The sequence below is a fragment of the Desmodus rotundus genome, chromosome 5 (genome assembly GCF_022682495.2).
Source record: "Desmodus rotundus isolate HL8 chromosome 5, HLdesRot8A.1, whole genome shotgun sequence".
NCBI classification, from domain to species: Eukaryota; Metazoa; Chordata; class Mammalia; order Chiroptera; family Phyllostomidae; genus Desmodus; species Desmodus rotundus.
In genome coordinates this window covers 104,701,642-104,845,820 of record NC_071391.1, presented here as the reverse complement: position 1 = coordinate 104,845,820, position 144,179 = coordinate 104,701,642, and the positions used below count along the sequence as shown (strand labels likewise).

General features: G+C 40.9%; 2 protein-coding genes across 9 annotated transcripts; one reads left to right on the top strand and one right to left on the bottom strand.

The window, feature by feature from the left end:
* Window positions 1–34,523: 34,523 nt before the first annotated feature.
* Window positions 34,524–98,065, bottom strand: ZC3H6 (zinc finger CCCH-type containing 6). 3 transcript variants are annotated; one of them, XM_053924052.2, is made up of 12 exons: window positions 97,696–98,065; window positions 77,097–77,277; window positions 70,451–70,573; window positions 63,658–63,934; window positions 57,247–57,380; window positions 53,005–53,121; window positions 52,319–52,430; window positions 48,527–48,636; window positions 47,910–48,163; window positions 46,515–47,026; window positions 45,965–46,198; window positions 34,524–43,472 (listed from the first exon to the last, which is right to left on the bottom strand). In XM_053924052.2, the coding sequence occupies exons 1-12, from the start codon at window positions 97,725–97,727 to the stop codon at window positions 42,001–42,003; spliced, it is 3,558 nt and encodes a 1,185-aa protein (XP_053780027.1). In that variant the 5' UTR covers window positions 97,728–98,065; the 3' UTR covers window positions 34,524–42,000. The 3 variants fall into 3 exon arrangements, with proteins under 3 accessions (XP_053780027.1, XP_053780028.1, XP_071077625.1); XM_053924053.2 differs by having other exon boundaries at window positions 63,859–63,934; XM_071221524.1 differs by having other exon boundaries at window positions 98,027–98,038.
* A 1,552-nt stretch (window positions 98,066–99,617) lies between these two features.
* ZC3H8 (zinc finger CCCH-type containing 8) lies at window positions 99,618–138,054 on the top strand. 6 transcript variants are annotated; one of them, XM_053924531.1, is made up of 10 exons: window positions 99,618–99,806; window positions 104,493–104,589; window positions 110,963–111,033; window positions 113,604–113,833; window positions 116,861–116,994; window positions 118,729–118,848; window positions 121,553–121,666; window positions 122,841–122,948; window positions 123,813–123,860; window positions 134,554–138,054. In XM_053924531.1, the coding sequence occupies exons 1-9, from the start codon at window positions 99,715–99,717 to the stop codon at window positions 123,837–123,839; spliced, it is 993 nt and encodes a 330-aa protein (XP_053780506.1). In that variant the 5' UTR covers window positions 99,618–99,714; the 3' UTR covers window positions 123,840–123,860; window positions 134,554–138,054. The 6 variants fall into 6 exon arrangements, with proteins under 6 accessions (XP_053780506.1, XP_053780507.1, XP_053780508.1 ...); XM_053924535.1 differs by having other exon boundaries at window positions 99,686–99,806; window positions 104,451–104,589; window positions 113,599–113,833; XM_053924532.1 differs by lacking the exon at window positions 110,963–111,033 and having other exon boundaries at window positions 113,599–113,833.
* Window positions 138,055–144,179: the final 6,125 nt, after the last annotated feature.

The following is a 144,179-nucleotide window of genomic DNA, read 5'->3' as shown; positions in this document are numbered from 1 at the left end:
CGACCATTTCTCCCTTTACATTGCAAATATCCTCCTTTGATGTATTCAGTGACATCCTCTCTTTTGTCAGCAAAAGATAACCACCCCACACAAACCTGTGAATAATAAATGAGGACCATCTTTGATGTAAGGGGCCCAGAAAACCAATAAAGCCTGTCCAGGCGGGGGTCAGGGGCCCTCTCTCTAGCTCGGAGAGCGGCCTCAGCCCCTCTTCCTGCACAGGGTTTCTGTAGTCCGTGTGCATGTGTGTTTGAATACTGCAACCTCAACGGATCCTGCAGGCCAGGATCCGCGTCATTTAATTATAGTTGACATACAAATTATATTAGTTTCAAGTGTGCAACATAGTGATTAGACATTTACATACCTTTGATGTGATCACCACGATAAGCCTTGTAACCATCTGTCACCGTAGGAAGTTATTACAATAATATTAGCTCTATTCCCTGTGCTCTACCCACATCCCCGTGACTTATTTTAGAGTGAAGGGGATTAAGATCTACGTCACTGTTTTCGTGGCTTCATGGTGCTCTGTAACTTCTAGGTATCATAATTCCCTGATGGGTATGTTTCTTGGCTGTAACATTGCATGTTGGTAAATGCTGAGTGAGAGCGTATCTGCAGGCTGGCGGGGGACTCAGAGGAGGAGTGGCTCCAGGAGGAAATGGGGCCTGCTGCTGACTCTCTCATCACGTCTGGGAGGAACATCATGCTGGTAGCTCAGAAGCTCCGTCTTCAACCAGAATGCCAGAGCCACCGGGAGGAGCTAGTGACCTCAGCTCAGCAGATCCTGCTGGACACCACAAAGGTGAGGCTGATGTCAGCTGGCTGGCTGGTTGATCTGGGTGGAGAGTTCATTGCTAGGAGGCCTGGACGGGGCATGGCATTCTCACAGCGCACACCCTCCCAAGAGAGAATCCTGCCCAAATTTCTGCCCAGATCACAGGCAGAGTTTATTGCCAACTTAATAAACTGGCTAGGAGTGGAAGCTGCCACAGGGAGTTGGGTAGACATACTGAGCGAGGGTCTATGATCTTGAACTCATGTGAAGCCCCTCTGCCACCACACTTGTCCACCAACCCCTGATAAAAAGGCATCACTGAGGAGCTATGGGGAGATGCTATAGAAACCTCCGCAGCTCTCAGCCAGTTTGGCAAACCTGGCTCCAAAGTGAAAGTCCTGCTCGTTGGCCTACAGCTGGGAGGACCTCGGGGCCAGGACAGCCTCTCAGCCTCCAAATGCTCCCCACTCTCCATTCTGACGACATTCCACCATCTGGCACAACTCTTCTTTGCTGGGACATGCTCCCTGTTCGAATGCATATGCCATCAATATTGTCAAATATTAGTGATGCCCATCATTAAAACTTTAGTAGTGCGGGTTACTGTGGGGTGTATTTAACAGAACCTCATTAAAGTAAGATGGAAATGAAGAGATGAGAGAGGGTGAACCAGAGGGCTTGGGCACCTGCTGATGGGAGGAGGAGAGGAAAGAGGGAGGAGGGAAGGCAGGCTCCGGGAATGGCCAGGTACCAGCTCCGTGCAAATGGACAGGAAGAGTTGGGCAGGAGCAGTCAGGCTAGGAAAGATTCTCAGGGGTGCTTCCGGGACAGGCCATCCCTCCAGACCCCATCGTCCTCATCCAAACACTAAGTCCCTCCCACACACTCTTTTCTTGGTTATGTGTTGGTTACCATGGTGACAGTTGATGGCCTCCTCTCATCTGGAGATATACACTCAAACCCAGACTGGACCCCACATGAGGTGTAGTTCGAATTTAGAAGGCTTTACATTTTCAGTTACATCAAATGTTTTCTTTAAACGTCATTCCTAGTGACTTTTTTAAAAATGTCACTCTGAGGTGACTTGGTTTTGGCGGGGCAGGAAGGGGCTGAAATTCAGTTCTCTTTAGTTTTGGGATGTTTTGGACGTTTATTTGTAAAATGGTGTGGGGTGGGCGGAGCTCTCTGTCACTCCAGAAACGTGCAAGGCTTTTCAAGCTTGCCTCCTTGCCCACTGTCCCAACAGGTGCTGCTCTTGGAGGACGCGGCGGCGGCAAGGACCATGGCTCGGGCAGCTGGCCGGTGCCTGACTTGTCTGGACGCACTGGAGGAGGCGGGAGCTGGCACGCCCCGAGGTCCCTGGATCGACCTGGCCGGCGCGCTGCTGAGCCTAGGCCGCTTGGGCGCGCGCGGGTCCAGGGGTCGCCTACTGCGAAGCCGAGTCCCCGCCCTGCTAGCCGCCATCCGAGCCCACCCCCTGCGCCCGCCGTCGGCCGCCACCGGGCGCCGCCCGTTCGCTCTGGCCCGGGAGATTCTGGGCGAGCTGCTGGAGCGGCTGGAGCGGCTGGAGCCCTGCGTTTCCGCGACTCCGGCCTGCGCACCTGGAGCGCTCCCCCGGAACCTGCGGCAGCTGCGCACCCTGCTGGCCGCGCCCGGGCCTGAGCGCCTGCAGGGCGGACAGGATTCGCTGCTGGCCGCTGTGCTCTGGCCCTGCATGAGCCTGGCCGCTGGCGCTGAGGCGCCCGAGAGGCTGCGCCTGGTGACCCCCTGCCGCCTCCTGCTGCAGCTGCGGGGCCTGGGGCCGGAGGAGGAGCGCGTGGCGCTGCGGGCCGCCACCGAGGCTCTCTCCCAGGGGGTGCGTGCAGGGCTGCTGCGCCAGATTCTGAGCACATTCACCGACACGCAGAGTCCTCTGCAAAGGCTGGTCCAAGTCGCCTTGGCGACAGCACCAGTTGCAGGTAGCTCCTGGTGCGCCAGCGAGTACGTGCCCGAGAGCCTCCAGCTTCTTTTTGCTGCTTTCCGTGAGCAGGCCCAGCAGATGCTCCGGGTGGGCCACTTGGTCTTGGTTTGCTCTCCCCGACAACAAACTGGCAAAGACTTGGAGGCCACCATGGTAGGCCTCTCGGGGCTTGTGGTCACAGTGCAGCAGCTTCTCTCACAAGGCCCACAAGGGTCTGGCCTGAACTGGAGCCCCTTGGCCCTGCACGCCTTGCTCCGGGGCTGGGCCAGGGTCTCTGAACGCCTGTTGGCATGTTTTGATGATGTTCTCAGTATTCCTGAGTTCCTGAGTGTATCCATTCAGGAAATGGCCAAGCACTTGGACTTCTACACCTGGGCTTTGAGGAGTGGAGACTCCCGAGAGTTCCCCAGCCTTGTGGCATACTTACAAGGGCGGGCCACACACATAGTGCAGGTGATGAACAGGTACGTGGACCAGCACCGAGACCCCATCTTCCGGAACGGCCTGAGAGTCTTGATCCAGCGGGTGGAGCAATCCTCCCTGGTCCTGGGTGAAGCTGCTGAGCGCTGTTCGGGGGGGCACAGCTCTCAGGACACAGATGCCTTTCTAGCCGTGGCGAAACACCTCGTCTGTGCAGCTCAAAGCCTCCAAGAGGGACTGGATGGGACTAACCACCCCGATATTCTCAGCCCTCTTCGAGACCGAGTCCAAAGGTTTGCCATGGTGAAGAGACAGCCTTGTGTTCTCCCCAGCCTCCAGAACTCCCCAGCTCCAGAACTGACACATGAGCGGGCGCCTGGGTTGGGGAAAAGTGACCCAGGCACCTCCTGTCCACTCAGGGACCATCTTTCCAGTCCCTTGATCCCTGACACCTGCACCCAGAGTGGGGGCCCTCCACTCCCCACCATCAGCAAACCCAGCCTTGCTGGAGAGAGCCGTAGCCACCAGGCAGTGTCCCCAGCTAGCACCAACACTCAGGAGCAGGCTGTAGCTGTGGATGAAGCTCAAGAGTTCGTGGCTGGGGAGGGACCGCTGGGGTCAGAGAGGATGAATGGACTCCAAGAAATCCCGACACTGGTACCTTCTGTTACTGACCCAGCAGGGAAGACAACACACTGCCCAGCTGTTGGAACCAACAGGCTTCTGAAATGGTCTCTCCAGCTGTCCCAGAGCGCCAGTGACAACAGGCGGGGGCTGGTAGCTATGGCTGGTGACTGGTACCCTCTGTGTCAACAGCTATTTTGTCACAGCCCAGCCACTGATCTTCCAGGGAACTTGGAAGTGTTCATGGAGCTTCAGCAGAATTTGGTTTCGATGGCCCAACTAACAGCCAAAAGTGGGCCTGTGCATTTGGGTAAGAAGGACCCTGACTCAGCTGGGCATCCAGAAGCACTTTTACACCTGCAGGACAGACTGGAGGAGGCAGAAGCCTACGCTAAGCAGCTGTTGGACACAGTTCTGACCACTGATGGTCTCCAAGCCCCCATTTCGTGGAAGGAGAGCTTTGAGGACAGATGCCTTCTATGGTCAGTGGCTGTCCAGGACCTGCTCCAGTGCATGGAGAGGCTCAACAGGAGACAAGGACGGTTCCTGGTGCCCCTGCGACAGGCTGTGAAAAACCAGCAGGGCCTGCAGGAAGGCTTGGCCCAGGCAGCAGACGTTTCTCAGAGGCTACAGGAGGCTGCCCGGCTGTCTAGGCTACTGTGTGGGGATGAGCAGGTAAAGGGTGAGGTCTCCTTTCTGTGCAGGGAAGTTCATGTGCTCACAGACGCTCTGCTGGATGTGGCGCAGATCCTGGCCTCCTGCCCCAGACCGTCTCCCAGCCTGTCCACACGCTTCGAACTTCTCTGCTTGGAGCTCACTCTTAGAGCCAAAGCCCTGACTGGCCACCTCAGCAGCATCAATGCAGACTATGGGCAGGCCCTCCAAAATGCTGTTTGCCCAAGGCTGTGGGTGTGTGAAGACCCCCAGACCCCAGACCTCAGGCCCCACAGGCCAGAAAGCTCCATGGAAAGAATGGTGTCTGGTATCCAAGCTGTGCAGGCGATCGTGGCAGGGGGCCAGGAGTCTGGGCCCTGCCAGGAAGACCTTCTTGTGGCTCTGGAGGACATTCTTGTCCTTACCAAGGAGGTGGCCCAGAGAGTCTCTGTGTTCCAAGAACACCCAGAGGATGGGGGAGTGCCCATCATGGACTGGCTTCAGTGGGAGTGGGCGGCCAAGGCCCACCATGCTGTGTTCCAGCTCCAGGCCTGGAAAGGTGGTCTCTCCAAGGCCTGGAGGCTCCTGGCAAGGTGCTTGAAACCCAGTGATGAACAAGACCCTGCCTGGCCCCGGCTCCACCACAGGGAGGGTGTCTCAGGAGCTGCTGCAGTGGGCAGTGTGGATTCTCAGGGTGCTGCCCCAAGAGACACCCCAGGGAGCTCGGCAGGGACCTGCACTGCTGGTCCAGCCATCGAGGGGACTGTTGCGGCAGACCTGGACATGGTAGGGTAGTCAGCACCGTTTCTCTTCCCCTCCTGAGCCCACTTTCTAGTAACCACTGCCACGTGCCAGAAAAGGTTGTCCCGGTGCCCGTGTGTATAACTCACATCTGGCAGGCAGCACAGGCAGCCTTTGAGAGCCCAGGGTCGGGAAGCAGTTCGCCCAGGTTGCGGCTGCCTCTGCCATGTCCCAGCTCTGAGACCACAGAAAAGCTTTTCAGGTATTTTGACTTCGAGACTGTAGTCTAGAAAGTGGGAGCATTGATTTCCTTCCTGGCAGAGGGTTCACGAAAGCACCCACGTAAAACACGTGCACTTGCCTGGCACATAGTAAGTTTCTTGTGCCTAGCGGCCATAATTACTGAGCTCCGTGAAGTTTTCCTAGTTGTCCCTGCTGGAGTGAGTCCCCTTGCTGTGACTGACGGCTGTCCTGTGGCTCTGCCTCCTTAGGCCACCTTTACCACCCACTCCTGTCAAGGTTCTTTTGTTTGCAAGTGGCAGGGATCCAGGCTGAAGTGGCACAGGCAAAAAGAAGGGCTTGTGGGGACGGTGCTGGCACAGTCCTTTCTTCCCAGGGCAACAGACAGGACAGCTGGGCATCGTGCATCCCAGACATTGGGTTTCCTTACGCCGACTGTGATCAGGGGCAGTGGGAGACACGCTGGGTTGACAGTGCTCGTGAAGTCCCCTAGCAGATGGCTCGGCCAGCGTTTTATGCTGGGACAATCTGCTCCGTCCCCTCTGTGACCTTGTGTTTGGCTGCCCAGACCCTCCAAACCCTCCCTGGGTCCTCTCCCAAGATAAAGCTGACCAGATCGTGTGCTTCTCCACTCCATTGCTCTTTACTTCCCTCTTCTTGTTCAAACGTCATTACCTTGAGAGGAGGCCATGTTCCCAAAGTGGCTGGGAGGAGGGCAGGTGGTTTCCTTCCCCCCCTCCCCCCAGCCAAGGCCCCTTGGCTCAGACTCCTGCCATCTTCTAGGCTCTCCTTGCTCCACAGCCCTGGGCCCCGCAGTTCAGCTGCCCCGTGGGCCCTTCCTTTTCCGTTTCTCCACAGGGTCCTTCTGACACATACTCAATGCCACTGACTTCACTGACTGATACACTCTGTGTCCATCACATCCCCCGACACATTCCCCTTCTCACCAAAACGTGCAGACAGGAGTGCGCTGCGCCACTGCCGCCCGCCCAACACAGCGGCGGCCCAGGGAAGGAGACCACAGCAAGCTCGTTCGGCCCCACCCCCTCTCCCTTGTGAAGGGCATCCTCTCTCCTGCTGCAGGCTGCAGTGCAGGGGTGGAGGACAGGCCCACACTTCAAGGTTTCTGTTTGGGAGGCCCTCCTCCTCCACACAGAGCTCCAGGCTGAAAACAACAGGGACAAGGGCTCTGCCTCAGGGCCTGTCTTGTGAGGGCACAAAGGGAAGGGAGAATCGCCATGCGTGGTGTGTCTGCCCCACTCTCTCACTAACTGGGGCTTCTACACCCCGAACTGTGAGCACTTGTCAGAACCTGCTGGGGGGCATGTGGTTTGGTAAGGGGTTTGTGTGCATCTTCTGGGCACTTGTAAGTCACAGCCCGGAAACTGTATTTCTAGCAAATAGTCAAAGCAGTTACGGCGCCTCCAACACAGTCCCAGGCCTCTTCGTCCCTGAAGAGCCCGGAGACTTTTCTAGCTTTGCAAGCATAAGGTCCCTGTCAGTTCAACGAGACAAAAGTTGAAAAGAATATTTCCTACTTTCCTAGCCCTTAGCTCAAGGGCCGTCAAATCACCCATTTGTCATTTTCTCCCTGTGTTCTGTCTCTGTAGTTGAGTCATAGTCCCGGATGAGTTTTGTCCCTTTCCCTGTTCTCACCTACTCAGGCCCATTGGGAGCCTGCTGGCCCTGTGTCATTTTGTCCCTCTCCAGAAAAGGTTTCCACCACCCTCCCAGCATTCAGGGGGCATCTTACCTGTCTGGAACAAGGCCAGCGAACAGGCTTGAGAAGGTGGGGGATGCTTTAATTGAAGAAACCAACTCAAACCCCCCCCAAAAACTGATAGCAAAGTCAGGTGACTTCTCAGTGTGCACTGACTTAGAAAGACTACACCGTCAGCGGTGAAGTTCAGGGACGCTGTTGTTTCTGTCTTTAGATCCTTCATGCCAAGCACAGTGTCTGGGGATCGCAGGTGCACAGTAAGTGATTCTGATTGCTTGCTAGGAAGCGAAAGACAGCCGAGAAGTGCAGAAGAGATTCGGGTTTGGGACACAGTGATTGTGGAGGGCGTGGAGCAGGTGTTGTCCGGGTGGAGGAAAGCAGCCTGCAGCCGTGCCACCCCTGTGGACATCCTGCCCCACCTCCAGTCGCCTACATGCTGGTTGCTGTTCTGACACCTGGACAACTTTTGAGTTGAGCCTGAACTGTCAGGATTCTTCCCATATGCCTGCTTGTTCCTAGGCCGGCTTGAGGACAAGCACCCTCAATGTGGAGCCCTAGACCCCAGCCTCTCATATACATCCCCTTCGTTTGTTACATGCCAACTGCTCACCAAACACCCATCTGAGCTCCACAGCTATAGGGGATGGCTCGTCCCACCCCTCCTTGGGTGGCTGGTCTCCTAATGGCACAGTAGCTGCAGTGCCTTGCCGTGTGATGGGAGTGTGACAGACATTGGACACAGCCCACCAACAGGGGCTGGGGTGGAAGGACACGGGCCACACGCAGGTGTGGCCACAGCCCCGGAGCGGCTACCCTTGGACTTCCATTCCTTTCTGGGATCAAGTAGGATCATGAACTTAAAACTCCCAATTTAGATGGAATGTACTATCAGGTTTGCGGCCTCCTGCCTTTCCAACAGCCGAGTCATATCCCTATGAGGCATCAGCATGCTCCGCAGTGCTGGGGGAGACGACGGGGGGCTCAGAGGTTGCTCCCCTCCTGCCCTCCTGCCCACTGGAACCCGACACAGGCCCTGCCCTAAGGAGCTGGAGATCTGGCAGAGCCACTCCTGATCTTTGTCACTAGATTTGCCATTGAATGCAGAACAGCTGTGTGGGTCTGGTTCTGGAAAAGGTTCCGGGGAGGCGCCCTGCAGGGCCAGCTGGGAGTGTCCTGCTGGCGGTTCCTCACTAGGATATAAGACGGTGATGGGGGAGTCACTACTCATAGCAGAGCTCTGAAGTTCTTCCACGTAGAACAAATGATGAGCAAATATTTGGGTTCCCTAAGTTGGAGTGTTCAGGGATTCCTGAATTTCTCCCAAAAGCCATAGAGTCTAATCCCTTCTCCCAGGTAAGGCCCGGAAGTTAACTGAGGGGAAGAAACTGTGATACTTTAACTATACTGGGCTCTGAGTACACCAGGTTCCAGTTTATGCAAATTCTGGATGGCCCTGAGTGACAGGGACTCCCTGTTTCCTCTTCTATTTTGGAGAAGGTGCTAAGAGCAGCTGGCACGTGGGGAATCGGAAAGCCCTCTTGGTTGCCTCTCTTCTTTAAAACATGACAAAAATGCCATTAACTTCCCACTGGTAGCTGGGGGGTCCAAGCATCAGGCATCTCACTGGCTCTGTCTTCTCCCTACAGCGGCCGCCCTGCAGCACCCCTCCCTGTACCCATGGCGGCCCGCCCTGGCCGCGTGCTGTGCCAGGCCAGCCTCTCCAGGAGGACTGCGGCACAGACGGTGGGAACAGAATCACCCAGATGGCCCAGGACATGGCCAAGGAGGTGCTTCTGATGGCGCAGAGTTGGAGGAGGAGAGGACGCCTCTTGGTACTTGGCCCCCAGGGAGCTGCGGTGGTGGGAGGACTGGGCACTGTGGGAGAAGCAGGTGCCCAGCTGCTGCCCTCTAGACCCAGGCGGCTCCAGGGACAGTAGGGCCACACTGGGCTGCTCAGCACTTGGTGTTTTTACCTGCTGCTTCTTTCTCTGGTGCATCATAAATGTCACTTCACTTCTCCCTTCCCCTTCTAGTTTGGGCTCAACAGTGTTGTCTTATTCTACAAAGGAAGATCATTTGTCAGAAGCTGAAGTTTAGTAAAATCTAGGACTCATTTTTATCCTGGATGGATGAGCTAAGGAAGCCATTTACATCCTTTAAAATCCCCCAAGTAGAGGTAACAGGGCGACAGCCCCCTGCAGGACAGCCAGTCAGGCCCAGCACAGCCTGGGGGGCAGGGGCTGCTTTCCTCTGGTGGGGGGTGGCAACTTCCATCCTGGGTGACCCATCCGCATTGTCTCTGGTCCTTGTCTTCATTCAATTTGTTAGCATCAACACACCAACACTGAAAAAATAAAAGTTCATTTACAGAGTGGGGACCAGAAGGACTAGCCAGAGGGGCACCAAAACCGTTTAGAAAACCTCCATGGAGGTCTGCCAGGTGCAGATGGCTCCACAGCCCATGGCCAGGCTGCATGGGGCCCCACTTCTCATTCTGGGTGGGCGAGGGAGGGGTCCAGGTGAGAAGGCTGGCTGTTGGGGGGCCCCCCGGACCAGTGACTGCCAAGTCAAACCCAGCAGCCCCACCGCACCCACCACTCAGGCCTGTTTTTGTCCCGTCCCTCCTCCCAACCCCTGCCCCTTCAACTAGCCAGTTTTTCACTGAAACTGTGACCCCAAGGTCATTAGGTCAGACCTGGCAGTGGCTCCCTCTTTTTGCTGATTTCCATTCTCTTTCCAAACATCTCTGATATCCTAATGCATACTGGACTTGGGTGCTGGCCGAGGGGCCAGGACTATGCAAACCTTGCACCCCATGGACTTCCCTGGGAAATGGCACCTAAAGAAAAACCAAAGGATGATTTTAATAGTGAGGCTTGTGCCTGGTAAGATGAGTGACATGAAGAATTCTCCTTCAAACTTCAAATTCCTGTCTTCCTACCAACCAGATTTTAAGCACCAAAGTGCCTGGTGCCCCTGAATAGAACAGGAGCATCTGAGATGGTGGTTAGGAAGCAACAGGCTGCCCGGGGGTGAGGAGCCCAGGAGTCCCGACTGGAGCTGGGAGGTTCTGTGACACTCGCCTGCAGTACCTGCCATGTAGGACTCCAGCCCTGGGGCTGGGGTGCAGCTGGAAGAAGGCAGGAAGGTCAGAGGGGCGCCCCTTGGAAAGGCTGAGAGTCAAGCATCTCCTGTCTTGGCAGGGACCTCCACCAGACTACTTCCTCTCTCGTGGTCTGAGTTTTCTCTAGCACCTTTGAGAGCTGGGTTATGAATTCCAGAATATTACAGCTTCACCTCTTCAGTTGAACCCTTCTTCACACTGGAGACTTCCCACAATATCATGATTTGTTTGTTCAACAAATACTTGTTGAAGGTGAGACAGCTTCATGATACAAGGAGGAGAGGGAGCCCGGAAGTGGCTCCCAACCAGAGCCAGGCATCATGGAAAGAAGGGACCAGCAAAATTAAGTTCTGTCCATTAAGTTAGTGCCCATTCCTCGTGGCATTTAGGGGGTCCCTCTACCGGGCAGGAGCAGTAACAAGTCCAACTTCATTTTAAATGTGTGCTGATCGCTTCCAACTCCACCTACTCCTTCCTCTTCCCCTGTCGCCCCACATCTGGACAAGCCAATCAGAAAGCCCAGGACCATCTCCTTAGTTGTCTTGGGAAGTTCAGGGCTCACAGGCCCTGGCTGACATGTGGAAACCCTTCCCCAGGCTTGTCCCCAACCACAGTGAAAGCCAGGCCATTCATTCTCCTTTCCTGCTGTCCACACCTGGTTGGGAGCCTGCTCTGCTGTTCCCCAGGAAACCTCATTCTGTGAGTAATAAAGCCCTTCATACCACCTTGGTCCATGGGTGGCATCATCTGTGCGGACACCTGAGCCAACTTTTGGGAGGAGGGGTCCGTCCTGTCTTCGCCAGAGGGTTATAACAGCGGACTTGTGGCCTTTCCTGGGTTTCCTCTTCCGAGCGATGTCCACTTTCCTGTGAGCTACTGAAAGGCCCCTTACCTGTTCACCCCAGACAACCAGGTGAGAGCAGCGCATCTTCTCTCAATATTCACCATTATAGTTAAGATTTTATGCAGATAAAGGATTCTGTGGCTTAAAAAAGGAAAGATATGAATGGAAAATTGCTCATCCAGTCCAAGTCTCTTTAAATGAAGAACAATATGCCCTACAAAGAAGTCAGCTACCTACTAGGTGGCTTCTGCCACCAGCCCATTAACAACTGTCAGCCCCCTTCTGGGAAGCTCTACAGGTGACTGTCCTCCTTTGCATCTTGCTCCAGCCAAGACCCCCTCCAACCAGACATTTCCCATTCCTGGTCTTTCTTAGGGCCCTCATTTCTGCCCTGGGCCTGCTGAAAACTAACCCTGAGCCCAGTGCAGGCCCCAGCTCCTTCGATAAAGGGCTAGATCATGACCAGGGGGGCTGGCTGCCTTGTCCTCAGCCTCCCCCACAGACAGATGGGCCCCGACCACCTGCTGGTTTTCAGGACAATAAGCTTCTTACTAACCCAGGAGTGGCCTCTCTTGATGCCTCTGGAGAAGGTTCAGGACCAAGGGAAACTGTGTTCATTCTGGGGCTGACGTAAGTTGTGCCAGGAGCATTTTGGATGCTTTAGAATTTGCCACCGATCTCTTAGGGGAAACTGACAGCATTGCTCACCTCCTTCTCGCTCTGTCATTTCTTTTGATACAGACCAAAGAGCAGCTCATCGCCTCTGCTAGGAGAGTTGCGACTTCTGGACACAACTTCACCAGGCTTATCCGCATCATTGCTAAGAACTGCATAGACCCCAGGTGTTCACAGGAGCTTCTGTGTGCCGTGGAGCAGATCCAAACCATGAGCAACCAGCTCCGCATCATCTCCAGGTAGAAGCGCTGTGATGGGAATAGCCGTGGGGGTACAGCTGTACTTGCGGTCTCAGGGCCCAGAGGGAGCGCTGGAGGGTGGGGAGAAAGTTCCTTTTTTGTATACTTTTTTTAATGTTATACCCTCCAAGAGCTTACATTAATTTTGGAATTTCGAATGTTGAAAACATACAGAATTAATACAAAGGACCAAAAATACACTTAAGCCGCTGTTGCCTCTCATTTTATCACAAATATATTAGATAATATACATAGGAAAGAAAAAAAAGACTTAACATGGAAAACTTGTTCTTGAGTAGGTGCAAACAAAAGTAACCATAAAGAATTTTTAGAAATTAGATACACCAGCACTGATGTTTCCCGCCTCCCTCGGCAATATCACACACGCATGCCAGTGTTCACAAGCCATCTACAAACAAAAGTGACTGATCTCTGTGTTACCATCATGCTTAAACTTTTTAAAAATATATTTTATTGATTATGCTATTACAGTTATCCCAATTTTTCTTCCTTTCCCCCCGCTCCGCTCGGTACCCCCATTCCCTCCAGCAGTCACCCCCTTAGTTCATCTCTATGTGACGTGCATATAAATTCTTTGGCTGCTCAATATCCTATATTCTAAACATCCCCTTGTCTATTTTATACCTGCCAATTTGTAGTTCTTAATCCCTTCACCTTTTCCTCCGTTCTCCCCCTTCCTCCTCCCAGCTGATAACCCTCCATGTGGTCTCCATTTCTGTGATTCTGTTCCTGTTCTGCTTGTTTACTTAGTTTGTTGTTAAGATTCAGTTGTTGATAGTTGTGCATTTGTTGCCATTTCAGCGTTCATAGTTTTGATCTTCTTTTTCCCTTTTACATTTCATCTAATAATGGTGTGGTGAGGATGAACTCCTCTAGCTTTACCTTATCTGGGAAGCACTTTATCTGCCCTTCCATTCCAGGTGATAGCGTTGTTGGATAGAGTAATCTAGGTTGTAGGTCCTTGCTTTTCATCACTTTGAATACTGCTTGCCAGTCCCCTCTTGCCTGCAAGGTTTCTTTTGAGAAATCAGCTGACAGTCTTATGGGAACTCCTTTGTAGGTAACTCTGCTTTTCTCTTGCTGCTTTTAAGATTCTCTTTTTATCTTTAACCTCTGGCATTTTAATTATGATGTGTCTTGGTGTGGTCCTCTTTGGGTCCATCTTGTTTGGGACTCTCTGTACTTCCTGGACTTATATATCTATTCCCTTCACCAAAATAGAAAAGTTTTCTTTCATTATTTTTTCAAATAAGTTTTCAATTTCTTGCTCTTCCCCTCTTCCTGCTGGCACCCCTCTGATTCAGATGTTGGTACGTTTGGAGCTGTCCCAGAGGCTCCTTATTCTTTTCTGGTTTTGTTTTTTAAATCTTTTTTCTTCTTGATGTTCTGACTGAATGTTTTTCTGTTTCTTATGTTTCAAATTGTTGATTTGAATCTTGGCTTCATTCCCTCCACTGTTGGTTCCCTGTGGATTTTTCCTTATTTCAGTTAATGCAACCTTCACTTCTGCTTGGGTCTTATTTATGCTGTTGCAGTACCCAATGATTTCTTTTTATTAAATCTGAACTATCTTATCATTTCTTTCTTTTTTTAATTGTTGTTCTGTTACAGTTATCCCAATTTTCCATCATTGCTCTCCCCTTCCCAGTCTACCCCCCACTCCCACAGTCAATCCCTACCTAGTTGTCCATGTCTATGGGTCATTTATACCTGTTCATTGATTAGACCCTTCCCCTTCTTTCCCCCCTTATCCTCTTCCCCCAACCCCTCTGGTCGATGTCAGTCTCTTCCTTGTTTCCATGCCTCTGGTTCTATTTTGTTTGTATGTTTGTTTTGTTCATTAGGTTCCTCTTATAAGTGAGATCATAGGGTATTTATATTTCACCACCTGGCTTATTTCACTTAGCATAACGCTCTCCAGTTCCATCCAGCTGTCACAAAAGGTAGGTGCTCCTTTCTTTCTGCTGCATAGTATTCCATTATGTAAATGTGCCACAGTTTTTTGATGGACTCATTTACTGATGGGCACTTAAGCTGTTTCCAGCACTTGGTTATTGTAAATAATGCTGCTATGAACATAGGGGTACATAGGTTCTTTTGAATTGTCATTTCAGAATTCTTAGGGTGTGATCCCAGTTGTGGGATTGCTGGTTCAAAACGCAGTTGCATTTTTAGTTTTTTGAGGAAATTCCATACTGTTTTCTTTTTTTTTTTTCCATACTGTTTTCCATAGTGGCTGCACCAGTCTGCATTCCCACCAACAGTGCACTAGGGTTCCCTTTTCTCCACATCTTCCCCAACACTTGTTGTTTGTTGATTTGTTAATGATGGCCATTCTGACCAGTGTGAGGAGGTGTCTCATTGTGATTTTAACTTGCATCTCTCTGATGACTAGTGATGCTGAGCATCCTTTCATATGTTTATGGGCCCTCTGTATATCCTCCTTGGAGAAGTGTCTGTTCAGGTCCTTTGCCCATTTTTTCATTGGACTGTTTGTCTTCCGGTGTTGAGTTGTATGAGTTCTTTATATATTTTGGAGATCAACCCCTTGTCCGAGGTATCATTGGCAAATATGTTTTCCCATAGGGTTGGTTCCCTTTTCATTTTGATGATGTTTTCTTTAGCTGTGTGGAAGATTTTTAATTTGATGTAGTCCCATTTGTTTAGTCTTTCCTTTATTTCCCTTGCCCTAGAGGATATATTGGCAAAAATATTGTTGCATGGGATATCTGAAATTTTCCTGCCTATGTTCTCCTCTAGGGCTTTTATGGTGTCATGACTTATGTTTAAGTCTTTTATCCACTTTGAGTTTATTTGTGTGTATGGTGTAAGTTGGTGGTCTAGTTTCATTTCTTTGCATGTACCATTCCAATTCTCCCAACATCATTTATCAAAGAGGCTATTTTTACTCCATTTTTTGCTCCTGCCCCCTTTGTCAAATATACATTGACCATAGAGACTTGGGTTTATTTCTGGGCTCTCTATTCTGTTTCACTGATCTATGTGTCTGCTCTTGTGCCAGTACCAGACTGTTTTGATTCCAGTGGCCTTGTAACACAGTTTGATGGCATGTATTGCCATCAGGCCTCCTACTTTGTTCTTCTGTCTCAAGATTGCTGAGGCTATTTGGGGTCATTTTTGGTTCCATATAAATTTTTGGAATATTTGTTCTAAATCTGTGAAGTATGTCATTGGTATTTTAGTAGGGGTTTATCGAATCTATAGAGTGCTTTGACATTTTAATAATATTAGTTCTTCCAATCCATGAACACAATATATGCTTCCCTTTATTCATATCTTCCTTAATTTCTTTCTTCAGTGTTCTTTAGTTTTCCAAGTATAGGTGTTTTACCTCCTTGGTTAAGTTTATTCCTAGACAGTTTATTTTTCTTGTTGCTATAGTAAATGGGATTTTTCCTTAGTTTCTGTTTCTGATCTTTCATTGTTGGTGTACAAAAATGCCTTCAATTTCTGAATATTGACTTTGTACTCTGCTATTGAGCCAAATTCACTTATTAGGTTGAGTAGTTTTTTTGGTGGAGCCTATAGGATTTTCTATGTACACTATCATGTCATCTGCAAATAATTATGGTTGAACTTCCTCCTTTCCAATTTAGATGCCTTTTATTTCTTTTTCTTGTCTGATCACTGTGGCTAGGACTTCCCATAGTATGTTGAATAAAAGTGGCAAACGTGGACACCCTTGTTCCAATCTTAGGGGGAAAGATTTTAGTTTTTTCCCATTGAGTATGATGTTGGCTGTAGGTTTCTTGCATATGCATATGACCTTCATTATATTGAGGTATGCTCCCTCTATTCCCACTTTGTTTCTTTGAGGTGAAAGTTCTGTACATATCAATTAAGTAAATTTGATCTAGAGTGTTGTTCAATGCCACAATATCCTTGTTGAATCATTGCTTGGAAAATCTATCCATTGTTGACAATAGGGAGTTAAAATCCCCTACTATGAGTGTGTCACTGTTGACATCTTTCTTTCAGTCCTCCAAGATTTTCCTTATATATTTGGGTGCATATATGTTTACAAGGGTTATACCTTCTTGATGAATTATTCCCTTAAGTATTATGAAGTGCCCTTCATTGTCTCTTTTTATGGCTTTCATTTTGAAATCTATTTTGTCTGATGTAAGTATTGCTACCCCAGGTTTTTTTTTTTTCATGTCCATTTGCTTGGAATATTTTTTTCCATCCTTTCACTTTCAGTCTGTGTAGATCTTTTGTTCTGAGGTGGGTCTTCTGTAGGCAGCATATATACAGGTTCTGTTTTCTTATCCATTCAGCTACCTTATGTTTTTTGCTTGGAGAATTTAATCCATTTATGTTTAAGGTTATTTTTGATGGGTACTTATTCATTGCTATTTTTTTCTCTTTGCACCTGTCTTCCTCTGTCTTTTACTCTTTTTCTTCATCTTCTTAAAGCAGTCCCTTTAGCATATCTTGCAATGCTGGTTTAGTGGAGGTGTATTCTTTTAGCCTTCTTTTGTCTGGGAAACTCCTTATTTCATCTTCCACTTTAATTGAGAGCCTTGCTGGGTATAGTACTCTTGGTTGCAGGCCTTTGCTTTTCATTACTTGGAATGTTTCTTGCCATTCCCTTCTGGCTTGTCTTTCTGTTGAGTAATCAGCTGTAGCCTTATCAGAGCTCCCTTGTATGTTACTAGCTGTTTTCCTCTTGCTGCCTTTAAGATTGTCTCTTTGTCTTCAAATTTAACCATTTTAATTATGATGTGTCTTGGAGTGGGCCTCTTTGGTTCATCTTGATTGGGACCCCTCTGTGCTTCCTGGATTTGCATGACTTTTTCTCTCATCAAGTTAGGGAAGTTCTCTGTCGTAACTATTTCAAATAGGTTTTCTATCCCTTGCTCCTCTTCTTCTCCTTTTGGTAGCCCTATACAGATATTATTATGTGTCATGTTTTCCTGCTGCTCCCTTAAACTCTCTTCATTGTTTTTGAGTCTTTTTTTGTTTTGTTGCCCTGTCTAGGAATTTTTTTCTACCTTGTCCTCCAGCATACTGATTCGATCGTCTGCTTCATCTAGCCTGCTTTTAATTCCTTCTCCTGTGTATTCTTCATTTACTCCTGGCTCTTATTGATAGTTTCTATGTCCCTTTTCATGCTAGTATAGTTTGCAATAAGTTCCTTGTAGCTTGCCTGGAGTTCATTATAGTTCTCACTGAGCTCAGTGAGCATCCTTATAAATATTATTTCTTTATATAAAACAAGCTTTTTAAAAAAAGATTTTATTTATTTGTTTGTTTTTTAGAGAAAGGGAGGGAGAAAGAGAGGGAGAGAAACATCAATGTGTGGTTGCCTCCTGTGCACCCCCAACCGGGAACCTAGCCTGCAACCCAGGCATGTGCCCTGACTGGGAATCGAACCAGTGACCCTTTGGTTCACAGGCCAGTGCTCAATCCACTGAGCCACATGGCCAGGGCTAGCCATTATTTTGAACTCAATGTCTGATAGAATTTGCTTGACTCAATTTCATTTAGCCCTCTTTCTGAGGATTTCTCCTTTCCTTTTGATTGAGGGTCTTTTTCTTTGTCTCCCCATTTTAGGTGACTCTTCTCATTTGTTTCTGCTTCTTAGATTGATGTACTTTGACTCCCTGTCTTCATGGGGTGACCTTCTGTGGTAGGAGATCTGTGGGACTCAGTGGTGCAGTCTCCTTGGTCTCCTGAACTTGATGCTCTTGGGATGCCTTTTATGCCATTTATGTGTGCTCTCTGGTTGGAATTAGGTTTTGGTTGGTTTGGGGTTGCTCTTTCATGGGTCCTTCCCTCTGGATGGCTGAATGCAAGTCACCCCGCTTACCACATCTTGTATGCTATTGTACAGGTGCTTCCAGAACAAAACCAAACAGCCCTGGAAACAAAACCACACCTGCAAAATTAACCCCCACCCATAATCACACTATCAACAGCAAATGAGGCAGTATTAATAAAGGTGTAAAGAGATTAAGACTATTATAAGAAAGGAAAAGTGAATTTGAGATGACTAACTGAAAGAAAAATGATTTTGAGGTGGTAGAGGGAGGAGCAATTTACATCATAAATTTACATCATAAATAAAAAAGGGAGGGAAGAAGGCGGAATGGAGTAAGAGAAGGAAAGCATATAGTATTAAGTTAAACAGAATTTCTTTTTAAAATAAGTAATGAGAGAGAGAGAGAAAGGAACCAGATTGGAGAAAAAGACCCACCACAGTGCTATCAACAACAATGAGCAAAGATTAATAAAGATGGGAGGGGAATAAAAGGGAAATAAGAAAGAAAGAAAAGCCTAAGAGATGTCTAGAGGAAAGAGAAGTGATTTTTGAGGTGATAGAGGGAGAAGGAATACTAAGAGTGAGGGATTAAAACCAAGCTAAGGTGAAAAAAATTAAAATTTAAAACAAAAAGAGAAAGGGCAGGAGGAAGGCAAAATGGAGGAGGAGAAGAGAAGGGTAAAATTTGAGATTTGAAATAAAAAAATAGTGAAGATCTAGGAATAAGATTGGTGAAATGCAACAACCACCATCATATTCACCGACAAGCAAAGACTGATAAGTGTGCAAGGAGAATGAGGCTATTTTAAGAATGGGAAAAAGATTGTGAGATCACTAATGACAAGAAAAATGGTTTTGAGAGGCTGGATGGGGGACAAATAGTAAGTGTGTGGAATGGAAACACATCATAGCAAGAGAGAAAATAAAATTTAAAAAGAAAATAAGAAGAGGAAAGAAGAAAGTAAAATGGAGTAAGAGAAGGGAGGAGCAAAATATGAGATTTGAAATAAACTATAATATAAAAACTAGTGACTTAATATGCACAAATTTGAAGGACAAGAAATGAATATTAAAAAGCTATGCAGGAGAGAAAATAACACAAATCTGAAGAAGACAGCAGTGGAATTTGTCTCAGAGTTTTCTCTTTCTGGATCCACCCCAGGTCATGTCAGATGGTATCCCAGTCTGTCCCTAGGCAGCCTGTTGGAGACTACCAGGGATCTACAGTTAATGGCTGACTCCTTCAGTCGTTAATTTAGTCACTCTGTAATCAGCAGTCAAGAATAAGCACCACAGGGTGGAGCAGAGTAATTCTGCAAGTGGGGCTATTGCTTCCTCTCAGGCTGATGCCGCACGGAGAGGAGTGCTCTGCCTAAGCAAGATGTCTCCTGCAGTATGGGGGATGACTCAGCACAGGGACCCTGGCAGCTGGTCCCTCAGTTCTCTTCCCCAAACCTCCATCCCCAGACTCTCTTCCAGCATCTCTAGTCCACTCTGCCCCCTACCCTTTGGCAGAGCCCATGTAAGTGGCTGCAAATGAAATTATGTGTGTTGGCCCTTTAAAAGGCTCTCTGTGACTCCATCTGTCTCTCTCTGGCAGACAGAAACCCTGCCGCTTTTTGCAGATGGATGTTACCTGGGTTCCTTTCTTGGCTTTGGTGCTATAGGCTAGGGAGCCCGGTTTGTGGTTTAGACCCCACACTTCTCAGGGGGATCACCCTGGCTGCTGAACTTCAGCTGCCTCCTGTGGGAGCCCAGCCAGCCCTCTTGCATCTCCTCCACACTCTGTACTGGTCACGTTGTGGTGAAGTGGTTTCTTCTGTCTGTCCATGCTTATAAGGCTTCTCTCCAGCTATTGTTCTGTTGGTTATTCCGGATGATTTCTCTACAATTTAGCTGTAATTCCAGATTGGTCCTGGGTTTGGAGGAGGTTAGTGTAGCTTCTACTTACTCCTCTGACATTTTGGATCACATAGCCCCAATGATTTCTTTTAGCATCCTTGTAACCAGTGTTTTGAACTTTGCATCTGATAGGTTGCTTACCTCCATTTCATTTAGTTCTTTTCCTGGAGTTTTGTTCTGTTCTTTCATTTGGGCCATATTTGTTTGTCTCCTCAATTTGGCAGCTTCCTTGTGTTTGTTTCTATGTATTAGGTAGAGCTGCTCTGACTCCCATCTTAGCAGCATGGCCTATTGTAGGAAAGGCACCTAAAAATTGTGTGGGGTGGAGTCTTAGGTAATCGCCAGGGTGGAGCAATCCTTTTCACCACTTTGTGGCTCTGTGTGGGAGAGGAATCAGAGAGGAGACAATGCTGCTTCCTGGCCTCTGGAGATTGCCTGAGATGAAGCTGTCTCTTTGGAACTTATCCCCTTGCCAGTCACTTCACTTTCTCCTCTTCTCCCTATATGCCACTTTTGCCCCTCTAGCTGTTGCCCTGGTGCTGAATCCCAGAGGGCGAGAGTCTGCATGTGGACTAAGTCTGTTGCAGGCTTTTTAAGAGAAGTCTCTTGAGAATCCCACAATTTCTTCCATCACCCCAACCCCCACTAGTTTTTGCAACCAGAAGCTATGGGGGCTTATCTCTCTGGAGCTGGTACCCTGGGCTGGGTGGTCTGGTCTGGGGCTGGGATCGCTCACTCCTGAGGTACCCTTCCTGATTTTTATCTACGACATGTGTGTATGGGACCAGCTGTTCCACTGCCTCTCTGCACCTCTATACACCTGTGTGCCCCACTGCATCTCTACTCCTCCTACCCATCCGTGATGAGTGTGGCTTCTTTGAATCCTTGGTTGTCAGACTGCCATACAGATACATTTTTTGACAAATCTGGGTGAAATTTGTCTTGTAGTCTAGCTGTATTTTTGCTGTAGTTGTGCATGGAGGCAAAATGTGTTTACTTACACCTCCATCTTGGCCAGTAGTCTCTATAATCATGTTTAAATTTTGACAATTAGTTCTCTATTTATTTTTATACTAACCATATCTAACAAAAAAAAAGCCAGTTATCTCTAAAAGTACAGAATCAACAAAACAAACAAGTGAGCAAACTAGAACCAGAGACATGGAAATAAAGAACAAACTGAGAGTGACAAGAGGGGAGCAGGGAGGGGGATAACAGGGGAAACAAGGGGAAGAGTCAAGTTAAGAAACATGTAATAAAGGGCCATGGACAAAGACAACGGGGGTGGGGACAAGGATAGACTGTGGGAGATGGGGGGTGGGTAGGGCAGAGGAGAATGATGGAGAAAAATAGGGACAACTGTAACTGAAAAACAATAAAAATAATTGGCCCTGGCTGGTATGGCTCAGTGGATTGAGTGCCAGCCTGTGAACCAAAGGGTTGCTGGTTCGATTCCCAGTCAGGGCACATGCCTGGTTTGCAGGCTGGGTCCCCAGTAGGGGGTGCACAGGGGGCAACCAAACAATGATGTTTCTCTTCCTCTCTACCTCCCTTCCCCTCTGGAAAAATAAATTAATAAAATCTTTAAAGAAAGAAAAACAAAAAATTACAATTAAAGCACAAAAATAAAAATAAATACAAATACATTAATTGAAAAGTGGAAGCATTTTCAGTGTCACCTGCCCAAGAAAAACTATGGCAGTGCATAGCTTATGTTAAGATGAATTTAGTTAATGTGCCCAGGCTGCAGGGTTGAGCAGTTTTTGCTGTCTCCTCACCTCGGCTTTCGTGTTGATAATATAGAACATCGTAATGTAAGCATGGATCGGTCTCGTTTCAACCTGGGTGTGTTAATACCAGCAGTGCACATTTATCAGTAACAAACTTCTGTTAGTAATATTCTGATATTACAGAAGAGCTGATAGTTAAAACTGTTCCCAGTTATTGTGAGGCATAAAAATAACATCGCCAAGATCAGGTACATAAATTCTTTTTAAACACAAAGTAAAACCTGGTTATTGTTGTTATCTAAGACAGCGATTTTCAACTGGTGTGCCGCAAGAAATTTTCAAACATTTAGTCAGGGGCACTGGCCTCTTCTACCTTAAATGGTCAAACAAAAAAATGCCAACAGCCAACACAACAATAGCCATCCAGTGTGAATGAATAGAAATTATACCTATTTTTTGGTCAGATAGACAAAAAATAATATATTTTTGGTGTATTGCAGAATTTTAGTAATTATGTTATATGTGCCATGAGAGGAAAAAGGTTGAAAATCACTCATCTAGGAAATATTTCAGGCATGTGATCATCTCAAGATTAGCTACTCCAATTCCTCCACTTCAACTATAGGAACTGCAGTTAATTTTAGCATTTCGAATACAGGCGTTGTTGTAAGGGCACACAGGGTTTGTATAAATCACGTATGGCAAAACACACAAGTGTGGAACTGACTGCATAAAGGAGGACGGCCCCTCACAGGGCACTAGAAAGAGGATGCCGCCAGGGCCAGGCAGAACTATGCAGGGCCGGTCAAAAGCAGGAGTGAGTGGACATGGGCAAGAGGCTTACTGTGGTTTTCGTGTGAAGGAATAGGCAAGGGAGGATGAGCAGGCCAAATGGGTTTAGGATTGACAAGTTTGAATAATTTCAGCAGGCTCTGAAGAACAGAGGCTGTCCCTCGCTGTCTGGTGTCTGGCCTAGTGTGATGACGGCAGGGAACAGGGGCCCAGAGTGAAAAAGCTCCACAGGGAGGTGGTGGGGTGTGGGGTTTGGGCCGGTTAGTTTGCATAGGAAAGGTGCACTTGCAGGTGAGTCACGCACTCCAGGAGTTGGCCACCCTTGGGAGGGGCAGTCTGTCCAAGGTCAGCAAGGCCCTAAGGTGTCAGTGCATCCGAACACAGAAGATAAAAGGGCAAGATTCGTAGAGGTATATCTGTCAAGCTCTCAAAGGATCTGGAAGCCCCGGGATTTTACGTAAGTTCATTACTTAGGTTCCACAGCATCTTCATTTTCAATGGTGAAAAAACAATTTGTCTCACTGAATCTAGTTACACTGAGTTTTTTAAAATATCACTGACGTATGTAATTCAATCAGGAAGTCCCAGCCTGATCTTTGATTAGAACTTTCAAGTCCTGAATGCAATTCTATACAAAATGTCTTGTTCCCTTTCATCATATATGGGTGTTGGTATTTCCTCTGTACTGCTCTTCAGTTATTTTCATTATAAACACTTCTTCTTGTTAATTTACAGATACAATATGAGTCAGACCCTTTTAGTGTCCAAATGCACATTTTTATGTAAAAATGTCCAATTACACCATTAGAACATCTTTCTGAGTAGTCGCCACAAAGGCGCATGTGGCAAACGTTCTGGTATTTGGTTATTTGAGATTGCACCTCTCACCCAGGGTAATGTCAGCAGCTTTCCTCCTGTAAACCCCAGTGTAAAGGCCTCCCTGGCCAGAAGCAAGTCCTCTGAGGAGCTCCTGCTGGGAAATGCACAGCAGCTCCTGCAAGCCGTGTCCAAGACCGTGAGGGCCGCTGAGGCCGCGAGTCTCAGGGTAAGTGCTGATCCTAAGTGCTGATCCCAAGCGCAGGCGCTGGGCAGAGAGCTCACGTGTGCAGCACTGGGGCTGGGCTGAGGCCTGACAGGAACATGATAAACTTCACACATGCATGAGGAAACTCTACCTTCCTCTTAGTTGTTAAATTCAACCTGATTCCATCCCCATACCTGCCACCTGGTTTCCCGTGTGTTTCAGTTTGGCTGATTTCCCTACACCTGCCTTCAGCTTCACTGATTCTTTCTGCAGCTGCTGATGAGCCTGTAAAAGCGTTCTTCATCTTTTACCATGTTTTTTCTTATTTTTAGCATTTTCATTTCATTATTTCTAATAGTCTTTGTCTGCCAAAAATTCTCCATCTGTTCGTGCATTTTGTCTACTTTTCCAACTAACGCCATTAATATATTAACCATGGTCATTTTTAACTTCCTATCTGACAGTTTCAACATGTAGCTCATATCTGAATCTGGGTTGTTTAATTCCTTATCTCTTGACAGTGAATTGTTTTTCCTTTTTTTCTTTTTTTGCGGGTCTCATAATTTTCCATTGAAAACTTGACTTTATGTGTAGACTGGTAGAGGTGAACTGAATAGTATGAATGCCTGAAAATGGGCACCTCTTCTTCTAGGCCTTTCGTCAGTGGGGGCGGGGGGGTGAGTGCGTACAGTCAGGGTTTGAGTGGAGTGTGGCTGTTATTGTTATAGTCACCCTTGATGGACCACCAGCTCCGAATTTTCTGGCATCACTTTTGTGTGGAGTTGGGGCTTGGGTTTTTACAAATATTCCTGCCCCACTCTTAGCTCGAGGCTGTGCGTGCGCACCTCAGAGCTGTTCTTCTCCAGGTCCGTGCTCTCCCACAGCTTGTCACTTGTGACTCAATGGCTGGCGAGGAGGTGGTGGCGTCCGTTGTTGTCCACATTCAGCCTCGATTGTAGGCAGGCCCAGCGTCCCAGGTCCAGGGGTTGGGGCTTTCTAGTGATCCTGCTCCTCCCCCAGCAATAGGAGACTTTTACTGGTATGAGCTCAGGATGGTTTTCTGCCTCTTCCCCAGGGGTAGAGGCCTGTATTCTGTCCCTTTCTCCAGTCGCAGTGGTCTTGACCTGTGCCCTAGGAGTGACAGGGTTGGCTACCCTTCCTTCAGTGAGTTTGAGCTTTTATTCCTCAAGGAGACAATGTGAGCAGAGCTTCGTGCCTCTGCCACAGTGGGGGCTGCCCTCCTCCCCGCTACAAGAGGGCCATTCCCAACTCCCTGCCCTGTTCCAGACCGTTCTCATGAACCCGGGGAGGTCCTGGAGGAAGCCCGAGAGCACGTGTGGGTTGTTGTTGGGTTGTGGCTCTCAGGAGTCCCGTACACTCATGCTAGTGTCCATGTGGCCATTAGCAATTTGTTAAGAATTTTAGCTGAAGTCTTCCTATCAGATTCTCTGGTAGTCCGTCTTTTTCCTATACTGTGTCCTAAAGAAGCCAGCGCTGTGTCCCTGGCTCTACTTGGAAGTGGCTATCTTCTCTTAGGTTTCAGGCTGGCTAAATGCTCTTCAACCTCAGCTCTCTGATGCATTCAGGAAAAGTGATGATTTGGTGAGTCATTTGACGTTCGTGTTGTTAGGGTGAGAGCAGTACTCTCTCCAGCTCTCTACGTCCTAAGTAGGAGCTGGAAATGGAAAATATTTGAATGCCTGAAAGAACACCTGTCCAGGGCCTCGCCGCATGCTTATGCACATATTATTCTACCTGCGAGACGTACCCCTACCCCTTTGGGCTTCTTCTACCCTTTAGGCCCAAATTTAAATTTCACCTCCTTAGAAGGATGAAATACCCTCTCTATATCTAAACTAAATCACATCCAGTTCTATCTGTTTTAGTGCCTCGTAGAATTGTGATAAGTGCCTTGTAGCCCTTATCATAATTTATAGTTACACATTCGTCTGTTTTTCCCCTTGCATTTATGTATTTATCTGGCTCTTTATTAGGTCGTAAACTCCATGAAGTCACAGAACTGGACTAGTGGGCTAGGGCACAGAGGTGCTAAGTACATAGAGAGAGAATTTTCATTTCAAGACACATCCAGTGAAAAGTATTTGAAAAATGTGCATATTTTAGCTACAAGTTCCAGAGTTTCTTGACTATAAAGCAGCTTGACAGAAAAAGCTCAGACCTGGCCACGACAGAACAGTGTCACTCCCTCCAGCATGGCCTCAGCCCCCAACCTCCCACTGACCCTGCAGCACCAGCTGGGGCCAGGCCAGTCCCCACATCCCAATCTCTGGGCCACCTGTGTGCAGGTGAGCCTGACAGTGGAACCGAGTGTACACTTGTGTCCTGGCTCTGCTCAGGCTGCTGGCCAGACCCATGGGGAATTTGCCTAAAGCAAAATGAATAAGGCACAATCCAAAAGGAGGCAGAATTGGGGGTAAAGAGAGAGTTTTTAAAAATTAGCTCATTCTCAGAACATTCTGTTGTCAGAACGTAAGATCCTTTGTGCTGTTACGCTTCTCCTTTAGGAATGACTGGTGCCGACCCACTCCAACAGTACTCCTTCATCTCTGTTTGATTAGGGCCAGAACATCAAAAAGCCAGCCCCAACCTCTCTCACTAAGAGCACCAGTCAGCGGACACTGGGAGAGTGTGCATGGTGTCACCCAGGATTTAACTATCTTTCTCCTTTCCCTCCTCCAGGGTTTGAGACAACAGTCCTCAGACCCCGAGGAACTGGAAGTGGCCGCCGTGTGCATGCAGTGGAGAAGGAAACTGGTACACCACAGACGTCGGGAAACCTCACACCTGGACTGCGACGAGCTCGGCCTGCGGAAAACAGGCACAAAACCCCCCCCACCCCTTGTGGCCCTGGTTCAAGAAGCATTATGAAAGCTGAGAAACATTCTCCAAGTCAAACTCTGTGTTGATGTGGGCACCGGCCTTGAGAGTCTGGTCACCAAACCAGCCTGCGGGGACACAGGGTGACACGGTGGAGTGCTCGTTGTAATTCATTTTCTGTCTAACCTATCACACCATGTTCGCTCAGCTTCATTCACATCCCTCTCTTCCTTCTATGTATCAAAGACCTTTTGAGCCACACATTGCCGAGTTTCGGTGTCCGCCTTCCTGGAAGTGGATGGCCAACACCACCTCCTGGAATGTCTAACAAGGTATCTTCTCAATAAACTCGGGCTCTGTGTGAGAATTGCACACTGTTTGGGACATCTGGAGGACTGTCTCTGAGCCAGTGTTCCAATGAAATATTAGCCGAGGCCTCGGAGAAAACACTACTCAGTCTGCCATAATGAGCTCTGGGTACCACACACCCCAGATGCTTGACGGAAAGTAAGCTGCTCTTCAGCAAGAGTCTACAGGGCCGCAGAGTTTAGCTCTCACACCTCAGATGTGGAAAGGAGTGGTTTGTATACCTTTATGGCGTTAGGGTAGGGACAGGGAATCCTGTAGCTTTGTGTTGGTCCCGGGGTGACCTCTGGTTGATATCCGTTATTCTAATCATTGCCCACTATACCTGCGGGCCTCTCACGCTGTGTCTATACCTGGGGTCACTGTGACTCCAGTTTTTCTTATTGGATGGAAAGTGTTTCCATGGAGCATCAACCAACCTCCCTCACTGACTTTGCTTCTTCTCAATTCTTAATGGCTCAAGGTAGATGGGCGGAGGGGTGGTTCCCTGGCTTCTGCTGTGTGGTCACCTCATTTTGTCAGAGAGCATCCATGCCACACAGGAACTGAGAGTGCCCAGGAGCATCAGGACACTGAGAAAATATACTCGTTAAGCTTGGCTGCCACAGGGCAGCGGCAGGGCTCTCTGTACGAGCCTCCTTGCTCTCACTACCCACAGCCCCCAAGAAAACACTCTGGACCCCATCTGATCACACCACTCTCCTCCTTTCACTCAGGGCTCTCAGGGATGAGAGAACAGTCTTCTTTCCTTGACTCCATCCTTCACCTTAGTCCTCTTCTGCGTGGCCCTCTTTTAAGTAAAACTGGTCATTAGGTTTGAACTCTGGTCAAACTCTGATACATTGAAGGAAGAATAAAGAAAGCTAGACAATCATTTCAAATGAGGTCATGGTAGGGCCCGCAAAGACCCACTTTTGAACATCACAGTTGAATATTACCTTCATTGTCTTTGTGTCCCTTGCAACGAACTGTAATAGTCTCTTTCTCTCCTCTGCACTGTCCCAGTTGGATGGATGTTGCAAGCCAATGATGCAGTATTTTCCAAACTCAGAAAGACAAAAGACAAAGTTCATTAATAATCCTTAACATAACATACCTCTTAATGACTATTTCTGATGCTATTTCAGGGATGGAGATAAATCTCAGGGATGTAGAGAGACTTCACTCACGTTTGGGAAAAGTGCTTCTAAGGATAGTTAAGGACACTTAGGGAACCTCGAGAGACCTAGGGTGTGGCAAGCCTGTAAGTTCAGTGGAAACATTTGCTTGGATTCATCCTGTACTGGAATTTTGCTTTGCTTTACAGGCGCACTTTGGTCTTTTCACTTTCTTGGGTGCCGTCAAAATGACAGTGGTGCCCATATTTCACTGATGCAATGCCAACTGCAGCAGCTGACTGACTTACTGAAGAGTCCAGAAAAAGAGCAATCAGCATTTTTTCTTACACAGTAGGTGTTCAGTGTACTCAATGTCAGGAAAAGATAACCAAGTGTGTGAGCCTTTCCAAAGCTTTTATAAGTTGCAACTAATTTGTTCAGGCAATAAATATTTAATTGAACGTTTTACTGAGAGTGAAAAAAGTAGCCTGTATAGACACACCACCGTGAGTATTGAATAATATCTACCATTGGGCTATATTTATTTAATTCTGGCCAGGCCCCTACTTAAGCTTTAAGTAAAATTGTAGCCCTTATCTGACCTTGATTACCAGACAAAGATGGGGATTTAAGATCACCTGCTTTTAAGTCCCTTTCAAGAGTTTTTTTTTTAAAAAAAAACATGATTTTAATTCTTCTCCAGATAAAATTAAAATAAGTATTTTTGTGCCTGGAAATATCACATCTTGAGTGCAGAGGAAGTTTGCTGTATGTAACAATCTTTGGAAAGCCGATGCGAACCTGTGCAGTCACCCAAAATGGATCCTAATTAGCCTCATACGGGAAGGTGGTGTATCCCACTCTCAAGCAGTGCTCTGGCCGAGGATCCATTTACCACCCACTTCAGCAAAACACAGAATGAGATTCTGTTTTTGTTGTTGTTTTTTTTTAATATATTTTATTGTTTAAGCTATTATAGTTGTCCCATTCTCCCCCCCTTTATACCCCTCTGCCCTGCACACCCTCTCCCACCCGCATTCCCCCCTGCCCCCTTAGTTCATGTCCATGGGTCATACATATAAGTTCTTTAGCTTCTCTATTTCCTGTACTATTCTTAACCTCCCTATTTTGTTCCTACCATTTATGATTCTTATTCCCTGTACCTTTTCCCCCATTCCTCCCCTACCCTGTCCCTCCTGATAACCCTCCATGTGATCTCCATTTCTGTGATTCTGTTCCTGTTCTAGTTGTTTGCTTAGTCTGTTCTTGTTTCTTTAGGTGTGGTTGTTGGTAATTGTGAGTTTGTTGTCATTTTACTGTTCATATTTTTGGTCATCTTCTTTTTCTTAGATAAGTTCCTTTTAACATTTCATATAATAAGGGCTTGGTGATGATGAACTCCTTTAACTTGACCTTATCTGAGAAGCACTTTATCTTCCCTTCCATTCTAAATGATAGCTTTGCTGGATAGAGTCATCTTGGATGCAGGTCCTTGCCTTTCATGACGTGGAATACTTCTTTCCAGGCCCTTCTTGTCTGCAAGGTTCCTTTTGAGAAATCAGCTGACAGTCTTATGGGAACTCCTTTGTAGGTAACTGTGTCCTTTTCTCTTGCTGCTTTTAAGATTCTCTCCTTATCCTTAATCTTGGGTAACTTAATGATGATGTGCCTTGGTGTGTTCCTCTTTAGGTCCAATTTTTTGGGGAACTCTCTGAGCTTCCTGGACTTCCTGGAAGTCTGTTTCCTTTGCCACACTGGGGAAGTCCTCCTTCATTATTTTTTCAAATTAGTTTTCAATTTATTGCTCTTCCTCTTCTCCTTCTGGCACCCCTATGACTCCAATGTTGGAACGTTTCACGTTGTCCCAGAGGTTCCTAAGCCTCTCCTCATTTTTTGAATTCTTGTTTCTTCATTATGTTCTGGTTGAATGTTTATTTCTTCCTTCTGCTCCAAACTATTGATTTGAGTCCTAGTTTCCTTCCAATCACTGTTGAGTCCCTGTACATCTCCCTTTATTTCACTTTTAATAGCCTTCACTTTTTCCTCTATTTTGCAACCATATTCAATCAATTCTGTGAGCATCCTGATTACCATTGTTTTGAACCGTGCATCTGATAGGTTGGCTATCTCTTTGTTGCTTAGTTGTATTTTTCTGGAGCTTTGATCTGTTCAGTTGGGACTTTTTTTTTTTGTCTCGGTGCACCTGTTACATAGTAAGGGTCAGAGCCTTAGGTATTCACCAGGGCAGGACAACCCATGTTGCTGTGTTGTGGTGCTGTATGTGGGGAAGGGATCCAAGAGGGAACAATGCCACTTGTTCAGCTCTCCAATGGCTTTCAGTCACTTCTGCTGCTACCCACAAGCAAAGTGGGCCCTTCTAGTTCTGATTCTCAGGTGAGTGGTTTTTAGTACATTCTAGGACTTTGTGAGTCTCTCCAACAAAACTCCTGTGAGGATGGGAGTTTTTCCTGCCACCTCAACCCCCACAGATTTTTCAGTCAAAAGTTTTGAGGCTTTATTTCCATCTACTAGAACCCTGGGTTGTGTGGTCTGTCTTGCTCCCCAGTTGTTCCTCCTGGTTTATCCACACGTAAATGTGGGACAGCCTGTTCCACCAGCCACCACCTTGCCATGCGTCCTCTTCACTCGGCTGCCCATCTCCACCCCTCCTAACAGTCTGGATGAATGTTTCTTCTTTAACCTTGGTTGTCAGACTTCCATACAGTTCGATTTTGTCAGTTCTGGTTGTTTTTTGTTTTTAAACTTGTTGTTCTTCTTCTTTTGGTTGTGCAAGGAGGTACAGTGTATCTACCTATGCCTCCATGTTGGTCAGAAGTCACAGAATGAGATTCTAAAGCTCTAGAAGACAGTGGAGAGACTACCAAAAATGATCGTTCATTCCCAGCTCTCATTTTGTGAAACCTGAGAAAATTATTCCTTGGGAAGTTGTTGGATTAGCAAAATGAAACCATGTTTGAACTAAGTAACTACAAATATAATATAAACACCCATAAAAGGTATTTGCAGACAATACAACGAGGTCTTAAGAATTGAAACCGAGGTTGGGCATCAGTAATCTACGTGGCGGAGACCTTCCTTATCTGGGTACTGGAAAGCAGTATGTTTCAGCCCAGGGAGGCGTATGTAAATGCTGGCACTGCCAGCCGTGTGACCTTAGACAAGCCATCCTCTCTCCACTGTTTGCTCATCTTTGGAAAGGGAATGAGGGCCTGCCTCCCTGGACCATGATGTGTGCCCTGAGTGTACTTGCGATGGGGCTGTGAGATGATGTGTGTAAATCCCCAGCACAGTGCCATCAGTTTCGATATGCGGAGGTTTTACTGTAATTATCATAAATGCTGTGCAGAAGATGTGCCATTGCAGAGGGTGAAGTCAGGGGCAGAACCACCTCCAGTGTAGGGTGTTAGAGAGGGGCACAGTCAGATTTGAATGATTAAGAAACACTATGTCCACCATACTTTTCTTTTGTTCCTTAGAGTTTCTAATATGTGTCCTGTGTACTCGATCATGTGATATTCAAAACAAAGCAATGTGACTTCATTCACTTTGCAATAAGTCACTGAAAATGCAGTCCATTTTGTCCATCCCTGTAACTCAGTACCCAACAGCACATGCTGAGTGCTAAAACACCATTTTTGAAGTAAGCAATGAGTCCTTGTTTTGTCAATGAGGAAGTGATGCTCAGTGACATTCTGACTGGTCCACTGCTACATACACACAGATGAGACTGCTAGCTCCCAGGGAAGAAGTATCCACAATCAGAGCTGTTTAACGATTAAATCCATTGACTTCCAGTCAAGATGGTGGCTTAGGTAAACACAGCTTGCCTCCTCACACAACCACATCAAAATTACAACTAAAATATAAAATAACCATGACTCATAACCATCACAAATCGAGTTGAATGGAAGTCTGACAACTACGGAATTAAAGAAACCACATCCATCCAGACTGGTCGGGGGAAGACACGAAACAGGCTGGTCCCACATCCACATGTGGTGGATAAAAATTTGGGAGGGATATCTCAGGAGCAAGAAGTCCCAGCCCCACACCAGGCCCCGCAGCCCAGGGTTCCAGTGCCAGGAAGGTAAGTCTCCGTAAGTTCTGGCTGCAAAAACCAGTGGGGACTGTGTCAGTAGAAGAAAATTCTGGAGTCCCAAGCAATTCCTCTTAACAAACCCACACACGAACTTATTCAGACTCACTCCCTCTAAGCTCCTGCACTGGTAGCACTGAAAGGCACCACTGGCATTCAGGGAAAAACTGAAGTAGCACCAAGGTGAGAACTGGGGGACATACAGGCAGGCAGAGACTATTGTCCCTTTTCTGAACTCTCCCCACACAGAGCCACAGAGCCAACAGGCTGGTGCCATATCTAAGACTCCATCAGCCTGGTTAACACTGTTTATGTCACTCTGGATATCCCCAGAGGCTCCATCCCACCCAACTTGCCTTACAGGTCCACCCAAGCTGCTTTTCCAGATGAATGACTAATGACTAATCTTAACTTATGCTTCACAACTTCCTAAATCCTCTCACACAAGGAACTGCCAGCCTCAGTGAGGCCCCAGCCCCTATACCTCTTTCTAAGTGGCCCCAGGCCTGGCACTAGCAGCAACCAGCCTATTTTCACAGCTTGGCTTCACCTGGGAATCTCCAAGCCCAGCATAAGTAGCAACCATCTCAGCTTGCTTCATAGATCAGGCAGAGTGGCCCTGGGAAAACACGGGGGGTTAGGGGTGCTAGCCTTGGCCTGCACCAGCCAGGAAACCCCAGAGCCTGTGCACCCAGTGGCCAGCTATGGGTCACGTTGGAGTACTACCACCCTACCCTTGCACAGCTGATCCTCCACGGAGGACCACCACGGAGGTTGGTGGTCAGTGGTCACAGCCAGTCCTTGCAGGTGACCGGCCTCAGTAAATCCCTCCCATTGACCTGCCAATAGCAATCAAGTGACGACTACAAGAGGAGGGTATACTCAGCTCACAGAAAGGGCACAACTTGAGTACCCAGCTTTGGTGATAGGAGAGGCTGTGCCACTAGACCCTACAGGACATTTACTAGATTAAGCCATGCTACCAAGACAGGGAGTCATAGCAGCTCTACCCAATACATAGAAACAAACACAGGGAGGCTGCCAAAATGAGCAAAGAAATATGGTGCAAATGAAAGAACAGATCAAAATTCCCAAAAAAGAACTAAACAAAATGGTGATATGCAATCTATAAGATGCATAGTTCAAAACACTAGTTATAAAGATGCTCAAGGAGCTTAGGGAGGACCAAAAGAGCAAAAAAAGATTCAGTCGGAAACAAAGACTACACTAATTAAAATAAAGAACAATCTGCAGTGAAACAACAGTTGAGCAGATGAAGCCGAGAATCAAATCAATGATTTGGAACATAAGGAAGCAAAACACAACCAATCAGAACAACAAGAAAAAAGAATAGCAAAAGAAAAAGAGGAGGAAAGTGTAAGCAGCCTCTGGGACAACTTCAAGTGGTTTGACATTTGCATCATAAGGGTGCCTGAAGGAGAAAAGAAAGAGCAGGAAGTTGGAAATATATTTGAAAAAATAATGAAAGAAAACTTCCCTAATTTGGTGAAGGAAGTAGACATGTAAGTACAGGAAGCACAGAGAGTACCATACAAGATAGATGCCCATTCCAAGACACATCATAATTAAAATGCCAAAGGTTAAAGATAAAGAGAGATTCTTGAAAGCAGAAAGAGATAAAGCAGTCAGTTACCTATAAGGGAGTTCCCATAAGACTGTCAGCTAATTTCTCAAAAGAAACTTTGCAGGCTAGAAGGGATTAGCAAGAAATATTCAAAGTCATGAAAAGCAGGGACCTACACCCAAGATTGCTCTACACAACAAAGCTATCATTTAGAATCAAAGGGCAGATAAAGAACTTCCCAGACAAGGTAAAGCTAAAGGAATTCATCATCACCAAGCCATAATTATAAGAAATGTTAAAGGGACTTGTAAGGAAGATCAAAACTATGAAAAATAAAATGGAAAAAAATACAAATCTATCAACAATTGAATCTAAAAAACAAACTAAGCAACAAGAGCAGAGACAGAATCATGGATATGGAGGGTGTTTTGATGGTTGCTAGATGGGACGGGGGTGTTGGGGAATGGGTGAAGAGATGAGAGGACTAAAGATTACAAATAGGTAGTTACAGAATAGCCATTGGGATGTAAGGTACAGTATAGAAAATGGAGTGGCCAAAGAACTTACATGCATTACCCATGGACATGAATAATAGTGTAGTGATTGCCTGAGGGAGTAGGGGGTGCTGGGTGGAGGAGGGTAAAGGGGAAAAAATTTGGACAACTCCAACAGCATAATCAATAAAATATAATGTAAAAAAGACAATTAAATCCAGTTCTCAACTTGGCTACCTCCTTCAAGACTGAACATACAAGAAAGGAAGCCAGAAAATGTTTTTTAACGAGGTTTCCTGACCTTTGAGGCAAGCATGAGAAATCACCTCATCATTGTTCCTGATCCTGGGGGGGAAGACTGACCAGGATCCCTGAAAGCCTTTCCTGCTGTGAGGTCCTAGTTGATCCTGGAGTTCTTACTCTGATCTAACCAGCACATTTGCCAGCAACCTCTCAGTTTCAGATCCTCTAAGAGAAAGTTAATTTACACTAATGTGAGAGATACTTCCCAGAACAAAGGCAGTATCAGGAAGTATGGCCTTAAGTGCTGTTAGTCTGTGTGGTACGTGTAACACAACCTCTGTGGACTAAGGATATATTGAAGGACAAGCTCACCACTACTCTCTCCTTTCAGGAAGGCTAGGAGTGGGTTCCATTTATAAGCTCTTATATGAGTACACGGCTCCCCTATATTGTATCTTTAAATGATGAGTATATATTAACACAAAGCAATGCACTGCCAGACAAATATCACTGGAAACATTTTTATTTAAAGTCAGACAATAGAAAGGTGTCACAGAAAAAACTTATGAAAACTTGCAACAACAAAATGTAACCTTGGAAAAGTTATTTGTAAATGAGAATAAATAGATATTCCTGATTTTACCTTGTTCATCCTTAAGCAGAATAATTTATTTTTTGAACAACAGAAGATTTAAAATTTAGTTAATCTACAATTGGTACTAAAACCTTCCAGAGTAATACAATCAAGGCAGCATTTCCCCAACATTTGATATACAACTTGGGAATTGAAATAATAATGCTAGGAGGTTAAAAAAAAATCCCACTTCATGCCGAATAGGTTTAACTTGGATTTCAGCCCATAGATGGTGATTGTGGAGCTGACAGAAAATAGGCCATAATAAGTCTGGATGCAGCTTCCCCTCCACACACACACACTGCATCTTAGGACACAAGTGCCACCAGTACCCTTGCCACATGCAGGCACAGAAGCCCTAGACTAAAAGAAGGTGACCTGGGCCCTGGCACCCTGGATCTATGCTGAGCCCTTTCTAATCATGGGTGAGAGAACAGTGGGTTTAGGGCAAGGAATGAAGGTTTTTTTTAAAACTTTGGCAAGTACACAAACAACTATTTCTTGATTGTCATTTTTATGAGGAAATATAATTCTACCCTTGTTCTCTTACCTTATTTGACGTCCCTCTCAAACATTTGGAGGGAAAATTCCTGTAACACACAGGTGGACTAAAACCTCTTAACTAATAATGGTTATTACTTATCACCTTCTCTACTTAAAAAGCATATAAAATGTATAGTCTATCACTGACAACTAACCCCAAGCTGTTGCTTGTAATGGAGGTTTAAGAATAACATGATGGATGAGAGTGACAGATCTCAGAGGGTGGGGAGTGGGGATTGGAAGAGAGTAGCCAAAGAACATTCAGGGTCTGTCCTGATGGTATCCAGTCATGTAATATGAAAAATAGAAACATTTTTTAAAAAAGATATAAGAAACATTGTACATAGGACAATAACACCTCCATCCCCTTCAAAGAATGCACTTTGGGACTTCACACAATTCTCCCAATCACCATCAGCTACCCTGTCTTATTTTTCTGAATCTCATCAACGGTCTAAAACTCTTTCCTTTCAAAGGTGATTTTAGTTTTGGGAAAAGTCAGAAGTCAAAAGGGTACCAAATCTGAGCTGTGGGTGGGTGGGTGGGGAGGGCTGAGTCACTTGGGTGACTTGACGTTTCGCCAAAAAAACTCTGCACGGGATATGATGCATGAGTGGGCGCGTTGTTGTGATGAAGCTGTCAATCACCAGTGCCCATAGCTGAGGCCTTCTGAATCATCTGAATAATTTCTGCAGAGGAATGTTCAAGCTTAACGCAAAATTTGATGCAGATTTGTTGCTCTACTCATTTAGTTGTTTTGAATGTGATGGCCACACAGTACACATGCTCACTCACCAGTGTCTACCACCCCAATTGACTAGTACAGTGAAGTCTTCATTGTTCACACATGCTCATTCCAGTCCACTCCCCTTGTCGATGCCAGGTTACATCGATGTCACACAAACTGTTCTAGTTATATTAACAATGGCTAGACTTCTTCTGGACAGACCTCACATGCATAGCCCATGGACAGACAACAAAGTGGTGAACGCTGGGGGCGGGGGCTTGGTGGAGGTGGGCCAAGGGGGGAGTGGGGAATACCTGTAATAGTGTCAACAATAAGAAGAAGTTAGGCCTCTCTATATTTAATTCCTTTACAATAAACTATATATTCGACCCCTGAAAAAATATTAGCTGATGCAATCAGTCATCAATTCAAATGAAGATTACAGCCAAGAAATCAACAGAAGGCTGAGACTAGAAAGGGCAGCAATGGAGAATTAGGAAAAATCACCAAGAGCAAAGATGTGTCATTAGAGACCAAGGCTAAGATCGCCCACATCCTCATATTCCCAATTACTGCGTACGGATGTAAAAGCTGGGCGGGGAAGAAGGCTGATAGGAAAACAACTGATTCATCTGAAACATGGCGTTGGTGGATTGCTTTACAGATACTGCAGACCACCAGAACGATGAACAAGTGGGTCCTGAACAAAGTAAGCCTGAAACATTGCTTGAGGCAAAAATGACAAAATTGAAACTGTCCTGCTTTAGGCACACTGTGAGAAGGGAGGGTTCTTGGGAAAAGACAACATGCTGGGAAAAACAGAAGATAGCAGGAAGAGGGGAACACGGAATGTGAGATGGGTTGGCTCCGTACGAAACGCAACAGGTCTAAGTCTACAGGAGCTGAGTGGGGGTACTGAGCACAGGACACTGAGGACATCAGTCGTTTATGAAGTCACCAGGAGTAAGGGACACTCAACGGTATGTAACACACACAGAGCAGTGAGCCAAGAAATATGGGGCCTAATAATTCAGAGAGCTGATATTTTCCTAAAATGCTATAGTTAGCTATATACTTTTCTATAAATAAATTCTAAGTTCAAAAAAACAAGAGATTCAAGGATGAACAAAACTCTAAAATATTATTCCAAGAACTCACAATCTTGTTTAGAGAGAGAGAATTCCGCTGTGCTCACGATTTCGCCAACTATAGCATGTGGTCGTTCTGTTCCAAAGTGTAATGCGGATGTTTAAAGACCAGACACGGGACTCACATTAGAATGCAATCCATGACTTGAAAAGGCAAATTACTGTTCATGGTGTTAGGAGAAAAAAGTGTTTTAATGCTACTGGAAATTCACTACGTTAGGCATATCTTCATTTGGTTGATACTGTGAGAAGTGAATGGGGGAAATTAGAGAACGATATTTAAAATAAAAACATGAAACTCTGGTTATATACAATTCCTTCCGGTTACACAATTCCTTCTGGTTACAGAAAGAATCCTTCATAAATCTACAGGAATAAATTATCAATCTATTCAAATCTCCGCCATTAAGCAGTAAGGTTACCTTATAAGTCTGGAAGACTCTTAAGAGTTATGAATTATTGTAGCAACATTTAAGTCCTCAGTAAACCTGCCACAGCCCTACCTTTACACTGTTCAGTTGACCTGGTGAGGGGTGAGGGGAAGAAGGGAGAAGGTATGTGCCCTCTGTGTACTGGAAAAGGTGTTATGAACTGTTTTCCTTCTGATGCAATCATGGAATGGCTTTGCCACATCTGCTCTAACAGCTGACAGCATCTGTAAAGTCTAAGCCTGGATGGATATTGCGAAGCAATCAAGAAGCAGTTAATAAAGCACCCACCGTGTGCCTAGAACTAGGCTTGCTGTAATGGGGAAACAGAAAAGGAGACACATACGGTCCTGCTTTCAAAAGCGTAAGATCCAATTTAAAATGTACTTTAGAGATTCTAATTATGTTAATGTTAACCTAATGTCCTTTCTTAGGCCCATATCCTTTCCAAAAACAGGTTAATTTGAGCTTTGTTACTTTAATGAGGGTGTAATGATGATGTCTGTTAAAGTTATAAAGCAATTTTATAAATTCTTTAAAATAATAATTCATTTACTCCTTAAATCTGTGAGCAGTCAAAATTATCCCCATTTTATAGAAAAGGAACTAGACATGAGAGAAAACGCTTGTAAGTCACATCAGAACAAGAATATGAATTTGCAGGCTTTAAACCTCCAGCCCTCATAAGTTCTCCTTTCCTCCCTACCTTCTAATTCAGGAGTGTCCAACTCATTTTCACTGGGGACCACATCAGCCTCGAGGTTGCCTTCAAAGGGCTGAGTGTAATTTTAGGACTGTATAAATATAACTACTCCTTAACGAGGGGCAAGGAGCTTGGTGCTGCCACGGGTAGAAACAAGGTGCCGGGCAGATAAAACAAGGTGGAGGGCCGGATTCCGCCCAAGGGCCTTATGTTTGCCACCTGTGTTCTCACTAATTTTAAAAAGTGGCTTATCTGAATGCACGTACAGAACTTATTTACTAATCAACTATTCTTCCAGTGCTAAAATAATTAGGACTAAAAAGAAAAACTACCATTTGAAGTCCTATACAAGTCAACAGACACAGAAACCTAACCCAACACCATTTCAAATGTAGGCTGCTTTGGTTGCAGCCTAACTGGGGTTGGGTGCTTACGGCTGGGTCACAGAGTGGTCCTCAGGAACGGGACCGAACCGCTGAGTCAAGAGTTTGAAATCACTCCAACATGTGGTTCATTTTCAAGGTTCAGAATGACGTCCTAACTGGGAAAGCTCTAGAGACTAGGAGTTTGGAGCAAAAACTAAACAAGATCTAGGAAAACACTTGCTTGATCTAAATAATGATCACCTGGGTACTGGAAATCAACATCCGATATATCCTATTCTGTTCAACATCAGTGAACAAGCATAACATTTGTCACAAACCAGTATGAATGGCTAAGTCACATGTCAGTCAGTGAATCAAATCCAGACTCTTTTAAGACGCAAGTTACTCTTATCATCTGTAAATGTTTGGCTCTTAAAAATAGGAACATAACATACTTGTCAGTGTATTATAGTGTAAATCGAATTACATGGGTTCTAAAAACACCAGCTCACCTTGAGGAGGAGCTTCTTCATTGGAGAAAATGGCCACTTACTAAATTTTGGTGAGAAACAGGAACAAAAAGGATTTAAAAATAATCCAGGCTGACAGAATATTAACAGAATATCCCCTAAACTAATGTTATCACAATAAAAAGGCATCACAAATATAAATCATTATTTTAAATATAAATAAAACATTTTCCTATAAAACATATTGTTGAATTTGAAAGTAAGTCCAAACTTTCTTGTAATATAGCCTCTAGGACATCAACTGTTGTAATAGGGACTCAAGGATACCAAGTAAATGGACATTATAATTTGCATTGATGATTTTGAAACCTTACTTTTTAATTAACCTTTTAACATCTGTCTTAGTAGTAAAAATAACTTTTGTCGCTGACTGGTGTCACTTCGGTTGGACGTCATTTGGCAAAGAGAAAGGCTGCCGTTTCGATTCCTGGTCAGGGCACATGCCTGGGTTGTGCGCCTGGTCTCTGGTCTGGGCATGTTGCGAGAGGCAACTGATCAATGTTTCTCTCTCACATCGATGTTTCTCTCTGCCTTTCTCCTTCCCTTCCCCTCTCTCCAAGAATAAATAAATCTTTAAAAAATATACCTTACAGATTTGGATTACATTTGATCTTTAACAAAGATATACATATATAGTTTATATATAATAACAAAGATATATAGTTGTATATTATATATTAATCATATATATGTATATATAAGTGTATATGATTATATATAATGTTTTTTCTGTCAGTTTTATCCATTTCAAGGATACTGAGTAAATGAACATTATAATTTGCATTAATGATTTTTAAACCTTACTTTTTAATTAATCTTTTAACATGTCTTAGTAGTAAAAAGTATCTTCTGTTAAGAATTTGGATTAATTTGTTTTTTAGAAAAGATACATATATAACCTATATGTAAAATAACAAAGATATATAATAACATAATTATATATTATACTTATATATAAGCATATATAAGTACACTTATAAATAACATATATGATTATATATACAATTTTTGTTAGCTTTATCCATTTCAATGACTTTTCAATTAACAATAAAGTTTGTTTTGGACAATAAATCAGAAAATACTTTCTATGGTGGCTTCAAACTGCATTTTTAACCCCAAAAATGATATCCAGAGCCATTTTATGCAACATCATAACCAAACTATAAGTAGCAAGAATTCACATTCCTTTGAACACAGTGAGCTTCTTAGGTTGGCAGAGCCCTGTTCACTTAACCCCACGGAAGCAAAGAAATCAGAGCAATAAAGGTCAAGGGTTAGGAAGTGAACATTAAGGGCAGGCATTAACATAAACCATATGTTATCTGAATGTTTTATTCCCACAGAAATAGTTTCCTGTATATATTTTTAAAAGATTTTATTCATTTATTTATAGAGAGAGGGGAAGAGAAGGAAAAAGAGAGGGAGAGAAACATCAATGTGTGGTTGCCTCTCACATGCCCCCTTCTGGGGACCTGGCCCAAAACCCAGGCATGTACTCTTGACTGGGAATCGAACCGGCAACCTTTTAGTTCACAGGCCAGCACTCAATCCACTGAGCTACACCAGCCAGGGATCCTGTTCCACGGATATTTTTAACATCACTTCTCAGGAGGAGCTGTTGTTACCCAAGGACTAATTTCCTACATTTTCATTATCTTTTACAACGAAATGCTCCTTTTCAAGTTCCTTACTGTATTTGATACCAGCAAATACTGTCATAATCCTCCAGTTCAAGACATGAATATCAGTGTAATACTTAGTTTCCATTATAAATAAAAAAGGTATAAAACAAATAAGGCTGTCATTCTTTTATACTGCAATAAATACATAAGAATGAATATAAATTATTTTTTATAAAAATGCAATTTCTAACCAGTTTAGGAAACTTCCAAACTATCAGGACATGGAGTGTTTATTTCCTCTGTTATAGAATGCCAGTCACATGAGATCTGAAAAATTCTTTATTGGTAGCCACACAGTTGACTATAACATCTGTGTTTTCTTGCTATTTAAGAGAAAATATGCAATAACTACAGACTCTCACTGGGTCTTTTAAAATTTTATAAAAATTGCCAAAGTCATGATGAATACAATTATTGTGGATATATCATTTGAAAAAGTAATACAAATTATGCTGCTAAAGACAAAAAACATTAAAACACATAAACATCACAATGTGACAGCAGTAACTTATAACTATTTAATATGAAAAATTAAATTTAAAAAGTTGTATCAGAGAACTTGGGAATTTTTCACTTTAGCAAAACAATCTATTTATATATATCTAACTTCTATGATACAATAAAAATACTTTAAAAAGATATGACATTCAAATGCTTCATTTACACAAATATTGTCCACACTAAAAAAAGTGATGCCCTAAAACACGAACTGCTCTGCTAACTGTAATTAAAAAATGTTTTCTTTACTTCATTTTACACTTTTGTTAGCAGTTAGCATTACATATTAATCAGTTATGTGTTGACAAATACAGAGGATCCTAGTCAAAATACTGTTTCCCAAAAGTAATGTACATCATATTGCTTGAAACAAACCAACAATATAAAAGTGGTAATCATTTATCCAAACATTGATTATGAAAGACAACTGGCATATATTCAGGCAGAGTGTTAAGTTCATAATGGTTTATTTACAATAAAAGTATTTTTACCGACCCTAACATGATAAATAAGTTTCTATGTCAATTACTACAGTCTCTTAAATTTATAAAAATATTATATAAAATACCACAGCCTTTAGAGGATATAAATTCATGTGGTTCTGATACTAGCAGCTGAAAAGTATTTATAATTTAAAAATAAATAAACTATAGAGGTAAACCAGTTACAAAACAGCAGAGGACTGCAATGGTCACAACTGAAAAGAACTGCCTAATTATACAATAGCTAGCAAAACGGTGAAGCAGTTGGATCAAAAGTTTTAAAAACCTCTTTCAGAGACTTGTCATCTGTTTCTCCACTAGGGTCATCATCTGGGGTGGGGCTCAGCTGTCCCATCTGCCTTGAATGCCTTGGATCGCTGTACTGGGGTCTAATTAAGCCTGTTAATGCCTGAATGGGAAGACTGTGCACTGCGGGGACCTGAACTGCACAGGAGCTCCTGAGAACATTTGCCTGTGGGTCAGCTGGCCCATCAACAGTGACTTCCACATCTGGGGTGGTTTTCTGTGGCAAGATTTCTTCTCCAGGAGAAGGCTCATTTTTGTCACTGCTTTTTAAACCACCACCTTTTTTCTGGTTCTCTGCATTTTCTGTTGCTCGCTCTGGTGTGGATGAACCACCATGCTCCCGAGGGTCATACAAACTAATACCACTGAGAACTGAACTTGGAGTCCCCAGTGTAACGCTGGCTGAAGATGAGAGTTTAGGGGCATATGGAGGCAAAGTCCCAGGTCCAGAGTTGCTAGTTACTGCCACCGAGGGCTGTGATACACCAGGGCTTGACTTGGCTAAGTGAGGGGCACCCTTTGATGTATGTGACTCCTTTGTAACTGCTTGCTGAGACGCTGCATTGTGCAGTCTGTGAAGTCTAGGATCACATTTTTTTTGCAGCCTGGGGTCTCCTAATTTGCTTGCTGAACTGTGCAAGTCCCCAAATTGTTCCAGGTAGCCTTCTCTGTTTGTTGTGTTAATTTTGGCTTTGGCTGCTAATTTTGAATCGATGGGCACTGTGCTTTGATGGAGATCACTTTTTGCATTCCATAATCTACTGAGCCTCTGGTCAGCTATAAGGGGGGGCAGAGGTAAACTAATTGAAGATACGGGGTCAGGTTTTGGTAAAGGGACTGGAAGTAAGTCTTCTGGAGCCCACACAATGTGTTTTGCGAAGCTGGGCTTGATGAGTGTAATATCCATTTTAATGTGACTGAACTGTCTCAGCTGAGACCTTGGATCCTGGAGCACTGCACCAGGGGGAGAGTCCAGAGGTATCAAGGAAGCCTTTTCCCTCAGTTCTCTTTCTGTGTCCTCTTCCTCATCATCTCCTCTCTTGTGTTTGACATTAGCGCCAGCATGGGCATGTTGTAAATCACACTTTACTGCTCCAGCCGAGGAGCCTACGTGCCCACTTCCATTCCCTCTTAGTTTCCTGGGATCCCACACAAGTCTGAGACCCTGTGCGGTAGACTCAGAAGATTTTCTAATGTCTTGCCTTGGGATGGTCCTAAGTCGAGGGTCAACAACCTGGTTTTCTTTACTCTTCTCTTTAGCAAGTCTTGGATCAGTAGGAGCGCCAGGTTCCAAGGAAGATTGTTGCTGACTCCTTAGAGTTTCTGTTTGTTTCTGTAATGTTTTCAGTATTGCCTTGACACTGCTCCCTTCGTCCTCTTCACTGCTGGAATACCAGTTAACGGTATCATCTAAATGCAGACAAAGACTTATTATAAAGAATGAAGCCTTCAGATTTGGCCTTAATTAAGATTAAAAAGCATATGCTATTTCTGAAATAAGTGTAGGAACAAGATAGGCTATAGTATGACAATGATCAATTCCATCTTATACTCTATAAAGAAGAGCTGTGATGTTAGAACACATGCAATGTCCTTCCAGCCAGAGAAAGATGGGGCCTCATTCTAACTGGCCAAAGAGAAGTTAGCATGGGTGCGGTGTAACAGGGTTCAGGTAGAAGGGAAAATACTCTGGGAAAGGAATATTAAAAAGTTTTGGATCTCTTTAATTCAAGCAACCCTTAAGCTCTGGACTTATCAAGATAGCAAGGGGAAGACATAAAAATATTATTTGGAAAGAAAACAAAACACCAATAATAACAGTTAAGGAAGCAATGAGAACTGAGCAAATGAGAGGTGAGGCAGAGACTGTTCATTTATAGTTTACTATATTTTGAGATGTAGTAAATTTTTTAGATGTGGCTATATTAGCTTTTTGAGCATTAAATTAAAATTAATAAACAAAACTAACATGCTGAAGTTTATATACTTGACCTTTATGAGAACACTTCGGGCCTTACTCCTGAAGTCTGTTTATTCCTTATGTGTTAGACACAATGTTTAGAAGCTGAACTATCTATCAGAGGCCTGCTCTCTAGTGGAGTAGAAGGTATGATAGGGTGAGTCTCCTCCTCTCCATTCACAGCGCAGATTGACTGAGTTGGGGACGCACACATACACACCCCATGGGATCAACAGACCATTTACCTCCTTGCACTACTTACTAATATTTTTCTACTACATGAAACTCTAGTGTGACATACTTAAGTTTGAACAGAGCAGTGCTCACAAAACGAGAGCTTTTTAGGGCAGGAATGTGGTTTGATACAGAATACATTATGTCACAAAGGCAAAAGGTTTGACTGGTATCTCAGGGTCTGGGAAAACAACTTCTAGACACTAGGTCTCTTTCCTTCTTTTCTTTGACCCCAGAGTCTAGAGCTGGGCTTGTTAATCACTTTAAATATTTCCGAAGAGTAAGTTCACTCCTCACAGAATTTGTTACCTGACCCAAACAGGTAAGATGCTGTCTTATTCTCACTTTCATATCAATGTATTTTATAAGCAGTAAAATCCCTTTTGGAATGAGAATGAATATAGAACAGAAGGAAAATGGGACAGGAGAGGTCAACGGAAAGCAGATATTAGATAGAAAATGGTTAACAGCTTTCTATCAAAGGACAGGTAAGATTTACTATAAGGGCATTAAAATTGATAAAATAAAACACAAACACAAAAAAGCCCTAGCTTGTCAAAACTTTTTCTGTGTACAGAGAAAACAACCCTCATAAAACATCACCAATTGTATAATATTATAGTATAAAAATCTTCTATCATTTAGAAAAGTTTTGATTTTCATTTTTTAAATTAAAAAAAAATCCTCACATGAGGATATGTTCACTGATTTGAGAGAAAGAGAGAAATATTGATGTGAGACAGAGACTTTGATTAGTTGCCTCCTGAACGCACCCCAACCAGGGATCAAACTTGCAGCCTTTTGGTGTACAGGACAATGCTCCAACCACCTGAGCCACCCAGGCAAGGATGATTTTCTTGTTTATGAAAGCATAAAGCTCTGTAAGACTTTACAGAAACCCTACCATTGAATGGTTGTTTCTTAAAATTAAGTTTTAGCATTTACAGGAATATACATAAATTGTACAGGAAATGGAAGTTATTAGGAATCCCTCATTTCCCTGTGATGTTAAATAAATGAAAAGTTAATGTTATTTGAAAATAGAACAAATGTTTATATAATAGCTTGTAACTACCTAATTTTATATATACATACACATATACATAGTTTTACATAGTTCTTCATAAATTTTATGTTTAAAAATGGCCAAATATATCAATTTTGTAATTTATAATGTTTTAATGTTCTCTCCTTAACTAAGTCAACTAATTGCTGTACACTTACCAATATCAAAAATACTAAGGTAAATTTATTGTTTGAATATAACCTTTTATGTTAAATATAATATTCCTTAACCATATAGCAGAATCTGAAGTATATAGACTATGCCCATAAAAATTTCTCTAATAACTGAATCATTTTGAAGTTAGTCTAGAAGTCAAAGTTCCTGAACTGTAAGGTATCCTGTTCCTTTTCTATTTCTTTTCTCCCAAAACAAAAAGGCTTAATAAATAGCAAGTCTGTTCACTTAGGCCTTGCACTCTAATTTCAGATCTAATCACTGGTTCAAATCAAACACTCTGAAATTAACTGCTAATACATTGACGGTGCCGGAAACCACAATCTCCGAAAGAGAGGAGCCACAAGGTAAACTGAAAATAGGACAGATAGTTCAGAGGAACTCATTTTTAAACATTAACCTATTCAAGAGCATTTCAGGAAGAGAATGACCCAAACAGGTAGGATGCTACTATAACATCTGACATACCTTCTTCCTTGCTAGGTGCCCTTTGAGGTTGGGTGCTGCTTGGCTCTTCACCTTCTTGGTATTTCTGAGTAAGTCTAACAAAAAGAGCTCTCTGCACTGCAGGGAGGAGACCTGGTGCAGGCAGGGGGTCATGGCCTGTCATGTTACTGCTGCCATCACACCCACTCCCATGGTGAGATGAGTCTTGAACAATGGGAGGCTGATGCGGAGCAAACTCACCGTGCCACAACCCATCTATACACGTAACATGGAAAAAAAGACATTAACTCATCAGAAAACTCCACTACGGAGTGCCACTGTGAATTATAAGAAATTGAAGCTCTAATAATAATAGTATTTGATTAGCAAATTAGTATGTGATTATAAATATTTTTAAAAGTTATCTAAACTTCTATTGTTACAAATATTTGTTTAAATTTTAAACATATTTTAAGGTCTAAATTTTATCACACTTCAGATTTAAAACATACTTTCTTATCATAATTTTAATGAAAAATAGGACTCCAAATATTTAAAATTAGAAATGAGATATTCTGAAAGGTAAACTTACCGCTAGAGTGATTGGGTGGCTGAAAACTAGGTACAGCATGATGTGAATAGTAATTATCATAAAACTCAGCTGGGTTTTGTAGGGGCTCATAACTGGTGTTGAGCTGCATTTCACCAGAACCATGCAGGTGTGATGAGCCTGGAGCACAGTGATTTTCTCTGGGTACTTTTATCATGTGTTCTGTAAAGCCTGGGCAATGGTAAGCACCACTCATGCCTGGTGCTGACAAAGGTGCATCTGGTTGAACAAGTACTCCACCTTGGCTGTGGGAACCTACCACTCCATGTGGACCAGGTGGCAAAGGTGGGCTCTGTGGCACTGGTAGACCAGGAGGTCCTGCACATGGATGATGTCCAGGGGAGCCTGGGTGCATCACAGGACTATTGTGTCCCTGAGACATATTAGGTCCAGGACCTGGACTTGACCCAGAACTATAAACATGCTGAGGATGTGGGCTGCTTTCCTGAAATTGTGGTCCTGGTGGTGAGGCACTGCTATAAAATGCTGGTGGCCTGCAGACAGAAAGAATAATATTTCTTAGTTCAAAGAAAAGAGGCAAATAAGAACGTCACATTTCTAAATGAATATTGGTTACACGTGTTTTTCTATATCAGGATGGAATACTCTTTTTCTAAGAAGCCATTTATTCAAAATTATCTGTAACTGGAAGCGACAATATGTGGATCTTGCCTTCATTTTAGCCCATGGTTTCTTAATTGCTGTTTATTATCAGCTGTTCTACAACTTACTTGCTACTGATATTTTGAAAAATACAGGAAGAACAAAGATAAATGCATCACCCCTAATCCTGCCACCCAGAGATAAATGTTTGACTGATTCTCTTCTAGTCCTCATTGCTGTGTGGAGAGGCTTGGAAGCTGGGTTAAGGATTTTGTAGATGAAGATAATGGGAAGCAGCAGAGGGCAGGGACACAGAGGACATGGGAAGCAGCAATCGAGGTGTGTGCCACACGGCTGCTATTTCTACCTGAGCTTACTCACATGATTAACAGGAATACAAGTTTGTTTCTTAATAAGAGTTTCTAGGGGACAAAGGCATGATGTTGGACACATTTGACTCTTCTGGGCAGCTGTTATAAGGTTCAAGTGTCAAGTCCCTGGGTTCTGGCTGCCCAGCTGTGCAACCTCAGCAGATTTTCTGCTAGACTATTCTTTGGTATAGCTGAGTTTTTCTCCTGGTTCCTTTTATTTTGGACTGCATATAATACAAACTGGTCTCTGTGGTTTTGCCAGATATTCTGTATGGTACTTACTGCTCTCTAATAAACCTCATTCTGCTCAAAAATAAATAAATTTTATTGGGCAATTTCTTGAAAAAAACCCCAATAAATTTCTAGGGGGAAATTGCCACCAGTTTTGAAATTTTTAACTTACTTCTTCCCAATCTTATGTGCTAAATCCACAGTAGGTTTTACAACTATTTCAAAAAGAGATGGAATTTTCTTGAAGTCATCAGAGAGATCTGTCTGGAAATCATCTTCAGGATCAGAAAAGGGAAAGTGCTCTGGCGGAGTTGGCAGCAGCCCCACTCCTGGAGGGGGTTTGGGAAGAGGGGTTATGCCATGCTTCCTAAGTTCTTCTAACTCTCTTTCATCCTCATTTGTGGGTTCCTCTTCAGTGTTCAACACCTAAAAATAATTGGCAAAGATTACAACATTGATTTCTTTTACAAATTAAAACTGTGATTTCAGTAAACTAGTTCTTTTAATAGAAAAATGGGTCATAGACAGCTAACTCATTTTTAATAAAGAGAATGAGGTTCAAAGAGGTAAAGGATATTTCTCAAAATAAATTAACTTTTTAATGGCAGAACAAGGTTGAGAATAAAAGATTCTTAATTCCTGTCCAAAATTGCTGCTTTCCTAAAACACTGTATTAACAAAACATGAAAAAAGTCTTTGGCTTCTTAGCAGTTTTATAAAACATGATACAAGTCAAATGAGTCTGTAGAGAGACGTAACAAATAATCAAGGTACAAAAACATTACTCACTTTGTCCAAAAGTTTCTTTGTTTCTTTAGTCAAATCATCATGTGAAAATTTACACTTGTCTCCTTGGTAACATTTTGCTCCACTATGATAGAACTTGCATGGAAATTCATGTAAATAAAAATATTAAGGAATAGACCAAATACAATCAAACAAATATTTTTAAACCAAAAATACAACTATGCTGAATCAATAGGACTTTATGATTATATATTGTACTGAATTTTCTATAATCATATCAGATAATTTATTCTAAGATTAAATATTTTAGTTATGCATCAAAACATTCAAAAAATTAAAATTTCTCTAACTCTACCAAAACTAGGAAACACTTTTTGAAGACAAATATTTATAATGATTATGTACACCCTATTATTTTCCATAATAGTAAAATATTATGCAGAACAAATGAGTTTTGTAGCAAGACCTTACATCCGTGAAGAATAAGGAGCTTGATATGTCATGTTAAAGTCAACCCAACAATGTGAGCTACAGGCTGGGCTGACTTAAAGGCTAGCCTCACTCAAGGTTTTAGAAACAAACTTCTGAAGAAGACATTAAACTTAGAAGTATGGTGAAAAATATAGCATTTTCAGATGCTGTATGTTTAAAAAGAATTTCTGGATGGTTTTAGGAAATTTATTACTGTAATCATTACACTGATAAGGTCAAAAGAGCAAGATTACATGATCATCTTAGCAAGTGCAAACAGCAACTGATAAAATTCAAAATCCTCTTTTGATTTAAAAAAAGTCTTAGTAAAATAAGAATATACTTGATTTTTTAAAAAATCTATCTTAAAACTATAGCCACAAGTTAAAGCAAAAGGAAATTATAATGTGTCCTATGTCTGCCACAATCATTACTATTTAACATTATTCTAGACATGTAGCCAACATATTTAAAATAGGAGGTATAAATGATAATTTATAGATGGCATGACTGTGAGAAAAAAACATAAGGATAGATGGAAAGTTTTCAGAAAGAGTTTAATAAGGTGTCTGGTTTCTGAAGAAATATGTCAAATCTAGAAAAAATGTTACTGCTTTTTCTTCAGTTACGACAAATTTATTACAGTATTTTGATCAAGAAAGGAGGATCGTTCGCTCTACACTTATAGAGGGAATGGTCAAATAGCACCATGTGCAATAGTAGGGTGGGAGCTGAAGTGTGCACGTGGGGAAATCCAGGATCTGGTACAGGTGCCATTTTAAATCGCTTGAAGATGAGATGATGAGTTAACCATTTGGAAAAAAATTAGGTCCTTACTGTACATCATATATTAAAATAGAATGTATATGAAATAAAGATGTAAATGCTAAATAAAAATACAACCTTTACAATCATAGCTTAATCACATTTTTATAAAAATTAGGTGTAAATGTTATCTCCACTCACAAACTTTAGCACAGAAAAAAATCTGAAAGACTTTAGGCCATACTGTTAGCATAATTATTCCTGAAGAGTGAGATTAGGGGTTTTTTAAAGTTACCTTTAAAATGATCAAACATATACCAAAGTAGAGAGAATAATACAATCAGCTCCCGCATGCTGGCCATGTCAGCTCAACAATTTCATCGTCTGTCCATTTTGTGACATGGACAGATGACACCACCCCATACTCTCCTCATAACTCTCCCTCAAAAAACACATGAGTATTCAAAAGAATATTCCAAATACATTTAATCTGTGAATATCTCCATATTTATTTTAAATAGATGAGCAATATTTTTAACAATCACAACCTTAACAATATGAAACATTAATGCATCTATTTTATCTCTTTATCTATCACCCTGTCAATATACAAATTTTTCAAACTGTTTCAAAAAAAGGTCTTTTTATAATTGCTTTGTTGAGATCAGGATCGAGATGTGATCCACAAACTGCATCTGGTCAACTTATATCTCAAGTCCCTTTACTGATCCCTGTAAGTTCCCACCCCTTTTATTTTTGTATCGTTTGTTATCATTTGTTTTGTATCATTTGTATCATTTAAATTTGTAATAGGTGTTTATTAAATAAATACTCCCTATTGCATCATATCAAGAGGCATTTGATGTCTAATTGTTTCTTTTTAGTACTAAGACTGATTAGTTGGTGCAGTAGGTATTGTCGGCCCATTTCATCAATTATAAAGTTTCTCATCAACTTTCCACTTAATGATTTTAACAGCCATCAATAATCACTGCCCAAATCCATTAATTCACCAGAACTTGCAAAATGGTAGGACTGTTATGTCAGAGGGTGAACTCCTGTGTAATTCTGCCAACACTTCCCAGCTCTCCCCCACAAGGATGCCCCATTCACATTCCCAACAACGAAGTCTGAGTGTATCTATTTTTTCACAACCTTGCTAACAAAATGTGCTGTCACATTGGAGGGGGGGGGATTTTTGCAAATCTGATGGCTACAAATGGTATCTTGGGCATAGATTAAAGTGCATTTCTCTTATTATAAACAGGATTGAGCATCTTTTCCTGTGTTTTGGGCCATTTGCATTTCTCTCTGTGAATTATCTGTATCTCTTACCCCGTTTTTCTCCTCAATATTTAGAAACTCATATATCAGGCTGTTACCTCTTTGTAAGTGATATAAGTTGCAAACAACTTTTCCCATTTTATTATTTACCTTTTATTTTTCTTATGTCATATTTTTGTTATGCAAATTTAAAAATTTTATGCAGTCAAATTTTCAATCTTTTCCCTTATTGCTTCTGGATTTTAAGTCATACTTCTGTTTGGATAATAAAGGACTCCATCCATATACACCTCTTGTATTTGTATAATTTTATCTTTATATTTATATCTATGATAACAGGGATTTTTTTATTTTCCTTTTTTACATTATTTTTTGAACTTGACAAGACTATTTTAAATTTTATCTGGAAAAATAAATGTGAGAATCTACCAAATATCAAGTATGCTGGTGAGGCAGAAATAATCACAGCAAAGCAGCAGAGGTATGAGAACAAACCTACAATGGAGCCAAGCAGAAACTCTAGAAAAAAAACATGGATATAAAACATTTCATCATGATAAAAATGAGTTTCAGATTGGGGGAGAAAGGCTCCATTAGTCATTAATTGTAGTGAAAAACCAGCTAGCTATTTTGGGGGTAGGGGAGTTAACACAGACAGATATACTATATATGTATATATATTATTTTTAAAATTATTTTATTGTTGTTCAATTACAGTTGTCTACATTTTCTCCCCACCCCTCCCGAGCCAAACCCACCTCCCTCCCCTGCTTCCACCCTCCCCCTTGGTTTTTTAAAGGACTACTGTAAACATAGAGTGATATACCAGTTTGGGTTGGGGCAGGCATACACTTTAGATGTATAGATTTCCAAAGGAAGAAGTAGGGAAGAATATACAGTGATAACTAGGGGTAAGATTTGATGAGACTTTGATTTTATAATATTCAACAATGATAATTTATTACTTATGAACCTAAGTAAAAATAATTAAGTCATAAAATAAATATTTTGCCAACTACTCCGTCAGGAAGCACATGCTATTGAAATAGGTATAAGCTGAGTACATTAAATACACAGTACCTTTATTTCACAGATTTTTTTCCAAAGGGAAGTTATTTATTTCATTTCCCTAAAGAATAAAACTTAGTCTGCCCTTTTGAAGAAAAATGGTTGACTAGACTTAAGTTTATGTAATGTGTTGTTTTAAATTTAAAACCAAACTAGGCCTTCTATGTTGTACATATGATTTCTAAACCCCTCAATTATGCTTTCAAACCTCGGTATTTTGGTAAACATATTTTTAGTAAAGGATATTATGCATGTAAATGCAGTTCTCCCCTTTAGTACAATATCCTTGTAAATAAAATTTGCAGATCTCTTTCTTCTTCTCCAACTCTGCATCATGATCAAATTTACATTGATCTCCCTGTTACAAAAAGAAAAGGAAGAAAAAAGGCACAATTGACTTGAATATTCTCCATGGCATTTCATAACTGAACTATGGTTGTATCTTCAGTCTTTAAATAACGAGCTAATAATAATTCAAACAATTCCTTTGAGTTTTTGCCCAAGATGCTGGGTGTGGCTATGTGCAGAACACACAGTGCCATGGCCCCAGGGGCCTCTGCCCACTCCCCACGTCCAGCTGAGCTACTATGGGGCCTCTGGTGTGGCCATGTTTACAATGGGTCAGTAACAGTAACTACTTCCTACTGTTGTTATAAAGATTAAATCATTTAATATTAGTAAACCACTTTGAACAGTAGTTGCCACATAGTCAGCATTGTATTTATTTAAAAAATGTAATGTCAACAAATTACATTATTGTTCTAAAATATAATTAAATGAATCCTGATGTATATAGTATTTCCATTGAGATACACTTTGAAGAACTAGTTTTATTTCAACTAAATGAGAAATAAAACTAACCCCCACCAAAGGCTTAAATTTTAAAGAGTATTTTGGAAGTAAAATGATTTATGATACTGCTATACATTTACCTTAATACATCTCCCTTCCAGAAAGTATTTACAGATTTGTTTTCCTTTGTGTTCCACTGTGTGCTGATTAATAAATTCCTGAGTCATTACCTTCCATTTTTTCCCTGGTTTATTATACTGCAAGAAAAAAATGTATTTTAATGCAACATATAAAAAATAGGTATAAAATGTACAGTCAAATGGATCTGGAAAGCAGTATAAACTATTAAAAGTGGTCACAATGAGACAGTGAAGAGACACACTTCAATGATTTTCAAGCTGCTTATTGCTACTAGTGGTAGCAAACCCTATTACTACTTTAATGAGGACACATAGCTACATTAAAAAAATAAAATTATAAAAAGCTTGAAAATTAACAATAGTATTCAGTTTTCGCAAAGGAACAATAAAACATGCACTCTCATATAGTATTGGTAGGTATGCTATAAAAGACTTCAAATATCCATATTGTTTCACATTTAGGATTGTTCTAAAGCACAGGTGGCAAACACAAGACCCACGGGAGGAATCTGGCCCAGCACCTTGTCTCCACCCGGCAGCAGCACTGAGCTCTCACTTAACTTGGAGCAGTTACATTTATACAGTCCTAAAATTATATTCGGCCCTTTGAAAGCAACCTCGAGGCTGATGTGGCCCCCAGTGAAAATGAGTTTGACACCCCTGTTCTAAAGGAATTATCAGGGAGACCCACAAAAGTTTATCCATAAAAGTAACTACTGCAGAACTACTTCTGCAGTGATAAAAAAAACAAACTCCAAACAAACAAAAAACCTAGAAACATTCTACACATCTAAAACTTATCCCAATTTTATAATAAAGATAAAAAACTAAAAGAATGTATGTCCCCATATTAACAATGTATGTCTCCAGATGAATCTCTAAAAAATTAGAGATTTTTTTGCATGTGTGGTTATTTTGTATTTTTTTTTAGGAAAAAAAACTCAGAGAGGATATATTACCTTTAATTGATAAATTTAAAAGTATTACGGGAAAAAAAGTGTGTTGGAAAATCTCACAGGTCTACTTGTTTTCCTTGGCTCTCCTCAGCCCCCCACCTGACTTTGGTTGAGCATAAGAACACTGAGTCAGGACAGGGGATGGTGTTGGGCCATGGTAAGGACAGCTATTCATGGCGCCATGAAACAGCACTGTTCTTCAAGCTCCCGGGCATGCATGTGGTGGTGCGCTGTAGGAGTGCGATGACTATTTTTTCTTCTGATTTGATTCCAGTTTTCTCCTTTCCCTCAATTTACTAGAGCACTGAGAACAATGTTGTACAACCTACTGAAAATAAGAAATTGCCTCATGGCAAACACTTGGGGCAACATATGGCTAGATTTAAATCTGATCCTCAGTGCTCACAGCTGAAATATACATTCTATTATAAGAATTCTTTTAAAAAGCACAAGAAGGTCCTGGCAGGGTACCTCAGTTGGTTAGGGTGCTGTCCCAATACACCAAGGTTGTGGGTATGATCCCTGGTAAGGGCACATACAAGAACCAACCAATGAATGCATAAATAAGTGAACACCAAGTAAATGTTTCTCTCTCTCTCCTTACCTCTCTAAAAAAATCAACAAATAAAAAATTTTAAAAAATTTAAAAAGCACAAAAATACCAAGAAAACAGATAATCCTAGAGGTTCTTTTTAAAAATGTAAGTACACCTAAATTGCCCCAGGAAAGCACAATAGAATTACTTATACTATACTCTAAAAGGTCATTTAAAATGTCTTAAATCTATATAAATTTGACTTTAAAATATTTTCTATATATCGGCTCGGTTAGAACAAGTAGCTATAAATGACCAGGTCACATATGCTGTCTGTACAAAGGATCATGGCTGTAATAAAATAGACAGCCAGACAGTCACTATGCAAAGTCAGTGAGTCAACTTGAGGAATATAACTCTCAAATTAAACAGTAAAAATATTTGGTGATTATTACCAAATCCCCTGAAAAATGCACCAAGTAGTACCTATGTTTTATTAATAACTCAATCTTTCTGTCAGTCTATGTTACTTTCTAATGATATGCCTCAGTGTCTTAATAGAGGATTGTGGGGGTTTTGTTTTGTTTTTCAGTTTAGTTCTGCTTAAATGAGTATAAAGTATCTCAGAATCCGTAACTATGAGAAACCTAACTATAATCAAGGTATTCTAGAAAATCAAAGCAATTTTAACAAATAAAATTTTAGGACAATATAAAGTACCTAGAAGATCTGATCTTTTAACACCACAAAAGTCCTCTTATTAAGTAATTTCCTGGAAGAATCACAGAAGTAATTTGGTTTATCACCCTCCCTAGACAAATATGAAAAATGTAGATTAGATAAGTTAGTGACTTACCAAAAGTCACATGGCATGTTAGCAGAGTCACTTAAGAAAACACAACTCAAGAAAAAGGGAGGGAAAGGAAAAATGGAGGGAGAGAGGGAAACCCAAACCACCTACTGGGTCATTTTCATTTATTTACTCTAGAGGATGTATTATATTGGCACGAGGAACAAGAGCATTCAAGATATTTTAAAAATACATAAGGAAAGGTAAATGGAAGGATCTACCGGAAAAGCACATGTATTTACAGAAAATTTATTAGTTCCTATAAATAAAAAAATTTAAGAATCTTATGACCAATAGAATTAATGTCTTTAAAATCCATTAAAACTTGGCTTGTTCTGACTACCCTTGAGTTTTCAAGATAACTAGTGTAGATGTGCAGGCATCCCTGAATTTATATGGCCTCTGGGGCTCTTACACTCCGTGAAAAGGCTAGGATGGATCTATGCTGGCCACTCAGCATGTCCACTCGACCACAGAAGGGCCTGAACATGAGCACTGTCCTGCTTATTTCCAAGATCACAAGCAAAAATCTATCGTGACAACCCATAAACTGACATAGTCAATGACATATTTTAATCTTGAGAAGTAAAAGAAAAATAGTCTAAATCTGATGAATGCAAAAGAATTTATTCTCATTTTCCATTACAGGATAAAGAATTTTTCACTTGCAGCCCAGAGATGTAAATATCTAAAATGTTAGTGAAAGGGCCCTTAGAGTTAATTTAATACTCTATGTACTCTCATTTTACTGATTAAACAAACTGAAACTCTGAGACAGATAGCAACTTGCTTGAATAGCCATGCTTTCCTGGAAGGTCCCCCCCCGCCCCGCCCCCAGATATAGGGTATAGGTAATGCATGTAAAAGAAGGCTTACTTAGAATTCATAGAATTGTTACTTAGAATTAGTATTCATACTAATTTAGTCTAGGGAAAGCAGTACATTCTAGAGGTCTACTGGTATAGCAAGATGCACCGGCAGGTTAGAATCACCCAGAAACCCTAGGTTTGCTTCAAAGCTACTCCATGGAATGTCAAACAGGCTTCTCTATGCCTAATCTGACCAGAGCCTTTAATATGTTAACGCTGACTGAGACTCCCTAAGAGAAGCATGGCATATGCAGGGTTCCACAAATTTGTCTGGGCCTGAACTTCCTTTTTAGGCCACACCTATCAACATCTCCCTAAGTAGTATATTAAGCAGTACAACTGAAGAAATCTTTAGCCATTATCTTTAAGCCCAGAGATAAGAAAACCAAGCATTCACAAGTACAGTTTATTGCTAACCTCTTCTCTCAGTCATGGTTGTAACTGTATAACCCACCCTTGCTCTGTAAATTCAGTCACACCTCACTGGAACTATGGCAGAATACAGAAAATAGAAAGTCGCTACAGTTGAAATGTACACGTGTGAGTTCAATTCAACACATATTTTTTATGTATGGCTCATCAATTCATCTTTCCAACTATTTATATCTCCTTTTATTCTCTTCCAATGCCTTCAACTCTCGTAAGTTAATTTACCACTATCTCCCTTCTTGGTCCTGCTATTACCATTTTATTGCCATTTGCATCTGGGGAAGATGACTCTTTGGAAAGGAAAGCCTGTTAAAGAGAACTAACAGAACACACATTTTTGCTGTCAAACACATCACTTTTATTTTGAGGTGCGTTCAAATGTAATGATTTTGTTTGGAAATCACTAAATCTGCATTTCTATATTGGAGTTGTGACTAATTAAAAAATAATTATTTTTTTGAATTTATTTATACTCATTTGATCTGAACTGGGAATTTGTCATTTACTAGAAAAATAGCATTAAAATCACAATGTTCTCTTTGTAGCCAAATAGGTTAAAAGATGGAGAAGCTACTCTCCTCATTATGTATAAACTCTCAGTACCTCTTGAAAGTCATCCATTCCTGAAAACATATTGGGCCCTTTACTGGCTCTTCCCCCACGGTCTTTGCGCTTGATTTTCTTCGGCAAACCTCGTCCACGACCAACGTGAAAAGTTTTAACCCTCTGTTCAATACCTAAAAAAGTTAAAATGTAGTTCAGATATTATAGAAAAACAGCACACCTGTCAATGTATTAGTTTGTAGAAAACAGCTTATTTTAAATAGTCCATAGTGTACAGTGCATTTTTCTCCTCTAGATTCAATGAAAAAAAGTTAATTCGATCTTTACATTTTACTTCCTGGGTACTGCTTCTTCTTCTTTTGCTTCTTAAGGGATGTTAACAGCATAAGGAAGACATGGAACAAAGATGTACATGGCTGGAGAAGTTAAATCCAGTTTCATTCTTTTCAATTTTCCTCAGAATAAATAATACCAAGGCTTCTTGTTTTTTAGAGAATTAAGTATTATATTTATCTTTATGGAAGACACTATAGATATTAGTGGTTAATTTATAGCAAATTGAGTTTTTATTGATAGCTTTGGGTAGATAACACACACATATATATATATATATATACCTCCAGGTAAAATTTATATTAGTCTTTTACATTTGAAAAGTCGTTATTTAAAAGTATCTAAAAAGATACCCAAATGGCAATAATTATATATTAGGTTAGAAAGTTAAAATACAAAATGACTTTACCCAATCTGATTTTACCAAAGTCATAGTGAACTAATAAATTTTCAAATGATCTTAAACCTACAAAATAGCCAATGAATATATGAAAACATGTTTCACCCCATTAAAAGAAATTAAAATTAAAAAAATAACATACCAATTTTTACCTCAAATAATAGCATGGGTAGGGACTTGGAGAGTTTGGTATTTTCACACACTAGCAACATGTTATAAACTGGTACCTCACCTTTTTAGATATCAACTTGGTATGTGAATCAAAAATCTTCAAATGTGTGGCTATGTCTTTTTAATAAATTCTACATTTCAGAAATTATTCTTAAGAAAAATGTTTGCCGAGCTTCTGGCCAAGATGGAGGCATAGGTAGACACACTGTGCCTCCTCGCACAACCAAAAGAAGGACAAGAACAATTTAAAAACAAAAACAACCAGAACTGACAGAAAATGGAACTGTATGGAAGTCCGACGACCAGGGAGATAAAGAAGAAACATTCATCCAGACCAGTAGGAGGGGCAGAGACCGGCACCTGGGGCAGAGAGGGCTCACGGCAAGGTGGCAACCGGCAGACCCAGCGAGGTGGTGGATTGTGGAACGGGGCGGGCCAGGCTGCAGCTAGCAGACCCCACAAGGTGATGGCTGGCAGACCCTGTGGCCCCACATTCTCGCATAGATAGGCCAGGAGGAACGGTGGGGGAGCGAAGCAGAACGCACAACCCAGGGCTCCAGCTCAAGGGGGATAAAGCCTCAAACCTCTGAGTGAAAACACCTGTGGGGGTTGAGGTGGCAGCAGGAGAAACTTCCAGCCTCACAGGAGAGGTCGTTGGAGAGACCCACAGAGGCCTAGAGCGTGCACAAGCCCACCCACTCGGGAACCAGCACCAGAGGGGCCCAGTTTGTGGGTAGCGGAGGGAGTGACTGAAATCCAGCAAAGAGTGGAGCAAGTGCCACTGCTCCCTCTTGGCCCCTCCCCCATGTACAGCATCACAGCCCAGCGACCAGCGTTACCCCGCCCTGGTGAACACCTAAGGCTCCGCCCCTTTACATAACAGGTGTGCCAAGGCCAAAAAAATGGCCCAAATGAAAGAACAGATCAAAGCTCCAGAAATAATACAACTAAGCAATGAAGAGATAGCCAACCTATCAGATGCACAGTTCAAAAACACTGGTAATCAGGATGCTCACAGAACTGGCTGAATTTGGTCGCAAATGAGATGAAAAAATGAAGCCTATGCTAAGAGAAACAAAGGCAAATGTACAGGGAACCAATAGTGATGCGAAGGAAACTGGGACTCAAATCAACGGTGTGGACCAGAAGGAAGAAAGAAACATCCAACCAGAAAAGAATGAAGAAACAAGAACTTGGAAAAATGAGGAGAGGCTTAGGAACCTCCAAGACATCTTGAAATGTTCCAATATCCGAATTATAGGGGTGCCAGAAGGAGAAGAGGAAGAACAAAAAATTGAAAACTTATTTGAACAAATAATGAAGGAGAACTTCCCCAGTCTGGCAAAGGAAATAGACTTCCAGGAAGTCCAGGAAGCTCAGAGAGTCCCAAAGAAGCTGGACCCAAGGAGGAACACACCAAGGCACACCATAATTACATTACCCAAGATTAAAGAGGAGGAGAGAATCTTAGAAGCAGCAAGAGAAAAGGTCACAGTTACCTACAAAGGAGTTCCCATAAGGCTATCAGCTGATTTCTGAAAAGAGACCTTGCAGGCAAGAAGGGGCTGGAAAGAAGTATTCTAAGTCATGAAAGGCAAGGACCTCCATCCAAGATTGCTCTATCCAGCAAAGCTATCATTAAGAATGGAAGGGCAGATAAAGTGCTTCTCAGATAAGGTCAAGTTAAAGGAGTTCATCATCACCAAGTCCTTATTATACAAAATATTTAAGGGACTTATCTAAGAAAAAGAAGATAAAAAATAGGAACAGTAAAAATGTCAGCAAACTCAGTTATTAACAACCACACCTAAAACAAAAACAAAAGCAAACTAAGCAAACAACTAGAAAAGGAACAGAACCACAGAAATGAAGATCACATGGAGGATTATTAATAGGTGAGTGGGAGGGGGAGAGAGGGGGGAAAGGTACAGAGAATAAGTAGCATAAATGATAGGTGGAAAATAGACAAGGGGAGGGTAAGAATAGTATAGGAAATGTAGTAGTCAAAGAACCTATATGTATGCCCCATGGACTATAGGGGGGAATGTGGGAGGGAGGGGTTGGGCAGGATGGAGTGGAATGAAGGGGGGAAATAGGACAATTGTAATAGCATAATCAATAAATATATTTTTTTAAAAAAGAAAAATGTTTGCCAAGATGTTTTTTGAGATATGTATAAATATGCAAGGTTAATCACAGAATTTTAAAAAGCTGAGAGCAACTTAAATCTCAAATAATTACTGTATTTTTCCATGTATAATGTGCACTTTTTGCCCAAATTTTTGAGGGAAAAAGAAGGATGCACATTATACATGGGTAGTACTAATTTCTATCTATTCAAATAATTTTAATTCTTTTATTTATGCTTATGCATTAAAAGTATAATTCTAGAAAGCAGTAACAATATCTGTATGCAAAATAATACCCTGGAATTCGATAACCAGTTTGGGTGAACTTATGACAAATTTGCAATGAAAGCGGTTTCAGCCAAAGACTCAACGAAATGAAACAAAGAGCAACATGTTGTTGTCCACAGAGTAAGACAGATGATGCCGACTGTCATGCACTCGATAAGATAGGTGATGCTGACTTTGTTACCATAGGGTGAACAGTGCAGCTTTTCTCTTCACACACTTTAAGTGGGAGAAATTATTGGAAAATCCCTTGGAAAATGTCAAAACAGTTCTCATACACTGCAAGCCTTAGGCTAAAAGTCATTAAATATGCTAAAAAGTATGGCAGCAGGACTGCTGAGAGACACGTTGGACCTCCTCCCACAGGGAGTATCATCAGATTGTGAGGCAACAGGAAGAAAAGCTCCTTCAGATGCCAGATCAGAAGAAGGCAAGGCGAGGGAAACCTACAAAGTGGCTGGAAGTGGGACAGGAGGCAAAGACCAGGATTCGGGAGCACCGTCAAAATGGGATCTCTGTTTCGACCAAGATGGTACAAGAAGGTAAAAGGACTGCATGAGAAAAAACATTGATGATCTCTCAGGGACACCTAAATGGTGCTTTAACTTTATAAAGAGAGTAGGTTTGCGCCTGAGGGCATGAATGAAACTTGCCCCCAAACTTCCAGCAGCCTATGAGAATCAAGTTTTGGAATTTCATTCTTATGTGACCAGTCTTCAAAGGACTCACAACTTTGAGCTGTCCCAGATCGCCACCATGGATGAGGTCCCACTCACATTTGGTGTGCATCCAACAGAACTGTGGACATCAAAGGAGCAAAGACTATGGCTGTTAAAACAAGTGGTCAGGAGAAAAAACATTTCACTGTGGTTCAAGCCTGTCGTGCAGATGGAACAAAGCTACCAACTATGATCATCTTTAAAAGAATAATGTTTCCAAAAGAAAAGATTCCAAGTGGAGTTATTGTACATGTGCATGAAAAAGGATGGATGAACACAGAAGGCGTGAAAATCTGGTTTAACAAAGTCTGGTCATGAAGGCCTGGAGAATTACTTAAGAAACCAGCTTTGATCACTTGCTTTTGATCACTTCAAAGCCGTGTTACACAAAGTGCAAAAGCAATCTCAGCGGACTTGAAAACCCAACTTTCAGTGATGCCTGGTGGGCTGACTAGTGAACTGCAACCTCTGGATGCCCTTCAAGGCCCTAGTGAAGAAGAGTGGAAGTGGTGGCTGCAGTCAGCTGATAATGCGTTGATGCCTACAGGCAGGATCAGGAAAGCATCTGTCGCCCAGGTTTGTGACTGGATCCTGAGATCCTGGAATGGTGTCAGGAAGGAAGCGGTTGTGAAACTGTTTAAAAAATGTGGCATCAGCAATGCTATGGGTGAAAATGAGGACAGTGAAATTTACTGGGATGAGAAAAGTGACTCTTCAGAAAACATTGGTAATGCAGAAATTGAAGATGACGATACTTCTGATATTGACAGTGATGAAGAGTTCTTGGCCTTCTATGATGCGTAAATATTGTAAATTTGTTAGTGATGCATAACATTTCTTGTACCTTGTATGTGTTCTTGTGTTTTGTAATTATCTGTCACATAAAATTTGTTGTACCATAATACGTACAAAAATAAATGCTAAACTTCCTTTATAATACAAAAAACAAGTATCTAAATTTCAATAAATAAATAAATTGAATTAAAAAATTAAAAGATTTTCTTCCTGAAAGTTTGGGCTAAAAACATGGGTGTGCACACAGCAAAATGCAGCACTATCAAACAAACCTAATCAATTATTAGATAAATTATGATATATCTACTTAACTGAACAGAATGCAGGCATTAAAAGCTACTGTTAACATAAGAATGACTGAGATACAGTTCAAAGTTAAAGTAAAAAACCAAATTACCACAGTATGAGTAATTTTTTGTTTAAAATAATTGCCAGAAAAATTCTGAAAGAATGTATACCAAAAATGTTGAAGTTATTATCTCTGGATGTAGTTATTAAAATTATTTTATCTTTGATCTTTGATGGGTTATCCTTTCTACACATAGAAAAAGTTTTTTGCATTTGACCATATATTACTTGCATAATCTGGGGGAAATAAATGTCAAAAATAAAATTCAGCACTCAGTTCTTTAACAGCAAAAATAGAAAGAGCTTGAAGGAAAAATCCCAATGGGAAAGGATGAAGAGGCTTCCACATTTCTGCTATTCCCATGTGGAGCTATCTTCACACCACTGTTTGACTCCAGCAATAGAAGTATAACTACAATAGCAGATGCATAAACAAATTCATTTCTCTTTAGTTCAGCAAAGCCTAGCTTCCTACTTTTCAAAGGATTTGCTAGGAAATGAAAAGCCATAGAAATAAGCAAATTTACTTAAAATGGACTCTTTTTCTCAACGATAATTACATGATGGGTATACAGGATTTGGGTGCCCACTATTAAACTTCAGCCTCATCTTGCTCCAGTTTTCTTGAGTTAAGACACACTGACTGGACATTTCTTAAGCTTGATGACCCTTATGTGACCCACAGTTTCTATGGCAACTTGCCCTGATTTTCCAGAGACCATGTGTTATCAATATAGCAGGTAAATAGGTGATGACTAGAGAAATTTATTTAGATTATGTTCTTATTTCCAATCTTGAAGGACGTCCATAGTCCTAAGTACACTTGCATAGCAAAGGTGACCACCATATCGTAAAGCCTAACAAAAGAATAGCTTCCCAGAACTCTGTCCTTACAGGTCTAAAATATATAAAGTAATACACAGAGCAACAGAGATAACAAGAAAAGGTAGGTTATTTTTTATCTGTATACTGTATCATACAGAAGGGAAGGGGAAAACAACAAGAAAATTGTTTTACACTTTTATATACTTTTAAAATGTTAGAATATATTTCTAATTCAAATATTAAGATATATAGATCAAAATATTTGTAGATTTTCGTCCTCAGGGTCTACAAAACAAATAAAAATTCAGGAACCACAAGAATAAGTAAGTTGATCTTGAGAAAGGACTAAGGAGTTAGCCCTTAAAGGGCTTAAGTTTTCATTCCACAGCTGCCTGTTTTAATAGGGTTCTCATATTCCAAAACAGATTGACAATTTCAAACTTACCTTGCTGAATTCCTTTCATTCTTTGTTTTTTCCCTGGTTCTTTAGAAAATGATGATCCTAACGCAATATTGGAGGGTTCCTTAGCTTGTCTGTATTGTTTCAGCTGACTGGCAAAGTCTTCCTCCATTTCCTGACTGTAATTACCGAAGTTGTCATCACTGTAGTTACCGAAGTTGTCATCACTGTAGGTGCTGTACTCACCATATTCTTTACTTTTAAATTTCTTGTTATGTTGACTCTTCCTTGATGTCATGTAGCTTCCAGATATATATCCATGCTAAATGAAAATGGACAATTACTATTAGGATTTTTCAGTTACATACAGGAATTGATTAACATATGACATCTTCCCCGCCCCCCCATTGAAAATTGGGAGAAAGAAGGAGATAGTTATTAGTTTTGCCTCCTGGTTAGTACTGATCTAGAACACTATTTAAAACTAAGTTCAAAAAGTAAATGCTACTCTGATATTCTAATTTCATAATGTTCAAAGATCCTTGCTGGTATGTTTTGTTCACTTTTTGCTTTCCACGTCCCATGTCTCAACATTTGTACATACAGGATACTTAAAAATCCACATCATCATACATGAATTCCTTCCCCCAAAACAGAAAAGGTCTTTCTGAAAATAAGGAAAATTTAGTAAAAGAGCTTGGGGAAAGGGTAGAAAATACATATAGTCTCCTAACATTAAAAAATTCCCATTTACACATTTAAGCATATTATACTTAATAAAAAATGTATGTTTCAAAAATTTTATAAAAAGGAAATGTTTATTCTGAGGTCTAATATGAAAAATAGATATTTCACTAGAAAGGAAAGACATGTAGTATTTAGAAACTTTTTATTATAATATACCTTATTAACTTTATGGCTTCTTTACTAAGGCATATGAAAGCAAAAAACATACTTCAGTCCTAGAAGTTTATTTAATGACAGTATTCAAGTCTATCTCTATTCACTAAAACATTTTTATCAGTTGTCATACCTTCTGTCAATTTTTTATGAAAGAAAAAAACTGCATATAATTATAACTTGAGAATCCAAAGAAACCCAGACTGTGATTCATCTTCAGCTTAGTACATTTTAAATGTGATATAAAAATACTGCCATGGCAGAATACCAACATGAGACTATGTGTTCTTAATAAAATGCAGAGAAATACTAAGTTCTTTTCAGTAGAGAAAATATGTAACTAATACAGTCAAGAAAATCAATAAGCTCATTAAAGTTTTGAAGATACTGTATTAATTTTTCACTTGTTTTAAACAGTATTTTTAAAATTTATAAACTGTTCTCAGTCTACCACTTCAGAAATTCAGAGAAGGAATCAAAATTATAGACAAAAGGCAGTACTTGTGATATTTCTAAAAAAGTCAATAAAACAAAAAATAATTGCTTAAATTAAGTTAAAGCTTAATTAGTTGAGTAGTACCTATATTTTCTTTTATAGAAATGTAATTACATTGATACTTTAATGATATACTTCAATGCTTTATGACTAAAAATTACTATTAATGGGTATGAATTTTTCTCTAGAGATTATAGATGTTTGTCACAAAATCCTTTTTCTTAATATTAATTCAATTATTTGATTTTTTTCATAGCCTTTACAAAAATAATCTTCATATTCCTTGTTTTTAAAATAGAATTATCCCTAGCTTTCAGTTTATCTCCTCCCTAGTTTTCTCAACTGCAAACATTCCTAAAAGCCCTTGAATGATGCAAACACCCCATCCCAGGGCTCCCTGCACAGTGGAAGACTTCTAATGTGGCTTCCTGAGGGTCAGAGAGCCACCCACACTGACTACAAAGCAGCCCCATTAGTGATCCGGCAGAAAGTCTACTTATGCTATACATGTTTACCATCTGAATGACCAAAACACACTCACAAGCAAGGTCCTGGCAAGTGTTTTTTAAAGCCCCCTTGAAAAAAGATAAAAGAAATGAAAAAGACTATAAATTCTACTACAGGATATAGTTTCTCCAACCACTGTACTGACTGATTATTAGGCCATCTACACTGCTAGAATGTCCTGTTTCTGCCAACCAGGATCCCGCCCCATGCAATCGCTGTGAATATGAAATGAGGGACCAGGAGGCTCTGGACAAAGATAAGGAAAAGGGAAGCTATATTGAGTCCTCTAATATTAATACTATATTCTATTTTTGGCTTGTAATTTTGTAGAAGTTGTATAGTAGATACCTGTTTTTTAAGAAAATGGGGTTTTTAGGATGTACTTAGGATATTTTCTAATCTTAGTGGGTCAACTCTAAAACACATGTGGAGGAAATAGTACAGAACTTTCTCTTTTCCTAATGGCAGAGTAGGTAATTAATTTAGAGCTGTCTTCTTCCTAAAAAACATAGAAAAGATAGACAAAATGTTTTTTTTCAAGTCCACTGTAGCTATCAGAGAGCTAACAATTAGTGAAGGATTACTGGACTATTATCCATGGAGCAGATGAAAATCCCTAAGTGACCAGCATTTATAGCTGTTTTTGCTCTGAGAGCATCAGCCCATCATGAAAAATCAGTTGTAAGGCCCAACAGCAATTCTGATCTATAGGAACTAAAAGGGAGTCACAGTCTGGAAAAAAGAGAAGCCTTAGCAACAACCCCCCACCTGCCAAATTTGGGAGAATCTCAAAATGTGACTCAAGAGGCTGCAGTTCAACCTTAAGTCATTAGGTGGCCCAGAAAACTCTCAAATCCTGACAATGGAATAAAGTGTGTATGGGTCAGCAGGAATCTAGAAAAAGCAAGTGAAAATCCTCTCTGGAGGACATGACCATCATCCTCGGCCTCAAGTTATTTCTATAAAATGTACTGTACACAATACAAAAACAAATAAAAACCCAGGCATATAAGACAAGACCCCATAAAAAAGAACCACAAAAGCAACAGGTAAAAGAAGTACAGAGTCCATACGTTGGAATTTATGTGACATAAGTTTTAAAATATCTGTGCTTGCTATTTACAACCAAAATATGAGAATTTTAGAAGGTAAATTGACACTACAAAAATTACTCTGAAGATCTGAAAATGAATCAAATAAATCTCTAGATGTGAAAAATACAAATACTGAAATGAAGAACCTAAGAGATGAGTTTAAAGGTAAGTTAGATCCTCTGAAGAGAAGAGAGAGATGAAGGATAAAGCAACACATGTGCAGTAAAAGGTTAATAACAGGAAATCTGGGTGAGAGACACACAGGGGTGCCATTCTGGCCACTTTTCTCTAAATTCTTATGACAAAATAAAAAAATTACTAAAAATGAGAGTAAAATAAACAATTTCCCAATAAATAAAAGCTGAGAGAATTTACTGACAGCAAACCCACACCATAAGAAATGATTTAAACTCAGAAGAACACTGGAAATGAAATGTGGGTACATATAAACCATCACCCTTTTTCTTAATTTCTTTAACTGAGTTCTTGAAACAAAAACAATTACACTGAATCTGTAGGGATATATAATAGTCAATATATGACAATAACCATACTGTTTAAGAAAATATGCGTCACTTAAAACAAATGCCCTGTTGTTTGTACATACTAACTGTCCTTCACAGTGGCCTCCAAAGAAGGCTATGTACTTATTACAGTACTTCTGCCACTGTCTTAAATATTCTGTATCTCCTCTTTTGAAATTACTTTTAGTGACAGCTTATGAATCAAGAGCTTATAAATCTCATTACTTGATATTTTCTGAAATAGTAATGCCCATCCTGAGCATTCTTCATTCATTGGAAGAGTTCACAAATGACTTTTGACTATTTCTAAAAAATAAATCCAAGTGTAAATGGTGAAATTTAGGTATACCACACATCAGTGTTTGCTGAAATAGCACTAATTTAAAAATTTTGTCATTAGCAGTAAATAATTCTAATAAATAATTGTTCAAATGTTTTGAGAAATGGCAGCATCATTCACTTCAGAATCGTAGATACATTGATATGTATGTATATATATAAAAATATATATTCTTATATGTACCTAACTACATAAAATTATTAACTAGAATTCTTTTCAAAGTTTAAAAAAAGACATTTTATTAAAACCTATTTATTCAACCATCACTGAGCAACCTCAACTCTAAAGATGGGTGTAGAGAAACAGAAGGCAACAGAAAGCACTCAAACGGACATAACAATGTGGTTTCTAAGCTCACAAGAGATTGGAAAACCAAACTACATGAAAGAATACAGCATTTACACACAAGCGTATTGACAGATTGGCAGAACCCAGACCTCAGAATGTCTGGGGATTTTCAGATAGCAGCACAATGACCTGAACATTCTCCAGTGCTCCTGGGAATCTTTCTAGCACAAATGATTTTTATACTGAAGATTTTGTTCATACAGTGCAACATACTTAAGAAAGATATAAAGTTTATCACATTGCCTTAAAATGTTTTGTGTTGAAAACACTTCAAATAATTTTTCAATTTAAAGAGGTATATGTCACAAAATTTAAATGTTGAAGTCTTAACCTCTAGTACCTCACAATGTATTTATAGATCAGGACTTTAAAGTGGTGATTAAGCAACAAAACAAACAAGCAAGCAAAATATAGCCAGAGACATTGAAATTAAGAACAAACCGACAGTAACCAGAGGGGAGGTGGGAGCTGATAATGGGGGAGCAAGGGGGAAGGGTTTTCAGGAACATCTATAAAGAACACATGGACAAAACCAAAAGGGGGATAGGAACAAGCAAGAGTAGGAAGTGGGGATGGCTGGGGTGGGGGGGAAATGGAGACGACTATACTTGAACAACAATAAAAAAAAAGTTTAAAAGAAAAAGAAGACTCTCATTGGTATTTTCATAGGGATTGCACTGAATATGTATATTTCTTCAGTAAAGATATTTTGACTATACTAATCCTTCCAATCCATAAACACATTATATTCTTCCATTTATTTGTGTCCTCCTCCATTTCTTTCTTCAACATGCTTAATTTTTAAAGTACTATTTATTTCATTAAGCAATACACAAACTTGATTTTAAAAACAACTTGTTAACGGGGAGTTGTCAATGAGTACAGAGTTTCAGTTTTGCGAGATAAGAAAGTTCTGAAGACTGGCCGTGCAACAATGTGAAAGTACTTAACACTATTGAACTTGACACTTAAAAATGGTTAAGATGGTAAATTTATGTTATGTGTTTTTCACCATAATTAAAAGAAATCTGCAAGCAAAATAAATAAATAAATAAAGTGGTGATTAAGGCTGTTAGGGTGGGCCCTGATCTGGTATGACTAGTGTCCCTGTAAGAAGAAACGTGCACATGCAGAGAGACACACTAGGGGTGCGTGCTGCACAGAGGGATGACCATGTGAGGGCACAGTAGCAAGAAGGTGGCCATCTCTACAGGCCAAAAAGAAAGGCCTAAACAGTTCTTTCCCTTATCTTCAAGGAAACCACCCTGCTGTCACCTTGATCTTGGACTTCCAGTCTCCAGACTATGAGAAAATAAATTTCTGTTGTTTAATCCACCTGGTCTGCAGTATTTTCTTATGGCAGACCAAACACACTAATACATGATGTATTAAAGCATATAACTTATAAAATATTTTTTTCAAAATATCAGAAAGCAAAGAATAGAACTGAAAGCTTGATTTTTACTTTTTTAAAAAGCAGTACCTCAAAACCACAATGAATACAATTTCATACACATTAGGAAGACTATTATTTTAAAAATCCCATAGAAAATACCATTTGACAAGGATGTATAAAATCAGAAATCTTCACACATTGTTGGTGGGAATGTAAAATGATGAAGCCTTTGTGGGAAACAGTATGGTGGTTCCTCAGAAAGTTAAACATGGAATTACCAACTAATCCAGAAATTCCATGGCTATGAACATACCCCCATGTTGTGAGCTTTACTCACAACAGCCAAAAGGTAGAAGCAACCCAAGTGTCCATCGACAGAGGAATGAATAAACGAAGTGTGGTAGTGCTGACTGGTATGGCTCCATGGGCTGGACGTTGACCAGCAAGGTGAAAGATCACTAGTTTGATTCTTGTCAGGCCACATGCCTGGGTTGTGGGTCAGGCCTGAGGTTGGGAGGGTGTCAGAAGCAACCGATGGATGTTTCTCTCCCTCTTGTTCTCCCTCCCTTCCCCTTTCTCTAAAAACAAATTCTATAAAAATCTTAAACAAAATGTGATATATGGCCCTGGCTGGTGTGGCTCAGTGGTTGAGTGCTGGCCTGGGAAGCAAAGGGTCACCAGTTTGATTCCCAGTCTAGGGCACATGCCTGGGTTGTGGGCCAGGTCCTCAGGAGGGAGCGTGAGAGGCAACCACACATTGATGTTTCCCTCCCTCTTTCTCACTCCCTTCCCCTCTCTAAAAAATAAATGAAATCTTTTTAAAAATGTGATATATGCATACAATGGAATATTATTCATCCTTAAAAGGAAAAAAATTCTGACACATGATACACTACAACATGGATGAATCTTGAAAAAATTATAAGCACAATAAGCCAGATACAAAAGGACAAATACCATATGATTCCACCTTTATGAGGGACCTACAGTGTGCAAGTTCAGAGAGACAAAGTACAACAGTAGTTACATGGGGTTAGGGGAGGGGGAATGAGGTTTTATTGCTTAGTGGGAACACAGTTTCTGTTTGGGATGATGAAGAAGTTCCGGAAATGGATAGTGATGATGGGTGCACAACATTGTGAATCTATTTAATGCTACTGAACTATATTTAAGAATGGTTAAGATGGTAAACTTTATGTTATGTATACTTTATTATGATAAAAAAGGTAATACCTGAGAAAATGTGATGTCATAATCCCTGTAGAAACCAGTTCTTTTTTTGTGGGAACTTTCTGCATGTTCGACATCTGAATCAAGGCTGTAGTCTGAACTGTCATCACTAGATGGAGAATTATGCTAAAAGAAGGAGAAAACAAATGTTACCTTTGCAAAGAGAAGAATATTGATTTTTATATTTTTTATTACGGTATATTACAGAATAGCCATGGGGGTGTGAAGTACAGCATAGGAAATGGAGTAGCTAAAGAACCTACGCATGACCCAGGGACATGAACAATAGTGTGGGGTTGGCCTGAGAGAGTGGGGGTTAGAGGGGGCCAAAGGGGGGAAAATTGGGAAACTGTAACAGCATAATCAATAATACATAATTAAAAAATAAAACAAGATGAGAACATTTCTACACCTATTCAGTCTCCACGAGGTCTTTCATATATGAAACATTCCTGCAGCCTCCGTTCATGATATTTCCCAACACTGGAACATTTTCTTTCTTTTTTTCTTTACAAATTCCATTTTTTTAATATCAACTCTAATCCTTACTCCTACCTACCTTTCCTCAGTGTCTTTTATGTTATTTCAACTGTACAATTAGCACATTGTCAAATGTCTAACTTCATCTGTACACTACACTTTATTACATAGTTTTCATTTGATAATTTTTTTATGGCTATGATCAATGTACCTAATCTCACCAAATAAAATCAAAGCTCTCTGTAGAATTAATATATTTTTCTTCTTTAATCAATGTATTTACCATAACACTAGCCAATAAATTAGTATGTATTATCTGGTTATTTCAGGCTAGAGAGTTTACAGACAAATTAATTAACAAATCTTATAGGGAGAAAGTTTAATAAAGCTAACCTTAGGGCAAAAGGGTCTGGGACTAGTCACAGTATCCTGGGATAAAGTATTGAGAAGTTGAGCCTTCCTACCTGAGATTACATAACTTTTTAGCCTGGAGCAAAGGGCAGCCAGTAAGAGAGAGGCCTGGGTTGCAAGCAAGAAATCAGTGCATTGAACTGGTATGATGTCCTATTATGTTTCTAACAAAACCTACAAACTTTCTGACAGCAAAATAAATGCTAGAATGTACCCTCTTCATTAGGCCGTGTTATTTGCTTTCTGTGCAAGAATTGCTTTCACATGCAAATTCAAACGTGGTGTATACTTGGAACCAATTGGTAGAATTTGTGGGTTCAGTAGAAATGGAGCCTTCTCATACTCCCAGTAGGGAATTTGTGCTTCTTGTCTCTGAAACTTCAGTTCATCTTTACACACAGGTTTGAGATGCCCCTCTTTCATATACTAATTTTCCACAGGCATTCGGTCTATATCTAAGTTTGTTTCCTGCTCTGTTGGTGTGTTTTCCATGCACCAGTATCACACTGCTTTAATAACTGAGGCTTTCCTGTGCCATTATATGTTAGGGTCACCCCACATATTATTCTTGTTTGGCTGCTCCTATATATTTCTGTATGGTAATTTCAAAGGTAAGTCCATAAATTCATTATTCCTCCTACCTTCAAGGGGTGGGGATTAATTCCTCTCCCCTTGAGTGCAGGCTAGACTTAGAAACTCCTGTCTAGCAAATAGAATGTCAGAAGTGATGGCATGTGCCTCTGAGATCAGGGTATAAAAAGACTGTAGCTGTCATCATGGGGGCTCTGCTGCTCACTCTCATTGTCAGTGCACTGGCTTGGGAGGAAGCCAGTTAAGACCATGAGGACACTGAGGCAGCCTGCAGAGGGTCCACATGGTAAGGAGCTGAGAGAGTGAACTTGGAAGAGTATCCTGCTGCAGTTGAGCCTGGAGATTATTGCAGCCTCAGGAGAACTGCTGAGCTAGAGCTACCTAGTTATGTTTCACGTACATTCCTGACCCACAGAGAGAGGGAGAGAAATTTTTGTTGGTTTAAACTTCTAAATTGAGGTATAATAAGTTGTTGCAGCTGCATTTACTAATGACTGTGTTGTCCTGGAAGGCTGTGCTTCCATAACAAGTACCTATTGTAAAAGGTAGCAGTGGTTTGGGAACCAGGAAGTGGATATAGACTGGAAGGACTCAAAGAAGCATTAATTAGTGAAAGCCTGAACTGTCTTGAATGATTGTTAGCAAAATTAGAGTGTGTGGCAACTTAAAGGAAAGAAAGAAATATCTTACCAAAATTGGAAGAAGGGAGACCCTTGCTTTCAAGTTTACTAAAAATGGAAGAAGGGAGATCCATGTTATGTAGTGGCAGAAAAATTAGCAACAATGTTACATTCAGGAATGTGAAAGCAGAAAATGTGTCTAATGAACTAGGTGATCTGGTTAAGATTTTGAAGCAAAATGTTGAAAGTATCCATCTACGAGGGAAGATAAATTAAAGGTTTCAAAAGTTCTACCCTCAAAATATCTAATTTTATTTTTGCTTTTCCTTTTTCTATTAGTTTGGCCAATGGTTCGTGTAAGTTGTTGATTTTTTTTAACGACTTTTCATTCTAATTTTTTCAGTTCTGCTTGTAATGTTATTACATCCCTATTTCTCTTTGTTGTTTCTAGCTTTTAATACTGTAGTTCTATGATTTTTTCTGGTAATCACTTTAGCTATACTCCAATAACACTTAGGATGTCAAGATTTTATCATCATCATTTTCAAGAAATTCTGTAGTTTTAATGTTTCCCCAGTTTTCTATATGGAAAGTATGATAAGTATTGAAATTATAAAACAGAAAGGCATTTTTCTTTCTTGACTTTGTTACTAATCTCTAGTTTTATCACATTGTGGTTTTATATTTATCTTTGTGCTATTTCTACTCTATCGAATTAACTGGAGTTTTCTTTGTGGCCTAAATTATGGTTCGTTTGGATGTACTTGCCAAGAAAGTATATCCTCAGGATATACAGCTTACTATATATTTATTGTATTTCTTTAATATCCTTACCACCTTTTCATCTACCTGGTTAATTGTTTTGGGTTAAGAGAGGTATACTGGTATATCTCCTGTTATTAGTATGCCCCTTCCTGTCTATTTCTTCTCGTAGCTCTTATAGTCCCTGCTATATGAAGGTCTGTGTTTTGGGTGATGTGAAATATTAATACCTTCACTATAAGTTGTAACTACTAACCTTATAAAATGCCCTTCTTTGTTTCTTTCAATGCCTTTTTGACCTAAACTTGACTTTTTCATATATCAACACTGCGACTTCTACCTTCTCTTTCTTTCTATTTGCCTGTATAGCTTTACCCATTTTTAAAATCTTTCCTTTGTGCATAGTTCAGAGTTGGATTTTGCATTGTTGGGGGGTATATCTTTTGGTATTTAGAAAGATTTGTGTTTAAGAGACTTATTATGTATGAACAAATAGAGTCTGAAGCAAGACAAGAATTTGGGCTAACAGACCCCCTCCACACATACCTATGTTTGGGTAATTACCTCTTGGGGGGGGCAGAGCTGGCACCACCTTTACCTGTCAATCAATATGTAACTCACTCAACCCCATCCCACCAACTGTGTAAGTCCTCAGAACAAAGAGTCCTCTTTTTATGGCCACCTGGGTGCTGGCACCAAGCCACTGGCAACCCTGCTTTTGTCACCCTTGTTTTTGCTTTCCCATTAGAACTTAGCACTAATAAACTTTGCTTACACACTAGTAGGCTCGCTGATCTGTAATTCTCTACTGCATCAGTAAGAAGAATGGAGTTTCTGGGAGTTTCTCTGTGACATTTAATTGGTGCAGTCACTCGGATTTCACCCTTTTGTCTCCAGCCATTTGGGACACTGTGAGTATAGTTTCTCACCTGTGGGGTAAAGGAGATGCTGTGCTGTGGTGGTAGGGCATTCAAACATGCTAGGCCTGTGTTTGGAGGTAGAAACAATGGAATCTGGAATGAGTGCTCAGTTCTGCTCTGGTTCCAAAGACAAAAGAGGCACTTCCTCCCTCCGGCCCAAATCCTTGGCTGTCCCTGTGTGACTGGGAGCCTCACGGAGGTATCTGGGGTCAATCCCTAAAACGTGCAGAGGCCTCATAGGGAACTCCCATCACCCACCACATGGATTCCTTAGCCTTTTCTGATTCTATACCAGCCAGAAGAAAAGTCAGTTTAGATCATAGGCCTGTTATAAGCTTGCAGCATCTCTCCCCCAGGTGGCTTCTAGTATTTCTCCCCTGGTTGCTTCTCACAGCACCTTTCTTTTTTCTAGCACTTCAATTTACATCCAAATACCCCCTACCAGGACCTGCAAGGAGGGGGAATGTTACATTTGCCAGGTGAAGGTCTTGCTCTCTCCCTCTCAAGAAATTGCCGCACCCTCAGGCAGGGGTCAAGCACTTAAAAGCCACTAGGGTGCTTGTTGCAACAAAGACATCCGTGAGAGGATAAGCTGGGAATGTGGACAGGGACAGAATGCTAGGCTTCCCGCCAGCTGCAAGCAGAAGTCCACGTAAGAAGAGGCACACTGTAAAGCAATCACCCTCTAATCCTTGTTATGCATTCCCCACTTAGGTTTACTTCTCCAGAGGAGAAGGCAAGATTTTTAGCCCTTGGTGAAAACTGCTGGCTTTTCTAGGTTCCTTTCTCCTAATTATGCTTTTTCTTCACTCAAATTTGCTTCATTCATAAGTTTCCCCCTCTTCATTTCATAATATACTCCTTAGGTCAAATGTCTGGTAACCTAATAATGTTTAAGTTTTAAGAGAATTATTATGCATGAACTATTTCCCTTATACTGCCATTTTCCATTAACCTGAGTCACAGTCCCTTCTTCACATACTGTTTGTTTACAAACAGAACCAATATTGAAATTAAGCAGTAACCCCTTCTTCTGCTTTCTCTTTTTCATTCCTCAGATAATAATTTGAAGTATATCCTTTTATTCTCAGCTAATGTCTATAAGGCAATCAATAAGCTTATCCTGCTTACCATGTACTCTTCTGCTTTTCCCGACATTCTGACAGTTGCAATGTTCTGATGCATAGCATCCTGCCCCTTTGTGTCCATTTAGTCCTAGTTTTACAAGTAAAATATGTGTGTGTGTAGATCACGCTCAGTTTCTCACCCAGTCATTTTGGTTTTCTAAACTTGTTCTCTAGTAGATTCTATAGGAAGGCTCATGATAATATTTCCTGAGTTCTGTAAGATTTTCTGAAGACTTTCTATTTGAAGGTTGGTATTCAGTTGGATATAAAAATATTTTGCTTACATTATCTCCTGGCATACAAGGTTGATATCAAAACTTTTTATATAAATCTGGTTTTCTTTTTTTAATAAGGGACTTCATCATTTTTCCTAGATGACCAAGTGACATTTTCCCCAAATTCTATTTATGCTGTTTGATTATCATTTGTATTGTTTTTAAGATTTTTAAAAACATTTTGAAATATTAGATTAAGTTTTTTATATGTTTTGTGGACATTCTTTCTTTTCTGGAAGACTATTATTTTCTTTTTATAATAATAACTTATATGGAACATAATCATGGTCGTTATCTTGTTGCTCAGGTGTAAAAGGAGGAATGAGCCAGAAGGCTTTCCTGGCTTCACTTCTCTAGGGTTCTTTCTTCTGATGTTAGCATGAAGTACTAAAAAATATAGCTGTGTATCTTCTGAAATATGCTTCCCCCATTTCTTTCCTCGGCCCTGTGTGCTTGTCCTCTCAGTATAGATTCTACTCCCAGTAGTCACTTCCTTAGTGTGGGACTGCCCCAGGAAAAAGATTGAGTTAATGAGTATTAAGAGCTCAACAGGCTCAGACCATTCCAGTACCATTCAATTTTCTGTGGTCCTCTTACGTTCACATGTGAAATAGGACTACAAAAGCCCTTCTCAGCTTCTGTTGCTGTTCCCAGTTTGACCCACAGGCTTTCCATGTTCACTGGGGACACCGCCACTTGAGTGGAACACCTGTTGGCAGTTTGTTTTCTGAAGGTTCCTTTACCTTTCCTCTGCTTCATTATGCAGTTGTTGTTTGTAGTTTAGTCTTACACATTGGTATTTTTGACATTTGTGGGGATAACTTGTTACTTCATTTTTTTGTAGATGTTGCCAATGAGTATTTGATTTTGCTATCCTAATTGCGTTGTTTTTATGGGAGAAATTCAGGGAATTTCAAAAACTACATCACTCCTCTAAGTTCATTGTCAGAATAGGTTTCCCTTCTCCACTCCAATTCATATCTATTCAGCACTCTACTGGTTTCTTGATAGCATGTTTTTCTTCGGTTCACTGCCTCTCTCCTTCCCTTCTTCAATGTAATCTCTAAAAGAACAGAGACCTCTTCACCTATTACTGTAACCCCAAGTGTACAGCACCGAGACTTCCACAGCAAGCATGTGATACATGTGAAAAAATCAATAAAAGAATGGACAATGCCAGGGTTGTTAATCTGTATCTGCAGAGACTGAAACTTTCTTTTCTTAAACTTCAGCGTCCTACAAACTTCCATCAATTAAAAAGATGTATTTTAATTTGCATTAAAAGCTACCTTATTTTTTAAATCTTTAAAGTAATTCATATAATATTCATGTTCAAAATGTATTAATCACATAAAGATATAATCCATGTTTTATTAGAAAATAGGCAATGAATTATACTTTCTAATCTTCAGTATTTTATATTTCATAAAAATTTACCAAAAAAAAGGTAGATTCTAACTAACCTTATGTTTCTCACGTTTTCTCCTTTTCGATTTTTTCTTCTCTCTTTCTTTCTTGTGTTTTTTCCTTGATTTTCTGTAGGCTTTCTCAGTTTTCTGCTTCTCATCCTCTTTTGTTTCCTGTTCTTGTGTTTCTTCAAATCCTGCATCATCTATTTCACCATCTTCTAATTCACCATCTTCTCTGTAGAAGACAATGAAAATTTTAATTTTCAAATGTCAAATCTAAAACAAATCTTACAGAAACATTTCCAAAAGAGAAGAAGCATGTAATAAGAATTTAAGTTATACTAACTTAGATCAGGGTTGGCAAACTTTTTCTGTAAATGACCAGATAGTAAGTAATTATTTTAAATTTGCTGGCCACTATAGTTTCTATGACAAATTCTTTCCTTTTTTTTTTTTCCCCAAAATAACCCTTCAAAAAATGTATGAACTAGTCTCAGCAGCCAAAGTTTGCCAACCTCTGACTCAGATTAGGATTACTGACTCCGACAAAATAAATGCATAAATGCAGTACCATCCCAAAGTATTGCAATAGTGACCATCCACTAAAACATTCTTGAAAAACGTGAAGCTAAAATAGGAAGAAAACACTCTAACTACAGGAAGGCATTTTTAACTTAGAGACCTGATAACAGCTATATATAGTTTTAAGATAAAAGCAATCTATATTAATTCTCACCATCAGAGTATAGGAGACTGTTCTGCGTGGCATGGACCCAGTTCCCACTCAGAAAAGCCACTGGGGAGCGGGACCCAGAACACAGGACCCACACCCTTGGATAGGTTCTACCGTGGGCAATCAGGCCTGCGTTGTACCTAGACTGCTTTAAGATTTGCTTTCGCTAAAACTCCCTGACCCTGAATTGAGGCAGCAAAGTTTACTGCATATCTTTAAAGTAACTTCCTAAAATCTATGCTAAACCTCCCAAAGGAGGTTTAAAACATCTTCTCCTTTGTTTTCTATAACCACCTAAAGAGAACCTGTGCATAGTAAATATGGACCATCCTCAATGTAATGTGCCCAGAAAAGCAATAAAAGCCTGTCAAGGCAAAGGTCGTCTCTCTCTTCTTGAGAGAGTGGCCGAGGCCCTCAGAGGTGCTCTCCCCTTGAGCGAGTGGCCTCCCTGTCCCTTTTCTTCCACAGGACTCAGTAGTCTGTGCGAATTTGTCCATTGCAGCCACAACACACGGATCCGCATCATCAGAGTAAACTTCAACAAGCAAATTTCAATAGGTAGGTAAGTAACAAAACCTTAACTAAACAAAACCAAAAGCAGAACAGTAAATTCCTCAACTTGAATCTGGAAAAAAATATTCATAGTAAAACCATAAATCTAATTCTACTTTCCAAATACCAGTATCTTTGCTATTATGGAGACTGAATCCTAGAAACAAACCTTTACGGTGATTATGACATGTTCATAGTTATAGAAGCCAAAGTGTTAATAGTACTTTTAAATGCAAATTCACCAACTGATCTACATGGGAAGATAAATACATAAAATAATTCTAACATTTAATCCTGCTTCCATATAGTTTGAAAAATGCAAACTACTACAAATAGTAGATGATAGTACAGAAAGACAGATGGCTGTATGTTGACTGGAAGCAAATGAGAAGCACCCAAACTATGGTATGTGCATTTTATTTAAAATTACTAGAAACGTGGGATTTCTAAAATGCAAAACTAATCATGTCACTCTCCTGTTAAAAATCTTCAGTGATGATGTAATGGCTCACATTTGCTTCAAAACAATCCACTGTGGATGGAGGAAGTGGTCTCAATAAGACTGGCTATGAGCTGGAATTGCTGGACAGTGGGATTGAGCTAAAATTGTGTGAAGCTAAAATACTTTAGGAAGAAAACACTCTTAACTACAGTGTCTAAGAGGGTTAATACTACAATTCTCACTTTATGGGTGAAGTTTTCCATGATAAAAAGGCAGTATCATTAACCTGAGGAGGATGTCAAAACTCCTTGATATTGCCAAAAGGCCCTTTATCAGAGTCCCTGCTTACCCAGTTACAGCACTTTCAATTTCTTTACTTTCCAAGCCTGAAATGTTGCCTTAGAGAATCTCATTGCCCAGCTTCTCTCAACACTCACCCCTCACTCCTTCACTTGGCTAATTCCAATTCAATCTTTAGGACCCAGTTTAGATGTCACTTCCTCCAAAATGCCTCCACTGACTACCCAGGTTTAGGTGAAATGCTCCATCCTAAGTACTCCCCTAATAATTCCCGTGTCTTTATCACTGCACTCCAGACATTATGTTTGAATGAGCTGTTCATTGGTTGGTGGAAGCAGGGTATATGAGTGTCTTTCATAGCTGTATCTCTAACTCCTAACATGATACACTGCTGTTTACGGAATGACCAAATGTATAGCATCCATAACCCTTGCCGTTATAGAACAGGCCCATGATATTGCCCCAAACTGACAGTGAAATCAATATTATTTTCTTGTAGTTCTATTATAGAATCAAAGAGGTATATATACAGTCAGGTGAACTTGAAAATTTCTTGTAAGGCTTGGCATTCTATAATAAGGCTTTCTATAATACTGTAAAACTTTATGACCCAAGAAAAATGAGTGCATATATTCACCAAAAGACAAGTATGAGGATGTTCTTAGCAGCTTTAGGCATAATAGTGAAAAAATTACAAACAACCTAAATCTCCATTTACAGGTAAATGGATACATAAATTGTGCCTTACTTATCTAATACTATAAAGCAAAAAAACGTAACGACTGCTATATACAGTATGAATGAATCTCATGATATAATCATGAGGAGAAGAAGCCAGACACAAGAGACCCATTTGATGTGATTCACAGGCACCACGAGTCCATGCTTACATAAGTCAGAATAGTGATGACCTCTTGAAAGGTTGTAACTGACAAACACCGGGTACTAAGGAGCCTTCTGGGAGTTCCAATATTATGGATTTTATCTGTGTGGTGATTACTATATACATATATATATGTGCAAAACTTCATCAAATTGTACATTTAAGAATTGTGTGCTTTCCTAATTTTACACTGTAAAATTTAAAATACCAACAGCAACAAAAAGCCCCATGGGTGCTCAGCATCTCCTCCAACTTCAGCTTCTTAAAGCACGTTTTAAAAGATTTTATTTATTTTTAGAGAGGGGGAAGGGAGGGAGAAAGAAAGGGAGAGAAACATCAATGTGTGGTTGCCTCTTGCACGCCCCCTACTGGGGACCTGGCCTGCAACCCAGGCATGTGCCCTAACTGGGAATCCAACCAGTGACCACTTGTTTCACAGGCCTGAGCTCAATCCACTGAGCCACACCAGCCAGGGCAAGCTCCTTAAAGCATTTTTATTTTTTTTAAATCCTTATTCAAGGACATTTTGCAATGTTTTTGTTTTTTGTTTTGTTTTGTTTTGTTTTGAGAGAAACATCGATCAGTTGCCACCTGTACATGCCTGGACTGGGGCTTGAACCTGCAAGCTGGTGCCATGACCAGCAATCGAACCCTCAGTCCTCAGGTTACAAGATAACGTTCAACCAAATAGGCCACACTGGCCAGGGCAGCATTTTTTTTTTATCTTAAAACCACTAACTCATATTCAACATTTTGACTACAGCCCCTTACATACATAAGAATACTCAAGCTGAAAGTGCTGCATAGAATTAAAGTCCTTCTACTTTACATGAATTCTTTCACTGTGAAAATACAGAGAATTTTGCCCTGATTGGTGCGGCTCGGTGGGTTGGGTGTCATCTAACAAATCAAAAGGCTGACACAGTGTGATTCTTAGTCAGGGGACACGCCAGGATCCAGCCCCCACAGTTGGGGGCTTCTAAGAGGCAACCCATTGATGTTTCTCTTCCTCTCTCCCTTCCCTTCACTCTAAAAATAAATAATCTTTATTATTTTTAAATACATTTTATTGATTAATGCTACTACAGTTGTCAGTTTTTTCTCCCCTTTATCCCTCTGCCCTGCACTCCCTCACCCTCTAGCATCCCCACCGCCACTTAGTTCATGTCCATGGGTTGTATATATCAGTTCTTTGGCTTCTCCATTTCCCATACTATTCTTAACCTCCCCCTGTCTATTTTGTATCTACCAATTATGCTTCTTATTCCCTGTACCTTTTCCCCCATTCTCTCCCCACCCATCCCTCCTGTGATCTCCATTTCTGTGATTCTGTTCCTGTTCTACTTGTTTGCTTAGTTTGTCTTTGTTTTTTTAGGTTCAGTTGTTGATAGTTGTGAGCGTGTTGTCATTTTACTGTTCATATATTTTATCTTCTTTTTCTTAGATAAGTCCCTTAAATATTTCATATAATAAGGACTTGGTGATGATGAACTCCTTTAACTTGGCCTTATCTGGGAAGCACTTTATCTGCCCTTCCATTCTAAATGAGAGCTTTGCTGGATAGAGTCATCTTGGATACAAGTCCTTGCCTTTCATGCCTTGAAATACTTCTTTCCAGCCCCTTCTTGTCTGCGAGGTTTCTTTTGAGATATCAGCTAAAAGTCTTATGGGAACTCCTTTGTAGGTAACTCTCTCCTTTTCTCTTGCTGCTTTAAAGATTCTCTCCTTGTCTTAAATTTTAGGTAATTTAATTACAATGTCTTGGTGTGTTCCTCTTTGGATCCAACTTCTTTTGGACTCTCTGAGCTTCCTAGACTTGTTTGTCTATTTCCTTTGCCAGATTGGGGAAGTTTTCTTTCATTAGTTTTTTCAAGTAAGTTTTCAATTTCGTGTTCTTCCTCTTCTCCTTCTAGCACCCCTATGATTTGGATGTTGGAACGTTTAAAGATGTCCCAGAGGTTCCCAAGGCTCTCATTTTTGTGAATTGTTGTTTCTTCATTCTGTTCAGGTTGAATGTTTATTTCTTCCTTTTGTTTCAAATCATTGATTTGAGTCCCAGTTTCCTTCTCTTCACTGTTGGTTCCCTGTACATTTTCCTTTATTTCACTTTGTATAGCTTCCCTTTCTTCCTTCATTTTGAGGCCATACTCAATCATTTCTGTGAGCATCCTGATTACCAGTGTTTTGAACTGTGCATCTGATAGGTTGGCTATCTCCTCGTAGCTTAGTTCTTTTTCTGGAGTTTTGATCTGTTCTTTCATTTGGGCCATATATCTTTGCCTCAAGCACCTGTAACATTGTAAAGGCCAGAGCCTTAGGTATTTGCCAGGGCCAGATGCATGGTGGTGCTGTATGTGGGAAGCGGCAGAGAGGGAACATTGCCACCTTCTCAGCTCTTGCCCCGATTTCAGTCACTTCCCCCACTACCCACAAACAAATTGCACCCTTCTAGTGCTGACTGCGGGGTAAGTGGGCTTGTGTATGTTCTAGGGCCCCACAGGCCCCTCCAAAGGACTCTCCTGTGACACTGGCATTTTCTCCCACCACCACAACCCCCATAGGTTTTTATAGCCAGCCAGAGGTTTTGAAGCTTTCTTTCCCGGTGCTGGAACCTGGGTTGTGCAGTCTGTTTCACTCCCCAGTTGCTCCTCCCTGTTTATCTGCATGCTAATGTGGGACCGCCTGGTCTGCCAGCCAAGGTCTTGACACAGATCCTCTCCACCCTGGCTGCCCATCTCCACCCTTCCTACCAGTCTAGATGAGTGTTTCTTCTTTAACTCCTTGGTTGTTGGACTTTCATACAGTTCAATTTTCTGGGAGCTCTGGTTGTATTTTGTTTTTACATTGGTTGTTGTCCTTCTTTTTGTTGTCCACAAAAAGAAGCATGTCTATCTATGCCTCCATCTTGGCCGGAAGTCCATTTAGCAAATATTTATTCATTAGGTTCTCAGTGGGGACACAATGGCAAATTAAAGAGACATGGTTTTCTCTGATAAAGTTTTCAATCTAGTGGTGGCAGAGACAGACATCAAAGAATCACAAAAATAAAATAATAACCATACAAGTATATGAAGAAGGTAAATAGTGCTATGAACACACACAGCAGGGAAGGTCTGGAAGGCTGGAAGGCTCTCCCTGAGGAAGTCATGAATGAACTGAGGTGAGGAGTTTGCCAGAGAGATGGAGGGCTAAGGAGCGGGACCTCTGGCAGGAAATAGGATAGGATAAGCAAAATTTCTATGTAGAGCTGAGATGGAAACTGAGACAAGGCCAATGTCACTGGATCATAAAGAAAAGGAGGGAGACTGGTTCAAAATTATGCTGGAGTCATAGGTGACAGTAGAATCATGCAGAGCTTTGAGCATTCTGAGAGAAATAAGCAAGCTCTGAAGTGTTTCCAGGAAAGAAAGTGATGTAATAATTCTTACTGAGTGAAAAAGAGACCTACAGAGAACAGAATAGGTGCAGGGAAGCAGTTGGCACTGCTACACTACAATAATCCAGTGGGATCCTAAAAGAATGTCATGTACATGGAGATTCTAACACTAGCACACCCACTCAGATACACCCACTGTCACTGATGGGAACGCTTTTTCCCCAACAATGTTAGGAAGAAAAAATTAGTTAAAAACAACAAATGTTGAGAAGTAAATAGGCTATTAACCTCCAGGAAATCTTCCTTGAATATTATAAACATTCCTATTATTTATACCCTTATATCATTATTATCATTATTACTGCTGAGACCATTCCTTTTCATAGGGTCCAGATTTTCTTTAAAAATAGTAAGGATATGGCCCTGGCTAGTGTGGCTTAGTGGATTGAGTGCTGGCCTGCAAACCAAAGGGTTGCAGTTCGATTCCCAGTCAGGGCACATGCCTGGGTTGTGGGCCAGGTCCCCAGTAGGGAGTGTGTGAGAGTCAACCACACACTGATGTTTCTCTCCTCTTTCTCCCTCCCTTTCCTTCTCTCTAAAAATAAATAAAACCTGTTGAAAAATAGTAAGGATATGAATGAATGAGTTTATTTTCTATATTATAACAGCACATAATTCCAATCATTGCAGCCTCAAAATTTTCAAAGTATACATAGGTACATACATGTATATGTATATACCCATGTGCATATGTGTACATATATACACACATATCACCTGGTGCAGGTAATGCATATGTTAGTAAGGTATTAATGAAACACATAAACTCAAGCAATGTATTTTCCTGGTGAACTTCCCAGTATAAATTTGGTGCAGAGTACATCATGAAGTTGTAAGTTAAAAGACCTTCTGAAGAAACAGAAAGAGTCCTTAAAGGGAGACCTATGCTTTTATTTAAACACATTTTCAGATAATACAAAAGATTAAAAACAAATGAGCTATACATACATTCAACTAAAGACCTTGAAAATGGGCAAACCCGAAAGAAAAAGAATGAAAATAATAAATATAAAGACAGAAATCAATAAAATAACAAAAGCAATAGTGAATGTAAATAAAACTGCAGGCTATTTTTTGAGGCATAACTATCTACCACTATCATACCAGCTGGTCTCAGTAGTCCTGCAGTCATTCTAACATAGATAGGAACAACAGAAAATGTAAACAATTATATCTCAGCTGCGCCTTTAAAGGAGGACAGGTTGCGCTCACAGGTGTGGCTCAATTTGTTCGACATTGTCCTGCAAAGAGAAAGGTCTCCAATTCAATTCCAGGTCAGGGCACTGGCCCCATTGTGGGTTCACTCACCGGATAGGGCGGGCGAGTACGAGAGGCAACCAGTCAATGTTTCTCTCTCACGTCGATGTTTCTCTCCCTTTCTCCCTCCCTTCCCCTCTCTCTAAAAAATATATAAACAAAATCTTTAAGAAAAAAATAAAAGAGAACAAGTTAACCTTGCAAGACCAAATACTGCCTGGAAAGGAACTTTTATAAACCTTGGTACCATCAGAGGGTTATGGATACATGACTTTTAACAAATAATTTAAAAACAATGCTCAATAATTTGTCTACAGTTTTGATGATCTAATTCTTTCACTACCTATCTTTGATTCCAGCTAATGTGTTCCTAATCAAATAATTCTGAAGCAAAATAACATCTTGATTCAAATTTGCAGTAAAAAAAATTTAAAGACTAATGTGATGACAATTAACAATTATTGAACACTTACTATGCTGCCAGACACGTTGGATCAGTTCATTTCATCACCATGTGAACTCTGTGAAGCACTATTATATCCGCATTAACCAGGTGAAGAAAGGAGACAAAGCTTAACTGCTAACAGATGGCAAAGCTAGAACCCAAACCCCCCGCACTCTGATTCTCAGGCCCATCATCTTAGCCACAAGGGTTTGTTCTTAGTAAGAACTTGCAAATAGCCAAACCACTTCATAGCAGCTGATGTAAAGAGTATTTAAGCCCTGGCTGGGTAGCTCAGTTGGTTAGCATGTTGTCCCAATATGCCAAGGTTGCAGGCTTGATCCCTGGTCAGGGCACATGTAAGAAAGCATCAATGAATACATAAATAAGTGGAACAACCCATCTATGGTTTTCTCTCTCTAAAAATCAATTAAAAAAAAGATTATTTAAGAACATCACCATCTGGTAGGCAGAATATCAGGGTATTTACTGTAAAATTCCACATTTTTATGTTTAATAATTTTCATAAAAAAATATTGGGAAAAGGAGACTTCATCAATGCACCATTTAAGAGATGATATAAAGACTGTTAATGTCTGAAAGTTGAGTTTTCTAATATGCAAAAGTAAATATGAGTTACTTCAATTCCACAGGAGTTATTTTAATGATTGTCAGGAAATATAGCCACCAGACTGGTTGGATTGACAATACAGAACCTGGAAGTTATATATAGGGTGTTCTTTTTTTATTGAACAGTACTTTTAAGTGCTCAAAGAAAATCAGTCAAAAAAGTTTTAGTCAAAATTTTTATGTATAGATTTTTTTAAAGAGGTAAAAAGACTTAAATCATGCAGGGATTAAAAAAAAAAAGGATCTCCCTATTTCATTTCAGGATCTCACACAAGCTAATAAAAAGAGTGGTTCAGAGTAGGGAACAGCCTATTAGGTGAAAGCCCCCACATCAAAGTCAGAAGAAGGAAAGAAAAGAGGGGAATGCTGAAAGAAATGAAAATTGCTGTTACTACTAAAATTTGCCATTTAATTAAAACAAAAAGGGGCTAAGCACCAATATCCAGATAAGAGAGTAGAATACTAATGAAGCTGCCAGAGCAGCAATTTTCACCTAAAGTTAAGGAAGACTCAAACCAAACCAAAACAAACCAGCAAACAAAACCCCCTCTTATTTAATGAGGACTCAGTGTTCTGGCCAAGTGAAGTCACCTGAAACTAGAAATTAAAGTAGGAGTGTTAAATAAGAACAATAACCAACAATAGATTTCTTTAAAAGACTAATTAATGCTTTAAATTCATGGCATGTTAAAACTGAATACTGTACTTAAGAAGACATCATTCACAGTAGAACAGAAGTTCTAGAGCTGGAAAGATCCGGGTTCAAGTTCTACTTCTCAGTCTTAAAAGTACCTATAGGAACCAGAACGAATTATCTCACACCCAAAAATCAGTTTGCTCATCTACAAAACGGGATTAACCAATTCACCACTTAAGTTAAGGATTAAGTGAGATAAAGTTAGGTAATCACTTAGCACTGTACCTAGCAGACAGCTCTCAACCAAAGTCCTTTTCTCTTATGATTTACTTAAAATAGACACATTTGAATAAAATGGGTATGCTAGACTATAAGTACTTTCACTGAAACTGGGGAAGGTTACAAATCCAAGAAACATGGATTCTAAAAGGAAATTTCCCATATTTTCCTTTAGAGAATAAATCACAATGAAAAACTATCCAAAACAAAGAAAAGCAGAAAGGATGCTAGGGAGCACCAAGTCTGAAGTCTGTTCATGAGGGCGTTTCAACTTATCGTGTCATTAAGCGACACAACAACAGTGTGTGTGAAAGCTCCCCATTTCCAAAGTCTCCTGAATGCAACAACAAAACACAAGACGGAATGTAACACCCAGTGTTCAGAGTGACTATAGTGACAACAAATATTCATGATGACACAAAGTAACTTAGAGAAGGAAAAAATCAGTAACTGTCTATTCAGTAAGATAGGAAGGCACGCCATGCATTTTATTTACAAAGAGTTCCTTTGAAAATATTCACAATAAAATTGGCTTCTGATAAAATGTTATTAATTCCTCCCCCACCCAGCCAGACAGAAAAGATTGTTGTATATTAATCTATGAAATTAAGAATTTAAAAATATATCCTTAAACTTGTATATTTGACATCATGAATGAAAAGCATTCCATTCCTCAAATATCCTTTATGCCATAAGCAAGGACAGACAGAACTGTGAACTCATTTGCCACAGGTTTTTTTTGAGACTACATTTAAAAAATTTTTATTTTCATATACTAATCTCACTAAGATAAAATTCACTTACTTTCATTCCCTTTCAATTCATCCTCTTGATTTAGGCTCTTCAGAGAATAAGAAATTCAACAGAAAAAAATCCCAGCAAAGAAAATACTCCTAGAATTTGAAAGCCAGAAAGCAATCTTCCGGGTGTCATGATGTCAAACAAAAGCTGAAAAATTCTGTTGGATGAATATACAATAACCGAGTGAAACTGCCTCTGGCTCAATATCTAAAACGGACGCTTGTTTTAAGTGTCCAACTTCTGAAATTAACAGATGTAAGATTAACTATAATATGAGCTACTGGGGCTTCAGATTTTAAGAGTGATAGAAGTTTGTTTGTTTTTTTAAAGATATTCCAAAATTAGGCTTTGGCTTAAGTATTCAGCTAAAGCAGGGGTGTCAAACTCATTTTCAATGGGGGCCACATCAGCCTCGCAGTTGCCTTCAAAGGGCCAAATGTAATTTTAGGACTATAAATGTAACTACTCCTTAACAGTTAAGTGAGAGCTCAGTGCTGCTGCTGGGTAGAAACAAGGTGCTGGGCCAGATAAAACAAGGTGGAGGGCTGGATTCTGCCCACGGGTCTTGTGTTTGCCACCTGTGAGCTAGAGCATGTTTCTCCACTGTGCCTCAGTTGGCTTCAAGTCACTTCTGGTGTCCCTTAATGTGACAGGATCAGGGATTGCATGACCATTAGGTCAGTATTATCCAATCAATGTAACAAAGTCATATATAAAAAAGCCATGTCATCTGAATTTACTGTTAGTTATCGACACATTCATTTTCTAAGTGAAGAGGGTGTTTTAGGTACCACTCAGAATGAGAATCTCCTTATCAGATGAAGTATAAATGTACATAAATGCAAGAGAAAAATGCAAGTAATGATTATAGGAGCTACTTTTATGACGAATATAAATTAACGATTTTCAAATAATCAAATTAAAAATGGAGTAATAGTACTAGAGTAATTATTACTAGAGTAATAATAGAGTCATAGCTGATGACTTCAGGAAAAACGTAATATCCTTTTTGAACTGACAAATAAATAAAATTTAAATGAAATATATGAAGCGGAATTATACAATTTTTTTGTCATAATTCTAACTTTGTTCAATTATTTGGCATCCTAATATTCACAACATTCAACAAAATAACTTCTGAAGATGATGTGTAATTTTTAATCATTTACTTCCATGAATCTTTTGACAAAAAATCCTATTTGGGAATTCGTATCTTTTGTGTATGAATTAAAAACAGAATGTTAATTTTGTTACCTCAAAATTTCATAAGGAGAAAAACCTCCAAAGTTATGTGCCACATATTCAATCATCTTTGCTCCACGTATTTAAAAAATATATAGAAAAGAAAATGTTAGTGAAAAAAAAAAGTTTCCCCAACTATCTTGTGTTCCACTAATCTTCGTTAAAAGTGGCTCTCCAATAACCAGAGACATTGAAGTTAAGAACAATCTAACAATAGCCAGGGCGGGGGTGGGGGGTGGGGGCGGGGATAGTGGGAAGAGGGTATTACAGGAACTACTATAAAGGACACATGGACAAAACCAAGGGGGAAGGTGGAGAGGGGGGAGGGAGGTGGGTTCACCTGGGGTGGGGTAGAGGGATGGGGAGAAAAGGCATACAACTGTAATTGCATAACAATAAAAAAAATTAAAAAAAAAAAAAAAAAAAGTGGCTCTCCATTCAGTACCCATCATGTGCACTATGGCAATCACAGGAGCAACCTAGCAATAGGCAGTGCTGAAAATTGCTACTGTATTGTCATGTTCTATCTTTTAAATCAGATCACTAAAATTTCTAATAAAAAATTATAATAATTTGAAGAAAATTTAAGATTTATCCATATATTCCAGAAGATTAATATATGATAATGATACTGGCTTCAGCCCCAGCTTTGGTCAAATACTGATTTTCACATTTGGACATCTGGCATTCAAATAAATGTATCTTTGGTGCAACGCATTTATATACCCAAAAGATGTAGGTTATTTCTCATTTTTATTTGCTTACCCAAACTGTAATTTTAAACAGACTCCTATGTTCTCTAGGGGTATAGAAATCAACCCACAACTCACTTTATAGGCTAAAGAGTAGAGGTTGTAAAGAACCCTACACACATACCAGTGATCTAGCACCTTTTATTGTCAACTGCTAGTAAGCAAGGAAAATACAAATGAAAGAGGTATCAGTTCTCACGATCTCTATGCATTTTCAATGAATTCCCTTAACAGATTGAAACTTTTGTTTTTTGTAGCTAAAATTTTGCAGATCTAAGTTAAATTTATTTCATATTCTCTTAAAATATGTGAAAATTATTATTCTTTATAAATTCAGTGTTTTAGAGTCAGGAAAACTTCCCCATAATATGAATTTATAATGAACTAGGATGAATTTGCCTGTGATCAAGTAATACCTCAAAAAGAAAAAACATAAACCCTTTTAAGTGTCCAGAACCAACCAGGCATCTGATACCAGATTTACTATCATTATGATTTATAATCACAATACAGACTGATTCTCATTCAGATGTTTAGTCACCTTGGACAAGTTATTTACCCTCTGAATCTGTTTCCTAAACTATTAGTATCTGTTGTCATATAGACCAAATGAATTAAAGTATGTGAATTATAAACAGCAATATATGTGAAATATCGAGTATCATGAATTCTAAACCTAGGTTATTTTTCTACTGCTTTTATAATATATTATCACTGATTTTCATAATGGCTTTATGTATAACTTTAATGACAATTAACTTAGGAGTCCTTTTAAAAACTCCTTGGAATTTGTTTTAGTCATTTATTTGCCACTCAATAACGTGGCTATGGTTTATGAAAGTTTAAGTATTAAAACAGTTCATTTAAAGTGGTAAGCCATGAACTCACATTATAGACAAAGCCAAGTTAATATATATAATTTTACAATAGAGAAAGATTGCTCTTTGCCAAGAATAGTAATTGTTGAAACTGCTTTGCTAAGGTCATCCAGTGACTATTATCTGGGTCAGTACATGACATCAGCAGTCAACTAATACCTTCTAGGACCCAAACATCTCAAAAAAGATACTGGAAATAAGAATGCTCTCAGAAAGTTCAACCACAAAACCAAAAGAAGATGAACCAGAACAGAGATTAGGAAGTCAGACATATGTGACAAAGTAAAAGATAACTAAATTTAAGGTATTAACATGCAATGAAAAGAAATTTATCAGAAAGGAGGGCTGGCGAGCAATGGAAGTGATGAAAAAGAAAACACGGAGTCAAACATGGCCAGTGCCCACAGAAGCACTGCCTAGGAGATAGCATACCCTGTAAGGCAGATGTACACAAGAATCTGCTTGGCAAATGCATTATGGAGATGAAAATATCACTTTATCTGAGTCTGAAGCCATTTAAAATTATAGTCACTTATAATCAACTGCCTTGTTCTAATCCTGTCTTGTTTGTTAGGCAACTTTTAATAATTTGGTTTTCCAAACATCATTCTGCATAGAAAGAATATAGTCCCTAATGCCAGCATCTAATCCTCATCTTATATGACCAAATTGACATTCTGATATGTACACATACATACATATACATTCTCTTGTGATGGTGATGTCTTTCCCTCAGAGAAGTTTGAGCTCTAGGGTCATATTATTTGAGTTCCCACTGATTTCCTGTGACCTTGGAAAAATTTATCAGTCTCTTAGTGTCTGCTTCCTTGTTTGTAAAGATGGGGAATACTTCCTACAGTTGTTGTGAAGATTAAATAATTCAAAACACTTAGAACCTGTCATATAGTAAGCTCCAAATAAATGTTAGCCATTGTTATTTATTTTTGAGCATGAATTAACATACTTAAGTCTGATTAGCTCTGATCAGTTTCTGAATCTGAAAAAGTAAAGCAGGGCCACTGTATCGTACAACTCCAGGGACATCTATAAACAAAAGAATATGCTGGCAGCAAGAAGAGGCTTGACCTGGTGAATTCAAAGTCGCCGTCTCTGTGAGTTTTTTGGTAGTCAAATTACTTGTCTGTCCAGGCGAAAACATAACTTCACTGTGTAACAAGAGGTCACAAACTCAAATTCCTAAGTGGCCAGGCAGGCCACCTAATGAGTGAAGATGACTTTGCCTGGGTGCTGAGTTTGCAGACAAAGTATGAGTGATAGGACTGTGAAGGCTGGAGACACAAATCAAGCCTGATGGCATACAATCACAAGTATTTTCAGACATTCTGTTCAGCAAACCACAACATGGGCAGATATTACAGGCCTGAAGACCACGCGTTTGCAAATCCTGCAGCACTTCCATTCAAGTTTTTAAATGTACTAATGTAGTATACTCTTACTTTCCTTTACCTATCTGTGACCATCCCCCTTCCTTGGCTTCTAGAAAACTCCTGTCTTCTTTCTGGTCTCCTCCACATACCTGGGTGATCTCATCATTTCAACTAATACGTCTGATGAAAACTCTCTGATCTTTATCTCCAGTTCTATTAACTTTAAGAAATATCTCATGAATTTTGCCTCCTGTCTGCTTTCTCATTGCCAATGCTGTTGACCAGGAGCTCATCACCCAATTTCTGGACTTTTATGGTAGTTCTGACTCACTCCTTTCTTTCATGCTCAACATTCATCCAGCAGCAAATCCTATTGGTTCTACCTCAAACCATATCCAAAATCCAACCATTCTCACCACCCTGGCCTAAACCATCATAACCTGTCATCAAGGTTACTGCAGCAGCCTTCTGGTTACCACTCTTACTAAAGAGTAACACCTCCTCTGTTCAAATCCTCCAGTGGCTTCCACCCCACTCAGTGAAATCCAAGTTCCTTACAATGTCTTACAAGGCCCTCACAATAACCCCATTGCCCATCTAACTTCATCTCTTACAGCTCTGCCCCTTCTTTGTTCTTTTCTGTAGCTACACTGCTCCCTTGTTTTCCCCTAAATGACATTAGGTTCCTTCCTGGCTCCAGGCTTTTTCCACCTTCTGTTACCCTTATCTGGAATGCTCCTCCCCCAGATGTACTGGCCTGGCTTGTTCCCATTTCAGGGTTTTGCTCAAATGTTATTTTCAGTAAGTGCTTCCCTAAGCACCCTATTTAAAATAGAAATACCCTTCCCACACACACAGGATGCTCCATCTCTCTTTATGCTTTATCATCTAACACGTTTTTCATATTTATTGCTTCTTTCTCCAAAGAAAATGTAAGCTCCATTAGGTAAATAATTATTTTCTTATCTTCCCTGAGCCCAGAACAATATATCTAAATATTAGGTGCTTAATACTTAACGAAAGTGATTGAAAGCTTCCTAACTTGTCGTCTTCTACTGATTTCTCTTTCAGTAGTCAACATTCCCTAGTGTCAAAGTACCATACCCCAAAATACATCTGATCATTCTCCTGATGAAAAACTTTGCCAGTATCTATACGTCCTTCAGGGTCTGACCCTTAATTCATTTAAGCCTTTTCCTCATTGCCTAAAATGTGTTGTACATGCTCCACATACTAACACTTTTACCATCCTTGAATCTACCATTTCATCTCTTCACGTTTTTCACATATTTCTGCCTTTGCTTGGCCAAAACTTATTCACCCTCCAGACCTAGCTATCCCACAATGCCTCCCCGATGCTCCCGCCTATGCCACCACTACACTCAGTTCACACCTCCATTATGTATGGTGCTATCATTAGGTATTTACCAATCTGTTTCTCCTCCTAAATAATAAGATCCTGGAGAGCAAGTTCAGTGATATTGTATTCAGATTTGTTTCCCCAGTGCTTAACACTATACTTGGCACAGAAATGTCTGTTGAATGAAAACTTAACGAACAAAATTTAAAAGTGAATGAAGTAATTTTTCTATAAGGGGCTAGGGAAGGAAAAATGTCTTCCTAAGAGTCAATGTGCTTTCTAACATCAAACCTGAACATGATGTCTGAGTATTTTTTAATAAAGAAAAACTCAATCCGATAGTTTTAATAATAGTTAAATTAGCAGATTCAGGAATAAAAATATATTGATAGTTTCAGTTTTGCAAGATGAGAAGAGTTCTGGAGATTGGCTGCATGATATGAATGTACTTAACACTACTGAACTGTACACTTAAAAATGGTTAAGATGGTAAATTTTATGTTATGTGTATTTTACCAGAATTAAGAATACAATTAATTAATTAATGGCCTAGTGAGGGAAGACATTTACTTCAGTAAACATACTAATTTACAAACCAGATATAGTGTAGAGCATCAAGTGAACTCTGATGTAAGAAACTGTATCTGCAATTTAATTAAAATTACTGACATTAAAGTGAGAAGGAAAATTGGAAGTAATGTAGTTCAACTACCTGATTTGACAAACAAGAAAAATCATAGAAAAGAGAAGAGCATTAACCAAGTTAAAGGAAAAACTAGGATCAGAATCCAGGCTTTATTCAAAATGCAAGGCTCTCTTAAAATACCAGCACATTATAATCCCAAACAATTCAAGAATTGAAGGCTAGCACTTACTACATTACTTGCCTGTGAAAATTTAATGAAAAGTGAAAATAATACTGCAGGGAGTAGTTGGCATTGCTGGGTTTTTATCTAGGTTCTATCTGTGGGATCTCAAACAAATACGACACTGTATGCTACACCATCTCATGGGATTAATGTGAGAATCAAATGAAAGCCCTATTACAAATGAAAAGCATAATCATCTCCTCCATCCTCATTCCTCCAGATTCTCCAAGTCTCTCAGCAAGGTTCCCACCATTCTGCTGTGGGGGTGAGGGGGGAGATATAATCCCTACCATTCTGACTAGGTGGAGTTCTCTTATTCTTATTTTATGTAAGGAAGCCAAGTGGGAGAGGAGGGAAAAAAGGTAGTAAGGTTGCTCATAATGAGCAAAGAATAATCTCTTCCTGAAAGAAACAATTATCCATACCTATCAATTAAAGACTCTGAGAATCATAAGCTCTTTATACTGTTCATGTCAAAATTATCTTTTTCCCCAGTGAAGTCCTTGTAAAACTTTTTACCTTCAGTACATTTCAGAAAATTGTACAATAGTTATTTGGATGTATATTTATCTTTACTACTCTACTGCAGATGTGTCCAAAGCAAGGAATCAGTATTTAGCCTGTAGGAGTTGTTTGTGAATTGTCTTACTTGGGTCAACATTCAGCTGCAATACAAAGCTACGTGGCTGGAGTTGTGCCTACAAGCACTTGGATGGAAAGGAAGAACTGAATGAAAAAGGAAACAAGAATTTTATCCTCCTTTGACTTCCCCCAACCTCTATTATTTATTTCTAAAGACCTAGGCAGAAGTCCTCCACAAACATTCTACATTGCCACACGTTTATTTGTAAGTATTTTTATATTAATAACACTTTATAAAGTGTTTTCACTCTAGACATGAAAATATTTAAAGGAAAGTACACCAAATGGGTAATTTTTTAAAAAGCTAACTTATTTGGTGAACAAATCTTGTGCAAAATATTCACCATATAAAACGTGCACAGAAACACTTTTTTAAAGAGAAAAAATGTGCATTATGTGACTATCCATTTACATTTAGAATCATTCAAATGCAAACTATAATATTTTAATTTGTAGAATCAAAGCAGTTGTAAATAAAATTCATTGATACAACTTTTTTCCTGCACTCACAATATACATTAATTTCAGGAACATCAAAAAAAGGATATCCTTGAGACAATGGGCTCCAAGTAAGAATTCATATATCTTCACCACCTAATGCACAGAAACTTTAGTGAAGTATAACTATAATGTAGACGCAAGAATATTTAAGGATTCCACAGATTGGTGCATTTTTCCCCAAATTTCTTAAGAATCACCAGGGTAGCTTATTAAAAATACAGATTACCAATATTCTCCCCTAGAGATTCTGATTCAGTTCCTCTGGGCAAGACAAAAATCTTTATTCCTCAGAGCGATTCAATGATTAAGTTTGGAAAACAGGGATCTAGTATAGTTCTCAAATTAGCAGTTATTAGAATAATCTGAGCTTTTAAAAACCTTAAAACTCTCAGACATGGCAATGACATCACCATCTTTTAAAAAGTTCCCCAGAGACATCTGAGAACCAGATCTTGTAGAACTTGAAAAATTCTTGTAGAACTCTTATCAGTTAAGAAACTAGACTTACTCAATTTCACAAGGCTAAGTGGAGCTAGAACCATTTCTATTGACCCCCAGTTCACTTTGTTTTTTGATGTAGTTGTTTCATTTTTCATGTAAGTTGACCAAAAAAAAAAAAGTGTGAAAAAATAAACCATCTCTTTTTGCCTCGTAATACCGCCACTTAACAACTGAATAAATTAAGATGGAGCAATCATTGATGTTTCAGAAATCACTAGGAAATACTTTTAGTCCTAATATAAAACAAAAAAGACTAAAAAATATCACTACTAACCTTAAATTCTTACCAAGCTGTTAATATCTTACAAAGAATTCTTTAAAAATTTCTATTTAACTTCTAATTGTTTCAAAACTTCAAATTATTTTTAAAGTCTGGCATCACAGTTCCTTACTAGTAGTTATTTTGACACCTGAATTTGGTGACATGGTTTTCCCACTACATAGACTACATAATTCTAAATATTGAAGTGCCCTGTGAACTTAGAGAACAGACTTTCTTCTTCCACACACACACAAAGAAAAATGAATTTTAGCCTCCATAGGCATAACCTCATCACTGGTTTGGCCACATATTCAGAGTGCAAAACTTCTCAAGACATTAGTTAACCTATTCCAACAATTTTCTCATTTTAGTAACAAGATAATGTAAAAACATGAAAAATATGTCAAGTGCAAGCTTATGTACTCATAATTTTAAGTGTTTTTTTACTTCCTAAAAACTACTACATGTTTAATGCTTTCTGGTGATCTACTCCTATTAGTTCAGTATCAGAGTTGTCAAAATATCATTTTTATCCCTCTCAAAGTTGCCAGATTATTTAGGTATTTCAAATTTCTAAATGTTTGTGATTTCCACTTCTGGGCTTTTTTTTTTTTTTAAGTGTTTGGAATGCTTTACAAAAAGCAGACCGCATTACTCCACAGGTAGAATTTCTATACAGCCTAGAGTAGAACGTGTACTTTTGATTACTTAATTCCCGAAGGAGTAATTGCCAGGTTCTTAGATTTTTAAATATTCTACATAACAATCAGATGCAATGGGTTTTGCAATCACATTTAATGGATTCTAGCAATACCAAGGAAAGCTCTTAACCATTAAGATACCAACGTTCAGGCATGTGCTGCTTAACAAAGGGAATGTATTCTGAGAAATGTGTAGTTAGGTGATTTCATCATTGTGTGAACATCAGGGTGCACTTGCACAAACCTAGATGGCGCAGTCTACTACTGTAACTGTATGTGCCACATTTCTACAGGACTGGCAGCGCTGTGGGTCTGTTTACACCAGCATCACCACAAACCAGTGAATAATGCCCTGCGCTAAAATGTTAGAACAGCGACACGTCACTGGCCAATAGGAATTTTTCAGTTCCATTACTGTGTAATCCTATAGGACCTCCGTGGTATATTTGATCCATTCTTGACCCAACGTCATCCCCACCCCCAACCCCCACATAAGACTGTAAGCTAAAAACCTAATCAAAACTTTAATATGCTGTTTAAGCTATTTAAAATCTGTAAATACCCCAAACCATTCAATGGAACCAAGAGTATGCCTATAAAGGCATAGCAGAATTTAAAGAATCAGAATCTCAGTTAAATGTTCAAGTGATATACTTATTTACAAAACTGGGCTAGATGGGGTAATCCATGGAGCTTCCGCTAAGTGCTACAGTAAGGTTGGCAGAGCCTACTTGTGTTAACACTTTAAACTTGGTATTTGCCATTTCAAGTACATGGCATTTCGGGTTGCTTAAATAGTTCCTAAAAACAAAACAAAAAACAAAAACAAAAAACCCAAACATGTTTATTTTTCGGAATGTGCTAGGGTACCAGTCAAAGACAACACCAGTTATTACCAGTTCGTGCCTGGTCCTGTCTGGCCCTGGCCCGCAGCCCCAGCCCGGGGCGGGGGTCGCACGTGCGGCGGGCGGGGCGGGAGGCCGGAAGGACCCGCGCGGTGGGCAGGGACGGGACAAGACGGGTGGGGGCCAGCCTCCCCGCGGCCGCCAGCCCGGCCTCCCAGGGCGCCGTCCAGCGCGGCGGCCCGGAGACATCTCGGTCATGCAGGGCCCGCCCGCCCCCGCCCAGCCCTCTCCTCCGACACACAGACAGACAAGGTTCCGACCTGCCGCGCCCTGCGTGTTCACAGTCTGTCATGTTTGGTCAGGAGCGGGGCGGGGCTGCGGGCCGGTCTGCGGGGCACGGGACCCCGGCCGCCCGCCGTGACGAGGCGGTAAAAACTCACGGTTACTAGTGAGCGACACAGACACAGACTTTCCAGTCTGTTAACAACCACGCCAGAGAGATGGGCTCTCTGCAAACACGGGGCGCGGCCGCAGCCGGCGCCGCCGCGCTAGTCTCTACTCGCCGCCGGCGGCCGAGGCTCGGGAGCGGGCGGGCGGAAGCGCCGCGACGCGGGGGTTTGGACAATGGCCGCAGTGGTGACTGCTCCTCACCGACATGGCGGCCCCGGGACGGCGCTCGACAAGATGGCGTCGCACACGAGCCCGGGGCTAGAGGCGCAATATCCCTCCGCGCACCCCGCCCACAGACCCGAGCACGTCGGCCATTGGATGAGGCGGCCGTCTGTAACCTTCAGGGGCGGGTTCCCAGCCTTCGTGGATCCGCGGAGGCGGCTCGGTCCAGGAGGCGACCTCCGCCCTTGTGCTTGTGTGGCCTTCGTCTCAATGCAGTCTGAGGGACGCTGCCAACCAAAGTTTACGGAGGCCCTTAACAAACGGCTTCTGAAGCCGTCCGTGGTGTGGGTTATTTGGGGTAATAAAGATCGCGCACTGTTTACTGTTTTTTTTTAATAAAATCTATGTTGCTTAAATGGTGGAGAAATGTACTCTCTCCTTGAAAGTTGTAGTGAGCTTCTCTTTTTCTGATGTTTAGTGTTCAGGATCGCGTTTTGGGGAAAACAGGTTGGCTTAGTTCTGGAGGAAAATTCCTTGCTTTTTATTAAGATGGTGGACTTCACTGTCGATCCTCCCAAATACCTGATTTCCTTTGTCTCCGCTCAGTGTGAATGAAAAGGGGCTACAGTAGGCCGGACAAGCTCAGGGGGTCGCCTGGGAGTCTGCGTGACCGAAAGTAGCTACCCAGGAGGGTCTGATCACAAATTGCTAACTGGGCAGGTCATGGCAGGTCACGAAGTTACAAGCCTGTAGCTTTCTTAGCAACTTCATTCTTTGCCTTAAGTGAGCTCTGTCCATTGTTCTTAAGCATTTAGGATAACACACCTTTAAAAGGTCAGGGTAGTTTTCTTTTCCAACACTTCCACTGGCACCAAAGCAGACCATGAAACTCCTCATTGTTATCTTGCTGCCCATTTACTGACTGTAAATGTTAAATGTTAATCATCCCATACCCAACCGTGTAAAAGTTATGTATCTCTACATTTTGCTTTTTATCCAATTCTAATGATTTCAGAGCTTAACTTTCCCCCGCCTCCCTAATTTACCACCACTGGATTTTGTATACCTTATATTTTCTCCTTTGATTCTATTGCATAAAAGGGACGGAGAAATTGCCATTCTCCAGACCCCTTTTATACTAGACCTAGCTTCCTCTCTTCCTGTGAAAAGTACATCAATACTGAGCTCAAATATGCCCCTTTCAAGAAGACTTCCCAAACACACAGGCTGTCTTCCTTATCTTATTAGTTCTTGGTACTTTTTAATGAACTTGTTGCCTAAAAGTTGTGTTTAATCCCATTGTATGACTAAAGCCACCTAAGCCGTGCGCACCTGTTTCCTCGTCTAGAAAATGTGGAATAGAACCTGTAGTATGAGTCCTGCGATCCTGTAAGCAATAGGTGGGTTGAATATGAAATATGCCTGGTGCAGAGCAAGCGCTCAAATCAGTGGTAGCTACTGGGGTTTCGATTCAAAGGAGAATCCTAAAGACCAAGCCTAAAAACTATAGTAAATACATTTTTAAAACGGGTCGTAAGGCACAACGAGAACGTGCACATACTCAGGTTGGTGCCTGGGCGGGGCCTTGGGGGATGGTACAGCGCGTGCGTAGTGGAGTGAGACTCACAGGCCCACAGGGGGCAGTGGCGCATGCGCCCGCGGCGGTCGCGACTCCAGCATTCCTCTCCCCTTCCCGCTCCCGCAGCTGCGGGGCTGTGGACTGGAGGATGGATTTTGAGAATCTTTTCTCCAAACCTCCGAATCCGGCCTTGGGCAGGAAACTGCCCACGGACTCCGACGCCACGGACTCCGACGACAGGTGATGCCCGATGTTTTCACTCTCAGCGCCGGGGCCCTAGCGGGTTCCGCCCCCTCGCGCTTTCGGTGGGCTCTGGACTGTGCAAGGCGTGGGGAGATACGGGGCTCGAGGGCCTCTCGGACGTGGGGCGATGGTGCCGGGCGGGTGCGCGGGTAGAAACCGGAGGTGCGGCCCCCGGGAGGAACGAGAGTGCGCTGGAATGCTCCCCCTCGTCTTCCTCGGGACTTGTCGGGACCGCCTGCGTCGCTATAGCACGTGTGAGCTGCTGAAAAACAAGAGGTCATCTGTCATTTCTCACCGACACGTGCTTGGCACATTTTTTGTAGAAAATGCCAAACCGTCAGTTCACCAAACGGTGAAGAATAAGGAATGAATGGTATCCTTTAAGTCCACTGATAGCATCAAAAGATCCAAAAAAACATCGTAAATCAGGAAACACCATTTGGATATATTTACTAAACGGGAACTGAGGCCACTGGCCAAATGGCTCTAAGTTACGGATCTCATTCTTGGAGACGAGGGTGGTTACACCCAGATATCCATTCACTCTTCTCTGTGACTTTGAAATGCTAAAAACCCACCTTTTCTTCTAAACCTACATCTTTGCCACAGTTTCCCTAGGCCAAAACTACAGCACACTGCCTTTATCCCTTTATTTCTTTCATCTGTGATAAATCTCTTAATCTGGTTGATTTACCTCCGTATCACTCAAATCTTTTCATTTCTCTCTGTCCCACATACCTTAATTGGAACTATTGCTTTAATTCAGGCTCCCATTTAGAGCTTTACTTTGGTACTTTACACAGTGTCATTTAATCTTCTCAAACTGTAAGAGAAGATATTTTCATTTTTGTAGATGAGAAAGTTGAGACACAGAGATGATGAATAACTTGCCAAGATTACACAATGTAACTAGCAAAAGTAGGATTAAGTTACTTAGTCTTACTGTAGGACCCGTAATTTCATCTCTATATTTCTAGGACACAGTGGCTAAAATAAGACTTAGAAATATTAAAAAGAGACAAAGAAACTTCTGCTGAAACCTTGGGGTCAAGGAACATTTCATTGGGTGGTTTTGTCCCTACACCTTCCCTTCCCCTTGCTCATTTGGCTGTCACCTTTCTTAATTCTGCCACCACCATCTTTGATTCACCTAGGATGTACAGCTTACAATCGAAAAAGGGCAAACTGAAAGATTTTCTTTCTTGGTGGGATATGCAGAACTTTAAGTAAGATGTATGTATATATAAATATATAATATATATAAATATATATAATACTGACTTAAAAATCAGATTCCCCTGACATACATTTTTTTTAATCTGTGCCAAAAATGTGTTTTCAGAGAAAATCTTATTTTCATACTCAGACTTTGTATTGTCACTCATTTGTGTAAGTGCGCTTCGATACAGCACGGGCCGTACCCCGCTATCTGGAAGTGTCACACACACAGACTACGAAAAGCCCAGCTTCCCACTTCCTATGTGACCTTGACCTCTCCCACAACTTCCTAACACTTAAATTTATGAAACTGCTTTTCTCAGTGCAGTTTTGTTTTGTGTGTCCATTGGATTACAAACTTTATTAAAAAATACAAAACAAAACAAAAAGAGACAAAGACACTAATTACTTGCAGATAGGATCACCTACAAAGCAAAAGCAGAGGAATCAATAAACTTATCAAAATACGTGAGAGAAATCAGCAAGGTGCCTCATCCCAAAAAAGACAGTAGTGACATAAAAAACCAATAGCAGCCATCAGTTTGAAAATTGTACTGAACTACTTTTATGTCATTCTTTTATGACACTTGGATATTTCCCAAAATGTCAGATGAAGAATGATATTGCATTATGGTTTTGGTGAGCACCTGTGAACTGTTACTCGTTCATATCCTTTGCCTATTTTTGTCTTTTAAAATTTTAGGATTTCTGGTCTGCAGATAGTACCCCCCCCCCTCAATTTGTTATTTATCCTGTGGCTTTGCCTATGGCATTATTTTCAATGCATAAAGGTTTTTGTTTTAAATGGGCTTTTTTCCTGGTAATTTCATTATGGAACTACTCATTTATTGAACACCTGCTCTGTACAAGGACAGTATTCTGGGCCCTAGGGATACAGCAATAAACAAAAGAGATTAAAAAATCTTGTACTCATGAGATTTATATTCTTGGGGCACAGACAATATATAACTATACAACAGGTGCTCAAGCAACGTAACTTTGTTCAATGTCTTTTAGTTCTAACGTTGATAAGATGCCGTAGGAACCTAACTTTTGTGTATATTAGTTAGCCTATGGTAAAATTGGTTTCATTACTGTATGGGATTTTAGGTGATCAATGCCATAGAGCAAATGAAAGAAAGGTAGTTGGATGAGAAGGGAGGATGGGCCCTGGCTTATGTGGCTCAGTGGCTTGATTGCCGGTCTATAAACCAGGGGGTTGCTGGTTCGATTCCCAGTCGGGGAACATGCCTGGGTTGCGGGCCGGGTCTCTGGTGGGAGGCATGCGGGAGACAGCCACACATTGGTGTTTCTCTCCCTCTCTTTCTCCCTCGCTTCCTGTCTCTAAAAATAAGTAAATAAATAAAATATTTCAAAAAAAAAAAAAAGGAGGATGGCGTGGTGGGAAGGATGTAGGTATTTTAAAAAGGTAGTTAAGGAAAGCCCTACTAACAACATTGATAAGTAGTATTTGAGTAGGGACCTGAAGGAGGCGAGGGAGGTTGATATTTAGAAGGAGTGTCCCATATACAGGGCCTGAGGTGCAGTGAGCTTGGTGTGATTGGGTGGGGAGAGCAAAGTGGCCAGAATGATGAGTGGAGTAGTCAGACTTGGGTGGTATTGGGTGGGTTAGGGGAAGCTGATCATGCAGGGACTTCTAGGTGCCATTATAAGGACTTTGGCTTCTACCCTGAATGAGCTGAGAGGCCATTGGAGGGCTTTCAGCAGAGAGGGACAGTTTAGCCGGGTCATTCTATATGTGTTGAGAGTAGAATGTAGATGTAGAGTAGCTTGCATCATAGTATTAGTGGCAAGCAGTGGTCAAATATGGATATATTTTAAAGATAAACTGGATGTCCTCATGGATTGGATGAGGGTAGTCAAGGTCAACTTCAGGGTTTTTGGTCAGTATCATTAGAAGGTTGGAGTTGGAGTTTAAGATAGCAGGGGAATTAGATCAAAGTTCAGTTTTGCATATATTAAGATTATGTAGTACCTACTAGGTGGATGTGTGAATAGGGAGTTGGCTCTGCCTGCTTGGGTTTCAACCACAGCTCCACCATTTACTAGGTCTGTAATGTGTTATATAAGCTTTCCATAATTGTCTTCTCATCTGTAAAACAGGTTTTTAAACAGTAGTATGTATGCCATAGGGTTCTTGTGATACGTGTACTGTCTATGAGACAGTGCCTGGCACAGAGTAATCGTAATGCAGGTGTTAGCTGCTGCTGTCATTATTATTCTGCCAAAGGATAGGTTATTTCTTGCTCCCTATGGTTCATTACTGAAAACCAGAGCAATGAAAGTCCACGGTATTTGGCTTATTGGCTCTTGCCATGGTAGCTTCTGTAGAAGGCTCAAAAAACTTACCTGGTGGGTGTAACTCTGAAGCTCTGACTGGAGACAGATCAGTGGTGAACTGTTGGGCTGGGTGGAGCTGTGAAGCCTGAGCTCCTCCTGTAGCTTGGAAAGAAGCACAAAACCAGCCGTCATATTCTTGTAGCGTGTTGTGTTGACTATGTGCACACTGTCTAGTCCTCACCTGTATCTGGCATGTAACACATGTCTTAATCTTTACTCAGTAGCCACTACTTTCTGAGACAAAATTGTGTTCGGTGACCCTGCATCTATAGCATCAACCATTATTTAGGTTTACTTATAAATTTTATTGGCTGCTTTGTTCACTAGTTTTTTGTATTTCCCACCTTTATCTTTCTTGGGTTCACTTTTAGTTTTGCTGGAATATCAGGTAATTGTCTCTGACAATGTGTATACATGTTTACCTTCTCAGTCCCTGTGAGTGTGAAAACAACGCCTCCTTCTCCTCGCCGACTTAGAATATAAGTTTGGGGCTCTCCTGGCCTGGGAAGGCACCCTGCATTCTCCCTGAAGTACTGGTCTTCCTTGCACTCTTCTTTGTTTGCTAATTCTTGCGTGTCTTTTAGGTTCAGAAAGCGTCTGGCCCCCAAATCTACGTTGTGTTCTTCCTATATATACACCTGTACTTATCACACTGTATTGAAATTGCTTTCCTTCTTTCTCCCAAGCAGATAGAAAGTTCTCAGAAGGCAGGGACAAGGTCTGTTTTGTTGATTGTTATATCCTAGGATTTAAGGCCCAGGTACTGGTATGTGGTAGATACTCAGTATTTTTCGAATGAATGGAGTGATAAGTGAATGGATAAATTTAAAAGCTGCTGATACTTGTACATTAAGGTTATGTAATGTGATCTAAGACTCCAGCTTTACTTTTTACTCATATTTTACTCATAAACATGTTGCCATTTGCTGCTCATTATAGTTTTGTTTAATATTATTTTTCTGAAGCATTTGGAGTAGAATTTGTATTTGGAATTTCTTTGAGAGCAAGTTGAAGATAAGCCAAAGCTGTGGATTTTGATGCTGTGATATGAACTCTTTTCAGGTTGAAAAAATCCTCTTGTGTTATTTGATATTTTTGCTGCAGAATCGATGATGAAATAGATGATACAGAAGTCGAAGAACCACAAGAAGAGAAAATAAAATGGGGAGTAAAACTGGAGTGTGCGCACATTCCCAAAAAAGTAAGATAAGTTGGCATATTGGAAAAACAGGAATGGATATGAGAAATTTTTAGGGATCCTGTTTGTCTCATTTTATTTAGCATTTGAGACCCACTTACTCACATCAAACCTGGGTACCCTTTTAAAAAAAATTAGCATTTAAGGACTTTGTCTTTTACCATGAACCGTTGCCAGTGCATTGCTTCTATGTTTGGTTTCCCTATTTCTGAAATGGGTTGTGAAGTGTTTCAAAAACTTCTTTTCAAATTAAATCAAAATTTTAAGGATATTCATTGCTAACCTAATTAATCTTAGTGATTTAAGGCTTGGAGTTTGTATTAGTTTGCTAGGACTTCCATAACAAAATACCACAAACCAGGAACTTAAAATGCAGACATTTATTCTCTCATGGTTCCAGAGGCTAGAGGTCTGAGCTCAGGGTGTTGGCAGGGTGGGTTTCTTCTTAGAGCCGTGAAAGGGAATCTGTTCCAGGCCTTTCCCATACCTTCTGGTGCTTTGCGGCCATCTTTGGCGTCCTTGGCTTGGCTTCCAGAAGTATCACCTTGATCTTTACCTGTGTGTTTGAATGCTGTTCTCCCTGTGTGCACATCTGTGTCTACATCTCCCCTTTTCATAAGGACACTGGTCATACAGGACCAGAGCCCACCCTGGTACCTCATTTTGATTATACATACCATGGCCCTATTTCCAAACAAAGTCTTATTTTAAGGTACTGGGGTTTAGGACTTCAACATAAGACTATAGGAGGGACACACTCAACCTGTAACAAAGCCAATATCTGCTCCTCCTCTTTTGCCTCTTTTTTTCTTTTGAACTTTTTTTAAATTATGAATTTTAACACATTACAAAAGAATGGGTTTTAATTGACAGTGAGACTCACAGACACAAATAGGCTTTACCATGATGCTCATACTCAGCTTCGTAAAAGGGTATAAGACAAAGTATGGCAGGTACAGCATCTTCAGCTCCTCAGGAAGCCTCTCGGCTACCCAAGTATATCACTTCTTTTGCCCTTTGGGGCATGCCTGGCTGCTGCGGGCGAGAACCAAAATTGACAGGAGAAAGTGCAGCTTGGATTTCCCACTGATTTTTTGTACTGTTTTAGTAATTTGAAGTCCTCTAATCCGTGTGTAATACAACCCCATCCAGGAGATAGGAAGGCGCAGCATTCTAGGATGACCTCAGTAGTTCCCAAGAAACAGTACCGTGAGAAGGTGGACACCTGGATTATTCCTAAGGAGGCTTGCTGTAGCCAGGGCTCTTTACTCACAAGTGCGTAGAAGTTGGATGTGTCTCAGGGAATTAAAAAGAGAGCACCCAGGTCCGCACAGTGGAAGTCAAGGAAGGTGATTACCGACAAGGCCTCGGGTGCCTCCCTTCTCAGCTGTACCCCTTGTGTTTTTCTAGAGATAAGTACAGTCCTAACTTGTGTTTCAGTCACTTCCTTGCTCTTCTTTGCAGTTTTACTAAAGCTGTCACCCATAAGAATACAGTTGTTTCTTTCCTGTTTTTGCACATTATAGAAATAGAATATTGCCCTGGATGCTCTTTTTCTCAACATTATCTCTGTAGGATTTATGTGGTGTATGCGTGTTTGCTCCTTTTCTTAGCCGCAGGGTATTCCATTAGTTGGAACGCAGTAGCTTCTGTGGTTGGGAGACTTGTGGTCTGACTCCCGTTTTTGGAGTTACGGGCAGCACTGCCCGATTCTCACCTGTACCCCGCTGCACATGTACAGTGGTTCCCGTTACAGTTGTGCTCCTTGGTTTCAGTTACCCGCAGTCAGCTAGGCGTGAAAATATTAAATGGAACAGTCCCAAAAGAAACAGTTTGTAAGTTCTAAATTGCACACTGTTCTGAGTAGCGTGGTGAAATCACATGCCATCCCGCTCCCTTCCAGCCAGGACATGAAGCATCCTTTTTGGTCCAGCCCATCGCACTGTGGACACTTCCAGCCCGTTGATCGCTTGGTAGCCATGTTGGTTACCAGATCGGTTGTTGTGGTATCATAGTGCTTGTGTTCGAGTGACCCTGATTTTTCTTAATAACGGCCCCAGAGTACAAGAGTAGTGATGCTGGCGATTTGGATGTATCAAGAGAAGGTGTAAGGTGCTTCGTTTCAGTGAAAAGGTACGAGTACAGCACATAAGACACTTTGAGAGAGAGAGACACCACATTCACATAACTTTTATTATAACAAATGTGTTGTTAACAATTGTTCTGTTTTATTAGTCATTGTTCATCTTCTACTGTGTCTGATTTATGAATTAAACTGTATCGTAGGTATGCATATTAGGACAGAACACAGCGCATATGGAGTCTGAAACCACCCGCAGTTTTAGGCATCCCCGGGGGGCCTCGGGATGGGCAGGTGGGGACAACTCTGCTCTGCATCTACGCAGGATCGGAACTGCAGTTCTTAAGCGCCTTTGCCTTTACTGGAATGGCCGCCTGTAATCCGGAGTGGTTCTGACTTTCCTTCTCCTCCAGGGGCAGCAGTGTGAGGGACTGTATTTCCAGTGTCCACTCTTGATACTGTTATCTTTCTAATTCTTTGCCATGTGGTGAGGTATCTCATTGTAACCTAGTTTGTATTTTCTTGATTACTGTTGTGATGGACCATCTTTCCATATGTTTGTACATTTGGATTGACCCCCTTTTTTTGTGCTTAAGTCTTTTTGTCCTTTTTTATTTTAAATCCTCACCTAAGAACATGTTTACTGATGGAGAGAGAAGGTGGGGGGGGGCATTGATGTGAGAAAGAAACATTGATTGGTTGCCTTCCATTCATGCCCCAACTGGGGCTCGAACCCACAACCCAGGCATGTGCCCTGACCGGGAATCGAATCCGCAACCTCTGGTGCACAGGACAATGCTCCAACCAACTGAGCAGCCCAGCCAGGACTGTCCTTTATTTAAACCGGTTTGTCTCTGATTGTTTTTATCTTCATTTCTAGTTCCTTATTCTGGATATAAAGGGGTTTTTCCCTTCATTCTGGATTATGTGTTGCAAATATCTTCTCATTTTGTGGCTTTCTTTTCACTCAGTGGCTTTTTGTGATGAAAAGTTTATAATTTTAATATATACACATTTGTTAAACTTTTCCACTATAGTTACTGCTTTCTATGTTTTATTCAAATATCCTGACATAAAAATATTATCCTACAGTGTCTTTATAGTTTTGCCTTTCACATTTAAGTTTATAATCACCCAGGATTGATTTTTGTGTACACTGTGAAGCAGGGGGAACGACAAATTTTGTTTTACTTTTCTTTTTTGTTTTCATACCCAATTGTTCTGGAGCCGTTACCTGGGGAGAAAGGACTGTGTTTGCCCCAGTAGGTCTGCAGTGTCACCATTGTCAAAAATCAGTGTTCATGTTCCAGTGGGTCTGTTTCTGGACCATTCTCCACTGGTTTATTTGTCTGTCTGTCCCTCAAGGCCTGTGTGACTTACTACAGCTTTATAATGAGTTTGATATCAGGTAAGCAAGTCCTCACATCTTGGTTTTCTTCTTTATGTCTTGGCTATTCTTGGCCCTTGGCATTTTCGTATAAATTTTAGAAGCAGTTTGTCAAATTCCACAGAATATCCTGGTGGGAATTTTATTGGGAATGCATCGAATCTATAGATCATTTGGGGGAGAATTGACATCTCCAGAACAAGGGGTTTTCTTTAGGTCCCTTTCATGTCTGTCAGCGGTGTTCTGTAACTTTCTCGGGAGATGTCTTACGTCTTACACCCGTTTCGTTAGATTTATTGCTAGGTGTTTGGTGAGGTTATTGTCAGTTACATCTTTTTTTATGTTGGTTTCTCATTTGGCTGGCATGTATAGTAATGCACGGGGTTAGACTTTTCAGTTCTTATTAACCTTTCTGGAAATACCTTGAATTTATCCTCAGAGATGATAGGTAGTTTTGCTGAAATAGTATCAAGTTTGAGGTTATTGCTCCATTTTCTTCTGTGCAGCCACTGTTGCTAATGTAAAGTGTTGCCAGTCTGATTCTAGTTCCATTGTAAGTATCCGTTTTTTCTGGAAGCCTTTAGGTTCTTCTCTTTGTTTTTTGGTGTTCCTAAAGGTTGTGAATCTTTTTTATCTAGTGTGCTTAGTGTTTGTTGAGGATGTTCACTCACACTCAGTGCATACCTTTCATATGTGAGGCATATCTTCTTTTTTGATTTTTGTTCTCTTTGTCCTTTACATATTTTTTAAAGATTTTATTTACTTTTACAGAGGGGATGGGAGGGAGAAAGAGAAGGAGGGAGGGAAACATCAATGTGTGGTTGCCTCTCACGTGCCCCCCCACTGGGGACCTGGCCTGCAATACAGGCATGTGCCCTGATTAGGAATCGAACCAGCAACCCTTTGGTTCGCAGGTCAGTGCTCAGTCCGCTGAACCACACCAGCCAGGTCCTTTATAATTTTTAAAAAATATTTATTTTTTTGTAGGGAGGAGAAGGGAAGGAGAAAGAGAGGGAGAAAAACATTAGTGTGAGAGAGAAACATCAATTGGTTGCCTCATGTAAGCACCACTGACGGGGACGGAATCCACAGCCTAGGCGTGTGTCCTGACTGGGAATCAAACCGGCGACCTTTCACTTTGCAGGATGATGCCCAACCAACTGAGCCTCACCAGTCAGGGCGTCTTTTATATTCTAAGAAATTTCTTCTATTTCTGTTTATCTTTATTTCATAAATCATAATATAACTTTTTAAGAATTATTTCTTGTTCTCTGTTTTGTCGCTGCATTCTAGCATTGTTTTTTTGAATATAATACTATCTTAAATATTTTTGTGTATTTATTTTTAATTCTTAAGTTCTTTTTTTCCCTTGAATCATATTTGCTTCTTCTGGATCAGTTTTCCCCTTTTCCTGCCTTTTTGTTTTATACTCTAGATCGGGAGTCAGTAAACATTTTCTGTAAAGGACACAGCAGCAGGAAAAAGTTTTTGTAATATAGGTTTACTAATGAGAAGAATGGGATTCTTCTTTTTGGGATAATAAGTTGTTTAATTGGACTTTGGAGTTAGTACTCCTATCAAACTTGATAGCAAAGGTTTTTCTATTAGTACTGATCTGCAATTAGAGTCTATACATTTCCATCTTTGAGGACGTCTTTTACTGCAGACAGGTGCTGCCAGTCCACAGCATGGTTTTCATTGGGCATATTTATTGCTTGCTAACCACTCGATAGTATTTGTCTTTTTTAATTGTCAGAGTTTGTCCCAATTTCCTCATGTCTTCGAGCAACCGTTATTGCCAGAAGGGCAGTTGTCTTAAGTAACTTTATTTTCTCCGGGCACCTTTTCGACTGCTGCAATCAGACAAGATTTCATTAACTCACCGTCAGCTGCCTTTGGTAGCCAGCATACCCATTCAGAAACTTGCTTTGATTTCGGTCTCATTTTCATTTTTTATTTTTGTGAAGAAATAATTCTGTGATCATTTTGTTTTACTTTTTTGAATTTTTCTAACCATTGAATTGGGACCACTGTGATGAATGCTTAGTATTGCAACGTTGAAATAAATTATGTTCTTTAAGCGTTAAAGAATTATTACATAATTGCCGTAATGTTTTGCCATCTAATTGGACAACAAAGTAATCCACACTTCACTGTGCCTTAAATATTGGGTTGGCCCCAAATTTTTGTTTTTTCCATACGGTGGCCCTTAGTAGTGCTTAGTTGTTTTTAACCTTATTTGAAGTAGTTTTGTTAGATTTTATTGTAACAGCTATCATATTGAGCGTGTAGTTTTAAAAAAAAAACCAAAACATTAAAGCCCTGGCTGGTGTAGTTCAGTGGATGGAGCAAGGGCCTGCAAACCAAAGGGTCACCAGTTCGATTCCCAGTCAGGGCACAGGCCTGGGTTGCGGGCCAGGTCCCCAGTAGGGGGAGTGTGAGAGGCAACCACACATTGATATTTCTCTCACTCTCTCCTTCCTTTCCCCTCTCTCTAGAAATAAATAAATAAAATCTTTAAAAAAAATAAAAAACTCATTAAAATTGGTGAATAGTTGTGCAACCATTTTAATATTGAAGATGGAAGAAAATACACATTTTCAGCATATTATGTATGCTTTATTATTTTAAGAAAGGTAAAACACAACTGAAACACAAAGAAAGTGTTATAAAGAAGGTACTGTGTCTGATCGAATGTATCAAAAGTGGTTTGCAAAGTTTCTTGGTACTATTGACATTTTGGCCAAATAATTCTTTGCTGTGGGGCTGTTTATGCATTGGAAGATGTTTAGCAGCACCCCTGGCCTCTACCCACTACGAGACAATAGTGGGAGATGGCTGACATACTCAAAATATCCAAATCAATAAAGTTACTGATGAAAATGAAAAATGTGTCTTTTATTTTACAGAAAAAACTAAATGGACTTTTTGACCAAGCCTATACATGGCATTCGGAGTTCACTTTTCATGTTTTGACATGGTGGGTATGCACTGGAAATGAGAAAATGTCATGGCTTGGCAAAACGCTATCATGTTCTAGCTGTCACTGAGATTTGTAGCACGCTGAAGTGCTCCCAAATGCCAGAACGTGGAGAGCTCGCTCTGAGGGCTTACTGCCCACATAAGGAGACTTGGCTTTTCTCAAGCATTTTATTCAGTTTCTTTGGAGAACAGTCTTCTCTTTTTGCCCAGGGTAAACACCCCACTCCCCCCCTCTCTCTAAGGGTAAACTTCTCTTTGATTATGTTCTGGTGAGGGCTGGGCAGAGAGAACTTGTTACAATAGCCTTGTCTGTTTTAACGTAGAGTTTTCATTCGTCCTCAGTTATAGCCTCATTTCTCACATCCAACCGAAGCCCAGCCTCCACCTTAGAGCTTGCTTTTGTTTATCAAAAAGCTGCCAAGAACTTGAATTCCTCTCAATTACTGGTGAATGTACATTATGTCCTCTCCACCCTACCCCCACCCTGCCAGGGAACTATGAATTTTTACATTTCTGTACTCTATTTCTGTGGACTGTCAGGAAGCGATACTGCTTCAATAAACTATCCTGAATGAAAAGCAGGGGAGTCTTTTACTTAAAACTGCTTCATTTAAACTTCTTTACAAAAGGGAGAAGTTATAGTATCATGTTTGTAAGCTTTCTAAGTTATAGAAAACAGCAAACGCCAAAGCAGTGAGTTTATACTAGTTTTGTGAAGAAAAATATTTAAGCAGCATTTGTACTTGGTGTGTTTTGGTGCCCTCTGAAAAGAATCATATCAACTGGTAATACTCATCTCTAATGTATAGTAAAACAACGTAGCTGATGATCTTCCTGGTTTTATTTATGGTGCTAAGTCATTTCATCTCTTTCTTTAATGCAAATAAGTCAGACATATTATTACTTGCAATTAAAGAGGTCTGTCTGCTTCAGTAGCTTAGGCCTGCATGTTTTATGCAAGGGGGACCCCAAGTCACTCATTTGGATTGTTGTAATATTTTGATTCCGATACTCTGAATGTAATCTTATCTCCGTGTGTTTGACTGCTGAGCTTCGTGGGAGCTTTGGCTGCTGAATGATTTTTTGGGGTTCTTTTGTGCCCACTAAATAAAATTAGCATAAAACCAAGGTAAACACAATAATCATCACAGGAGTCAGCACCTTTTTCTATAGGACCAGATAGTGCACCTTTCCACCTTTGTGAGCCACATTGTCTCTGCCACAACTAAGCAGCCATAGATAATAGGTGACGAGTGAACGGGGTGTGACTGTGTCCTGGCAAAACTTCATTTACAAAAGCAGGAGGCCAGGCCAGTGTTTGCCAACTCCTGACCAGAAGTTTTGTTTATAATTTTTTTTATGGTATTCGTTGGAAAAAAAAGTGCTCTGTGTTGAGGACGTGGAGACGAAGAACTTGGTGGCCTGAAAACTGCTGGATTGGTTGGTGGTCTAGGAAACTTTCTCAGTTTGTTTGGGTTCTTCAAGCAGGAGCACATTCACTTTTCTAGGCCTACAGTCAGCAAACTTTTAAATTGGACCCCTGATTCCTCTGATAGTGATTCCTCTGATTTGTTTCTTGTTTGAGTTCTTTGCCTCGTCATTTACGAGAAGGCAGGTAAGAGACCAGGCCTGGAAGTGTTCTCTGGAGCAGGATCATTGGCCAATTTAACAGTATCCGTGTCATCTCTACCTGACATCAAAATAGGATCCCTTAAAAAAAGAAGAAAAAAAGGAGCCCTTTACACTTGGGTTTTTTTAATAAACTATTTAATTGAAATGTATTTTATATATTGATTATAATTATTGAGCTGGGTACACCCGTGTAACCAATACTTGGACATTTTTATACTCAAAGTGGTTCAAGCTGTCTGCTGTCTCACCCCAGGCTCTCCAGGGTCAGCCGCCAGCCCTGGGCTTCTGCTACAGTGGGTACCTGTGTTTGCAGCTGTCATCTCGGAACAGCTCCATCAGCACTCAGAAAAGGATTTCTGAAAGTAAAGTTAACCCGAGTAAAAAGAACTGGGCAGCTCTTTCTTCCTTGTTTTTATAGCTGCCACCTCTTCTGCCAACAGTGCTGTGAATTGTGGGGAAAAGAATGGGCTTTGGTAGCTGTGATATGTCTTTGTGGGCTTTTAATTGGACCATTACCATTTACTTTTATGAAATCGTGAGTTACTGAATTAAACCATTTAAAAGTAGAGTCAATGCAAATGGAGAAATGTGAACTATAACACTGTAATTTCTTTATGCCAAGTAATTAAGACTTGGGGGTTTACTCGTAATTCAGCAAAGTACATAGAGTGTACAAATTCAGAGTGAATCTTCCCTCAGATTATCTTTAAGGATGACTGTCATGCCAGATATTTGTTTTTCTCTTTTTTATTTTATTTTTTCTGGAAAATTTCAAATGCGTAAGAGTGGAAAGAGTAATGTGTGAACCCCATATACCCATCACCCAACCTCAGCAATGATCAGTTTATGGCCAGCCTTTGTTTCTTCTTTATAACCATATTATTTTGAGTCATGCTAGGTTTTTTAAATTGAAATTTTAATTTTTACTTAGTTTAGGCACTTTGGAAACCCTGTATCATCACCGAAGAATTTGCAACGTAGAAAATCGAGAAGCAAGGACTATGATGTATACAGTGATAATGATATCTGCAATCAGGAATCAGAAGATAATTTTGCCAAAGAGCTTCAACAGTATATAAAAGCCAAAGAAATGGCAAATGCTGCTCAATCCTTACCATTTCCCGAAGAATCCGTGAAGAAAGAGGAAGCAAAGAGTACACAGAAAGGTAAAGGTCAAACTATTTTATCATTTAAGTAGCTATCCCCAACCTTTCTGGCATGAGGGACGGGCCACCTGGAAGATAATTTTTCAGGTGGGGGGGGGTTGGGCTGTTGGTGGGCAACCCCTGACTTAAAGTCTGTCTAGAGGAGCAATCGCAGTTGTCCATGAATTGGGCATTTTCTTTTTTTTTTTTTTTGGTTTTTTTTTTCTTTTTTTTTTCTTTTTTTTATATATTTATTGATTATGCTATTACAGTTGTCCCATTTCCCCCTCCACTCCACTCCATCCTGCCCACCCCCCTCCCTCCCACATTCCCCCCCTATAGTTCATGTCCATAGGTCATACTTATAAGTTCTTTGGCTTCTACATTTCCTACACTATTTTTACCCTCCCCCTGTCTATTTTCCATCTATCATCTATGCTACTTATTCTCTGTACCTTTTCCCCTCTCTCCCCCTCCCACTCCCTTAATGACAACCCTCATGTTCTAGTTGTTTGCCTAGTTTGCTCTCGTTTTTGTTTTATGTGTGGCCGTTAATAACTGTGAGTTTGCTGTCATTTTTACTGTTCATATTTTTGATCTTCTTTTTCTTAGGTAACTCCCTTTAACATTTCATATAATAAGGGCTTGGTGATGATGAACTTCTTTAACTTGACCTTATCTGAGAAGCACTTTATCTTCCCTTCCATTCTAAGTGATAGCTTTGCTGGATACAGTAATCTTGGATGTAGGTCCTTGCGTTTAATCTTGTGTAATGTAATTATGATGTGCCTTGGCGTGTTCCTCCTTGGGTCCAGCTTCTTTGGGACTCTCTGAGCTTCCTGGACTTCCCGGAAATCTATTTCCTTTGCCAGATTAGGGAAGTTCTCCTTCATTATTTGCTCAAATAAGTTTTCAATTTTTTGTTCTTCCTCTTCTCCTTCTGGCACCCCTATAATTCGGATGTTGGAACGTTTCAAGGCGTCCGGGAGGTTCCTAAGCCTCTCCTCATTTTTCCAAGTTCTTGTTTCTTCATTCTTTTCTGGTTGGATGTTTGTTTCTTCCTTCTGGTCCACACCATTGATTTGAGTCCCAGTTTCCTTCTCATCACTATTGGTTCCCTGTACATCTTCCTTTGTTTCTCTTAGCATAGGCTTCATTTTTTCATCTGTTTTTCGAATAGATTCAACCAGGTCTGTGAGCATATTGATAACCAGTGCTTTGAACTGTGCATCCGATAGGTTGGCTATCTCTTCCTCGCTCAGTTGTATTTTTTCTGGAGCTTTGAAGTGTTCTGTCATTTGGGCCATTTTTTTTTTTTTTTTTTTTGTCTTGGCGCGTCTGTTACTTTAAGGGGCGGAGCCTTAGGAGTTCACCAGGGCGGGGTAATGCTGGTCGCAGAGCTGTGACGCTGTACGTGGGGGAGGGGCCGAGTGGGAGCAATGGCGCCCGCCTCACTCTCCTTCGGCTTTCAATGTTTCACTCCGCTACCCACAATCAGACTGGGCCACTCTGGTGCTGGTTCCCGAGTAAGTGGGCCTGTGCGCACTCTAGGCCCCTGTGGGTCTCTCCAACGACCTCTCCTGTGAGGCTGGGAGTCTCTCCTGCTGCCGCCCCAACCCCCACGGGCGTTTTCAATCAGAGGTTTGAAGCTTTATTGGGTTACGCGGTCTGCTTCACTCCCTGCCGTTTGTCCGGTTTATCTGTGGGTGAACGTGGTGCCGCGGGGTGCTACCCGCTGCTCTGCCTGCCCCACTCTCCGCCACTCTGAGTCCGGCCCTCTCGGTTTATCTGCGCAGATGTGGGGCTGCAGGGTCTGCTAGTGCTCGGACTGCCTGCGCCATTTGTCCCACACTCCGCCAGTCTCAGTCCCGCCACAGCCACGCGAGTCCTCTCCACCCCGGTGCCCGTCTCCGCCCCTCATACCAGTCTGGATGAATGGTTATTTTCTATTTTCTTGGTGTTGGTCCCCCTTGCTGTTCGATTCTCTGTCAGTTCTGGTTGTGCGAGGAGGCGCAGTGTGTCTACCTACGCCGCCATCTTGGTTCTCTGAATTGGGCATTTTCTAAGATCATAGTTTTTATGGATCGTTCCACCAGATGTGACCTTGCGTGGCCTGAGACCCCCACTAAGATCTGGCCGCGCAGTGTACGATGCGAAGTTTGCAGAAGGAGCTGAGTTCAGGAGGGTTATCAAAGGCCACGAGTACTTTGAAAGGGAGAACGCTAAACCCCGGCTGCTGCATGTATAAAGGATGAACACACCTGTTTGTGCTGGTGTCGCCTGAAGACGACTTAATGGCAGGAATGGCAGTGGTCAGACTAAACTCAGACATACATTCTTTTAGATTACTAAACTGACATTTAGCCATAGATGATGAGGACAAACGAGAATTATAAATGAAATCTTTTTCTAAGGCTTATATTTGTGGTTTTTTCTAATTTTAAAAAATTTTTCAGTTACAGCTGATATACAGTATTCTCTTAGTTTCAGTGACTACACGTTTATATAACTTGCAGAGTGAGTTGTATAAATAAGTCTCGTACCCGTCTGACACCATACATAGTTACTACAATACCATCGTATAAATGAAATTCTTAATCCTCTCATTTTACCGACTCCCCCCTTTAAATGTTTTTCTGTTTAAAATGGGTCATAGATAAATTTAGTCTATTAAAACACTGAAGTGTTTTCAGTGAAAAATGCAGTTTAAACATATACTGTTACAGTGCTATGGAATTCCTAAGTAGATCCAGAATACTCTGAACACTTCAGAAGGATCTGACTGGTGGCTAGTAAGTAACACTGATTTCAGTCATTATCTTGTTTTTTCCTGACAATACTGTATATATTTTCACAGAGAATGCATTAGAATACAGAATATATTGATTATCTCTTTGATCTTTTAATCCCTCAGTTTCTAGGAAGACAGATCAGCATCATGCCCATTTCACTCATTGAGCAGAACTGGATTATTATAGAGTGTACTTTTAAAGAGTAAACTGCTATTGTACTCTTACGTCATCATTAAAAGTAATTTTGTGTTTTTAGCTGTTAAACAAAAAAAGAAAAACCTTAAAGCTGCCCACAAGAATGGTAAACAGAAGAGAATGAAGCGGAAATGGCCTGGCACTGCAGGCAAGGGGTCCACTGCATCCCTGAGCAACAGTGGCTCACAGGAACAGGTACAGGGACCGTTCTGTCTTTCCTTCAGTGACAAGCCACAAAGTGAGGGTCATCAGTAGTGAAGTCTCCAACTCAGTGGCTTCCACGTTCTCCCTCACGCAGGAGCCACCAGCACCCACTTACAGCCTTCGTGTTGCCCCTGGTGTCCCGAATACACGCACACGAGCCCCTGGATTTCTGAGTGTCGTGCTGTCAGTGTCCATGGAAAAACAGAGGGAGTAGCAGGGAGAAGATGAGCTCGTGTGAAAGGCACAGAGCGTTGCAGGATTCTACTGTGGCAGTCCCTGGTCTATTGGTTCTCGGCTCCCTCTGGAAGTTAAAAATGAAGATATCTGAGCATTGGCCTTACCTACCACCCCCCACCCTCCTTGTGGTTTGGTTTTGCTTGTAGAAGTTCCTCTTCTTTGTTCTGTATGTATAATCAGGGTGGCACAATAAGTGATTCCTCTGGACTCTGCCTTTCTAAGGGCTTCTAAAATGTATAGCAACCATTTTTATCAGATTTGGCCATAGGGACAAGGGGTAAAATATTAGAAACACCAAATATTATAGATTGAAACATATTGATGTAAAATCTTGCTCTGCCCCCATATTTTACCAATGAGAAATCTGAGACCCCAGGGTTCACGTGACTGCCTGTGGTCACACAGGGCCCGGCCAGCACTGGGACTTAGTGTCTTGACCCCCATCAGTACTTCCTTTCATTTGGTTTGCATTGATTTAAAAGGTTATTCGGGCAAAGCTGATAGCTCTTTTACATGAGGAACAAATTATAAATATATATGTCACAATTTAATAACGTAACCAAATAAAACTAGCTTTAAACTAACATATAAGAAATATTTGAGAGTGCTAAGTGGAAATTTGACATTATTGCAAAGCAGATGTATAAATGTACAGCCAGCTTCCTTCTTTGCCCGTGCTGTGTTTCTCAAACTATTCAGACATTTGGTGTGCAGAAGCTAGAAGCTGTATTACAAGTTAACATGCTAACAGCAGTTTATGCTTCTAAAGAGCTAAAAGGTATTCTGAAATTTCCTTTTGCTTTTTATATCTTTATCATCATGTTTGAGGGCATAGTTCTAGTTACGCTTATTTGATCTGGTTAATATACTCAGCTCACACCCAGAGAACATCTCATTGAAATGAAACATTCCACTGTTCTCAGTTCACCTTGGGATTTCCAGCTTAGTCGCAATTGTTCTAAAGAGCCTTGGTCTTGCACTTCACTTTTTATCACCAATAGTAACACTTCTATTTTTAAATATTTTTTATTCATTTAAAAAAGTAAGAGCATGCCCTGGCTGGTGTGGCTTGGTGGATTGAGCGCCAAACTGTGACTCAAAGGGTCGCTGATTCAATTCCCAGTTGGGTGCATGCCTGGGTTGTGGGCCAGGTCCCCAGTAGGGGGCGTGCAAGAGTCAGCCACACATTAATCTCTTCCTCTCTCCCTCCCTTCCCCTCTCCAAAAATAAATTAATAAAATATTTTTTTAAAAAGTAAGGGCAGAGTACAATAAAATATTTAGGTTGTATAAATACTAATGTTCAAAGATGGAATGCTATGGAAAATTACAAAGCATTCATTTTTCAACTGGTGTACAAAAGTCCAAATCTGTACTTCAGTTTAGAAGAGTCACCTCTTAATGTTGTATAGGTGGTTTAAAATAATTTTGTGCCGTGGAATAAAATGTTATGTTTCTCACATTTAGTTTTTTGTTTTTGTTTTCAAAGGACGGTAAACCTAAAGAGAAGCAGCACGTGCGAATGAGTCAGGGGTTCATCAACCAACACACAGTGGAACGCAAGGGGAAACAAGTCTGCAAATATTTCCTTGAAAGGAAATGTATCAAGGTATAAAAATGTGTAAGCAAAAATACACTAAAATGTAAGATATAGCAAAAATGTACTAAAACCAACTTCTGTTTCTATTAAACACTCTGAAAGCATACCTGTTTCCTTCTGGAAAAGGGTCACATGGCAAATTTTACTATTCTTTTATGTTTAAGAAAAATATATATATATATTTTTTAATTTCTTATTGTTATTCAATTACAGTTGTGTGCCTTTTCTCCCCATCTCTCCACCCCACCTCAGCCGAACCCCCCTCCCTCCCCCACCTCCACCCTCCCCCTTGATTTGGTCCATGTGTCCTTTAAAGTAGTTCCTGTAATCCCCTCTCCTCACTGTCCCCTCCCCACTCCCCCCTGCCCATTGTTAGATTGTTCTTAACTTCAATGTCTTTGGTTATATTTTGTTTCCTTTTTTCTTCTATTTATTATGTTCCAGTTAAAGGTGAGATCATATGGTATTTGTCCCTCACCGCCTGGCTTATTTCACTTAACATAATGCTCTCCAGGTCCATCCATGCTGTTGCAAAGGGTATAAGCTCCTTCTTTCTCTCTGCTGCGTAGAATTCCATTGTATAAATATACCATAGTTTTTGGATCCACTCGTTTCCTGATGGGCACTTAGGTTGTTTCCAGTACTTGGCTATTGTAAATTGTGCTGCTATGAACATTGGGGTGCACAGGTTCTTTTGGATTGGTGTTTCACGGTTCTTAGGGTATAATCCCAGTAGCGGAATTGCTGGGTCAAAGGGCAGTTCCATTTTTAGTTTTCTGAGGAAATTCCATATTGTTTTCCACAGTGGCCTCACCAGTCTGCATTCCCACCAACAGTGCACTAGGGTTCCCTTTTCTCCGCATCCTCTCCAACATTTGTTTGTTGATTTGTTTATGTTGGCCATTCTGACTGGTGTGTGATGGTACCTCATTGCAGTTTTAATTTGCATCTCTCTGATGGCTAATGATGCCGAGCATCTTTTCATATGTCTCTGGGCCCTCTGTATGTCTTCCTTGGAGAAGTGTCTGTTCAAGTCCTTTGCCCATTTTTTAATTGGGTTGTTTGTCTTCCTGGAGTACAGTCGTGTGAGTTCTTTATATATTTTGGAGATCAGGCCCTTGTCTGAGGTATCATTGGCAAATATGTTTTCCCATACTGTTGGTTCTCTTTGTAATTTGGTGCTGTTTTCTTTAGCCATGCAGAAGCTTTTTATTTTGATGAGGTCCCATTTGTTTATTCTTTCCTGTATGTCCCTTGCTTTAGGGGACATGTCTGTGAGAATGTTGCTGTGTGGAATGTCTGAGATTTTCCTGCCAATGTTTTCCTCAAGGACTTTTATGGTGTTACAACTTATATTTAAGTCTTTTATCCATCTTGAGTTTATTTTTGTGTGTGGCATAAGTTGGTGATCAAGTTTCAGTTTTTTGCACGTAGCTGTCCAGATCTCCCAACACCATCTGTTGAAGAGGCTGTTTTTGCTCCATTTTATGCTCCTGCCTCCTTTGTCAAATATTAATTGACCGTAAAGACTTGAGTTTATTTCTGGGCTCTCTGTTCTGTTCCATTGGTCTATGTGCCTGTTTTTATGCCAGTACCAGGCTGTTTTGATTACAGTGGCCTTGTAATACAGTTTGATATCAGGTATTGTGATCCCTCCTGCTTTGTTCTTCTTTCTCAAAATTGCTGCAGCTATTCGGGGTCGTTTATGGTTCCATATGAATTTCTGCAATGTTTGTTCTATATCTGTGAAATATGTCATGGGTACTCTAGTAGGGATTGCATTGAATCTATAAATTGCTTTGGGTAGTGTGGCCATTTTGATGATGTTAATTCTTCCAATCCATGAGCATGGGACATGGTTCCATTTGTTTGTGTCTTCCTTAATTTCTTTCTTCAGTGTTGTGTAGTTTTCTGAGTACAGGTGTTTTACCTCCTTGGTTAGGTTTATTCCTAGGTACTTTATTTTTCTTGTTGCTATATCAAATGGGATTTTTTTCCTGATTTCTGTTTCTGCAGTGTCGTTGTTGGTGTACAGGAATGCCTTTGATTTCTGAGTATTGACTTTGTATCCAGCTGTTTTGCCAAATTCATTTATTAGGTCGAGTAGTTTTTTGGTGGAGTCTATAGGATTTTCCATGTACACTATCATGTCATCTGCAAACAGTGACAGTTTCATTTCCTCCTTTCCAATTTGGATGTCTTTTATTTCTTTTTCTAGTCTGTTTGCTGTGGCTAGGACTTCCAATACTATGTTGAATAGGAGTGGTGAGAGAGGGCATCCTTGTCTTGTTCCTGATCTTAGTGGGAAAGCTCTAAGTTTTTGTCCATTGAGTATGATGTTGGCTGTAGGTCTCTCATATGTGGCCTTTATTATGTTGAGGAATGCTCCCTCTATTCCCACTTTGCTGAGTGTTTTTATCAGAAATGGGTGCTGTATCTTATCAAATGCTTTTTCCGCATCTATTGATATGATCATGTGATTTTTGTGAAAGATATATTTTTTAAATGTTTTTATTACATATGTTTAGGACTTAAAATTTTAAGTAGATAAATGTGACGTGGTCATAAGATAACTCACTAAGAGTTAGACTATATAGATTCTAAGACTTTGGTTTTTTTCTTGGAGTTATTTGTTTATCTAAAGTTTAGTAGGAATTATATTGACTTAACTGTGAGAAATGATGGCTTTTCCTTGTTCCTTCTCTCGGCTCAGGGAGACGAGTGTAAATTTGATCATGATGCAGAGATAGAGAAGAAAAAGGAAATGTGTAAGTTTTATGTACAAGGATATTGTACCAGAGGTGAAAACTGTCTGTATTTACATAATATCCTTTATCACAAGATACTGTAACTTTACTCTTCATAAATACTTACACAGACATTTTAAGTATGTATAATTTTGAGTGAAACCAGTGTTTTAGCTATGGTAAAAGTGTATCATCTAAGCCCAAATGAGTAAGTATTGAAATGACTAAATTGGACACAGATTCTTTTCCCCCCATAAGAAGAGAGGGATTCCTGAGGAATTCTGTCACAAATCTGGCAGGTTTCATGAGACCTGTTCAGGTCCCAGAAAGACTTTGTCAGGGTTTCTGCACTGACATGCACTCATTGAATCTGTATTCATGTAAGCTCCTTCGTAAGAAGAGGCAGGGACTGCATAATTTGGGAATGCTTGTTTTCTGTGATCTGTACTCGCAGGGGTGTCCGAACTTTTGGTGTCTCTGGGCCACACTGGAAGAAGAGGAGTTGTCTTGGGCCACACATTAAATGAAAACACTAATGAAAACTGAAAAGCAAAAAAAAAAAAGGTTTTAAGTAAATTTACAGCTTTGTTTTGGGCCACATTCATAGCCACCCTGGGCCTCGTGCGGCCCATGGGCCACAGGGGTGACGCCCCTGCAGGGGTTAGCTGTCCCTTAATTTGAAGAATAACTCGCTGCAGCGCTTATGGTACAGACATGTTATCAAAACACGGAACATGAACATTGTAGGGTAATAGCGGCTTTAGTCACTTTCATTCATTCAGTACAAGAAATCTCAAATTACGGCTTGACAATCTTTTCCTAGCAAACAATGTTGACATTGTATAAATTGATCCTATTACACAAGGATCCAGATTTGTTAAGACATATCATTGCCATTGATTTTAATTCCTCTACTCCAAAAGAACGTTTTAAAAATAATCACACTTCTCAAGGTATTTATACACATCTCTTTCTTATATCAATGAAGCCTGCCTGTAGTCTATGATATGAATGGATATGAAGCAGAAAGTGTCCTGTGATAGCCAATAAACTTGATTTATTTAATCATCCTGACATTAGATTTGTCATGTAACCCAATTAATAATTTATTGTCTTAAATGGGGAATTTTAAATGGGCAATTCAATGTTTCTACTAGTCAGAAAGGCCTTTAAGTAGGAAAAATAGTCCTGAAATGAATAACAAGTTATTTTACTTGGATTAAGATTGTTCTCTTCCTTAACGTTGGGATACATGAATACCCTTGCAAGTTTTACCATACAGGAACAAAATGTTACCAGGGCGAGCACTGCAAGTTTTCACACGCTCCTCTGACTGCCGAAACACAGGAGCTGTTGGCCAGAGTGAGTACGATTTTAGTCATCTTTTTCTTTTTCTTTTTTTTTAAAGGAATCTGAACTAAGGGTGAGAATTTGAAAAGCTACTGTTCTTGAAGGAAAGCGCCTCAGAGCTTAGCATGTGGCATATAGGAAGACTAATAATTTAAGAATTTACTTTAGTTTAGAATGTTTTTATTCATTTATTCACTTTTCCTTGTAGCTTACAGGGAAAGTTACATTCATTGCTGGTGTAAATCGGAATGTCTTAAAACCTTCGGTGCAATTAGAAGTGTTAATAGCTCGGCTAAGAGAAGGAAATAGCAAATACGAGAAAGGTATTGCTGTTATACTCTTGGAAGGAAAGTTAAGGATCATTGGTTAATAAACATTTTAGAGTTATATCACAGAATGCTCCAGTTACTTCAAAATGTTATCTTCAAATGTTCTTTCAGTCCATGAGAAGGGATAATTGAAAAATAATAGCCATTTATATTCTCTCATTTCCCATGTGTTATTTGGAGCAGTTGACTCTAAAATTAACTTGAAATATAAGTGAAAATAAAAGATTCTTTTAAAGCTAAGCCATGCCATCTTAGGGCAGTTTTTTTGAGCATGTGCAAATGTTAGAAAGTCAAAGGTGCTTATTTCTGATATTTTTAGGTTGTAAAATCTGAAGGGTTACTCTGGAATTAAAAGTCGTACCAAATATGTTGTTGTTGGTATGAAATATATATAGAAAAATGACGTAGAATTTGTTTTTCAGTTTCTCTCTCAGTCAGTACGAGATGATTACTAGGGTGAATGTTATTGGGATCATGAGAAAATTACCGGAGCAGGATGATATACGTGATAATGCATAATCACGATTGTGTTTTTGTTTTATATTAGGTTTTGGATACTGAAAAGAAGTCATGAAAATAAAATACATTTAAAAAGGTAAAATTAGGATTTAGCACATTTCTTTTTTCTTAAACACCTCTGGAAGTTGACATGGAAACAAGGCTTTTACTTTTTCTCAAAAAAAAATCATTTCCTCTCTCCTCCCCCACTAAAAACCTTTGAAATATTTGGTACATAGGCGCAGATATACAGGGTCCGGCAGAATTAACGCCTGCTTGAGTGTGGTTGGTAGGGTAATAATATGGGTGTAATAATTTATAGTTTCAATTTGAACATTTGACCTAAAATGTCATATGCTGTGCTTGAGTGTGATACTGTTATGTTACAGAATTGCAGGCTTATGATTTTGCAATGAAAAATTTTGTAATAAAACGGGGCATTATTTGTGCTGGACCCTGGATATTGTGGGTCTCCATGGACCAGCTTTCCTCCTTTGGGTTTGTTACTACATTTTACATTTTATTTTCCTCCTCTGTTTCTTTGTCAATTTACTGAAGGTACATGATTCACTAGTATATTTTTGGTTGTGCTTGTGTTTGGATTTTATTTAAAAAGTACCATACTGTATACTAATTGGTGATCATCTGTTTTCACTCGACATTATCCTTCTATGATTTATGTAGATGCATGCAGCTGTCATTTATTCATTTTTACTCTTACGTCGCACTTCAATTATTGAATATGTTACGTTTAGTTAGTTATTCTACTGTTGATGGACACTGAGGTTTTCTTCAGTTTTCTAAATACTACAAATAATCATGTTCCTCTCTCCTGGTATAAATGTGTGTGAGTTATCCTGGGTGTATACCAAGGGGTAGAATTGTTGTATCATCTTCATATTTAAGGTGATACCAATCTTCTATAAAGTAGTTGGACACCCACCAGCTGTGTAAAAGGACTGTTGATCTACTTGCTGATCTTTGTTTTCTTAAGACCTACTTTTCTTTTCTTTTTTTTTTTTTTTTTAACCAATTTAATAGGTACAAAATGGTGTCTTGTGGCTTTATTTTCATGGAGTTTTCATCCTTTCTTATGCTTACTAGCTTTTGAGGTTTTCACCTTTGGCGAAATGCCTGTTGATGTCTTTTGCTTATGTTTCTGTTGGGCTGGTTGTCCTCTATAAATTGGTTTCATATATTGCTGATGTAATCCTTTGTGAGATGTGTGGCAGGTCTTCCATTGTGTGGGCTCTTTTTTCACGTTTTTTGAGGTGTCTCAATGAGCAGAATTATTTACCTTGACAGTCTTTTTCTCAGTTTTACTTTTTTACATTTATATTTTAATTCCTTGGAAATTATGAATTAAAATTTGCCACAATAATGGTTTTTAACAATCAACCACAAACTCTCTCCATGCCACGTAAAAATAAAAATGTCTTTTTCATGCATCTGCGGATTGGCCGGGTTGGCTGTACCTCATACAGCAGGTTGACTGGGATGGTTCTGCCCCACATTTGTCCTGCTGGGATCAGTGGGCCAGCTGGGCGTGTTCATTTCATAGCAGCTCAACAGGCCCTTTTTTCATCACATTTACTCCCAACCCATTGGCCAAAGTCCGGGAGTAGGAATTACACTCCACTTTGTGTACTTTCTCTGTGAGAGGAACTGCTGGTTACATGAAGAAGGGTGTGGCTGTGGATAAAAGGAGAATGGAGGAATCAAAACTAATCACTTATTTAATGGTAAAGCTGAATATATTTTATTGTATGTATATGCCATATTTTGCCATGTATAATGTGCACTTTTTGCCCATATTTTTTAGGGAAAAATAAGGATGCACATTATCCATGGGTAGTTCTAATTTTCTGTCTGTGTAAATGTTTTTAATTTTATCTATGCTTATGCATTAAAAGTGAAACTCTGGAAAGTAATAACGATACCTGTATGTTCATAAATAAATGCTGAAATTCCTTCATAGTACAAAAAAATGTATCTAAATATAAATAAAGAAAACATTGATTTAAAAAATTAAAAGAATTTTTCCTGAAAGTTTGGGTCAAAAACATGTGTGCACATTACACATGGCAGAAAACAGTATTACATTTTACTCATTCATTTACCTGTCCGTGGTTACTTGAGTTGCTTTCATGTTTTAACTATGGTAAATAATGCTCTTGTGGACAAGGGTACATAAATATCTTTTTGAAACCCTACTTTTGTAAGATCATATGGTAATTCTTTTTTTTTTAATTTTAAGATTTTATTTATTTATTTTTAGAGAGGGGAAGAGAGGAATAAAGAGGGAAGAGAACCATTGATGTGTGGTTGCAACCCGAGCGCCCCCTACTGGGAACCTGGTCTGCAGCCCAGGCATGTGCCCTGACTGGGAATCAGACTAGTGACCCTTAGGTTCGAAGGCGGGCACTCAATCCACTGAGACACACCAGCCAGGGCCATTTGTAATTTGGGGGGGGGCACTTCTATACTGCTTTCCACAGTATCCGTACCAATCTGCATTCCCACCAACAGTGCAGAAGGGCTCCCCTTTACTCCATGTCCTCGCCAGTGCTTATTTGTTGATAACCATTCTGACACGTGTGAGATGGTACCTCATTGTGGTTTTAGTTTGCATTTCTCTGATGATTAGTAACATTGAGCATCTTTTCACATGTCTGTTGGCCCTCTGTATCTCCTCTTTGGAGAAGTGTATTCAGGTCCTTTGCCCATTTTTTAATTGCGTTTTTTGGAGATTTTTTGGTGTTGAGTTTTGTAAGTATTTTATAAATTTTGGATATTAACCCCGTATCAGATGTATCAGCAAATATGTTCTCTCATTCTGTGGGTTGTCTTTTTATTTTGTTGATGATTTCCTTTGCTGTGCAAAAACTTTTTAGTTGGATGTAGTCCCATTTGTTTATTTTTTTCTTTTGTTTCCCTTTCCTGGAGAGATATATCCAATAAAAAAAATTGCTAGGAGCAATGTCCGAGATTTTGCTGCCTATGTTTTCTTCTAGGATTTTCATGGTTTGTGGTCTAACATTTAAGTCTTTGATCTATTTTGAATTTATTCTTGTGTGTGGTTTAAGAAGGCAGCATAGTTTCATTTTTCTGCACGAATCTGTCCAATTTTCCCAACACCATTTATTGAATAAACTATCTTAGTCAAATGTATGTGCTTTCTTCCTCTGTCAAGTATTAATTGACTATATAAATGTTGCGGGTTATTTCTGGGCTCTCCCTTCTCTTCCATTAATCTGTGTGTCTGTTTTATGCCAGTACCATGCTGTTTTGATTACTATGGCTTTATAGTATAGTGTGATACTAGGTAGCATGATTCCTCCAATTTTGTTCTTTCTCAGGATCACTGTTGCTATGAGGAACCTTTTGTGGTTCTGTATAAATTTTCGAAGTATTTGGTCTAGTTTTGTGAAATATGTCATTGGAATCTTGATAGGAATTGCATTGAATCTATAGAGTGCTTTGGGTAGTATGGACATTTTAATGATGTTAACTCTTCCCATCCATGAACATGGTATGTGCTTCCAATTATTTGTATCTTCTTCAGTATCTTTCTTCAGTGTCTAATAATTTTCCAAGTACAGGTCTTTACATTCTTGGTTAGGTTCATTCCTGGGTATTTTATACTTTTTGTAGCAATTGTGAATAGGATTGTTTTCTTAATTTCCCTTTGTTATTGGCATATAAAAATGCAACTGACTTCTGTATATTATTTTTGTATCCTGCTACTTTGCTGAATTCATTCATCAGTTCTGGTAGTTTCTCTGTGGAATCTTTGGGGTTCTTATCTGCGAATAAAAACAGTTTTACGTCTTCCTTTCTAATTTGGATGCCTTTTATTTCTTCTTGTTGTCTGATTGCTGTGGCTAGGACTTCCAGTACTATGTTGAGTAAGAGAGGTGAAAGCGGACATCCCTGTCTTGTTCCCGATCTTAAAGGGAACGCTTGTAGTTTTTGCCCGATGAGTATGCTACTGGCAATGGGTTTGTCATATATGGCCTTTACTATGTTTAGGTATGTTCCCTCTATTCCCACTTTGTTGAGAATTTTTACAGTAAATTGGTGATGGATTTTATCAAATGCTTTTTCTACATCTATTGATACGATCAGGTAGTTTTATCCTTCATTTTGTTTATGTGGTGAATCACATTTATTGATTTGCAAATGTTGTACCAATCTTGCATTCCCAGAATAAATCCCACTCAATCATGCTGTATGATCTTTCTGATGCATTGCTGTATTTGGTTTGCTAATGTTTTTTTGAGGATTCTAGCGTCTGTATTCATCAGGGATATTGGCTTATAATTTTCTTTCTTTGTAGTGTCTTTATCTGGTTTTGGAATTAGGATAATGCTGGCCTCGTAAAATGAGTTTAGGAGCCTTCCCTCATCTTGATTTTTATGAAATAGTTTGAGGAGAGGTGTTAGTTCTTCTTAGGATGTTTGGTAAAATTCTCCTGTGCAGCCATCCAGTCCGTGCTTTTGTTGGGAGTTTTTTGATTACTGCTTCAATTTTACGAGGTGTAATCTGCCTATTCAGATTCTCTAATTCTTCCTGATTTAGTTTTACAAGATTGCATGTATGTTTCTAGGAATTTATCCATTTCATCCAGGTTGTCCAGTTTGTTGGCATATAGTTGTTCATGATACTTTGTTTCAGTCTTTTGTATTTCTTTGGTGTCAGTTGTTATTTCTCCTCTTTCATTTCTGATTTTAGCTATTTGGGTCGTTTCTCTTTTTTTCTTAATGAGTCTGGTTAAAGGTTTGTCAGTCGTCTTTATCTTTTCAAAGAACCAGCTCATGGATTCATTGATCTTTTCTGTTGTTTCTTAGACTGTATTTTGTTTATTTCTGCTCTGATCTTTATTATTTCCTTCTCATTTTGTGCTTTGCTTGTTCTTTTTTAAGTTCCTTTAAGTGTAAAGTTAGATTGTTTACTTGAGCTCGTTCTTGTTTTTTGAGAGGGGCTTGTAATGCTATGAATTTCCCTCTTAGACTTGCTTTCCATGTGTCCCACAGATTTTGGATTGTTGTGTCCTCATTTTCACTTGTTTCAAGGTATCTTTTGATTTCTTCCTTGATCTCATTGTTTACCATTCACTGTTTAACAACATGTTATTTAGCCTCCATGTCTTTGTGTGTTTTTCAGTGTTGTTCTTGTGATTGATTTCTAGTTCCATAGGATTATGGTCAGTGAAGATGTTTGATATGATTTCAGTCTTCTTAAATTTATGGAGATGTGTTTTGTGTCCGAATGTGGTCTATGCTAGAAAATGTTCCATGTGCACTTGAAAAGTATGTATATCCTGCTGTTTTGTGGTGAAATGCTCTGAAGATACCAATTAAATCCATTTGATCTAGTGTGTGGTTTTTCTCTCTGGAAGAGCTACCTATTGAAGTCAGTGGGGTGTTAAAGTCCCCAACTGTGACTGTTTTTATGTCAGTCTCTCTATTTATGTTCATCCATGTTTGCTTTACATATTTAGGTGATCCTATGTTGAGTGCATAAATGTTTACAAGGTCATATCCTCTTGTTGGGTTGTACCCTTTATCATTATGTAGTGTCCTTCTTTGTCTCTTACTATAGCCCTGCTTTTAAAGTCTAATTTGTCAGGTATAAATACTGCTACTCCAGCTTTTTTTTCTTTTCCATTTGCATGAAATATGTTTTTCCACCCTTTTACTTTTAGTCTGTGTGTGTCTTTTGATTTGAGATAGTTCTCGTGGAGGCAGTATATTTATGGGCCTTGTTTTCTTATCCATTCAGCTCTCCTGTGTCTTTTGGTTAGAGCATTTAAGCCATTTGTCTTTAAGGTGATTATTGATAGATAGGTATGTGGTGCAGTTTTATTGTTAGCCTGTTTCCTTCTGTTTCTTTTTTCTTTCTGTTTTTCTTCTTCTTAAAGCAAGCCCTTTAACATTTGTTGCAGTATTGGTTCAGTGTTAACAAACTCCTTTAGCTTTTTGTTTTGTCTGGGAAGCTCCTTATTTCTCCTTCAATTTTAAATGATAGCCTCGCTGAGTGAAGTAGCTTTGGTTGTAAGTCCTTGCTTTTTATCACCTTCAATATTTCACACCACTCCCTTCTGGCCTGAAATGTTTCAGTAGACTAATCAGATGACAGTCTAATTGGTCTTTCCTTGTAGGTAACTGTCCACTTTTCTCTTGTAGATTTTAGGACAATTTAAAGATACTCTCCTGTCTTTAAGCCTTGTCATCTTAATTATGGTGTGTCTCAGTGTAGGCCTCTTTGAGTCCAACCTGTTTGGGACTCTCTGAGCTTCCAGGACTTGTCCTTCACCAGATTAGGGAAGTTTTTGGTCATTATTTCTTCAAATAGGTTTTCGATCCCTTGCTTGCTCTCTTCTCTTTCTGATATTCCCGTGATGCAGATGTTGTTATGCTTCATGTTGTCCAAAATGTTTCTTAAGATCTCCTTGTTTTTTTAAATTCTCTTTTTTGCTGCTCTGCCTAGGTATGTTTTTCTACCATATTTTCCAAATCACTGATTCGATCCTCTGCTTCATCTAACCTACTGTTTATTCCTTCCAGTCCATTCTTTATTTCAAATATTGCATTCTTTATTTTTTTTTTAAAGATTTTATTTTTAGAGAGGGGAAGGGAGGAAGAGAGGGAGAGAAACATCAATGTGTGGTTGCCACCCAAGCGCCCCCTAGTGGAGACCTGGCCCACAACCCAGGCATGTGCCCTGGGAATCGAACTGGAGACCCTTTGGTTCACAGTCGGGTGCTCAATCCACTGAGCTATACCAGCCAGGGCCATTCTTTATTTCTGACTGGTCCTTTTTTTTATGATTTCTGTGTCTTTTTTCATGCTGTTGAGTACCCTTATAATCTTTACATTGAACTCTCTATCTGATAAATTGTCTGCCTCCATTTCATCTGGTTCTTCTGGCGAATTCTCTTCTTTCATTTGAGGTTTGTTTCTTTGTCTTCCCATTTTGGCTGCTCCTTTGTATTTTCTGCCTTAGTTGTTAAACTAATCCTGTTAAACTGATCACTTGTTAAACTAATCAATCTGTAATCAGCCACAGGCTTAAGCTCCACTGGATGGGGCAGAGTGATTCCTACAGGCGAGTCTATTGCTTCCCCTCAGGCTGATAGCACTTGGAGAGGGGTGCTGTGCCTGAGAAAGGTGGCTCCTGCAGTATGGGGGATGACTCAGCCATAAGAGATCCTGGTGACTGTTCCTTCAGTTCTCTCCCCAGAGCCACCAACCCCACACTATCATGTGTCTCTAGTCCACTCTGCCCTCCTTTGCTAGAGCCCAGGGTAAGTGGCTGCAAACAGAATTTTGTGCATTGGCCCTTTTAGAGTCTGTTTGTGTTTCCAGCCATCTGTCCCTGGTGGATAGAAACCCTTCTGCTTTTCACAGCTGGATGTTCTCTGGGATCCTTTGTGGCTCTGGTGTACAGACTGGGGAGCTCAGTGTGGGGTTTAGACCCTACACTTCTCAGGGGGACCACCCCCCTGGTCACCAAAATATCCCTTTGGAACTTCAACTGCCACCTGGGGGAGCCCAGCCAGTCCTCTTGCACCTTTTCCACATTCCCTACCAGCCTCGTTGTGGTGAAGTGGTTTCTTCTCTCTCCATGATTATAAGGCTTCTCTCCAGCTAGTGTTCAGTTGGTTATTCAGGATGATTTCTCTACAATTTAGTGTAATTCCAGGAAGGTCTTGGTAGGAGGTTAGTGTAGCTTCTACTTACTCCTCTGCCATCTTGGATCTCCCCTCTATTTTTAATTTTTTAAGGAATCACCATACTGTTTTCTGCAGCGGCTATACCAACTCACGTTCCCATCAACAGTGCAGTGTTAAAATTTCTCCACAGCCTCACCAACACTGTGTGTGTATGTGTGTATAAGGTGCTGTCTCATAGTTTTGATTTGCATTTCCCTAATGATTAGTGATGTTGAGCATCTTTTCATGTGTTTAGTGGCCATTTGCACATCTTGTTTGGAGAAGTGTCTATTGAAGTCCTTTTCCCATTTTTGAATGGGGTGTTTTTTGTTCTTAAGTTTTAGGAGTTCTCTCTATATTCTGGATATTAATCACTTAAGATATATGTGATTTGCAAGTATTTTCTCCGATTCTTTGGGTTACCTTTTTACTCTTATTGATAGCATCCTTTCTTGCACAAGATTTTTAAATTTTTATGAAGTCCAATTTGTTTATTTTTATTTTCTGTACCTTTGGTGTCATATTCAAGAAATCACTGCCAATTCCAATGTTGTGAAGCTTTTATCCTATGTTTTATTTTTTGTTTGCTTCTGAAGAATTTTTTTCCACTACCATTCATTTTTTTCCATTACCCCTCTCCCTCTGGAAATTGCCACACTATTGTCCATGTCTGAGTCCTTTTTCCTTTTTGCTCAATCCCTCCACCCCCTAACCTCCCCACCTCCACTTAGCCTAGGTTTTCTTATAAGGGTTTTATAGCCGTAGCTCTTATGTTTAGATCTTTGATTAATTTTGTATATGTTGTGAGGTAAGGGTCCAGCTTCATTCCTTTGCATGTGGATATCCGGTTTTCCCAGCACATCTGTTGAAAAGGTGTCCTTTCCCCATTAAGGATCTTGGCTCCTTGTTGAAAATCATTTGACCAAATATGTGAGTGTTTATTTTTGGACTCTGTATTCCAGTCCATTGGTCTTTGTTCTTTTTCAAATTTGTTCTGGCTAATTGGAACCACTTGAGATTTTACATGAATTTTAGGATGGATTTCTCTCTTCTGGATTTTGGTAGGGATTACGTTGAATCTGTAGGTCACTTCTGTAGTATTGACATCTTAGCAGTATTAAGTCTTCTAATTCATGAACAAGGGCTTGTCTTTCATTTATTTGTCTTTAAATTTCTTTAGCATTGTTTCGTAGTTTTCATGGTAAAGTCTTTCTCCTTGGCTAAGTTAATTCCTAAGTATTTGAATTCTTTTGTGATATAGTAAATAGAATTATTTTCTTAATTTCCTTTTCAGATTACTTAGTGTGTAGAAATGTTAACAGATTTTTGTTTATTGTCTGTGTATCCTACAACTTTGCTAAATTTGTTAATTGGTTTTAACAGTTTTTTGTGGAATCTTTAAATTTCCTACATGTGAGGTCACTGGATGGATGTTTTTTTAACGTGATATGTTATACTTAGAAAGTCAGCATCACACTTAATCGGCAAATAGTAGAGGCATTTCCACTAGAAGAGTCCAATGGGACTGTCTGTAGTTTCTAAAAGTTGAAGAGAGTTCTCCTTTGAAAACATCAACATCAGGTACCAATTGCATCTAAGAATACTCTTGATGAAGCAGTAACAGGTGTGCATGCTATTAAACCTCAGTTCTTGAGTGCCCGTCTTTCAGTATTATGTCTAGCAAAGTAGGAAGATGTACCAAGTATTTCTGCACGCTAAGTGGTGTGCCAGATGCCAGCACTTGCGCTATCATATGAGTTCAGGCTGAATGAGCTGCGTTTTTCTTCTCGTGAACACTCTTTACTTAAAAGAACAACTGCGGGGCCAGCTGCTTTCTTCAGATGTGCAGGTTTTCCACTAGTGAATGGAGTGACTCTGTCGCTTCAAGGAAAACAACTGAAAATATTTGTTTTCAATTATAAAATTCTGGCATTTGAGCAAAAGGACAATTCTGGAACATTTTATCCGCCTCTGTGAGCTTGAAAGCTTTCCTGTACGTAAAGATTTTTTTTGATGCGGTTGGTTGATGATGTTAAAGAATGAATTTTAAAGTACTGGATAATAGAACATTTGAAAAATCTGCACAAATTATTAAGCTAACATTTTCCAAATAAACAATGCGTGACATTGCAAAATTATCCATGGGTTAAACATCCGCCCAACGTGCAGTGTGGACTAGTGGATTTTCTCGTAGCGATGAGGAGAGTTTCCTGATGCGGTTTCAGATTCTGCATTCCAGCTGGAAATTTGTTTTATTTACTCCTTTCTTGTTTTACAGAAAACTTTATTTAAAAAGCTTTCTCTAGTAATGTGTTACTTACAATCAAATTTACTGGGGCGACAGTGGTTATGAATTACACAGGTCCAGGCGTACGGCTCTACAGCTCGTCGTCTGCACGTCGCAGCGCGTGCTCACCACCCGGAGTCAGGTCTCCTTCTGTCGCTGTTTGACCCTGCGTTTGCTTCAGTGTTCACCTGCCCATCACGTTACTCTGATTAAGCTTTAGGTTTATTTCTTATATGGAGCATACACTTGGGTTCTGCTTGTGAGCCAAGCCAAAAATTCTTTCCTTCTTTTGATAAGTGAATTAGTCCCTTCACATTTATTTAAATGACTGAACGTTTGCTTTAGCTTCTGTCCTACGTTCTGGTTAATGTGTGTACTACATATGCATGATTTCCCTCTTCATGTTTTGTCTTTAATAAATATTGCTTCCTTCAACTCATTTTTATTCTTCTTTTCCACTTTAGTCCAATAACCCTTACTAAGTTTCCATTCAAATCTTTCTTGTAATACAGTCTTCATTTTTGATAGATTTTTTCCTTATATTATTTCTGAAGTCAGTCAACTCTTGTTTCATTAATTCTGACTTTTTGTTCAGTTATGCCCTGAGTTTTTGAATTTCACTTCAAGTTGCTTTTTCAGATTCCCAAACAGGGATATTTAATTCAGTTTGGATTTTCGTGTTACAGTTTTCTTCTGCTGTATGTTTTTCGGGCGGAGGGAAGAGGGTGGCTATGTTCGTTAATTTTCGCCAGCTGAGGTGTTTTTGTTTTCTGTTTTCTTCTGCAGCTTTGTATAGATGAAGAGTGCTCACGCGTACATTCAAGACTGTTCAGGACTGGTGATTTGGAGCGGTTTACTGAATTCCTCATTTAAAGCCCCTTCTTGTATCATGATGACATGCTGCTTCTTTAATGGATGGCGCCCTCGGAGGGACAGAACCTAGTATATAAGTGAAGGGGTGGTCTTCACCCAGCTGTTCAGCTGTTGGAGCAGGAGGGAGGGGAGATAGATGGCACAGCTGCTGGCTGCTGGGTAAATGTTGTGGTAGGAAATTGCAGAAGTCTCTTGATTCATCTAGTTTTCTCAATAAAATGGGAAGCAAGGTGAGGCTGAGTGAGGATGAATGAAGAGGTGCAAGATTGAAGACAGGAAACTTGGGTTTCTCTTGGAAGACGGGGTAACAGAACACAGATATACAGTTAGAAGTTTTCGTGTCATTGAACACTTGTACAGTATTTTTTAATGGTTGCTCACAATTCTATTTTAGGACTTAAATTGTGGTTCTGTGATTTTTTTAAACCAGTTTCCTGTCATTGGACATTTAAGTTGTTTCCAGTTTCTTATTACTCAAAATAAAAGTGGTGCAAAGACTCTCACTATACCATTCCAAAACCTGGAGTTCTTAACTTTTTTGTTAAGATATAAGAATGGTTATCGTTTTCATTGGTTCAGAAATTGTGGTCAGATTATATGCTACATAAAATGTCAGTTTTGGTAGTGTGATGACACCTGTAACATGATACTGAAATACGGAATTGTCCAAACACGAATAATGAGATTCTAAACGGGCACTTTTATATAGTGGTATTGATGATTATTAGAAAAATACTGTGAAACAAACTATCACTATTACATTGTTATATTGCTGGGAAAAATGATAACCTCACTAAATTGCCGAATAGAGTATACCAAAGAATAAGAGTCAAAGTTACTTGGTTGCAACCTAGTCCACTAAAGCAAGAGAGGAAATGAAGAGGCAAATGTGTCAGTAAAATCTCTTAAATTGTGTTCAATTGAGTTAAAAGAGAGACACTCTCTGAAATACGCCCCGTGCCCCTAAAGCAGCCATTAGGCTGTGGGTCTCTTAGAGCTGGATTGTTACAGCGCCTTCCAGCTGGTGCGCCTCCATTTTCCACTTCGTTTCTCTGGTCCGCTCTCCTTTCCTTGGAGCAGATTTTCCAGTGTGCTGCTTCGGCCGTGCCTCCACTGTGTGATAACACCCTGAGTCAGGATCTGCTCGTCGGCCTGGTTTTAAGTCCTCTGGTCTCGTCTTTTCAGCCTGCCGAGATTTAGCTCCTGCTGCCCTTGGCTCCTCTCTGCTCCCCTTGGTTTCCTCCTGTGAACTAATCCCACTGACCCCTGCAGCTCCAAGCCAAGTGTTCAGGTAATGGAACCACAGTTGGTTAAAGAACCTGGAGCAGAGGAAATACCAGAAAGTTGTGAAGAGAGCTGAAATGGATTTACACGTATGTGACCAGCGTGGTTATCGTGGCTGTATTAAATTTGTCTGATTCTTTTTGGAGCTAAAACGAAAAGGATGAAGAGGTAATCTGTTTGCCTCTTATTATCACAAAGGTAGAGTGCAAAACCTCTCCTAATAATAATTTCATAGAACAGTTCTTAGGCAGGCCTTCGTTATGGCAATCACTGAATATAATGGACAGAATTCTCATTTCTAAGATTCTGTGTGGCAGGTTCTGTGTAACTTTTTTGTGGTCAGTTATTAAAAGTCACATGACCGTAAAACTCAAATTCTGTCAGTTAGCAAGATAAGCATGTATAACCTCTTGGTGTTTTGACTTGATCCAGGTGTACTTAAGGAATCCAGACCCAGCGCTGTTAAGCGACTTGTCCCCTGTCTTCATGGGTTTCCGGACTTCCTGCACTGTTGTCTCAGTTCACTGACTCGTTTCTGATAACCATTCCCTTTGGGGGCCGGGGAGGGGAGGGTTACAGTTACTGATTTCTTCCAAGGTTGCCTGTACAGGTCAGAATACTGAGATTTGCTGATCCGGCCTAAATAACGGGGCTGATATTTCCTGTTAGAAGCACTGACCCCACGTTGGGGGTTCAGTGAGATCAGAGTCTCTGGGGAAGCACTTGTGAAACAAATGCTAGGATCATATACATGAAATCCGTCTTAATACCTATCACAGTTCTATCACTGGGGTTGTGATAGTAAAATCGGTTGCTATTTACCAGTGAGGAAACCATGTGTATGAGAAGGTCTCCTACTCGTGTTCCTAGGTGTGCGCCAATGCATATCTGTGCTCCCCTTCCTAACAACTCTAATTGTGCTGAGATGTCCTTCCCTCTTCTATGGCATTGTCTGTGCTTTGTGGATGGCAAGTCCTGGCCCCAGCCCTTAGTGGTGTGACAAGGGTCTGAAGTCATGGTCCTCGACTTTGGCTTCACATTGGGGATGCCTAGGAAGCCTTGTAAAAGATACTGCTGTCTGGGGCCCACTCCCAGAAATTCTGACTTGGGGGTAGGGCTGGGGTATGGACATGAGGTTTTCAGTAGCTTCCAGGTGATTCCAAAGCACTGCCAAAGTTGAGAACTACTGGTGTCAACAAATATTGGAAGTGCCGCTCTGTTTGCAGAAGTTGGTTTAGACTTGAAATAGGAATGCGTGCCCTCCGGTACACTTCTGGGAAAGTGATCATCTCTTAAGATACACAGGAGGAGGCTAGACATTGCCGTGCCTGAGTATGACGCCCGGAACGGATGCAGCTGCCTAATGTCTTCAAGGGGAGCTAGCAAACCAGCTGAAGATGACGGAGAAGAAAGTTAAGAAGAAGCTGGGTCCTTGATAATCGAGCCAAGGAATGAATACACCAGCCCTAGGAGACAGCCAACCTTCAGAATGCATGTTATACCACATGAAATTTTATATACAAATATATATATATATTTTTTTTAAATTGTGTTTAAGCCCTTTTGACTTGGGTTCTTTTACCTGCAGCCAAAAGCAAGATAATAAATGTGAGCCAGGAATCAAACCTACATTCATCTATCCAAGTCCACATGTCTGCCCCTCACCCCCCTGCACTGAAGGCTTGGGTCAGTCTTGACTCCCGTTGAGCGCGCAGTAAGAAACCCGTGTAAGAAAGGAGCGGACCTGTTAGAGGGTTAGGAGGAAAGGAGAGAACGTACATGCTCAGTAGGGAGGTGTGAGCTGCCCAGCTCGCCTCGGTGCTGTTGGTTGATTCCTGTGAAATTGCAACACTATGTTTAAAAATGTGGAAAAATAAACTTGGTTGCGTCATTAATTCTGGGGTACGCATTGTTATAGCTAACATCTCTATGATTGGATTGTCCTTTACAGTTGATAGGATGCCACATTTTAGTTGGCAGTTTACTTTTATTGCTACATAAAAATGGGTCTTACTTAGTGACACAGATTTGAATATAATTTTAAACTGAACCTATCATGCATACGGTCAAAAGTTTACTGTGAAATGAAATTTGTTACAAAATTTATTTTGGATTAATAAATTATGAAAACAAAAAGGCTTGTCATGAAAAAGAGTGGTTTCTGTTTCTTCCCCGTCCCCTGTCCACTTTGTGGGAGGCAGAATAGTAAGATGGCTCCCAAGACCCTGTGCCCTGCTACACTCGAACCCCTCCCTTTGGGCTTTACTGTGAGTGATGGATTTCACTCGTAGGCATGATTTACGATACACATCAAAAACAAAGCGATTTTACCTTTGTATAATTAAGGTCTCACATCACTTGGTTTTGAGTTCATTGAAAGGGAGATGTTCCTGGGTGGGTCTCAACTAATCAGATGAACCCTTAAAAGACACTGGGCCCTGCCCGAGGTCAAAGGTGAGACACATCAGGGGGATTTTCCTGCCAGCCTTGAAGAGGTCGCCATGCTGTGAGAGGGCCATGGGAACTTCAGTCTTACAGCACAGGTTGCTGGGTTCTGCCAACAACCTGAATGAACTTGGCAGAGGTGGTCTGGGCTCATTTTGTACATTCGCACCTCAGTCCTCAAATCAGCCCTTTCTCAAAGGAGCCCTGAAATGTTTTCATTGCTTTTGAGTCTGCTCAGATGATGCCTTGAGAATACAGCTTCTCAGCGAGCTGTCATACAGACCAAAAGTGATGGTTTGGGGGCCTCTTGAGGAGCTCCTGTTCCGCTTACTGGTGGCCCCCGGATGCTAGTTGTGACAGTTGCTATGGCTGTGGGCTGGGGAGGAGAGAGAGAGATCCAGGCAGGTCTTTGCCATTTACCAAGGCTCAGCTGTTTGTCCTCAGTAAATTCTCTTTGAATCCATCTCTTTGAACTTAATTTCCAGAATTCCGAAAAAAAATGGCTTTAGTCTGTTTTTGCCAGAGTTCTCCCGTGACTTTTGTGAAGTGGATTTTCAGAGATCCTCAGTCGCTTTTCCAGAAGTGGAAACCTCGTTCTCTCTTCGGTATTCGACATCGCAATGCCTTCTTTTTTCAACTTCTGTCTGCACTTCAGTAACGGTTGTCCGGCACCGGTAGGAAGACGGATGCGTGCCGTCTTCAAGTCCTTTTCCGTCAGAGGGCCCCTTGCTGACGGGCTTTCCGGGGACTCATCCTCCTGGCAAGATGCTCCTCGTTCCAGAGGATTCGGGATGTTCACTCAGCTCCAAAATTTTAAACTACTTTTTAAGGGGTTCCACAGAAGTGGCCTTATTTATCATTCACGTAACTATTAAGTAAATACGAGTTTTGTATTCCAACTGTACTAAAAACTACTTCAAATTTATTTGCCTGGATATGTTGCTTGGCAGGTATATCTGTTACATAATAATATAAACTGGACTTTAATCTTGGACTTCCTGAACAAATTTGTGATTCAGCCCCACATGTGCTGACAAGTCAGCTCTCTTCAGCTTTCCGTGTGCCTGCAGACTGCAAGCCAACTTAAACTTCCTCCTGCAGCTGAGCTCAGTTAGGTAAACCCGGAGTCAACAGAAGTGCCCCTTATGACAGCCAGATGCACATAAAACAGCCATTTCAGTCCATGAAGAAGGAAAGCCTGGTCCCCGTGAATTCCTGATTGTCTCAGGGGCTGAATGCCTGCCGTTGTGCCGCTGTGAAGGGTGCTGTGTTCTCAGGAGGTGGGGGGGTGATGCGGGCCCTGCTGCTCCCGCTCCCCGCTGCCAGCAGTTCTGCGGGTTGTGTGTTCTTTGGGACGTACCCTACAGCTAGGTTTGTACCAGAAACAGGCAAGAGGGAAAAACGCCCTTGACTTTTTCAATGGGATGTACAGGATCTTCCATCTGGGGCCAAAAGGCAAGACAAGGAAGGGGAACTTGTGAGGAATGGGGAGACCTGGGAGGGAGTCGGCCAGGAAGGCACTGCCGGTGCCCTGCAAAATCTCAGCGAGAACACTCGCTCTAGGGAAGAGGTGATGTGGGGCTGCATGCGGGACCACGAACCGGCCTCCTGGGCCCACCCACGGGTTAGCAGGGGCTGTGGTCCAGAACCCTGCACAGGACTGGGAGATGGGTGTTCAGGGTAGCAGGGCCTGCAGCGCAGCCTCACGTTGGCCTTTCTCTTCATCTGAGGTTTCACCCACGTGTCCTCTGCTGTCGGGGCAGCTGTAGTGAACACCGAGCAAGGCACCCTCTCCCTCCCCTCTTCTGGGCTCAGCAGCCCTCAGACCCTTGTTTTAAATTGCCCTCCCTGATGGTCTGGAAGCAGCACAGGGGCTTCTGTCTTGTTCAAGGCCATGTCCCTGCAAGGACTGAGCACGTGAAAAGCCCTCACTCAATTGTCATTAAATCATTAAAGTATTAAACATCAAAAGGGAACTGCTACTGTCCCCCAACCGTAAGAAAAGTGGTGGACTTCTAGGTGAAAGAATGAAAAGGATTATTTTAATGTTTAAGCTTTGCAGTGATAGTGGCCAAACCAGGGCCACTCATGGGAGTGGTGTGTCTGTCTGCTCAAGTAATTCAAGAATTCCCCAGACCAGGGCAGAGACAAAGGAGAGGAGATAAGAGAATTGAGAGAAGAGAATGTGAGTCATCAGCAGGTGGATTCCTGACCCTTCCCTCTTTGTGACATTCGAATGCATGTGTGAGGTGCCCTCCAAGGCTCAGCACAGTTGCTGCTGAGCAAGCCCTCCACCTTTCTCATTTGCAAGCGTGGGACTCTTAACTAGTCCTGGTCACCAGCTACCTAGTATGCACCTCACGGTCAGACCTGTGGATCCAGGGACGATGGAGACCCCTGGTTGCTTGAGCTGGGAGTGGAGGCCCATCTCTCAAAGACCACCGGGGCCCCACTTACAGCCAACAGTCAGATTTATCAGTTGCTGCAGCAAGAGAAAGGTGGCATTTCAGGGGACTGTGACATCTCAGCAGGAGGGTCTTAGGGAAAGATAATTATGGAGATTTTGAGACCGGAGGAAGTAGTGGTATGGTCTTCCTTGGCAGGGGCATGTCTGGTGGGATGGTCTTCCTCGGCAGGGGCGGCTCTGGTGTGTCAGGGAGAGAGTTCCTGGCAGAGGGAGTGGTCTTGTCCTTCTGAGGAGCTGGTGTCTGGTGTTTATGTGCAGCCGTGGGTGATGTGGGTGCTCTGAAACGGGTAGCTTACAGGTTGTGTGAGTCCTGGGGCAGCCTCTGAAAAGCCGGACCCAGAGGGTGAGGGGAAGGCAGCTGGGGAGGCAGTGCTGGACCCTGCAGAGCCTGAGGGGAGAGTGGCTCTCATTCTGTCCCCAATTCTCTAGGCTAATCCTTCCCTATCCCCAGACTCAACGAACCTCTTTATGAAACATGCTGACTGACGCTTTGTTTCAGCTTTTATTGCTGAAAAAAGTAGAATTATATCATTACTTGCTGTAAAATTAAACAACTTCTTTTTTAAAAAAAGAAAAATGGACACCATGTTTGAAAATCAGCCTCCGGTATGTCCCTGTGCGACCTGCACTCATTGCAAGGTGGCCTCCTCTGAATCTCCTGTGGCAGCGGTTACACCGACACAGTGATCCGGGATTGCTGAGCAGAGGGACGCAGTGGCCTTTCCAGGAGAAGTGTGTGCTTGGCAGGTGGTGGCTGTGGGTGTTCCCTCAACAGATGTTCTGGGAGGGAGACTGGGGTACAGAGTGTCTGAGTTTCCTATGGCTGCTGGAACAGGACCATAAACTGGGAGCCTAAAAACAACAAATGTGTCCTCTCACCGTCTGGGGGCCAGAAGCCTGAGATCAAGGCATGGGCAAGGCCGCCTTCCCTCTGGAGTCTCCAGGGGAGGTCTTTCCTGCCACTTCCAGCTTCTGCTGATTCCTGGCAATCCTTGGCATATCTTGGCTCTGACGGTGTAACTCCATTCTCTGCCTTCGCCTTCTGCCTGTATATGTGTCTGAGTCTCTGTTTTGTTTTCTTATAAGGTTACCAGTCATTGAATTAAGGCCTATCCTAATCTAGGATGACTTCATTTTAACTTAACTAATTATATGTGCAAAAACCTATTTCCAAGCAAGGTCACAGTCACAGATACCAGGTGTTAGGACTTGAACACACCTTTTCGGAGGACACAGTTCAGCCAACAACACAAGGCCTATTCTGCTCCCAAGGCAAGAGGTTAGGACAGAGCTGGGTTTGCCTTCAGGACGTAAAACTCCTCCATGTCACTGGGAAGTCGGCCTCAACCTTGAGATGCACCATTCTAGGCTGGTTTGCAGTTATGTGTGTGTGGTTTTCTTGGGTTTTTTATAAAGCTGGTGTGAGGAGCTGAGTTCATTCTACTCCTCGGTCCATAGCTCGATATCACCATCAATGATGGAAGAGTCTCTCTCTTTTCTCTTTCTGTCCTGTATCACTCAGGAGAGTTATGCTGGAATAACAAACAATCCTAAAATCTCATGGCTTAAGACAGCAAAGGGTGGGTTTTTGCACGTTCTGCTCACATCGTGGTCATGGTATCACTGGGGAGCCCGGGCTGACGGGGTGGCCTCACCTGAGTAGGGCCAGCTGCCATGCTGGGGGGAGGGAATGCTGGGGGCGCCACTGTCACAGCCGGACAGTGCAGCAGATCCTCCGTGTCATTTGATTGCAGCGTTGATGAGATGCTGTAGGGACTTAACCCCGTTTATATCAATTAGCCTGTTGTAAAACTGGTTTTATTTTACATTGTTTCACTTAAAGTTGTAGGACACACAGTGATGTTAGTGAGAGCTCCCTGTATTTGGCCCTGGGAGACCTGCACCCCTACTTAGTCAGGACCAGGCCCACCAGGCCCAGACACTGGGCACAGAGGTGCCAGCCAACCTTGGGCCCGAAATGGGGACAGTGGGAAAGTCTGGCCAAATCCACCAACATCTGCCCCAAACACCATCTGTTTTATTTTGTAGCTTCTCTGCCACTGTGTCCATGGTTTCTATGAAGAATTTGCATATGTATGAGGCCCTCCTGTTTTCTTCACACTCATCTTTTTAAAATTTTTTTTAAATATGTGTATTGATTTCAGAGAGAGGGAGGAAGAGAAAGAGAGAGAATCATTGATCGGTTGCCTACCATCCTTGCCCTGACTGGGGAGTGAACCTGCAACCCAGGCAGGTGCCCTGATGGGGAATCAAACCCCCCACCTTTCAGTGTATAAGACAACGCTCCAACCACTGGGCAACACCACCAAGGGCACACTCATCTTTCTAATATTCCCTTCCCCAACCCATTGTCTCAGGACGCTGTTCTTGACAAACTAAATTAAAGCCAACTTGTTGGTGACAGCGATGGGTGTTCCCCCTTAACACATTCACATTGGTCTCATCAGTCATCAGTCCGCAGACAAGTACTGAGCACCCAGCAGGGCGGGCGGGGGCTGGGGTGGCAGCAGCCAGCATGCAGACGAGAGGCCCGTGGTCATGGAGCTGGCATTCCAGCCTGGGTGACGAGGATGCTCTGGGCTTCTAACAACAAGACTCCACCTCAGACCCACTTACACCATTACCACGCCATTGCAGGGAACAGTAAGTCCAAAGGCGGGAAAGTTCCGGGCAGATACCGACTGGGACAACAGCCCCATTTCCCTTGGCTCTGCCTTTCACCAGGAGGCATGTTCTTCCCAAGAACCAGCTTCTCTCATTGTGAAAAAAAAAATGGCTTCCAGCATATTTCTTCTCATTTAGTGGAGAAGAGGCCTTTTCACCCATGTAGGAAGAGAGCCCTTCCCTTCACGCTGCCTGGGACAGTCCTTGCACACGTGGACATGTCACTGCCCCCTGGGGAATGCCGTGCATGGCTGCCCTGGGCTGGCCTCAGACACTCACAGGCCCAGGATGATTCTCTGTGGTTGCCTTGGAGCCTAGGTGGTGAGGGTGGTGGTCACTTCCTCTGAGACCCAGGCCGGAAGGAGGAGAATGTCTGCTGGGGCTGCCATGGTAAGTACCAAACCTGGGTTTTCGCACAATTCTGGACACGAAGTCTGAGGTCAAGGCATTGGTCGGCAAGCTTGATTTCCTCTGAGGCCTCTCCCTGGCTTGCAGATGGCTGCCCTCTCCTCCCTTGTCTTCACATGGTCTTCCTCTGTGTGTGTCTGTACCCTAATCTCTCTTTATAAAGACACCACTCGAGTGGAATATGGGCCCGCCCTGGCCACCACACTTTAACCTCCCGTCTTTAAAGACCCCATCTCCCAGTACAGCCACA

Bases quoted from the DNA above. Each gene is read 5' to 3' on its own strand.
- ZC3H6 (XM_053924052.2), bottom strand. From the start codon at position 97,727: ATGACAGACTGTGAACACGCAGGGCGCGGCAG. The intron at 53,122-57,246 runs GTACTGAGAGTT...TTTTTCTTGCAG, and splicing joins GAATGGATGACTTTCAAGAG to TATAATAAACCAGGGAAAAA. The intron at 48,164-48,526 runs GTGAGTAATGTT...AATTATTTTTAG, and splicing joins CAAAGAAACTTTTGGACAAA to GTGTTGAACACTGAAGAGGA.
- ZC3H8 (XM_053924531.1), top strand. From the start codon at position 99,715: ATGGATTTTGAGAATCTTTTCTCCAAACCTCCGAATCCGGCCTTGGGC. The intron at 113,834-116,860 runs GTAAAGGTCAAA...TTGTGTTTTTAG, and splicing joins AGCAAAGAGTACACAGAAAG to CTGTTAAACAAAAAAAGAAA. The intron at 121,667-122,840 runs ATCCTTTATCAC...GTTGGGATACAT, and splicing joins ACTGTCTGTATTTACATAAT to GAATACCCTTGCAAGTTTTA.